At 40.5% G+C, this 126823-nt stretch overlaps 2 protein-coding genes across 4 annotated transcripts; one reads left to right on the top strand and one right to left on the bottom strand.

The window, feature by feature from the left end:
• The first annotated feature begins 5300 nt into the window (after window positions 1-5300).
• Window positions 5301-30201, top strand: nt5c2a (5'-nucleotidase, cytosolic IIa). 3 transcript variants are annotated; one of them, XM_074675717.1, is made up of 19 exons: window positions 5301-5374; window positions 8086-8207; window positions 12208-12246; window positions 15089-15162; window positions 16806-16923; window positions 17048-17143; window positions 18604-18695; window positions 19698-19755; window positions 19839-19932; window positions 20018-20071; window positions 20222-20305; window positions 20456-20497; window positions 22205-22312; window positions 22428-22494; window positions 22889-23059; window positions 23177-23228; window positions 24900-24960; window positions 25260-25436; window positions 27347-30201. In XM_074675717.1, the coding sequence occupies exons 2-19, from the start codon at window positions 8107-8109 to the stop codon at window positions 27578-27580; spliced, it is 1722 nt and encodes a 573-aa protein (XP_074531818.1). In that variant the 5' UTR covers window positions 5301-5374; window positions 8086-8106; the 3' UTR covers window positions 27581-30201. The 3 variants fall into 3 exon arrangements, with proteins under 3 accessions (XP_074531818.1, XP_074531821.1, XP_074531819.1); XM_074675718.1 differs by having other exon boundaries at window positions 5314-5374; window positions 8026-8207; XM_074675720.1 differs by lacking the exon at window positions 12208-12246.
• Window positions 30202-38549: 8348 nt separating this feature from the next.
• Window positions 38550-82955, bottom strand: slc2a15a (solute carrier family 2 member 15a). Its single transcript, XM_074675816.1, has 12 exons — window positions 82588-82955; window positions 77134-77232; window positions 70471-70631; window positions 66402-66526; window positions 65974-66119; window positions 65232-65364; window positions 60752-60939; window positions 50903-51013; window positions 50549-50650; window positions 46816-46891; window positions 44602-44729; window positions 38550-40795 (listed from the first exon to the last, which is right to left on the bottom strand). The coding sequence occupies exons 1-12, from the start codon at window positions 82654-82656 to the stop codon at window positions 40556-40558; spliced, it is 1578 nt and encodes a 525-aa protein (XP_074531917.1). The 5' UTR covers window positions 82657-82955; the 3' UTR covers window positions 38550-40555.
• Between the last annotated feature and the right edge of the window lie 43868 nt (window positions 82956-126823).

The raw sequence follows: 126823 nt of genomic DNA, 5'->3' as shown, positions 1-126823 counted from the left end.
AGTTTTTTACTTGCCCAGTAAACTTCCTCTCAAGTGTTCAAATAGAAAACATGACAGTTACACTCGTGGTCTTTTCTTCTTGCGCTGTGGTTTCAGTGTGCCGTGGGGAAAATAGTGCGGAAAGGTATCCAAGAAACAAGTTCCCAAAGGTTAAAATATTAAGTACAGTGTGCATTCATTCCAGCCTTATGCTGTGCAGGAAACCAAAACAATAAACAAAGCCACCAAAGCTTTTTCATACAGAGCAAACTAAAACCATCTTAGCAGCAGCAGATAGGTGTCCCTGCATCCTCTGTTCAGGATGTATGGATATCCTCAAATATGGCCCAAAATATCTCTGGATAAATATAAAAAGAAAATCAACCCCCAGCCATCAACCGCGAATACCAGACCCACCCAGCTCTCACCCCTCACCTGTCAGTCATCCCTGGGTCCCTGGTGTTCAGGGGACCACAGGCCTGTCAGACCTCCAGCAGCCCCTCAAAGAAATATCCTTCCTCCTGTCACAGCCCACCCTATCTCACCCCCATCCCTCTCGGGCCCGCCAAACAAAAATAAAGTCACAGTGAAGAGAGAGTGGCCGGGGCTCCTGCTTTGCAGATCAGTCAGTGGATACCTGATTGTCACTCACGGGTTGGGCCCTTAATCCTATTGTTTCCCCGACAGGATTACTCTCTGTGGTCCCTCTCTCCCTGTGGCTGCACGCGGGAGAAAGGCCAGATTAAAGGGATTAGCATGTATCCTCCTGACTTGTCAAACTGGGATGTAAGGAACCATTGACTTTCTTGGGGACCCTGAATGAGGAGAGGCAGAGAGGTGCCTAAAAAAGAGGTCATGAAAGGCGGTGAACAAGCCAAAATTCCTCAGAGGACAATGTGATTTGTTTGCTTTTGTTCCCTCAAACTGGGCTGAAAGGTTCAAAGGGCCGGCACAGATGAGAGGAGGATCCAAACACGAGGATGGAAAGAGAGAACAGAAGCTAACTCTGTCATTTGCTGAAGTTTTTCAAAGAAACAGCCAGTCTGATGTATGGATGGACGCAGGGTCATTCCCAGATGAAGTATCAATGCTCGAAGCCTTCAGACTGTTTTCCATTCATGACATGCCAAAGCAGATGATGATGGGTGTGTAATACTGAACATATGTACGTGGCAGGTTCTAAAAAGACTGTTTGGTGACATTAGGGAGAATCAATTATGCCACAAATTAGTTTGATGTTTTAGGGGAACTCAGGTAACCACAGGTCAGACTGTAATATCATCAACATGAAGTCATTATGGGTCCAACATCCATATATATGATATATTCAGGGGCGTATTTGGTGGTTTGGGGGCCCAAGGCAAACCCAGTCAATGGGGCCCTCCATGTCCTTGTAACTCATCTTCCTCAGAGCTAGACTGGCCTTCCCTGGGTCCACTGTCTCTTTCTGAGAATCAAGGCACGAGACAGTGCTAATCCTGTACATGGTAACTTAACGCAACTAAATGCATTTCCTCAAGTTCTGTACTTTAGTTTGATTTTGAAAAAAGTGAATACATAATTTAGTCCACTTTGTCCTGGATTTGAAATCTTTTATGGTCAATTGACAGCTTATTTGTCCCACTGTGGGGAATTTACAGAGTAACAGTAACAAACAAGAAAGTATGAAGTGAAAAACATTACAATAGGTAAATATTGAAAAAAAAAAAATTAGTAAAGAAAAAATATGTAAATATCAATCACAACATAAAACTGGAAAAAATCTACTAAAGGAGGTGATATTTACAGTTACCATACTTTTTGGTACTATTATTTTAAAGTTAATGTATTTTTATTTGACCCCCTATCTAGTGAGTTATGTATCCAAAAAAGAGATTTTGTACAATAATGTTTATCACCAATTCAAACAGTTTGATTTTGAGAAAATGATCCTGTTTCCTGGGCTAGATAAAGTCCTTAAAATCCTAAAAGTCTTATATGTTTATCTCAGATCTCAGAGCAACATTGTTTTTATTTCCGACTTGGTTGAAAATTAAAAAAAAAAGGGAAAAAGGTGTTTTTTTTACCTCTTTCTTTCTGAATCAAATTTTCAGATGTGTTGTAACATGGAATAGCCCATTGAATAAGAAGGGAGGGGGAGTACCCAAAACCATCATTAAAGATTAAGCCTTTTGATGTATTTTGAAGCATGTGAAGTAAGATTTAGAAAAAAGAAATGCTTTCAATTAGAGAGAACTTCATAAATCAGTTTTAAGAGATGCTTTGGGGGCCCCTGGGAATCTTGGGGCCCCAGGCAACTGCCTGTGTTTACCTAATTGTAGCTACGCCCCTGGTCACATTCACACCACATCCATGTGCTGATGGCCGATAATAGAGCAGTATGAACTGTTAGTATCTGGGTTAACTAGTCTCATTCACACACTGCTGCACGGAGAGTGGTTTTTATAGTGCAGTGTCCTCAGCATCATATGGTTTGTCCAGCAGAGAGCACTCCAGTTACACACTCCCTATCAGACGTATGGAGCATCACAGATGATAACCTGTGAGCTAAACCCATGCTGTATACTTGTCTTAGTAATTCTTTCACAGATTTTTATACATGCTATTTTATTTCAGAGATTAAAAAAAAACGACTTTATTTTTTAAAATCTTTTTATAGTGGATTTAAAAAACAAACAAACTGTTATTTCAGGCACACTTTTGGGGTAACCCTGGACAAGGGCTATGGCTAGTGGGCCCACCAAAGAGTTCAGTCTGGCCCATCGGATGACTATGTAAAGTATAATAATGCAATGATGTTTCTATAGGTTATATATATAGAAGAGATTGGGCTAAATTTCCCTCTTGAACTGAGTTTAACACCCCCGCCCTGGACTGTATGAAACCAAGACCAAACAGTCCGAAAAAAAGAGTTCAAGTGCCCTCTATAACACCAGGAGGATCAGACCCTACTTGTCCCAACAGGCCACGCAGCTTCTGGTACAGGCCCTTATGATTTCACGCATTGACTCCTGCACCTCTCTTTCAGCAGGTCTCCTTGCATGTACATTTAAACCTCTGCAGATTACCCAGAATGCAGCAGCATGTCTGGTCTTTAACCAACCCAAAACAGCACATCACTCTGCTGTTAATCTTTCTTCACTGGCTTCCAATCAAATTCAAAGCTCATCTTCTGGTTTACAAAACAGTAAAAACAACGGCTCCTGCCTACCTGGGGTCCCTTATCCAGGTCTACACTCCCTCTTGCCCACAACGCTCTGCTTGTGAAAGACGCCTGGTGCTCCCAGCCCAAGCGTGGCTCCAAATCTCTAGCCAGACTCTTCTCCTCTGTAGCCAGACTCTTCTCCTCTGTTGTGCCCAAATGGTGGAATGAATTACCTAACTCTATACGATCCACAGAGTCCCTTTCTACTTTAAGAGATGCCTGAAGACTCATCTGTCCAGGAATATTAGCCTCGTTTCCACCAGTTCAGTTTGTCCTGGTATGGCACGCATTTTGTGGCCTTTCCATTAACTAATTCCAGGACAGCTTGAATGTGCCTGTGCCACATGCCAATCACAAAGAAGATGAATTGCTGGATGTATTCCATCATTGCTCTTTGTTCACTGTTTTTTTTTAATCTGATTGTAAATAGGATTTTTGGACCCATGTAAACGGGGTTATAGAGACTTGGATGTGTCATAGATCAATCCAGTCCTGTCAGACCTGATTCGGAAGCAAAGAAATAGCATTTCTAAATCTATCTAGCAGAAAGGATCCAAGCTGTCCATCAAAAGTGTGCCTGCAGCTGATTGGCTGACATCAGGTTAACTAATGTAGAAGAGGAAAAGAACACCTTGCTCAGTTGAAATCACAACAAATCCTTTCTCAGGTTGGTCCTTCAGGTCAGTAACTGCTCAGAGAAACAGAGATTTGATCAAGCTGACTCCTCTTTCCATCCACAGTCAGCTCAAAGTCTGAACATAAACCTGATTCTGATCAGAACAAGCCGCCCTGCAATCTGGACACACTTCATAGTGAACTCTCTGAACTCACAGCAGGCTGTGACTTGATGTAGGGAGCATCTACAAAGGTCAAAATAAAAACAAAAGGAAACTTAAATATTCAGGAACATCAACCTAAATCTGTGTTGTTCTCACCTTAAAGCTTTCCTGTGGTTAGTCTTCAACTATCAGCACAGGAAGAGACATTCTGACTGTGTTTATAGCTCATAGCTTATTGACATCTTTTTAAAGGATAAGTTCGGTTAATACAGCTTTTACACTGTTTATAGAATGAAGTAGAACAAAATACTCACCCAGAAGGCTTTCCTGATCCAAGCAGCGCTTCGGGAGATATTTAGATCCAAAATCGTGCCGCGGACGTCCGTATAATGGGATCTATCAGGGCATAGACAGCGCCACTCCTAAAACTGCATTAATCGTCCAAAAACTCTTGTTTTTCACCAATATTCCATCATGGTCCGCTCCGGGTTAGTCCTCTGCTGCAGTCTGTGTCACTCCAGACAGCACTGTGTGGCTGTAATGACCTCTGAACTGACAAAGACTTTGTTTACGTTTGCCCCTCAAAGAAAGGAGAAAGTGGAGTCAGCTCTCCAGAGAGTACTGCACATGCGCGGAGGGGTAAATGTAAACAAAGTCTTCGTCAGTTCAGAGGTCAGTACAGCCACACAGCGCCGTCTGGAGTGACACAGACTGCAGCAGAGGACTAACCCGGAGCGGACCATGATGGAATATTGGTGAAAAACACGAGTTTTTGGACAATTAATGTAGTTTTAGGAGCGGTGCTGTCTATGCCCCGATGGATCCCATTATACGGACATCTGCCGCACAATTTTGGATCTAAATATCTCCTGAAGCACTGCTTGGATCAGGAAAGCCTTCTGGGTGAGTATTTTGTTCTATTTCATTCTATAAACAATGTAAAAGCTGTATAAACCGAACTTATCCTTTAACCCCCTAACTCCAAACCCCCTGATTTAAGAAGATGTACTCAGGACTCTAAGGAGATTTTAAACAAATGGCATTTTAATTTCACTGCCGTAGATTTACAGACTGATACTTTTACTTCTGCTTTCAAATTTTATCAAAGTAACTGAGCTGAAATATATTTCTACCCTTTTAACTGGATCAATAAATGATGAAATCAGACTGAGCATTGAAAGAGTAAATGAAATAAAGAATACAATCTTATGAGATAATTTAACAAAAGAACAAATGGTGGATAAGAATCCGTTTTGATTCACAGAGCCTGAATGATCTTCGCCCAGAGGGGGGCAGTAGTGTTACAAAGAGGGTACAGAGTGATTTTAGAAAAAGAAGAAGAAAGAGGAGGAGGAAAAGGAGACGCAGGAGGAAAAGCAGAGGAAGCTTGAGAGGCAGCGGTGAGCATACGGTGAGTGTCTCTGTATTTGTTGACTCTATGTGTCTGCTTTAACCCACTGCAGTCAAAATGTTTCACTGAAACGACAGTTTAAACTCCACTTAGCTATCAGTGTGTCCTGTCCTCAAATGTTTGCTTCGTGACATTACATGATTGTGCAGTTTGTTGTGGGAGCCGCTGGGTGAGTTAACAGCTGGTTCAGGAAGCGTCCCAGCTGTCTCAGACACATCCAAACCCAGTCCACTTTCCGTTAGTCTGAGGGCTAATTTTAACCAACTGCAGATAGTATCTGAGGTTTAAATGGGTTTACAGGGTACGCGGCTAACTTTAGCATGGCCTTGGTGTCTGGAAGGAGTATTGGCGCAGACGTTGGACCAAACCGTGTTTACATACGTGACACAGCTCTGTTATTGAGTTCCTCTGACCCCGGTGACAAAAGGTCTGCAGTGACTGTTTAGACAACAACATTAGGTCTAAATGTACGGAAGCGTATTGCATTCACTTAAAGAAAAAAAAAAAAAACAACTCAGGTTTTTCAGAGTAGTTTAGTCTTCGGTTTGTTTTTTTGTGGTAATTAATTTTGTTTTACTGATTAATATTTTTTATTGGTTTGTTTTTTGTTATAATTATTATATTGGTTTGTTTTGTGTTATAATTATTTCTGTTTTTATGAGTACTTTTTTGTGGTAAGTAATTTTGTTTTTCTGATTAATATTTTTTATTAGTTTGTTTTTGTTATTATTTTTTCTGTTTTTATGAGTAATTTTTTTGTGGTAATTAATTTTGTTTTTCTGATTTATATATTTTTTTATTGTTTTTTTTTTTATAATTATTATATTGGTTTGTTTTTTGTTATAATTATTTCTGTTTTTATGAGTAATTTTTTTTTGTTTGTTTTCAGATTACTTTTTTCCTGTTTTCTGAGTAATTTTTCCTGAAGTATTGAGATACTTAGAAATCCCGCGAGAACCTCCGACCTGCTGTTTTTGATGTGTGGTGGCTCCTGTGTCCTGCACGGATCAGAGATCCTGTTTGGCACATATATGCCTTATCCTTAACTTTCTACTGGCTTTCCAATGTAGAAGCAATGCATTTTTTTAATGCCACATCTTCGTCTATTCCTTAAGTATTACATTGAACAATAGGCTTATATAAAATATAAGGATAAAGTCGAAAACATAACAAGGGTATCATACCCTGTGTGTGGCTAATACCTTACCTTTACTGACCCGGTACAGACCGGTAGAACGCTAAGGATAAGGCATATATGTGTGGAAGAGGATCTCTGATCCGTGCGGGACACAGGAGCCACCACACATCCACGGTAGTCGTCCGCAGGTTGGAGGTTCTCGCGGGATTTCGAAGTATCTCGATACTTCAGGAAAAAAAATACCCCTAAAAACAGGAAAAAAGTAATAAAAACAGAAAAAAAATACTCATAAAAACAGAAATGATTATAACAAAAAACAAACCAATAAAAAAAATATTAATCAGAAAAATAAAATTAATTACCACAAAAATATACTCAAAAACAGAAATAATTATAACAAAAAACAAACCAATAAAAAATATTAATCAGAAAAACAAAATTAATTGCCACAAAAAACAAACCAAAAATTAAATTACTCTGAAAAACCTGAGTTGTTTTTTTTCTTCAAGTGACTGCAATACGCTTCCATATAAATGTGCCACAGTCTCATATAACCTGAGTATAGTGTGCCAGAGTCACACACTGCGAAAAGGAGGAGCCCAAATACAAGATACCATTCTACACAAATTATCAGTCATACAGAAAGATAATTTAATCGGAAATAAAGATTGAAATCTTGATATCAGAATTTCAAATCTAGAAATAAACAGCATATGAGAAGTATTCTCAAGAGCTGAAACAAGAAGAGTATGCTCATTTCGAGATTAAAACTGAAAACAAACTTACTGAAGATAAGCAAAAGTGTCTAATTTCTTTTTTTGTTGTTGTCCCAATTATAGCCAATGAAAGGGGACAAATACTATTAGAAAAAAGAAAAAGAAAAAAAAAAAGATATGACTACACCGTATTAGAGAACTTACCCTTCTGTTTCATAGAAAGTATGTTTGAACCAAAAACATAAAAAACATTTTGTAAATATCATCACCCATTAAAATGGGCCTTAGGATGTTTAACTGTATCAGTTGGGGTTTTGTTTGTCTGGTGTCTGCTCCTTATTGTTATTTCATATCTGAGCCATTCAGCTGGTTAAAATCTTTTTTCAAACAATGTAATTGGTGTAAGTCTTAAATCAAGAAACGTGAGGTGTAGGTTTGATTTTTGTGAGAGAATCTTTTAAGCTTATTTTAACTGCTTTTAATTGAATTTTAGGATCCCTGACTCATTGAGACAAAAATAACATTTCCGGGTTGTTGGTTCTTTGTACTAAAACCAGTATTAGACTGAATAAAGTTCTGTCTTGCAGTTTTAAATAAAGAAAATATACTTCATTGGTTCCCCAAGAGGTAAATTAATTATTTCCAGTAGTTTGTTGAAGCTTTCTCAGCAGAAACTTTTGAATCTGCGGTCAGCGGTAAACTCTTGCTCTTATCTCACTCCTGCTCAATCACTGCTGGAGCGCGCTTGGTCTCACTGCGTGTTTGGGTCTGATTACTCTCTTATCATTTCTTGGCAGAAGTCAGTGGTTAAACCACAGAGCTTTGAAGTGTTGAAAAGGTGGATCCTCTCCCCACAGAAACCCACTGTACGCTTTAAGATGACGACTTCATGGAGTGACCGTCTGCAGAACTATGCTGACCTTCCAGCTAACATGGATGGCGTGGCCATGAAGAAGTACCGCCGTGAGGCTCACCACAGGTTGGTGTCGGACTTCAGCTGAAAGAATCATAAACCTGGACCAGCCCAGTTTAGTTAGGGGCTAGTTGGACAGGTTGTGTAGTCCTTTAACCTTAATGTGGTGTAAAAAAAGCTACTGGTCATCAACCTATATTTACTGTATGATTACTGATATTGTACGGTCTTAAAGTTTATGCTTGCATGCTTCAGGCTGCACTGTAGTTGATGTGCTGAGTGTCTGAACTCATGCACTTCACAGTTTCTATTATGCATGAGTCCAGACACAAGGTACCTGAGTAAGGAAGGCTTTGAGTTCTGGGTAATGGAAATACACAATAGTGCTATTGATTGAGTTAATCCCAGCCTTCAACATATTTCTGAGGTAGGGAAGCAAGTTTTCTGTTAGTATTTATGAATTACACTGAAGCAAAAATGAAAAAAAAAAAACTGGTTACAAATTTATAAATCCGACAATGATTAGAAAAATGAAATACAACATAGAAAGAACATGCCTCAGTCCCATACAGCTGTTTAAATCTGTTATCTGTCCTTGTTTGTGAGCATGAGGGAATAGTCTCAGTAGCCCTGTTTACACGGGTAGTTTTACTCAATCTGATTGAAATCGATCAGATTAAGTGAATCTGATTTGATCTGTATATATGTAGTTTAAGTAAAGAGATCCACGTTCAATCTGCGTGTACATGGCCCTAGCTGAATCCGATTGTTTTTTTGCTTTTTTTACCTGCGCATTACGTCACTCTGCAACTACTTGTAAATGTGTAAGAGAAGAAGAGGTGTACTTCCTGTTTACCTCTGGAAAGATGGATCCACGTCGTGTTTTGTTGGGGACGCTTTTTGTGTCCAGTTTTTCTATTTGTCCTCCATGTTTGTTTTCGTTTGGCCGCGTGTTGCTCTGCGTACGTAACTTACATGCCTCTTTTGTACTAGGGAGTGCATGTGCAGACCAAACAATCCTGTCTATCAACCCAATCTGCTCCACTCAGCTGTTTACATGGAGCATGAAGTGGATTATTAGTCGTTGTAGACTACCTTTTACAATCTGACCTGAAATACAATCAGATCCGGGTGAATCAGACTGGCTAAGGTGTTCACATGAGGCATTTTAAGTCTGACTGACCTTTCAGTCTGATTGTAGATAGGATTTTTGGACCCATGTAGACGGGGCTAGTCTGCTTCACACAAACTCTTCCAACAATATGAATATCCTCTTTTAACCTTTTAACTTCCTGCTCAACTGTTGGGTAAAGCATGTTTGAGTCTCATTAAAAATATGTTGGACAGAGTAAAAAAAAAAAAATGAATTTTGTGTTTTTTGATCTTAGTGCCCCAACAACATAAAAAATACAATCATACATAAATAATAATAAAAAAATAGAAAAATAAATAAATATATTTTTCTTGAATGGAATGTTAAAGGTTAAAAAATTAGATACACTTTATATCCCTTGCATTTAAAAATTGAAAGTTCAAGGGTCAAAAGGAGAGGAAGTTAAAATGTTACATAGCAACTAAAGCCTCTCATAATATCAGTCTGTGCTTTAAGTTTCCTTGCCTGTCACACAGAATGCCACATGATGTATGTTTGATTGGTCTGCCCATCTCCACCCACTGAGAGCTTGTCTTATTGTGTGTATGTTGCTGTGCCTGTTCTCTGTAACACTGTGCTTTGTTTGTCTTCTGTTAAGCATTGAAGATCTTAAAGAAGGGTAATAGGAGTTCATGCATCAGTGTTTCTCCTCCAACCCTTTGATTCAAACAAAAGAAAAGGAAATCTGGTCAAAATTAATATCAAATACTCAGGAGGAGAAGAGTTTACAGCACCAAGGAGTCAGTGGGTGTTATCAGACTCATAGAGCTAACTTTCCTCTGATGATGGATTAGAAACACCAAATCCAGAATTTTTTAAAGTGAGAGGACAAAACTGTTTGTCTTCAGTTGAACTTCTGCATTTAGGAAAAACAAAACTCTTACTTCCTCTTATATTGAAGCTTGCATTGCAGCAGTGTGTGCCAAATGCTGGAACAGTTATCAGACGGCAGCAGAAACCTTAAGGCCTGAGAGCGAGATTGTTGTGTTACTCATTTTGGCTAGTTTAGAAAAACATTTCAACGCGTCTTCTTCATCTACTCAGGGCCTTTTTTATTTTCTCTTAGCGAGATAAAATCACAGATACATCTCAATAAAACGACATAATGTTCTATAAACACAGATCTTTAAAAAGGCCCATCTTGTTTTCTTTTTAAGCCTTGTTAAAGTGTCAGGTATTTCTTTTTACTGTTACACTGCAACAGTCCTAGTTGTGCCTTAGCTAATGAACACCAAGGAAAACTTTTCCTCTGCTTCCTAGACAGGGTGTAAAGGAGGGGTATCATACATTACAACTAAACAGAACAGAGCAGATTCATACTAATGTGTTGTAGAAGTTAGGGGTCGGAGAAAAGAATCATTTCAGGCTTTGTTTATAAGCTGGGTCAGAAAAAAGTTAGCGCTTTTATTCAGCAAAGGGTGAAATGTTTTTCCTCGACTTTCCACTAACATTATGTCAGATCCTCTGATTAAATCCTAAATCTGAAGCTCATTTGGCATGGATTTTTGGGGAAAATATGGCTCCTGCTGTAGTCTGTAGACATCATCATCATTCATTTTTTTATTTACTGGTGTTAAAGCTCTGCACTATAAATCACTTACCTTAAAAACATGGAAAAACTGCAATTTTAATCTTATCTGCACCCCAAAAATCATAAAACAACTGAATTTGAAGAAAAGCATATCGTTCCAGCCCTGGTTCAATTCCCTAAATCCGTCTGTTAAATGATGAAAATGGTCTGTTCTAAAGAAAACACAAGATCTTTACAGGATCCCAAATAAAACCTCCTGGAATGATGAGAACATCACATAAGGATCTTGTAAGTGGTTATGGCTTATAGCTCGCCCCCTGGACAGGCCGCTAGAAGGCTGTCCAATCACAGGGAGGAGTGTTAGAGCAGGGAGCCTTAAAGAGACAGCAGACAGAGGCAAAAACACCGCTAAATAAGGCTCTAGTTCTCATCGTGTCTCTTCGTCCTGGCAGACTACCTGCATTTGTTTATATCTGGCACGCTGCGCGCGTGGACTGATACACTAAGCGACGAGCACCTCGTAGCCAGCTGTGGCTTTGCAGCGGAGGTTGCGCCGTTTTACGACATGATGAGAACTAGAGCCTTATTTAGCGGCGTTTTTGTGTGAAAGTAACGTGCTGGAAATTATCTAAATAAAGTGTGAATACAGACCGATATCAGAGTTTTTCGGTGGGAGTCCGTTTATTTGTGTTTTTGGTCAAGTAAAATATAGCCCCGTCTGAGTGCAGAGGAAACCAGCAGAGGAGCAGGGAGGGGGTGTTTGGTGCATGTGCTCTGGGCTTCTGCTGCACAAAATCACTGCTGTAGGGGTAATTTCTGCCCTAAACCTTGTGATAGGACCCAACTTGTTCCATCCCGGAGTATCACTTTAAGTCTTCTTTAGATACAAGACACAATTTAATCATGACTAACTAAATACCACTTTAAATTATTATTATTATTATTATTATTATTATTATTATTATTATTATTATTATTATTATTATTATTATTATTATTATCAATAACAATAATAATAATAATAATTTGTTTTTATTTATTTTTTTCTATTCATTTATTTAAAAAAATAGGAATATTCTCACCTCTATACATTTCTATGTCCATAATTGATTTAAAATGAGATCATTGGCACCAAAAGCAGTTCTTTCTAAATTATTTCTAAGATGTAATCTTTCTCTTGAGTAGTGTGTGTGTTCTGTATGAGTAAAACTGGAGCAATGATGGTATTGTAGACATCAGGTCACTGAGGCAGGTCTCACTGATGTCAGGACAGATCAGCATCTTAACCTACTCCCTGACTGAGCAGCGTAATAGAGCCCTGTAGTAATTTAGTGCTAAGACTCATAACAGTGGTAATACTACGTGTATTCTCTATTACAAAGCTTGCCAAGGGATCTGGCTCAAAACCATCCAGCAATGAGGTACGACGTCCTTTTGTTGTTGAAACAAACTGTGAGTACTGACTAAATGAGTCTTCAGTTTGATGTCTTGGTGGATTGATTGCCCATCCAGCTCTCATAGGGCTCCATTCATACTGACACTGAGTGTGAGCTGAGTTTCCCCCTCTGTGGGGGCCACAGGTGGGGCTCATTGTGATTTTTTTTAAGTGTGAGCTTGCTCTGTTGCATTTCCCTTGATCCTTCATCTTTCCTGTAACCCTCATCTGTGACAGTCAATCTAAGTTCACCTCTCACCTCATCTGACCAGTGTGCAGTCTGAGCAGAGTCACAGATTATACGTTGAGGGTGTATAATCTGTGTTTCTGAAAATGGGCAATCAATACTGTTCACAATTTGGGGAAAAATAGTGAGCAGCAGTTTCAGGGATCAAGAAAGAGTCATGAAATCACAAACATCTTTTGCCCTGAAAACGTAGTTTCATGTGAAAATCCTTGGTTTATTGTGGTGGGTCTTATAGATTATCATAGTTGTTAAATTATATAAAATCTTAACTCTACCCACCCAATTAGTTTTCTGTAAAGTCTGGCCTAACTGGGATGTGTTTGCTGTTTTAGTCAGATCAATTAGGAGAATCAGGTCTGACGAGGATGCTGGGGCAGCAGTGGAAAGATCATCATTCTACAAGTCAAGCACCACTTACATGCCACACCGTAAAAACACTCCTTTCAACTAAATGTCCCGCATTATGATTAGAAGAAAAGTAATCCAGCTGCTCTGGAAAAAATGTTCAAGTACGACCTTAAAACAATCAGAATGACAAAAGTAAAAAGTATGAAATGCAGTAAAGCTTTGATTTGTGGTGAAATGAGCTGTTAAATGTATTTACTTTTCAACCAAAAGTTCCAGGAACTTTCAGATCCTGATCGATTTGTTGTATCGACACTTGAAAGGAGACAAAAGCAGCGGGCGAAGTTGTTTCCTAAAGCCCGTTTCAGGCTTTTTGTGAAGGCTTTGACTGGTTCAACAGCTGTCCATCTCTGTTGTCTAAAGCATGAAGACGGCAGAGATCGACCGGTGTTCTGGCTTAAAGACCCACCCTGCAAATCGATGACCTTCAGTAGGATGTACCCCTCTCAAACACTTTTATAACATTTTTAAACACTAATCTGATGAGAATATCTGGACACTTGTATAAAACTTAACTAGGAGGCATTCCCAGTGACTTTGTCTGGGTTTGAACAGCTGTTATAAACTGGATGTCCACTGACACGTTCAGCTGAAGGTCTCCAGTTTACAGGGTCACTCTTTAAACTGGAACACCTGTAGCTGACTGCCACAGTCACGCTATCGGGCTCAAAGAAGACCATTGTATAGGTCAGGCATGGGCAAACTACAGCCCGGGGGCCACATGCGGCCCGTTAAACGTTTTAATCCGGCCTGCCGAACTTGAAAAAATTAAATGAATAAGCCTTGTTGATGTTTTATTTTCCCTGCAATTCTGATGTTTTCTATATAGAGAGTTCACATTTAATTTTCAAAATATCACACAAACAATTTTGACACAATCTTTTATTATTTTTTGTTTTTTCATTTTTAAAACCAGGACAGAAAAAACGCGTTTTTCTGTAATTTTGTTTTTCTGTTTTGGTTTTAAAACAGAAAAAAAAAAACAAGTTAGTTTTTTAGATTTTGTTTTGAATCAGAATAACGAAAGAACAAACCATTCACGGATTAAAAATCCCATTATAATTCCATTCTCTCATATTCTAATTTTAATTTCAAAACAAAATCAAAACAGCGAAAAATAGACAGGTACTTGTTTTCTGATTTTTGATTTGAAGACGAAAAATTGAATAACAAGTTGTTATCCGTTTTCCGATTTTGGATTCTAGAACGGATATGGAATGAACGAATGATACCCTGATAGTTACCAAAGCACTCCATCCATCTGCTCCTGGTCCGGCCCCTTTGTTAAATGTTAGAACCCATTGTGGCCCACGAATCAAAAAGTTTGCCCACCCCTGGTTTAGGAGGTACTAAACCAAGTACATCACAGCTGGGGGTCATCTTATTGTGGGCAGAGGGAGGGAAATAAAAACACTATGGGTCTTCCACCAAATGGAAAAGTTCAGCTTGTAAGCCTTGCCTCCTTCAAAGTTCCTGGATCTCTTAAATGTACTACCCCTTAGTGAGGGTCGTTTTAAATCTAGTACCTTAAAAGAAAATTTGGACCCCAGCTCTTCTAGTTGAAAAACAAATCAGCACCTAGGGATAGTTCCTGGGGATAGTTCCTGCAGTTAAAAAGCTCAAAAAACTATCATTAGACATCATTAGACATCATTACCAGGCCAGAGCAGGATATCACTTTTGTAATTTGGAGCTGGAGCTCTTTATTTATTACTTAGAGGTTTCATGCAGTCAACGTTATTTTATTACAGGTTAGGACACAGGTATTTTATCTGAAGTACATATGTTAGACACTTTAATATTTTTAGTCATTATTTTGAACTGTTTGTACTTAAATGCTAATCTCTAGTCGGACTACAGGAAGTGTTTCAATGTGCCTCTGAACAGAAGTCTGTTGGCAGGGCTTCATCCCTTGTAGCTCTCACTGTGTGAACAACCAGCAGGTCTGCATGTCTGTGATGTTGTGTTTGTGAAGTTTAATCTGGTTGTGTCAGTAGATGGAGCTTTAGCTCTGATCCGTGTAAAGTCAGGAGAAAAAGAATATTTTGAGGAAAAGTAACACCTTACTGGTTTGTCTCCTCCTCACTCTTAAACAAAGGTGTGTTTTAAAAACCTAAACAGTGATGGATTAAACTTAATCAGCATTGTTTGACTGTGTGTTGTTCTCCTCTTCCAGAGTGTTTGTTAACCGAAGCTTGGCCATGGAGAAGATCAAGTGCTTTGGGTTTGATATGGATTACACTCTGGCAGGTATGTGTGTACTGAGCCTTTGGGGTGAGGCTTGTATACAGTGGGGAAAAAAAGTATTGAATGCGTCAACTTTGTTCTCATTACATTTATTTCCAAAGATGCAATTCAAACAAAATTTCTACCAGACATTGGTATTAACTCAAATGATCCACACATGAAAAGAAACCACAACATTCAGGTCCATAAATAATGATTATGTGGAATTAAGTACGATAACACAGGAAAAAAGTATTGAACACACCATGGAAAGGCTGTACTGTTGGGGCCATTATTCACAAGTGGAAGAAGCACCACCTTACCATCAATAGGCCACACACAGGAGCTCCTTGCAAGATTTCTGACCAGGGAGTCAGAAAGATAGTCAGAAGAGTACTCAACGAGTCAAGGACCATCCTGAAAGTGCTCCAGAAAGACTTGGAGGCAGCAGGTACAATTGTTACAGAGAAAACAATAGAATAGAATAGAATAGAAAATACTTTATTTATCCCCGAGGGGAAATTCAGGAGTCACCGCAGCATTTAAGAAAACAAAAGTAAGAAAGAGTATAGAAAGTACAAAAAAAGTCCATAAGAAATTAGATGACGACATCCCCCGTCCACCACTCGTCCACCTTTCTCCAGCCCAGCCAGTCTCCATTCCTCAAGAAAAGGCATGTAGAAGCTGGTTTAAAGTTTGCTAAACAGCATCTTGACAAGCCTGTAGAATACTGGGAGAATGTTGTCTGGTCAGATGAGACCAAAATTGAACTTTTGGGCTGTCATACTACAGACCATGTTTGGAGGAGAAATGGCACTGCACATCACCCAAAAAACACTACACCAACAGTGAAGTTTGGAGGTGGAAGCATCATGGCATGGGGTTGTTTCTCATCTCATGGTGTTGACAAACTTAATATAACTGACGGAGCAATGAATGGAGCCATGTATGGGGAAATTCTGGTAGCTGTCATTGCAAACAAAGGCTTCTCTACTTAGTATTAGATGAGACTCAGTTAGCGTGTTCAATACTTTTTTCCTGTGTTATCGTACTTAATTCAACATAATCATTATTTATGGACCTGAACGTTGTGGTTTCTTTTCATATGTGGATTATTTGAGTTAATACCAATGTTTGGTAGAAATTTTGTTTGAATTGCATCTTTGGAAATAAATGTAATGAGAACAAAGTTGACGCATTCAATACTTATTTTCCCCACTGTATGTGCAGTAATGTCTTAAATGTAATGGCACTTGGCATCAGATTTCTTACTTTTCTTACCAACAAAGATGTTGAAATGGTTGACGCCAGTTAACACTTACTGCATCCGGTTTCTCTCTTTCTAGAGCAGTGGTTTTCAAAATGGGTTGGAAAACACTGATAAGGGGAACATGAAATGCCTCTCACAATCAAAAACTTTCAGCTGCATATTTCATCCATTATTATACCAGTATAAACACTTAAAATGAAACCATGCAAACAGAAAATGTTTGATTATTTTGACTGTATTGTTCTGGTGTTAAATGCCAGATTAGCTGATTATCCCTCCGTGCTGCACAGAGCAGAAAACATGGCGTAAAGACAACCATTAGTACAGTCATATGTTAGATCAGTAGTTCTTTTGTTCACTGTCCTTATCGGGTCTCTGCTCCTGTCCGTTTCTCTAGTGTATAAATCTCCTGAGTACGAGTCTCTGGGCTTCGACTTGACAGTGGAGCGCTTGGTGTCCATCGGATATCCACAAGAGCTGCTTAACTTTGTATATGACCCCTCTTTCCCCACCAGGTCAGTTCACAAAGCTCTTTTTTGGTCTGCATCTAGGTTGAATATAGATTTAAAATCCAGCACTGAGGCAAAGTGTATTTTCTGTTTCTTATTTCCTCTTCTTCTGTCTCTCCATTCCCCACAGAGGTCTGGTGTTTGACACAATGTACGGCAACTTGCTTAAAGTAGACGCATACGGGAACATCCTGGTGTGTGTGCACGGATTCAACTTCTTAAGAGGGTGAGAGTTACATCCAACACTGAGCCGACAACATAAACTTGAACTGTACCAGAGGCTTACAACCTGAAAGTATCACTGGGCCAGTCCTCCTGTCTCAGTAATGTTTGTGTATGTGGTCAGCATGAATTCAGTCATGTTTTTAACCACCTAGTGGGAGCTAACAGAAGTGCAACTCAAATAACAAACTCTACTAGTGGATTTGAAAAGTCCTTTTTGGTTCAGGGACAGACTGTACTGAACGACACAAGTTTTCAAAATGATGAAGAAAGGAGCTTCATCACTCCCTTCACCTCATTAGCAGACACACTGGACCAAAGGAGAGTGTAAAAAAGGCGCACAGCCCTTTCCATTGAAAATATTGTAAGTAAAACATCTTAGCTGTGTGAGACAAACGATTGACATGACATCAGCAGATTTGTACACCTTTACTGGATTACGCAATTATTTTCATGAAGCCAGAGGGATGTTTTGACTTTTGCTGACTCATGTTACTGCATTTTTATTTCCAATCTTCATTTCATCCATCAATCAATAACTCAAAGAGTAATCGTATGTATACTTTCATTCAATATGAAGACAAGTGCTTTTGAAGTTCAACCACTGCAACGATGAAATTTGATTTCTCCTGTTCTGCTGGTGACGTTAAAGAGGGGGTATTCTGCTTTTTCGTATTTTAAACATGGATCTAAAGTAACAGTGCTGCTGCATGTTCACACTAAATGTGCAGTTTTTTAAACCTCTACGTTTTCATATGTTGAAATCACTGACTGTGTCTGTGAACTGATCAAAATGATCAGAATGGCTCAAATTTTCCAGAGATCTTCATGCCACTTGCAGAACTTAGGAAGTCATCACATAAGGATCTCCTAACTGATTTATTAAGTATTACAGTGGTGGGGCCTCAAATATCAGGGTCTGTCCATAGATCCACCCACAACAGGCCTTCAGGGGGCTGGCCAATCAGAGGGCAGGGGTTTTGTGAAGCAGGAGCTTTAAAGAGACAGCAGCTAAAAGGAAGTGTTCCAGAAGCTGGAATAAAGGTTTTCTAAAACACCAGAGTGAGAAAATTAGATTTTTTTTTAGCTATAAATCTTGTTAAACTGCTATGGGGCCAGAGGGACAGCGTAAAGAATAAAGAAGAACAACAATACCCCCTCTATAATGATTTGTTTTTATCACAGAATTTTCACCTTTTATGAGGACTGCATGAAAAAAAACAAATGCACAGCACTTTTTACAGGGTTCACATGACATCAGGAACATCGGCCTCATGTATGATCAGGGAGGTTTCTCCAAACGCCTGTGTCATTTCATTTTGTCTCTGTCTTTAAAACTTTCCTTTACCCTGTGACATTTTTCATCCGAGATAAAAGTACTAAAGAGGATACTGGACACTTTTTTGTACTATTTGATCAGACCCTCGATGTGCTTTCTTTAATTCTGCAACTCATTGTACACAGGCCAGACATCAGAGAGATGTACCCCAACAAATTTATTCAACGAGGAGACACCGACCGCTTCTACATTCTCAACACGCTCTTTAACCTGCCAGGTAAGAAAATGGATAAAGAAACAGTCTGCAATTTTAAGGGAAGAATAAGCTGCCTGACCATAACGATGCTACGAAGACATCATTCATCTTTATTAATCAGTCATCTTAATTATTTAACACATAATACAAACAACAGATGTTATCTGAAGGCGCTTTAAAATCAGAGCATCAGAGACCGTTCTCTGTTTTTTATGATTGTTAACAAAGAACCCAACATCAGGATAAGAGCAGATCTAGTCCACTCTTGAAAACTATTCTTGGTCATATTTATGGTAGTTTAAAGTATGTGTAGTGGCCAACTTAATTCGAATAAAAGGCTCCCTTGCCACTTCATAGCAGGACTTATTACTTCTGACTCAGATGCTCTTGATCCAAAGACGAAAGTGACACTGGTTCAAAGTTTCCAAAAAAGGTGAACACTTTTTATTCTTGAAAAAAACGGACATAAAGCTGAGGGTTACAAAAATAATTTGTCTGCTATCCTTCTTAAACAAAAATTGACATCCTCACAGTGTCAGAAAAACATTGCTCCTCGTCCTGCTTGAACATATATTTACTATAACTTAACTCCTCCTCAGACACAACAGACCATTACGACATTAGTCAACACTTTACGGAGGCCGTGGCTTAAAGAGCAACACATGAACACACAAACGGAGAAATGCTACTCTAATACTATATTTCAATACCAAATGTTAAAAAAAAAATTCAAAAGTTAAGAACTTATATTGTATTCTGTATTAGTGGCTTCAACAGTATGAAATCAGAATTATTTAAATAAACAAAAATAGAAGCATTCAATAACTCTTTTTGTTGTTTGTGGAGCACCTCAAGGTCTAACCTTCGGTCTCCTGCCTTTCTTTGTGTAGATATTGAAACCCACATTTCAGAAACAGCATCAGAGTCTCAAAAAATCATGTCTGTCTCTACATTGGTGTTGGTTGTACTGGATGATCGTCTGTCCATATTTCAGTCTCACTGACTCCCTTTGTTTCTCTTTAGAAACGTACCTCTTTGCTTGCCTGGTGGATTTCTTCAGTAACTGCTCCAGATACACCAGGTACTGCGTACGTGTCATGTTTGACCTTCAGAAGTCAATTCAGTGCTGACTCTTCAGTCAACCAGCTCTACCTGTGTTTGTAGTTGTGAGACCGGCTTCAAAGACGGCGACCTGTTCATGTCCTACAAGAGCATGTTCCAGGATGTGCGGGACGGCGTGGACTGGGTTCATTTCAAGGTAAACTCTTGACACACTCACCCTGTTTCCATGCTGCTGTAAGTCATTTCCATTTTTCTAAGCTCGGTGTCCGACTCGTCCACAGGGGTCGCTAAAGGAAAAAACAGTGGAAAACCTGGAGAAGTATGTGGTTAAGGATGTAAGTATCTCCGTACTTTGAGGGCTTCAGCTCTCCAAACCTGATTCTTGACTTAATGAGGGTTAGAGAAACTCTGCATATTTCTGAAGTAGGAGAGCGGTGTTCGTCTGATGTTTTAGGGTCTGATCTGTTTCCCTCCCCTCCGTTTAGCCCAAGCTTCCTCTTCTGCTCAGTCGCATGAACGAAGTGGCCAAAGTGTTTCTGGCCACCAACAGCGACTACAAATACACAGAGGTGAGATCAAAGTCCACAGTTAGACCTGATCATGAAAGCTTGGACTTGAAATTCTGAATTGTAGAATTTTTGAACGCTGTGTATAATTTCAAATATTGTTGAGTCCTGAGTTGTTGATCTATTTAAAATTACTTTCCTGTGTTCTCACAGAAAATTATGACCTACCTGTTTGACTTTCCTCATGGACCGAAGGTAACACAAACATTTCTTTACAGTATATATCTCAATTCATTTGAAAAAAGGAGGTGTCAGTCAGCAAAACTGAAATCTATGCCTTGTTTTAATTCAAAATTGCCCGATTAGACTTAAGATAAATGGCAAAATGAAAATCTGCCAATGGGGTAAGAATCTTCTACTTGTTGAGTTTCTTGTATTAAGAAATTATTCTTATTCCAAGACACAAAACACGTAATTTTTTTGTAACACCAGTGGAAGATCTTTTAGCATGCTTCTTTTAAAAAGCAATTCAGGAATTGTTTTTGTATCTGCTTTCTTTAAATAAGGCATTTTTTCCTGACTTGTCAGGTGAATGTGGCTCATATTAAATTTAGTAAGACAGTTTTTTGCTGGGAAATGACATAAACATGTGCTTAGACTTCAGTTTTTGCTGTGAGGGGACATATTATGTTTTTATCATATACAGTATCTTATTTTTTGTGTCAGACTTTCTTTACAAATGTGACCAATTTTCATTTCATTTAACCTTTATTAAACGAAATGAAATGAAAATTGGTGCTAGCTTGATGCTAGCATACATGGGAAATTCCATTTATATGCTGGAGGTTAGCATATATTGGTATAACTTTGGTTTTAAATCAGAATTCCACTTTCGTCACACAAACTTATCACAGTTAGTCTCTGCTACTCAAAACTCTAAATGTTCAAATACTAACGGACAAATGTCTGCCAACACGAAAATACAATAAAACTTATATGCGGGCTATAGCTCAAATTATTGATATTACCACTTCAAGACACTAGATGGTCCACTTCAGTCAAAAAACATATAACTAAACAACAAATCAGCGTCAGGTGACGTGTGATTTTTATTTATTCTTACTTAAATATGTCCAGAGATATCCAGATCCCTTGACTAGTTTCAGATGTATTTAATTGTAAACCCTTTGTTAGCTCAATAAAATGCTGTTTTGTTTTGTTTTTCAGATTCAGATTCAGACAACTGTATTTATCCCACAAGGGGCAATTCATTTATAGCTTGCCAGTGTATATGCATTCGTTCAGTTTCATCAAGGAAACATATTTAAGCAGGCATGGGACAGATAGAGATATCAGACATTATTAGTAGCCTACATATGCAAATCGTAGAGCAAGATAAAAACAAGGTAAGATAAAGTTTAAAAAAAAGAAAATCTCTGTAAAAACTTTAAAAACAGCGAGAAAGCAGATAAGACAAGGAATAAATGTCCTCAAGAAATAGTCATTTAAAGTGGGTGCAGTCTGTATTTAGGAGCTTAATAGCAGAGGAAATGAAGGACTTTGATTGGTGATTAGTTTTCCTTTGGGGCACAATTCCTTTTCCTATTCCAATTCCCTTTTTCTTAAAATATATATATATTTTTTAAATTCACATCCTTGCGCCACTTCCTTCTGACAGTGGAGGGGGTCTCAGAGTGGAGCCTCCAAGAGAGTTGACTGAGAGTGGAGCTCTGCAGATGGACCCCTCTCACTATTATCCCTAAGAGGACTTCCAAGAAGCTGTCTTAAAAGGACAAAAGAAAGTGATTGTTTCAGAAACGAGGCTAAGCTGCAGCCGTAGTGGGATGATTTATTAAATGGTTTCTTTTAGAGTCCCTGAATAAATATATAGAGTATGAAGTTAAAAGTGATAGGAGCTGAACTCATAAATGAAGTTTTCTGTCTCTGTGTTGTTCATTAAAGCCGGGTACACCCCATCGACCATGGCAGTCCTACTTTGACCTGATCCTGGTGGACGCTCGAAAGCCCTTATTCTTTGGAGAGGGAACAGTGCTACGGCAGGTCGACACTGTGAGTGAATGATCAGAGGCTGAATGATTGAAACAGCCTGATCTTTGTTTGAATCAAACACTATTTCAGAGTTGTATATGACCGTGTGGCTCAGACCTTTTCTGTTTTATCTCAGACCACAGGTCGGCTAAAGATTGGCACTTACACTGGACCTCTGCAGCATGGTATCGTCTACTCTGGAGGTAAAAAAATACATAAAAGACATTAAAAAAACGTGTTTTTCTCATTGTAACATCCCAACAAAAAAATCACACGTGATATTTGCTCATTGCAGCGCATCAGCTCTCACATCAGTGGTCACATGATCAGATTTCTACTCAGTTTAAATAAAGCACAGTGTTCGCTCTCCATCAACGCTGAGGAGCAGCAGTGAAAATTATGGGCTGACTTTTCAAAACACTCGTTAAACTTGCATCGTGGACAACATCAGTGCTTCCAACGTGTAATGTGACCCTCTGTGTACGGGAATGTGGGCCCATGTTATGGCTCCAGACTGTTTACTGCAGGCTGTACATGAGGAATGCCACCATCGTTCATCACCCTCCTCTCTCTGAAGTGTCGTATTTGTGCTCTCAGGTTCCTCAGACATCGTGTGTGACCTGCTGGGCGCTAAAGGAAAAGACATCATCTACATCGGGGACCATATCTTTGGTGACATTCTCAAATCTAAGAAGCGACAGGGCTGGAGGACCTTCCTGGTGATCCCCGAGCTGGCTCAGGAGTTACATGTGTGGACTGACAAGAGCTGTGAGACTCCACACTAACACACACAGACACACTCAAAGACACACACGTTGGTTTGAACCACAAGTTAGAAATGATACATCCAAATAACCAGCCCTCATGCCGGTCGATGTTTTTCAGCCATATTTGAGGAGCTTCAGTCTCTGGAGTGCTTCCTTGCAGAGCTTTACAAGTAAGTGATGTGATGTGTGTGTGTGTGTGATGTGTGTGTGTGTGTGTGTGTGTGTGTGTGTGTGTGTGTGTGTGTGTGTGTGTGTGTGTGTGTGTGTGTGTGTGTGTGTGTGTGTGTGTGTGTGTGTGTGTGTGTGTGTGTGTGTGTGTTTAGCTGTTAGGTCTTTGTAATGTCCTTTATGCACATTAAAGACTGTAAGGAGGGAAAATGGACAAAAACAACTGGTTTATTACACTAAAGGTTACAGTGGGTCCTTGTATAATAAATAGCCTAAAAAGTTATGACTGTGGGGTCAGAGGTATCCAATACCAGAGGATTTTCTGTAGGTGATGTGTTTCCCACCAGTTATTTAAAGTCTCGGCTGTTGGTGACTGTCTTTACACAACTTCATACAAATTAAATTCCCTCTGGTGTGGAAAACAAACACACATGGAACAGGACCTGAAAGTGATATTTTTTAAGGCTAAGTTTGTGATCCATACAAACTAGACGTGAACATGTGCAGCAGGAAAAGTCTGACAAGTGTTAACACAATTTGGAGCAAAGAGGAATTGTTGACACAGGCGGTGAGATGGTCTGAGCCAATCAGAGGGAAGTGGGTTTGTGGAGCGGGGAGCCTTAAAGAGACCACAGACTCCGGGTGGGAACAACTTGGGTCCTATCACAAGGTTTAGGGCGGAAATTACCCCTACAGCAGTGTTTTTGAGCAGAAGCCCAGAGCGCTCGCACCAAACACCCCCTCCCTGCTCCTCTGCTGGTTTCCTCTGCACTCAGACGGGGCCATATTTTACTTGACCAAAAACACAAATAAACGGACTCCCACCGAAAAAATCTGATATCGGTCTGCATTCACGCTTTATTTAGAGAATTTTCAGGGCGTTACTTTCACACAAAAACACTGCTAAATAAGGCTCTAGTTCTCATCCTGTCGTAAAACGGCGCTACCTCCACTGCAGAGCCACAGCTGGCTACGAGGTGCTTGCTGCTTAGTGTATCAGTCCACACGCGCGGCGTGCCAGATTTAAACAAACGCAGGTAGTCTGCCAGGACGAAGAGACACGATGAGAACTAGAGCCTTATTTAGTGATGTTTTTGTGTGAAAGTAACGCTCTGAAAATTCTCCAAATAAAGGGTGAATGCAACCTGATATCAGATTTTTTCGGTGGGAGTCTGTTTATTTGTGTTTTTGGTCAAGTAAAATATGGTCCCGTCTGAGTGCAGAGGAAACCAGCAGAGGAGCAGGGAGGGGGTGTTTGGTGCGAGCGCTCTGGGCTTCTGCTGCACAAAAACACTGCTGTAGGGGTAATTTCAGCCCTAAACCTTGTGATAGGACCCAACTTGTTCCATCCCGGAGTTTCACTTTAAATCATGTGGGGCTACTACGAGGACACCAGAGCGACAGAATAAAGCTTAAAAAAAAGCACCATACCCCTCTTTAAGCTTCAGCCCTTTAACTGATATGCTACAATGAAGCATCACTAAGCTTACATATATTTTTAGTATGGACTGTCTGTACTCTCTGATGACTGAGACCTCCAGGTTGTATGATCAGTTGTCGTTATGAGACACATGAATGCAGCATGTCAAATAATCTCACAGAAAGGCTTTAGCAAGCCTCCAGCAGCTAAAAGGAAAGTTTTATCATGGTACTCTTACACATTCTGTCTCCAGGCATCTTGACAGCAGCAGCAACGAGAGGCCAGACATCAGCTCACTGCAGAGACGGATTAAGGTGGGACTTCCTCTGACACACACAAACCTCTAAAAGTCTCCTCCGGTTCATGAACCACAAAGTTAAACAGTCAGGACTTTAAAAATCAACTTAAGTTGATCGTGCAGCAAGTGTCTGTTCATTCAGATTCAGATTCAACACTTTTCATATGAGCTGGATGTGAAACTAAAATGAGAAGAGTCATGTTGAGGTTAAAGTTGTCATCTTTTAAAAACTGTTTATCATACAGTTTGAGAAACGGTTTCAAGTAAAAAGATTAAACATCAGAACTTGAATGTTTTCCTCATTGTCCTCTCCAGAAAGTGACCCATGACATGGACATGTGCTACGGCATGATGGGAAGTCTGTTTCGCAGTGGTTCCCGACAGACGCTGTTTGCCTCTCAGGTGATGCGCTACGCCGACCTGTACGCCGCCTCCTTCATCAACCTGCTGTACTACCCGTTCAGCTACCTCTTCAGAGCTGCTCACGTGCTGGTGAGAGCCGCTTCTACCTTCTCTCAGAGTCGAGTCTCACTCTTTCATACTCTCAAATGTTTTTCTGTTACTGCTGATATTTAAAGAGGGGGTGTTGGGCTCTTTGAGTCTGTAGACTGTCCCCTGTAGGGCTCTCTGATTGGTCAGCCCTCTGGAGGCCTGTAGGGGGTGGATTTATGATCAGACCTTGGTGTTTGAGGCCCGTCCCTCTGATATACAGTGGGGAAAATAAGTATTGAACGAGTCAACTTTTTTCTCATCACATTTATTTCCAGAGATGCAATTCAAATGAAATTTCTACCAGACATGGGTATTAGCTCAAATAATCCACACATGAGAAGAAATCACAACGTTCAGGTCCATAAATAATGATTATGTGGACTTAAGTACAATAACACAGGAAAAAAGTATTGAACACGCTAACTGAGACTTATCTAATACTTAGTGGAGAAGCCTTTGTTTGCAATGACAGCTTCCAGACGCTTCTTGTATGCTTTAACTAATCGCCCACACTGCTCAGGTGTGATTTTGGCCCATTCCTCTGCACAGATTGTCTTTAAATCTGGAATATTCTTTGGTGCCCTCTGGTGAACCCTTTTCTTTAGTTCTTTCCACAAATCTTTATCATCCTGGTGGATGGCAGCAGATTCATATCAAGAATTTCCCCATACATGGCTCCTTTCATTGCTCCGTCAGTTATATGAAGTTTGCCAACACCATGAGATGAGAAACAACCCCATGCCATGATGCTTCCACCTCCAAACTTCACTGTTGGTGCAGTGTTTTTTGGGTGATGTGCAGTGCCATTTCTCCTCCAAACATGGTCTGTAGTATGACAGCCCAAAAGTTCAGTTTTGGTCTCATCTGACCAGACAACATTCTCCCAGTATTCTACAGGCTTGTCAAGATGCTGTTTAGCAAACTTTAAACCAGCTTCAACATGCCTTTTCTTGAGGAATGGGCTGAGCGTCCTGAGGGCCTTGCCGGTGGAGTGCATTGCCTATTGTTTTCTCTGTAACAGTTGTACCTGCTGCCTCCAAGTCTTTCTGGAGCACTTTCAGGGTGGTCCTTGGCTCGCTGAGTACTCTTCTGACTTTCTTTCTGACTCCCTGGTCAGAAATCTTGCAAGGAGCTCCTGTGCGTGGCCTGTTGATGGTAAGGTGGTGCTTCTTCCACTTGCGAATAATGGCCCAAACGGTGCTGACTGGAATATTCAGGTGCTTTGATATAAGTCTGTAACCAGTTCCATTCTGATGCTGAGCAACAATCAGGTTGTGAATGTCTTCAGAGAGCTCTTTGTCTTTACCCATCATGAGGTGTGTGGTATTTAAATGCTTGGTGAAAAAAAACAACCTTTTTTATAGGACCATCAATTTGCTCTAGCCCAGCTGATGTTGGTTTGCACTAATTGGAAGTTCAAGTAATAATTACTGACAGATTTCAGGTGGTATGGTGCATTTCCTTGCCAAAGTATGCAGCCTTTCTATGGTGTGTTCAATACTTTTTTCCTGTGTTATTGTACTTAAGTCCACATAATCATTATTTATGGACCTGAACGTTGTGATTTCTTTTCATGTGTGGATTATTTGAGTTAATACCAATGTCTGGTAGAAGTTTTGTTTAAATTGCAGCTTTGGAAATAAATGTATCAAAAGTTGAGTCCTGTGAAGATCTTGTGAAAAATTTGGGCTTTTTTTTTTAGAACAGACTGTTTTGATAAGTTCACAGACAGATTCAGGGATTTCTACAGCACATGAAAATGCCACGGTCTGAAAATCTGCACAGTTTAGTTTGAGCATCCAGCATTGTTACTTCATATTCATGTTTAATATGTGGGAAAGCACGACACCCCCTCTTTAAGGCCACTATTTACCTCAACTATCCCCTCTTTAAAAAATCTCTTTCCTCAGATGCCCCATGAGTCCACGGTGGAGCATGCACACGTCAACATCATCGACACTGAGTCACCGCTGGCCACACGAAACCGCCACGACCTCGACCTTAAGGAGATTGAGTGCAAACGGCACCAGCTGACCCGATCCATCAGTGAGATCCAGCCTCCACACTTCTTCCCTCAGGCTCCACAGGAGATCACCCACTGCCATGACGAGGATGATGATGAGGAGGAAGAGGAGGAGGAATAGATAGAGGTAGAAGATGGCATTCTGTCAGTAGATGGTGTGGCTGTAAAAGCTGCTGTCATTACTTCTGACTGTCATAGCTACACTTTAAAGGACGGGAACTCTGTGTCTACTGATGTCTGACCTGAAAATCACTGACTGGAGGTTTAAAGAGGTCCTGACTCTGATAACTTTATCCGTCCCAAAATTAAAGAGAGATCCAAAGATATTTGAGGAGATAAAATTTAAAAAAAGGATTCCAAGATGCTCCATGGTACAACCTGTCTCACTTCAGTAGAAAAGCTGTTAGTTTTAGGAATCCCTGAGTTTTATTTTGAAGGGATTTAACTGCTTCAGTACGGGAAATGTAACCATTTCTCTGCCATGCTGCTTTGAATCTGATTTTATCCATAGCTTACATATATTGACTGCCAAGCAGCATTAGTCAGATGCGTTCTGGGACCATGTTGTCTTTGAGGTGTATTTAATGTCCACCCCATATGAATACAGACTTTAAAAAAGGTGGGTTTTACTTCAACAGAAAAAAGGGTTAAAGCTGTTTGAAGTATCTAAACAAACATGTGATGTGTGCTTGACTCCACGCTGCAGAACGCTGAGTGATGAGCTTCCATCCTCGTATCAAGAAAACTTCAAAACCAAAGGGAAGGAGAGTTTTTACTTGAAAATGTGACCTTGGTTTCTTTATTCAGTGAAACCGGCTCATTAAATGGTTCGACGTTGTAGAGTTAGAAACACTTCCTGTGTTGCTCTAAAGTCACAGACAGGAAATGTTTTGACATACCACATCCTGTTATCGGAGGTACCCTGTAAATCCCCTCATCTTTCTCTCGACAAAGGGACCACATTTCCCATAAGCCTCAGAATCAAAAACAGTCGTAATTTCAGGTCATGCCTGGCTGCACTGGGATGGTTTCTAAAGTTACTGCAGAAGAAGCACAGATATTTTACCCAGTGCAGTGTTTGCTAAACGGTTACTGATTGATACATTTATCTAACATGAAGGGTGAAAAGTTTAGAGGAGATAATCAGTTACAGCTCTTTGGTAGGTCAAGATGACAAACCATTTATTTTTGAGGTAAGCGCCTTAATACAAGGACGCCTACATTTCAGAGGAACATCAGAAACCCACCGTGATGTTTAATGACTTAATTTTTGGTTTTGGTCTAAATGTAATGTGCTGAGACAGAAACAACATTTAAATATATCACTTCAACAATCTCGATTTTTTTACTTTTCATCAAAATGAAAGGTGTCAAATTAAAGTCAAATTTTACTTTGACTGAAACTTCTTGGCCAGCCTGAAGCTAAATCCTGATCTCTAATTTAATACTACCTTAATGATGGTAATAGATGGATCAGTCAAAATGTCAACTTCTTGTTGAGAAAACAGAAAATTAGATGAATCACAAAAATAATATTAAGAAAAAAATCTAAGAGTCTTTGAGCATTTTTCTTTATCATACAGAATCTGCTGTGCTCTGCTGCTCTGTCTGCTGTAAACATGCTGTAAACATGCTGTAAAGAAGCTGTAAACAAGTTGTAAACAAGCTGCTGTGCTGTCATGGAGAGAAACTTCTCTCTGACACTCTGACGTCCTCCCACAGACTGCAGACCTGATGAGGTGTATTGTTACGTATGTTTTGTGCTGATGGATGCTCTCTGTGAGTTTTTTGTTACCATGTTGATTTTTAAGGACCTGTTAAGTGCCACAGAGAATGGCCTGTGACTCTGACCGCTGGATCTACTGAAGACCATGGAAGCCTTTTTTCTGACTGATTTGTTGATGTGCCGTTAGAGATTGAAATGTTGAAGCTGCCTCTTTAAAGCTCTTTAATTTTTAAAGGAGTTTGAAACTCTTGATGTGCTCTAAGGAACGGTTGGTTTGACCTTTACATTTCTGTCCGGCTCAGTGTGGGAGTAAAGTGTCACTCTGCTGCTGTGGAAACATGTCACAGAGTGGGTCGTGTTTCTGTGTGGGACAGGTGATGTAAACGTGTCACAGTGTCATATTCAGATAACTTGAGAGAGATCTGTTGCGCATGCTGTTGAACGAGAGGGCTGCTGAGATAATCAAACATCATCCAGTGTGAAGTGAACCACATGAATCTTTCTCATTGCTACCTGTAATAGCTAATGTACGGAAGCCCTGTGCAGACATGCATTCACACACTTTATTTATGCTATTTCCCATTGTAAGGTTATTTCATTTCTTTTGTCATCACCACATAATCACAACTCAAAACAAAACTTCTTTAATCTGATTGGTTTGAGCGTGGCGGCTTGTGGTCTGTTCTGTTGCAGTCAGCAGACATTTTTTTTTTTTCTAAAAAAAAAGGAAAGGATTCCACATAATAAGCTTTTTAATCTAAAGATAAAAAGATAAACACATCCATTACCCAAGTGTTGTACCAAGATATCAAAGAAAAAAAAAAAAACAAGTTCTGAGAGCCCAATAAACAAGTAAACAGACTGACTGGATGCATGCCCACTTTGGGTTTCCGTATTCCGCATGTGTTTCTTTTTTGTTGCTGTTTTTTGATGGACTGAGTTGTTGATTTTATTTTGAAGTGAGAGAAATAGCAGCACTGCTGCAGTTAAAACAGTTTTTGGTCATAATTCATGTTTTTAATAAATTTTCTGATGTAATTTGTTGTGCTAGGTGTCCTTTTTTCCTGTAAAGTTACTTTTTAAGTATGTTGTTGAAATTAGCCAAACACTCACTCACTGACTCCTTCAAGCATTTTAGAGTACCCAGTCAACCTGATGATCATGTTTAGAACCTTGTGTTTGGACATGCTTCAATGTAAAGCTGAATCACTATGGCAGTCTATTTAGGACAAAATTAATCGCTGTGAACTACCTCTTAATCAAAGTTATACTCTATCGTAATGTATTTACTAAAGTGTGATTTTAAGATGCGATGGACAGAAAACATGAGCCACCTCACTGGAAATGCTCTGTTCAGACTTGAATGTTGAGATTAACGACAGATTAATGCCTTGAAAATCCTGATGGAACAGCTAGCCACAATCTTTTTGTTGTTTTTCTGACAATTTTTAATTTTTAGATAATATAATTTCAAATAATTTTTGGTTGTCAAAAGCATATTAAATGTTTTTTTCTCAGTTCAACCAATTGGTGCAGCAAAAAACATGGCAGTAATTTACCATTTTGTTTGACAATAATCCTACATGCCTGCGAGCTCAGTTCTGTTCTGTTGTCAGAGTGCCTCTGACACGGTCGAGCTTGAGTTGATTACGTCATGTGATACAATCTATATAAAAGTAATCCTCATATAACAAAAATAACGTTGTAAAATACGGGGCTGGGTATCACCACTGATTTTCTGAATCACATCGATTTGATTCCAATCCACAAGGTCAGGGTTCGATTCGATTCACGAACCGATCCAATCCAATCCAATCCAATTCAATTCAATTTAATTCAATTCAATTCAATTCAATTCAATCCAATCCAATCCAATTCAATTCAATTTAATTCAATTCAATTCAATTCAATTCAATTCAATTCAATTCAATTCAATTCAATTAAATATTGATTTATTTAATAATAATGAAGTCTCGACATGGGATTTAAGTCATGGAATGTAAAAGGTATTTAAAAAGTAAAAGATCTTCATGTGAATGGTGTTTTGCTTTCTTTTGAACTACTGTGTGAGAAATATGAAATACCCTAAAAACATTTTTTTAAATACCTACAGTTAAAAAACTTAATGTCATCAAAATCTGAACAGGTTATGTTTAATCCAGTTCGAAACAGAAATAGAAAGGATAACTCTGGATAATTTTGGAAAAAAGGTCATATTTCTAAATACTACAATGTATTAATGTCAAACACTAAAGAGTCATCATTAGACAAACTGAATGCCTGGATAAATGACATTCAAGAGAACATTGATGGAGCAGACTGGAATGATGCATGTTTGAAAGCACAGAAATAAACGATAAATACAAGGTTGAAACTATTTCAATAAAAATGTTTGACAAGAATGTACATTATTCCAGATAAACTTCACTATATGTCTGCTAGTATTCCAGATGCGTGTCCTAAGTGTGTCTATGAAAAGGGTATATTATCTTTGGAAATGTCCTAAGATTCAAGAATTTTGGAAGGATGTTATAGAATGTTTGTCAGCGGTTTTCAAAACAAAAGTACCTTTTAATACCAAGCTCTGTGTACTTGGGATTTTTCCCAAAGAATTCATTCAAACGTATAAACACTTTCAGCTAATAGACTTTGAACTATCTATTGCGCCATGTTTGTCCACATCCTTCCTTGAGGATGTGGACAAAGGAACTTGCAGAATGTATTGGCTTGGAAAGACTAACATACATTGCTAAAGGCAAAAGGAGAAAGTTTATCCAGCTCTGGGAACCTTATTTGACCATTATTAAAGCCAGAAATATAGGCTTAGATTGAACAGTAATAGTAAATTCATTTTATTATTATTATCATAAGTATAATTTTAATTTTATTATTATTTTTATGTACAAAATGTGTGCAAGTTAAGTGTGTAGGAGAGAGTGTGTGACTTGTCATTGTGTGTTTGTATGTATGTTTGGGTTTGTCTTGTGGTCTGGTACTGTTTATCTGTTATTGGGAAAAAAAAGTAATGAAGTCTCAATACTTATTCTACTTTTACCAGAACTTCGAGTGAAAAAAAAAAAACAGTGCCTGAAATCTATCTTTTTTTTCAATAAGTATGCAAAATTGACTTTTGCATGGACCGTGCACCGACCTGTCGTGCAGCGACCTGCAAAAACTCACTGTAAGATATATAGAGGTATTGTATAAATATAAATTCAGCACTGACTTGCAAGAACCGAATATTGTGTGCAGAGCACCCACAGTCTGGAAGTAAAGTCCAGACAGGAAAGGGAATGTTTTCTTTTAATTAAAAGATCAATCCTTGGACTTAATGAATCTATATCAAATTTTGAAAATGAGAATCAATTTTTTTTTGGAGAATCAATTTTTTTAACCCATCCCTGGTAAAATATGTTTCTTTTGAAGACCGACTTGAGTTAATACTTTCACTTTTTAAAAATCAGCATCATCTTACTTTTTTTTTTTTCTATCAAACTTAAACTAATTAATGTGGAGTAAAACACAAGAAAATCAGTTATTTTTAAAGGCACCTGTGCTTTCATGTAAACCAGGCCTCTGTGTAAGTTACTATTTACTGTGAAACTGAGACTCCACACAAACAGATGAGTGGATGCTGACTTCCAAGAATGGACTCAACAGATGTAACCTCTGCACAGGAAAGATTAGAGGTCATCTAACCCAAACCTGAACCCTAACTTCCAAATCAGGACCTTGTTTTTGAGTGTACACTGCAAAAAACTGAAATCTTATCAATCTTTTTTTGTCTTATTTTACGTAAAAGTTCTCTTATTATACTCCATATGAGCCACGTTCAACGACCAGTCCAGATTTTTTTTTTTTCGAGTTATTTCAAAACAAAAATAAGATCTGAATTGCTCATACAAGTAAAACAAAAAAATCTGCCAATGGAACAAGAGAAAAGTTACTAGAAAATTTGCTTCGAACTAGAATAATATCTTAATACTGGCAACTTTTCTCTTGTTCCATTGGCAGATTTTTATAACTTGTTACAAGCAGTTCAGACCTTATCTTTGTCTTTAAATAACTTGAAAAAGACATTTTTCTGGACTGGTCAGATGTGGCTCATATCAAGTCTAAAAAGACACTTCATCGAGACGCTTCGTGTCACACAGTACAATTAAACACACAAACACACACCACATGTCCACATGGTTTCATGTATGTATTTATCTTCCAACAGGTGAAAAAGGCTTATACATGTGTTGATGTATTAAAAGAATAAGGATTCTTCTGTCAGTGCTTGATAAGGATCGCTCATAAAGTACAGCGTGCTCTGATACAGCCTTTAAAGTGGAGGACTTTACTAAGAGCTACAAGCTGGTGAGGAAATTTATTAACTTACAAGTGAAAGCACAACAAGAAATAATAAAACGTAAAATAAAAGATTATGTCGTCCAAACATGCATAAATAACCCAATTTAACATCATAGATAATTTCTTTCTAATATACAAAAGATTAGAAACACATTTCCTATGTTTAATTTATGTCACATGAGCACACTGCACACGCCTGTGACCGTCAGGCTGTGGTGATCAGTGTTAGCACTAATTTCACTCAAACACTTCATACAGTTCAGAGTTTTCCTTCAGAGCGCAGAGTGGTTCACATTTGCCATACTTCTGAAATGTTAAAAATCACCTCAGAGAGTGTGATGTGATTCTTACTTCTGACAATAACTCACTCAGAAAGTTAGAAAACCAAGCTTCCTGAAGCAGCAGTTCCTCTTTAAAAGACCTCGCAGGGAAAGCTTCTTTGATGTAACCAAGATCTTATTGATGCATGTTTATCCCTCACTCAAACAACTCTGAAACTTTGTTCCCACCTATTTGATTTTTTTTAAACACTGTCATGTGGTTTCACAGATTGAGAAAACCGTAAAACTTAAAGGTCTTGGCTGAAACTGTCTGAGATGAATACTGACGTCTCTTTTCTGACCTAAAGAGCAAACAGGATCATGGACAATAACAGAGACAACAGCATACGTAAAGAAAATGACACTACAGGACCACTTCATGTGAGGGAAACATGGGAAAAAAAAAACACCCACTACAGATATAACAGATGATTGGTCCAGTGCCTGGAAGTGCAATGCAGGCTAATCTCCACGAAGCCCTCAGTGCAAAATAAAGACAGGAAGTCTCACCCCCTGTCTGTGTCACTGCAGTGAAATACAGACGTCCTGGCAGACTGTATAGAAACAAACACGATCTTGGCAACTGACCTGAATATTGACCCTCCCCCCCTGAATTATCCTACTCAGGATCTTGAGCAGAAATACAATTGATAAATAAAAAACAAAGCTGTACGGTTTGTTGTTCTACCAAACTGGCTCTCTGAGAAGTTAATACCATGATTTAAGCTCTGTCTCTGGACTACCAGGAGCCTGATTCAGTGTTATGACTGGGTCACCACAGACTCTGTGAGCCTTTTAAATTTTTCTTATTTTCAGGGGCTTTTTTTTTCTTTTAACTTTTATTATTTTTCACGTGTTCAGCCTGCCTTGATGTTTATGACCCTAGTAGTTTTTTCTTATTCTATGGGTCTCTTTTTAAAGTTCCCATATTATGCAAAAATCACTTTATTGAGTCTTTTAGTGAAATTTGTGGGGTCTTTGGCTTTCCTCCCAGCCCACAAAATGTGATATTTAATGACAAAACCTGTTCTTAGTAGTGCTTGTTAATGTAAAATCCTGACCTAAAACGAGCTGTGTGGTATTTCCGGGATTTGCTGACATCAGCAATTCCCTTTTTTGACCAATCAGGAGCAAGTCTGACCTGATTGGTCCACCAGGGTAGATACCCCCGAACCCCTTCCCCACCCACTCCCCTCCATCTGTTTCCTTGGAGAATGCCAAAGTTGAAGATCCATCACTGCTTTGTTTTTGGCTGTAAACGGCCACATAGGTCCATGCACAAGCTTCCCATCTTGGAAGAAGACAAGACTAAGTGGCTAGAGTTCATTTATCAAGGAAATGTGCCAGCTACACTCAGTAAAACTGTGCATGTGTGTGCTAGTCACTTCAAAGCCGACTGCTTTTCGAACTTTGGACAGTACAACAGAGGGCTAGTGAATAGACTGGTCTTGAATCCAGGCACATTACCAACCATCCACCAACAAACCTGGGACCCTGGAAATGTGAGTATTTTAAATGCTGTGGAGCAGAAGTAAGAGCTTTTCCTCAGTGTTACCCCCTGTCTGTGTGTTAGCTTCAGGGTGCTAACTTTAGCTGCGGTTAGCCTGTTGTTTTAGCCTGTAATGTTACGGTAAACGAGCTTCGCTGTTTTCTAAACATTGTGCACTCGGAGCTTGTGGTGCTGCTCTGTGACGCTGAAGAGCGGGGCGGTATCAGCGGTGGCTCGTTTACATATGAAGGTTACCCCCACTAAATCAGAGCGTTCTGAACAAAGGGGCTATGAGAGCCTGGGAACAATGCTGCTGTGCTTAATTTATTGGCTTTTTGGACCAAAACATGTTACTACCATTTCATGAAGACATCAATGATCCATATTAAACTGCAGAAAAGGAGCAGAATATGGGACCTTTAAACAATCTTTTTTCACAGGGGGCGCCAAATCCTACTCAGTGGACAGCTCCGCACAGGAGCTTTAAATACTGATAATAAGGCCTTATACCGCTCTTTAAAACAGCTTGTTGGAAACAATGCTGTGATCCTAAATCTTTCCCACTCACATGGTGAAAGCAGAGTGGTTAATACTGATAGATGAACGCACCAACATGTTTTCAACAGAGGCGGCTCAGACACAAGGTGAAAGCAGTAGACTGGACGTCAGCTGTGTTTAGTACCTGAATGAGAGTTTCAGATTTTGTAGGTCCAGGGGGCAAATGCAGATCATACCAACACGTTAAGACCACGGGCTCACTGACTGAAGTTAACAGAAGATGACATAGGAAAGAGGAGTCACTTTAGAATTACATTTTGATCGTTGACGCTATGACTGATTGTTATTAATTTAGAGTCTAGACTTTGATTAAGTGTCACTTTGAAGTGCACATAAATAAATAATGCGTGATTCATGAATTCAAACATTTTTTATTTACATTCAAGCCATTGTTTCCCTGTGAAAAACCTTTGAATCACTTCATTCTGATTGCTAACTTTGCTGGTCAATTCCACTGATTGTTTTTTAAGCCTAGCTTTTCCTTTAATGTGTCTCCAAGATGCACAAAAACGATCCATGACTGATTGTTCGAATTTAACATTCTGTTTATATACATTCAAGCTATTATTTCCCTGTGTTAATAATGTTAATTCTATCTGAACGGTGAAGCGCTGACAAATTACTAGCTTAAAGAGTCTGTATGTATGCATACCTGTGTTTGTGCGTACGTCCCTGTCTAGAATCTACACAGAGGGGATTCAGACGGTTGCTGACAGCACCATGAGCTACAGATATTGTAAATCTATACTTCTATATTTATATATAACATCTGCCTTATCATTGGATTCACATCTCAGAGAGATGCTGCAGCACAAACATGCACTTTGAAAATATGCAGCTCAGCATCCTTTGCTCTGATTCAGGAGAAAATCTGTCAGCAGTTTTGAGTATGAAGAAGATGATGATGAGGATGGGTAGGGAGGGGACGCAGTGCAGGAGCCCTAATGTCAGAGCACAACAGCAGGTTTGATATTTCACTGAACAAACCAGTTCAGAGAGTACAAAAGGTGTTTTTCAACCAGGAGGTCCCGATACTTTTAGTTCCTGGTGAATCATTCCCAAGAACTTCAAGGTTCCTGTGGCCAATGGTTTGTCTGCTTATCCACCACGGGGACGAAGACATGGGATTCAGTACATCAGGCCAGTGATATATAAAAAAACAATTAAGGTTCAGTGGTACCTTGACTTATGAGTGTCACAGCTATCCAGTTTTTTAAGATCGAGCTGTCTCTTATTTTTTATTTTTTTGCTTTGACTTGAGAGCTAAAACTCGGGTCACGAGCCGGCGCAGCACGTGCAGTTATTTTGCAAAACTTTCAGACCTTATTCAAAAGAAACACTCAGAAATGGTCATTTTTATGGAAAACAGCTGCTGATGAAAGTGAGGAAAGCATGACAAAAAGGGCAAAAATCAGCCAATGAGATTCAGCTCCTTTCAAATCGTCTGATCTCTCAGGGGCATTTTACTTGATAAAACCAGTTTGTTGCAGTTCATTCTAATGTTATGTGTTCTTAGACAATACTCTTTATTTATAAGAACTTTTTTTTTTACTAAAAGACAATAAATAGAAAAATTGGGGTGTTTTTTGGGTAAGTGGGAGTCTGAAACTGGTTAATGACATTTCAGTTTATTTCAATGGGGAAAATTGGTTTGACACACAAGTAATTTCAGTTTCCAACTCCGTCACAAAACAAATGAAACTCATCAGTCAAGGCACCACTGTAATTGCAAAACACCACCAGACCAGTAGAGGGCAGATGGATTTGTCAACACTTGGGAAATGAAAAACACTAGATCCTGTGTGAAATGTTTGTTGCTCTGGGTAAAGTTCCTGTGGTTGAAAACACCTGAAGACTGTTTCAGTTGTTGAATAAGAAGAACCAAAGCTTTTGTTTTTGTAGGGAGAGAACTATTATCACTTGGTTCTGAGAGTAGCGGTTTTTAGCGCAGCATTTCTGGGACTGTAGTTTCTGTGACAGCGTCCCCTAGTGTTTGAGTGACTGCGCACAGCATTAAGGCAAACAGTAGCCACGTTTACATGGACCCAAATATTCTGCTTGCATTCGGTTTATTTGCTCAAACGGAAAGAGTCTAACCTTTGTATACACCTCATTCTGAAAGAAAAGAGCCAATCCAAATGGACATTTAATCGGTTTCACAGGGGTGGAATACTCCTTTTCCCAAACCGATTGAGGTATCATGTATCCACTCAAATGGAAAGTTATCAGGGTGCGTTCTTTCAGCACATGCTCAGATATGACGTAAGACGCAACTAGAGACGTTCCTCAATTTTAAAAATGGCGGCGAGCAGTCAGCACTGGACTGCTGCAGAAAGTTTGTTTTTGATCCAAACTTTGAAAGAAATGAACATAATTTCAAGACTGGACGGACGACAAGCTCGCAATACGGAGTTATTCCAACAAGTGAAAGAAAAACTCTTCAATAAATCATGTGATGTTTACGTTTTTCTGCCCATGCCCCATTGACTATTCTCTTTGATTACAGCGGCGCATGTAGACCAGAAATTGGAATATTCCTTTCCATGTATACTATTGTTTTCGGAAAAGCCATTCAGAAAGATTCTATTCGGAAAGACAAAAAACTCCTCATGTAACTGTGGCTACTGTCAGACATGTTTCTGAGCATGAGAGGCTGAACATACAGTTTAGAGATTTTAACAGAAGATTATTTCAATTGGCATGAAAAAGTAAAAACAACAGCCACGTTTACATGCAGACTTTTTTCTCATTCGGATTATAATCATTCCGATGAAGTTCTCAGGCGAACTGTTTACATGTTAAGCGATCTATTCGGATCTGGTGTTTAAATGTGCCACGGCATTCAATCGGAACTGCGATTTTATTTATTTTTATTTTTTATTTGAAAAATGGAAAGTTGTTGGGGTCATACCCACTTTTGCTATTGTGCTGTTTAGCCTTATAGTAGCCAGCCTTTAGCATTTTCCAGCGGTTCCTAATTTGTTAGACGTTATGGTCCACCCCTGCCTTGCTGAGTTTTTCGTGGACTTTTTTAAATAGTTCAGTATTTCTTGTTTTCCTACCGTCTAAGTGTGCGACAATGTCTAGTTCTTTGAGGGTTTGTATTAAAAACAAACTTTCCGACGCAGACCAGTGCTGTGTGCTCTTTTTGGAAGCCGCCATGTTTCCATGTGAGTAGACGTCATATGTCACTGCTTGTTTATGTCAGGACAGAGCATGCGCAGACAGAACCCAGCCTGACAACTTTCCGATTCACCGCTTACATGACAGAATTTCGCTTTTAATCGGAATGGGAAAAGGAAAATTCTACCCCTGTGCATCGGAATGAAATTCCATTTGAATTCGGCCTGTTTATTCCAAATGAAGTGTTTATATGGAGCATTTTCATTCCGTTTGGGCTTCTAACCTGATTCTATTCAGAATATTTGGCTCCATGTAAACGTGACTAATGACTGCACACAGCCCTCAGGACTGCCTGGTTAGTAAAGTGCTCGTTTTGCTGCTGACATTTTCCCAAAACTAATAGAGCACCGTCAGCGGCGGTGACTCCATATTATTGAGCTGAAGCTCATTTAGACCTTGTATATCAAAATAAACAAGATCTCTTCTTTAAAAGTATGAAGTTCTTCAGGAGGGTGCAGAAACACTTTAGAGGCTCCTGTAAGGAGTTAGTTTAAGCTTCAGCCTGGACAAAGTCAGAGATTATTGATTAGTTTCATTACTAAAAAATGCAGAATTTGAAAACAGTTTTTCTATTAAGTCTGGAAGGTATCAGCTTTTTTAACATTTCACACAGCTCAGACTATCAATGAGCAATTTCTTTGACTGTTAAGACAATAGTATGATGAGAAGTGTGTGGAAAAACGGTGTGAACGGATTACGATCAGTAGAAAAGCGTCAGTTTGGTCAAAGTAGATGGAAGCTGTTTCTCAGCTTTATACATATCGTGTGAAGCGTTATTTCGATAAAAGGATGTCTTTAAAGAGCAGGGGAAGGAAGTTTTATTTGATGAAATACCTGCTCATTGAATTGAACACTAGGTGGCACTGTCACAAAAAAATAGGGTCCTTAAGTCACAGCCACTCAGTCTCCTCATCTCCTGTGGTCTCTTATTAAACGTGTGATTTGACTCTCAGGGACACTTATTTTCCAGTCTAACAGGAACCCAGGCTCCAAAGAGATCTTCTGCTGTGTTTCGATGTGCTTAAAGCATCCAGAGCAGCTCGTTCAGATACATAAACATGAGATTTCTGTCCGGACAGACAGCCCCAGACTTATTTGAGCACTGACTAAAATAAAGACGTCAGGAGATTTATCAGACTCTGTTTTGAGTGGACTTGATCATGACCACAAGAATCTTGCCATGACACCATGACAGCTTTATAGAAGAAAATAAGCTAACTCAAGCAGCCTGTAGCTAAGTGTGCTGGTGTTTGTAAATTTGGACACTTTGGGACATTTGAGGCTCATCTGCATGAAAAGGGGGTCGGTTTTGGCTGCACGACCCTTCAGTGAATTGGACCCAAGGTTTTATGCATCTGGCCCCAGGTGAGGTGCTGTTTGGTGTAGCGTACATGTTGAAACTGGAGTCTAGAAAAGAGGAAGTTAAAAACAGCTCTGAAGTCTCGGTGAGGAGATGAAGCCCAGTTAAGGTACAGAAGAAGAGCTGTCAAACTCCACGCCGCCGTAACCGTTCATCTTCTTCAGCTTCAGCTGGTCCACGTGGATCAGGCCCTGCGACTCCAGCACGGCCTCCTTCTTGGAGAACATGCGGCTAATCTCCATGAAGGTCTTGTTTTTTGTCTCTGGGATGCAGAAGTAGACATAAATGGCCACGCAGAAACAGATGGCTGAAAACACCAGGTAGCAGTAAGAGCCTGCTGACATCTGTGGGTGGGATGTGGCCGAGGGAGGAAAGAGGAGAGGACAGAAGAAAGAGATTAACAGAGACCGCTGACCAAAACTGACTTCACTTACTTACTCTAAAAGCAGCAAAAGACCCAAAAATCAAACACCATTTTACTCATGACTGGGAAACTCCGGCTTTTCTTAAAGCCCGTGATTTTCAAGCTTCATATCATGAGTCACAAACCAGCTGACAGAGCCGTTATGTGGGCCCCATACAGTGTGATGCAAACTGCACTGTTAGCTATTAGCTCATAGCTTATCATGTAACATGCTGCCCCTTCTGACTTAAATTCTACATTATACTGTCTTTTATATCAATGGCTCTGAGAGGATTATACAGAATAGGTCATTTTCCTGGAATAAAGACTCTGTTTCCTATGAGCACCATCACCCACTGTCGTAAAGACGTGACTCTTCCCAAGGCATGCACTTTTTTAGGAGAAAACTTATGGAGATCTTCTTTTAACTCTACTTTCTTTTTGTTTAAGACAGCTCTTCCCTGGATACAAAGCGACAAGGTACTGTGTTAATTTGTAGTAAAGTAGCGACAAGGTAATGTGTTTATTTGAGGTAACGTAGCGCTAATGTTTGAAACATGACAACAATTAAACTCTGTAAAATCAGTTTGTAACGTAGTTTAGTATCCAGAAAAAGTATCCAGTATTTAGTATCCAAAAAAAAATACACAGTTAGAGGTTTTCATGAACCAGGTTTAGTTCCTGTGAGGAGTTTCTAAGTGATTCCAGATAAATGCCTGATCATAATCCACACTTTAAAATGAGATTATCAGCACCAATCTAGGTTATTTCAAAATGCTATCTTGTAGCTTCAATTTCGCTTCCCGATTGGGTCTAGCAGGACCAGATTGATTTACAGCACATCCAGGTCTCTATGACAACACCACGCCAGGTGACGAAGTTTATCAGTGAGAAGAAAGATCTGTGTTTTTCTCTGCTGAAAACTATTTCTGTGATTAATTTTGTAGTGATGGTGGACACTGGAGCCTAACTATCAGACAGAAAAAGGACAGAAGAGAGAAAGATAAACAGGAGAGAAATACAGCCGGAGCAAAAAGCTAAAAGGGCTAACCTGTTTGTGCTAATGTTCATTCCAACCCACAGGATTCACTAACGTTACACATCACAGACACGTCTCACAGCACCGGGCTGTCAGTGGCGCTACACATGGACAGCTACTAAACTACTGTATAAACTGACAGTTTGCTTGTTGTTACACTAGCCTAGGGATTAGAGATAGACTGATATGGATTTTTTGGGGCCGATACCGATATCAATAATTTGTAGTCAATGAGGCCGATAACCAATATTTGGAGCCGATATTAATTTGCAGTCAAAGTGAAAATACTGGTGTCAAAATTTTGAACAATACAAACTCCAACACTTAACTTCATTCAAATACCGTTAAGCATGATTTTATTAAACAGCTTACAGACTTGGTAGCACGTTTTATAAAGTTAAATTAAAACTTTAAAAAATAAATAGCTAAAGTTTTCTACAGTAAATAAAGTTTTCCAAAATTTCAATGTAACTGGAATAACTGTAATAACTGCACTGCTGATTGGCTGTTTCCCAAGCCATGTCTCTGCTTGTAACCAATCAAATGGTACTGTGGGTGGGACAGTGCTGGGGACAGAGTAGTGACTGCAAACAGCGGAGCAACAACTCAGTTTTAAATTTGTTTCTTATTAGCCCTCAGATTTTAAAAAAAGGCTGATGCTGATATGCCTCCAAATGCCCAATATTGGCCCCGATTATCGGCCCGTCTGATTATCAGTCTATCCCTACTAGGGATACATCATAGCACTGGGCTGCTAGTTGCGCTACATTTGGCCGACTACTAACGTAAGGTACAAACTCACAATGTTTGCTTGTTGTCACACTTCAAACAACAGTGCTACATAACTGTACTGATTAATACCTTACCTCATCGTGTTGTATCTGGTAAAAAGTTGTCTTGAACAAAAAACAAGATTTGTTCCAAAACAAACACACGTCTGGTTAAAAGTCACGTCTTTATGACAGTGTGTATGAGACTCCGGGCCACAAGGTGGCAAGGCAATCCTACTAAAACAGATCAAGACCAGACCATCAAAGGCGCTAATGGCAGGATTACTGCACCTGTTAGGCTGTTTTCAAGAATGGTGGATGTCCGGCTTATGTGCTACCATTTAAGACAATTTATGCAAAGAGAAGGAATATTCAGAGATCAAATGAGTCCTTTAGAAAAGTATGATGATGTTGAGATATACATAAAATTTAGATTGAGGAGACACAATAATTCTCCCATTAATTGCTGTTTACGTAGATAATGCACATACAATTTTACTTTGTTGGAGAGGGGTATTTCAGGAAGTTCCCCAGATATATGACGTTATACACCTGCCTTGCTTTTATACTACAATTAGCTGATTGGCCAGTTTTTGGCAGTTGTGCATGAGACTAACGCCTTGGCCAAATGGGTCATTCCTGTTTGTGTAATGACTGGATGTGCATACAGGCCCAGACGGTGAGCAGACTATCTGTTTAGTGTTCCTCACAACCCGGTGCTGAGACGTGTCTTTAATGTGTAACGTTAGTGAATCCTGGTTATGTCCTGCCAGTCATCTACCAATCAGAGCTAAAGTAACCTCACTCTTCATTTTATTGATAGACTCTCAAGTTTGAACAGACCACTGCAGAATAACTGCTGACTGTGGGTTGGAATCAACATTAGCACAAACAGATTTGCCCCTGAGTTATAGAGTGATACAGCCTGAGCTAAAGGCTAATTAGCCTTTAGCTCAGGCTGTATCACTCTCCTGTTTAGCTTTCTTCTGCTCTGACCCTCTGTTTCTTTTTGACAGTCCAGCTCCAGTGGCCATCATTTCTACAAAAACAATCTCAGAAAGTAGAAAGTCGAGTCATCAAAGAGACTTTTCGTCCACATGCCATAATTGGATTCATGTTCTCACGTGAAAGTCTGACTGGACCACAGATACAGAGAAATATCATTTTGTTGCTGAGAATCTAATTTCTAAATTGTGGATTGCGAAACAGATAAACATATAAAAGTGAGGCTGTTTCAGTATCACTGATAAAGTCCTCACAGGGCCTTTAAATATCACTCTTTGAAAGGCTGATCAGTAGAGAGGTGGAGGATTGACAACACCTGGTTAAAATAATCCTCAGTTTTTACTGCACTTCACATTCCTGTCTGCTCAGAAAATGACAAAAGGAGGAAAATTTCACAGCCTAGGGAGTTCTGGCTGGAATCCAACATAACTTTTCTTCTGATGGAAATGACTCTTAATACTCTGTGTGAGCCGGAGCCACAAATCAGAGCCGACGCAGCAACTGCAGAACCATTTTTGAGGGTCTCTCTTCCTTCTGTAATGATTCCCCTTTTCATTTTTGACTCCTGATGCTGTGAGGCTTTGTTTCAGATTCAGCTCTTGACTTCATTCACTAACCCATGAAAGAGATTTCATCACTTGATCTTTCAAGCAGCTTTGAAATCATTCATGAATCACGAATGAGGGATTTGTTGGTATTTTGATCGGAACATTTCGGGTCCTAAAATGTAACAGCCTCGGTTTACAGCTTTGGGAAAAGTGAGTGACCAAGAAGGAGGATTAGCACGAAGCCCAGTGGGGGGGTCAGTCATCAGATCAGCCAGTTCTGATCACATTATGTTTGTCTTGGTTTAAAGAAGCTTGTGTTTTATCAGCATTCTGGACTGAGAGAAGTTTTCACAGAGAGGAGCTCTCTCTGGCACTCAGCTCTCACCTGGAGGAAGGGGAAGACAAAGCCCACAGTGAAGTTGGACAGCCAGTTCAGTGACCCTCCTACGATGTAGGCCGCCGGGCGGTGGGACTGTTTGAACAGCTCTGCAGTGATCAGGAAAGGCACGCCGGCTGTGACGAGAAAAACACATGAAAGCATCAATACAAGCCACAAACCTAGTCTTCACTGCAAAAACTGAAATCTTATCAAGTGTTTTTGTCTTGTTTTAAGTAAAAATTGTCTTATTATACCTGATTAGCCACATTCAACTGGTCAGTCCACAAAAATGTCTTGTTTCAAGTTATTCAAAGACAAAAATGAGGTCTGAATTGCTTGCAACAAATAAAAAAAATCTGCAAATTGAACAAGAAAAGTTTGCTCGAAAATTTGTCCAAAATTAGAATAATGTCTTAATACAAGTAACTTTTCTCTTGTTCCAGATTTTTTTACTTGTTAGCAATTCAGATCTCGTTTTTGTCTTTAAATAACTTGAAATACAACATTTTTCAGGACTGGTCAGGTAAATGTGGCTCATATTCAGTCTAGAAAGACAGTTTCTACTGAAAATAGGACAAAAACACCTGATAATATTACAGTTTTTTGCAGTGTTGAATCAACCTGGAGACATTTCTCAGGACGAATCATATCGCCGGGGTTAATTTCACTAAGACACTAAGATTTTTCAATGACATTTTAATAACTTAAAACATGCTGTGAGGAGGACCTGTTTTAAAATGACTGCCACCTTTTGACTGGGAGTCTTATGCACACTGTCATGATGACATGACATTTAACTCTTTCCATGCCATTGACAAGATTTTCCATCAATCAGTGTTTTCACTGTCATATTGTGAGGGGCGCTGTTGCGTATCTTGTGAATGACCATGCACTCCTGGGTGCACAAAAAAAAACAAAGAGGAAGCTGCTGACTGGGGAAACAGAGTTACATTAAAGTTATAAATACTATATCCTGAAAATTTTCCCCACATCGACATAAAGAGGATCAGCCGTCTCCGCGGAAAAGGTGTTTCAAAAGCTCTCCAGGTACCATCAAACTCAGACTCTGACATCTCGATATTTGATGTGCAGTCCGAAGAAAATTTGTCATTGTTGTCATAGAGACCTAGATGTGCCGTAAACCATTTTGGTCATGCTAAACCTGATCAGGAAGCTGAGATGCAACATTTAGTAATAACCATATTGGCGCTGATAATCTCATTTTAAAGTGTGGATTATGATCAGGCATATATCTAGAAGAAAGACTTTTTCAAGATCACTTTCAAACTCCTCACAGGGACTTTTAGAAGAAATGTTATTCTGCAAAAAGAGGAACAACAGATAAAAACTAAAAGCATACAACATAAATATTCATCTATGTAAAACATAATTTATGATCATGACTCAATTATTCATGTCTGCACCAGAAAGCACCAGAAACAGCCTCATTAGTATAAACAGCATCAGCTGATTGGTGCAGAATCAGCATGTGGGTCTAGAGTCATACATCAAAGACAGCACGTTACTAATAATTCATTTTACTGTTTGATACTATTAATACTGTTTGAGTCTCTAACATGTGGTCATTAAACATGGAGTCTCTGAAACACATAATTGTATATTAAACAGGATTATTAATCACAGTGTCGGGAGGTTTGGAGAGCATGTTTGATATAATTTAGAGGAATGTCACAGAATAGAAAAGAACAATGTGTGAAAACTGATATGCCTGAATAACATAATTATAGTTTATATTTATCTTTAAAAAAATGTAAGCCCTTAAAAACTGACAGTTTGACATCATTACATTTTCAATATCTCTCAAACTGACCTCTAGGGGGAGCCATTTGCTAACACAAAGCAGCCTAACAATAGAACAAAGTCCAAAGTGACGCTCACTAACTGGAAGGAGAATAAATCAAGCTTACTTTTAATAAATATGAGGAGACTAAAGTGATACGACCATTAATAATATTAAAATGAGATAAAGAACACACGCAGTGGTCGCCCCTCAGGCTGATGATGAGTTAGTGCCCTGCATCTTTCCAGTGTCTTCATGCTTTGAATACTTATCAATTACAGAAACGTGTCTTTTACATGACTCTGGGGCTGCTCCGTTTCACCTTGGTCTTTTTCATAAGTAGCTGAGGGGGAAATCATTTCTTTAAAGCAATTTTTTAGTATAATTATCTTGTTTCAAGTACAGTGATGTGCTCTCACCTGGACCGATGCAGAAGCCAGCAATGATGCCGATCACACAGCCAACGCTGACGTAGTGCATAAAGGGAAGGTGACCCTGCAGGGAGAAAAACAGCACAACATGAAGACGTCTGTTTGAAGACATGGACTTTTCCCCAACTTCTCTGAAAACTTCAACTGTACTCTAAAAACATCCTGTCTGTAGTTTATTGTTTTAAGACAATGGTTCCCAAAGTGGGAGCCACAAAACACAAATAGTGGGTTGCAAAACGCCTTCCAAAATCAACAGCGGTGGAGATAGATTAACTTAGGAACCACAGCCACATGTGCACACAGGTAGACTAATTCACACAATGGACAGATTCACACATGACCACAGGAGAGTTGAAAGTCGAACCCATTCCCAGTCAGGGATGAACTCGTTACTTTTATGGACAGGATTTCAGCCCAGAGGTGGAGGGAGTCAGGTTCGAGGTTTCTAGGCTCCCGTCTCTGCTTTTTTGCAGATGATGTGGTCATATTGACCTAAACTGACACTGACTTCTGGCTTCCAGCTGAAATACACCAGATGCATCTGCAGTGTCTCTCCATTCTGTCACGGCACCAGATCAAACAGGTTTCCAATCAAGTCAATGTGTCAACTTACACTAGATCCTTTCTGTTGCAGTACGTCTGCATAGCTGGTCCATCATGTCACAGGTAATACACAGCCGTCCTATTTTTGACAGAGCTGTGAGGCATAAATTCAGCGTGGGGAAGATCGAGTGGGACAGTTCGAGCAGTTTGTTTTACTTTCAAACTAAATAAACCGTGTTAAAATCAGTTAATGTTTAGCTTGACTACAACAACAAATGGACACAATGAGTGGAGCCAGACCAGGAGTCGACAGATTTGAGGTATTACAGCCCAACATGAATGAAGAGACACTCATCAATGGAGCGGGAAGAGCAGGAACTTCTCGCCTGTTTGTCGGACTGAACACACAGCCGATGTGAGTTGACAAATGCAGTCAAGACGCAACAGAACAGAGTCAGACTGCATATGTATCTAGTGCATTTGAGGTATTACACTGGGGTGTTTTGCGGCTGTGTGTGAAACAGCTGGAATGAAGACCACCTTCAAGTCTGAGGCCATGATGGCTCTGAGTCACTCCTGGATAGAGTCTTTGCCCCAAGCAGAGGAGTTTCAGTATCTCAGAGTCAAGTGAGGGGAAACGGAGCAGATTGACGGATAGATTACGGAGGCATCGGCAGTGATGTGGACGCTGTACCGGTCTGTTGTGCTACAGAGAGAGCTGAAGAAGGCAAGACTCTCAATTTACTGGTCAATCTACGTTCCAACCCTCACCCATGGTCAGGAGCTGTGGGTAGTGACCGAAAGAACAAGATTCAAGCAGCTGAAATGAGCTTTCTCCACACGGTGTCAGCCTAAGAGAGAGGGTTCAGAGCTCAGACATCCGGGACAGGCTCAGGTGAGACGGTTTGAGTATCTGGTGAGGATGCCTCCCTGATGCCTTCTGGGGGGTTGCTTCGGTCATTTGAAAGGAAATCTCAGGGTAGACCCAGGACACAAAGGAGCAATAATATCTTTTGGCTGGCCTGAAAATGCCTCGGTGTCCCCAAAGAGGAGGTGGTGGAAGTAGCTGGGGACACTGATCACTGGTCTTTGCTTATGACATCAATTATTGACCAGGGACCTGGACCCAGATAAGCAGTGGGAGATAGATGGAGGTAGACTAATTTTTTACAGATCTTACACACGTTCTACATCAAATATGTCATCTGTTTTTGGATTGGCTATTTATTCCCATGGCCAGGGGTAGCCATTTCATTCATTCATTTATTTAATTTTAATAAACTGCTTAACCTGTTCAGGGTCGCAGGTGGCTGGAGCCTATCCCAGCTGTCATTGGGCAAGACAACCTTTCATGCACACCTACGACAATTTAGAGTGTTAAATTAACCTGGTGAGCATGTTTTTGGACTGTAGGAGGAAGCCGGAGAACCTGGAGAGAACCCACGCATGCACGGGGAGAACATGCAAACTACACAGAAAGGCCCACCAGTCAAGCTGGGAATTGAACCAATGACCTTCTAGCTGTGAGGCTGCAGCACAAACCGTTGCGCCACCATGCAGCAAGGGGTAGCCAGTTCTCCAAAGTACTTTTCCAGCTGTGGTTGAAATCCAATCAACGCAAAGACAAATTTCCAACTGGTCTTCTTACAGAGCCCATTACTGGGCTAATTACTGGCTGTGTGGTGTTGACAAGAAAGTTCTGAGGGGTAGTAAAGACGGCAGAGAAACTTTGCCCTCAGGAGATGAAAAAAGTAGCCCAAGTATAAAAAATAACTACTGGAAACTGACGTGGTGTATGTTGGTTCAGGTGTAGAGCTGAGCTTTAAGCCTCTTTGAGTCATCTACAAACCTCCACCTGTCCGTCAACTCAGCCACGCTCACAACTCAGAGCCTTTATTTTATCTCAGCAGACAGAAAACTGCTCCCAGTGTAACCTGTGGGCTCAGTTCAGGACACAGTCCGAAGTGGACACTCGAGAAACTGCAGTTTTTCACACTTCATGGCTTTGCTCCATTTTCAAATCAGATAAGAAGTCTTTTTGACATTTGTCTTTTTACCTTCTTTGCTGCTAGAAAATGCTCAGTGGGTCGAGTCAGAGTTAGACATGTTGACACAGCCACTTCTGTCTAAAATAGGCCTGGACTGATAACAAACAAAACAAATTTAACTGGACGATATATTGCCCCACATTTATTGCCATGAGTATCCATGAGTATTTCTTACTATTGTAAATGGGTCAGGTGGTTGTGTTTAAGGTGGGCATGTGAGTTTGTTGTGTTGCCTTTTTTTGTCTGTGTTGATGGGCTCACCATGCTCATTCTGTTTGAAGCCAAAATATTTCTACACTGGGGATGTGACGTTTCACTTTGCAATCATTTTTTTTCCTCCTAATTTTTACTACGTTACGCTGCGTTGCCCGTGATGAGCTCACGAGGCTCATTTGCTGCACTCTGTGTGTTTACGCTAGCCAGAAGCTAGCGACCCCACTTCCCCAAGGAAAAAGATTTTGGAGGGCTGACAGGAGGGTTAACTTTGTTCATTGTACTATGAAACAAATGCGCCCAGCTGACTCTTGTCATCCATCCTGTTTTAAAGATGAGAAAACAAACACACAGGCACATGGCAATATACTGAGGCCGGCAAAATTACTGAGTAAATTCCATTTATCCTATGATTAATTAATTTAATGACTATTGTTCCAGGTAGGGATGGGTACGGAATTAGGTACTTAAATAGGTACCAACCGAATTCTGTCAAAAGTACCAGGTACCGATTCAGGTTAACCCAAAACGTTCCATGTTAAGTGACTGTGAAGGAGTGGAAGACATTAACACAGAATTGCAAGGTTATATAGTGAAGAATAAATATGTTGATTTGAATTTTTTTTGTATTTTATTATTAAACAAATTGATATTTTTTACCACATAAACACACAAAAGTGCCGAAAAATTGGTACCATTTAGTACCGATACTGATTGCCAGGTACCAGGCGCCGCTACTGTATCATTTCACATATGAAAGGTACCCATCCCTAGTCCCAGGCCAAGTCTAAAATAAAAAGGGGAGAAAGACTTATAACCTCTGTGTACCATCTTTCTCCTTAGCATCATCCCTCTGTAACTCACATGTAACACACACACACACACACACACACACACACACACCCCTACGGACCGACCTGTAAAATCAGGGTTAATGTGATTCCAGCGCTGCAGATGCCCATCATGGTGAAACCAAAGATCATGAGAGGCCTCCTGCCCAGCCTCTCAATGGTGAAACACTGCAGGAGGAAAACACACACAGCATGTTTCAGAGTGTAGTTAGCTTAGCTTAGCATCACAGCCAGCCTGCTCTAAACCTCCTGGATGTGTCAGAGTCAGAGAAATCAGAAATGCCATGTTTCAAATGAAATGAACCAGGAAACTCACAGAGCATAGATTATTTAACTGCTTTTTGAATAGACTGAGCTTTTCCATTGTAAAAGTAGTTCTGCTCCAGTATGGATCTGGATCTATCTCCAATGACTGCTTACCCCGATGAGTCCAGCAATGATCTCTATGATCCCTGTCCCTGCTGTGGTGTACTGGATCTCTGCCTCTGGGATTCCTGCGTCCTCAAAGATGTCGTTGGTGTAAAACCAGATCTGTGGAGGAGAACCTAAAAGTTTAGAGATCAGGGTTTGAAACAATCCCCCATCACATTTTAAATCAAGCCTGTCTGAGAAAAGAACATTTGACCACAATGTTTGGGAAGGAGGAGGAGGCGATCATGGTCAGTCGTAGTAGTTTACCTCCTGTGTTTACTGAGTCACTCACCTTAGCTGCTCTCTCTGCCAACGAAGGAAAAAATTACCCAACAAGTAACTACAGGAAGGTGACTGCTGTTTCATAACTGTGATTAGACTGAACTCAAAAAATGTGTTTAGTATTTGTGAATCAAACTCTGGGAAAACTTTCACGCCGCCAAAGCACACATTCTGATCTTGGATTATTCAACTCCAAGCTTCCAAAGGGGATTTATTTATGTTTCAACATTCATCACAAAGCATTTCAAAATAAATTTGTTATTCTGAGGTACAAATGGGCACGCCTTTATCTCAAAGGTATCATGTGACAAAAAGAAATGAAGTACTACAGGCACCAAATATGAGAATGGTTTGTGATGGGCCAGAGTTTGTGCACAGAGGCTGAACACACTGTAATACAGTGGAGCAAAAAAGTATTGAGTTCGCAAGTTCTCATGCTTAGAAAGATGAGAGGTCTGTAAGTTTCATAAGGGGTATACTTCAACTATGAGAGACAAAATAAGAAAAAAATCCAGGAAATCACATTGTAGGATTTTTCAAGAATTTATTTGTAAATTGTGGTGGAAATAATTTTTTGGTCACCCACAAATTAACAAGATTTCTGGCTCTCACAGACCTGTAACGTTTTCTTTAAGAAACTCGCCTGTCCTCTACTCTTTACATGTAATAAAGCCATGGTCTACAATTTGGAAACTTGGTAATTATTATTTTATTTTTATTTATTTATTTTTTTTCCTTTTTTTTCTTTTCTTTTTTTCTTCCTTTTTTTCTCTTTTTTTTTCGTCTATTTTTTTCTCTTTTTTTTTCTTTTCTTTTTTTTCCCCTTTTTTTTCCCTTTTTTTTCCAAGGAAAAAAAAAAAGGGAAAAAAGGAAAAAAAAAGAAACTTGGTAATTATTAATAACAGTTTATGAGCCAGTTATGGTCCGATCTATGCAATATAAGAAGCAATAAGAGCGAGAAAAAAAAAATCCATTCAGTACATCAGCTGCAAAACAGCATAATTATTGACCAATCCAAACCGCCCTCATTTCAGGTTTGTGTGTGAGTCCATCCAATCCCCTGTCTCCCCTGCTCTGCACTGTCCCGCCCATGTCCCGCCTTGTCCTTCCCCACTACCCCTCTCACGTCAGCTAGCTGCTCAGCTACTGAAGCGTCATGGAGCCAGAGAAGACCAAAACCAGGAAGCTGTTACTGTTACCCTCCACACGAAGGGAAGAAAACGAAAAAGGTTTGGAGGAAAAGGCTGAAGCAAGGAAGAATTATGAGTGATACAGGTGCCAACAGAGACTGAATATTGGAGAAATGCACGACCGGTGGAAAAACCTGCAGAGGGATTTGGGACTGAAGACTGACGCAGAGACAGCTGAGTTTCTGTTGAACAGGTAATGACTTTGTTTACCACAGTGGGAGATGTCAGCTGAATAACTCTGGTTAGTCTGTGCCTGTACTGGCTAATGACTGAACGCTGCTGGTCAAACAGGTAGGTTTTGTCAATAGATATTAGCACAAGTTAGCCACGCATCTTTAGCATTGTAAACTGAGCTGGTGAAGACCACAGTTGGCTCTGCTCTGATCAGCTGGCAGTGGCAACGTCAGACCTGCTTCGCCGGCTAATTCATGGTTTCGATCGCGCCGGTCTAATTGAAAAAGCTACCAGCGTGTGTTACAGGGGGATGACCATCATGTTAGTTACATTTTCTGCCTGCCAGCTTCTTGCTCTGTCGGAGGGGGCGTGTTGTTAGGAGGCGAGGTAAGGCGATACGAGCTGAGGGGTGGGATCTTGGAACACAGAGGGGTGAGTGAGGGGGGAGCAGACTAGGTTTTTTAAATGTGTCTCATCAGCCAAACTGGGTTTCAGATCATAGACCAAAGCTTTAATGACACCTGTCCACAGCCTCAAACAGTCAGACTTCAAATTCAACCATGACTAAGACCAAAGAGCTGTCCAAGGACACCAGGAAGAAAACTGTAGACCTGCACCAGGCTAGGAAGGGTGAATCTACAATAGGCGAGCAGGTTGGTGTGAATAAATCAAGCGGGGGAGCAAAATGAAAGACAAACAAGACCATTGATAATCTTCCTTCCATCTGGGGCCCCATGCAAGATCTCATCCTGTGGGGTCAAAATGATCATGAGAACGGTGAGAAAAAATCCCAGAACTACACGGAGGGACCTGATGAATGACCTGCAGAGAGCTGGGAAAATTACCTGAAAGTTTCTGTTTCCGAAATTCAGGGTTTTTTCTTGTTATCAACTTAATTTAAAAATACTGCATATGACCTGTATGCTCATAAGAAAACAAAATGTTTAAAATTTATACCTGTATATGACCAGGTAAATGTGGTTCATACAAACTTCCGAAAATTCACGTTAATTTCTGGAAATTCCCATTGAAAGTTTCGAAATTTGAAAATTCTTTGCAACCCTGTTCACAACACTGGAGAGGACAGAAGACAGAGAGTTGTACTGGAGCACAACTTAGGGTGGACCCTCCAATTGTGGCCGTGTATTTCACACACTGGTCTGAGACTTAATCCGCTGGTTTATTTGAGGTCTCTGTTTATGAATACTTATGAAGATTATATATTTATGAAGATTTATGAATATAAACACAGTTTCAGCAAAACTATGGATCACAGTTATTTCCTGCTCACACACAACAATCACTCAACACACACTTCTGTGACACACAGCTCCAATCAAACATTTTCACTCAATATTTGGTGCATAGACAGTTGGCAACCCCACAGAAAGACTGACCCTGCAGTTTTTAAATGACTCAGAACAGTGAGAAAATATTCTACAAGCCCGATACAGAAAAAACAACTACAAAAAAAAATCTAAAAACTATGACACACACCATGGTACATGCCAGGCCATTAAATGGTCATATACTCCCCCAACTCAAAACACTTTATCACTTGGACTGCTGCAGTAACAGATAGGGCTGGGATGATATGCTTTTCTCACGATTCGATTCTTTTACAATTTTTGGGTGTTGATTCGATTTAAATAGCAATTCTTCCATATTTGCAGTTTTTGTAATTTTTAGTTCACTTTTTTGACCCCAGACCAAGTAAAAACTTTTAATGATGATGATGATGTCTACAGACTTTATCAGGAGCCATATTTTCCCCCCAAAAAATGCAGATCACATGTGAGTCAGATTTTAGGATTTACTCCGGGGATCTGACGTCTCAACTTTTTTTCAACCCAGCTTATGAACAAAGACTAAAATGAAAGACTTGTAATTATTATTATTTTTTAATAAAAAAATCGTTAAACAAAAATCCTAATAGCAGGAGCTATTGGTCTGTGGTATTGCTTTATGGCTCCTCATCGCCACCTTTCCAAAGGATTCCCCACTGTCTTTGGATATTTCATCTTTTATGGTCACGCATTGTGCAATGTCTGCCTTTAAACAGCTGAACAGGCGCTGTTATACTGACGCTAGCGCCTGTTATGATGGGGTATACTTCCATTAAATTTAACATCTACCTTTTCATTTCTGGCCTGTGAGACATTTGTGACTCTGTTTAGAGAGATACTCTACTTTGAAGCTGAAAGATTGAATCCAGTTTATGCAGAACTTAAGTGAAACATGAATAACAAGACTGTACCATCAGGTCAGAGGTGAGACTGAGGGTGCAGTCACATTGGCCATTCAAACCATGCTGAATGCCCCCCACAGAGCCATTCCCCCACTACGGCCAGCGGTCACACTACTCCAATATGGACCAGACTTTAGTGGGTATCATAAGCGCACATGGCCTGCCCACGTCATCGGGAAGCATCTGTTTACATAAAGGATGGGTCATAGGATGAGTCATTTTGGCCCGACACAGCCCTAAAAAAAATCCATATTTTTCTCACTGTGGTGTTTTAGCAATATATCATTTCAGCCTCTGTCTTAGTTTTAGATGCTGTCTCTTTAAAGCTCCCCGCTCTTCAAACCCCCTTCCCTCTGATTGGCTAGTCTTGTGGAGGCCTGTACATGGGCCGAGCTTGGTGTTTGTGGCCAGCCCCTCCAATATGTCATGAAACAATTTAAATATCTACAATAACCTCCTCTTTATTTTTTTTTAACTCGTGAAGATCTCAGCAAGATCTCGTTGAGATCCACTGCCATTTTTAGAACGCAGCGTTTGATCTGTTTACAGACAGATTCAGGGACCTAATTCGGTACCTATCCCTATATACAACATATGAATTTGTAGAGGTTTGGAAATCTGCACACGTTTTGTCTGGACATGTGGCATTGTTACTTTATTAACATTTTTAAAATAAGTGAAAGCAGAATACCCCATCTTTAAAATCAAAGTGGCAAACACAAAGAAATAATGTTATCTGAAATTCAACCCTGAGTCGAATCAAAATCCCATCACCAGATTTCAGCAAGTATCGTATCGTTGTGCACAAATCTACTCAACATTTGATCAGGAATGTGTTTTACATCACTCAAAACTACCGCAGTCAGCATGTCTGACATAAGGCCTCATCACAGTCTGTAACACCACACACAACGCTCACTGTTTCACTTTAAATCATTTTATTGCCACACACATCATTTTCCTCTTCTTGTTTTACTGTTTTCATAACTATCAGACCCACCATCAGTTTCAGCTCAGACCTCTCCATCTCCACCTCTCCTCTCACTTTGTGCCTGCTTCAGCACTGCAGAGCTAATTAGCAGCTCAAAATACAGCCTGGAGATGGGCGTACTAATGAGTTCAGCACCAGTGCTTACAGCGTGCACTTTCTGGCCGGGGCACCCAGGTAATCATTTGAATAATGAATGAATCTACAGGGCATCATTCAGAGAGGGAATTAGGCTAATCATATCGGCAGAAAAGATGATTACATCAGCTTTTGGCGTTATTCAAAAGACAACATGAGGCTCATAAAACAATGAAGCATCACCTGGGCCTATTTCCATCTCAGTGTCTGCCTAATAAGCTAGATCAATCAGATGAGGGAGCCGTAGAAACAGGGGCGAGTGGTCAGGGTGGAGACAGAGAATCAAAAAGCAAACAGAGAACCGTAAAACTGAAGAGCTGACAGGAGACGTGAAGTGCAAGTGCAGAAAAAATGAAGCTAACCGTGGAGAGCAGATATCCACATAAGCGCTGACCTTTACGACTCCTACAGCCAGGATGTGTTTGTCTGCTGCATAAAAAGGAAACCCCGGCTGGTGGGCTGCAGATTTAAAACTGCAGAGCGAAGGTTGTTCATCATCACCCATCGCATCTACAGCAACCCCCAGGCTTTATCAGTGAAAGACAGACGGTTCAAGGAGACTGTCAGCAGCACAGACCTGCAAACAGACCAAAAGACTGGAAAACACCTCATCTGGGCTATATCACATTGTATGTCACAGGGAAACTCTGAAGCTAGGGAAAGATCAACCAAACACACCACTCAGGATATTTTCTGGACTTGTCAGGTGAATGTAGATCATATGAAGTCTAATAAGATGATGTTCTGCTAAAAAAAATAAGTCATACACACTTAATTAGATTTCAGTTTTTGCAGTGCGTCAATTCATCTTGACAGGAAGCTGAACTTAAAATCCATCCAGAACAGAGGCATGCACAGTCTATGTCAAACCAGGATGACAATTCAGCAAACGATTTTTAATAGTTGGGCCACAAGTGTCCAGAAGATCTGGGCCCGTATGCACGTTAAGTCTTTAAACAAACAAGACCGTTAGTCCTAACATTCTGTTATGGAACGGCCCGTTCTGCAGTGTGACTGCAAAAAATCAGCCTGTTAACTTATTACACCATGAAAGAGACGAAGGTGCATAACTAAGAGGAACCTCCTGGAAAACCCCATCAAAAAATTTAAACTGCACATGTCTACCACTCATAAACAGCAATAAACCTGACGAGCAGTAACAGTGTGACTTTTTAGCTGCAGAAATGGAGATTTTATTAAAAGAATACACAAACAGCTGTGATCAGTGAGTCAATCAGGTAAACAAAGAGAAAGAGAAAGTTTGGTGATCTCAAACAGAGTCAATGTGTGTGGTGTTTCTGAGCGCACAGTAGAAAACCTCAACAATAAAATCAGTAATATGAAAGTTGCTTTGAGGAACAGGCACTGCAGCAATGCCCATTTACCTCTATGAATAGCTGTTAAAGCAGTTCATGAACTTCATCATGTCATTTCACTCATCCTGAAAGGACCCAGACGTATAAAAGGAAAGAGCGAATCAAACTTGTAAAACTGACGCCAGTGAGCCTCACGGGTTTGAGACTCTGATTGCCTCCTTTATCTCATCTGTTCACTGACAGAATGTGTCTCCTAAATCTAAAGTTGCTGTATGGCTACACAATACCATCTTTTCAAAGGATTGTCCACTGTCTTTGCATATGTTGTCTAAAACGATCACGCATCACACGATGTCTGTCTTTAAACAGCTGAACAGTCGCTGTAATCCTGACGTTAGCACCTGTTATGGCGGGGTCTGCCTCAATTAAACTTAACAGTTTAACCTGGCTCATACATTCCACTAATCAACATTTTTTTTCACCATTAGTACAAACAGTCTGTTTTCCCCCCTTATGACCTGTCGTGCATACGGGCCCTGGCCTTGAATTATCCTTGGGCCACACCTCTGACTTGCAGTCAAAATACACCAGATGTGTCTCCGGTTAGATGCTCTGCTGGATCAGATAGATTTCTACTCAAGGCAATGCGCTAACTCACACTGGATCAGCTCTGCTGTGGTCTGGCTGCGTCGACGCAGATACACAACCGTCCTATCGATCGGGCAGGGCAGGAAGTTGTGCACAGAAACTACCAGAAAAACACTGACTTTCAAAATTAAAGAGATTGTATTTAGCTTGACTACAACAACAAACAAACATAATGAGCACAGGTAGACCAGGAGTCAACAGGTTTGAGGTTTTATGGTCCAACATGAACAAGAAGTTCCTCATCGAGAGGGAAGCGCAAGAAACTCCACCGCCCTGCAACATGCTGGACCGAACATGCAGCCTGTGTGAGTTGATGTATGCAATCGACACGCAATGGAGCCTGACTGCAGACTCAGCTGGTGTATCCACTGAGTCACTGTCCCATTCTGGTCTGGGTTCAAAAACCAGCTTGGGGCGCTGGTATGGTCCAGTGGAGTAGATTGTACGCCCCATGAGGTCAGCCCTTAAGTGGGTTTGAATCCAACCAGCGGACTCTAAGCCCATTTCCTGCTCTAACCGCTCTTCTGTGCTTTCTGAACACAGGCAGAAAAAGCCTGAAGTACAAACAACTTCACAAACCATCAACTAAATGTGAATGAGACAAGACAGTGTCTCTCCCACTTCTCTGAACTTTATCATGGGTGTCAGACTGGATGATAGACTTTCCTCTTGTACTCCCACACTGGAATCCACAACCTTTTATACAGGCGGATAGTCCTCCTGAGATCAGAGAGCTTGTGTTTAAAGAGTACTTTGTAAATCAGATCTCTGACCTGATGGCAAAAACTGACAAGTATTTGACTATTTTCCCTTTTATGTCAGAAAGCTTCCTGTATCACACGCTGCTCCTGAAATCCTCTTTCCTCCATCCTGACTCTCATGAAAGCACATGACATTCACTCAGCCTCAACACACTAAAGGCCTTATTTTTAAAGTCTAAAGTGCAGAGTCAGAGGCACATGTTACTACTGCTGTGTTTGACTATCACTATCTATACTCAGACTAAGTCACTGACTTATTTCTTGGTGTGTTTTCAATATAACGCAAAGCCAACAAATTTAAATGTCTCTTCTCAGACACTTCAAAAGCCAGGTGCACCTGTAGAAACACAGGTTAGATTTCCATCTCTACCTAAATATGGTAGGTACACACTCAGGCCAGTGTCTGACACACGTTGGTGGCAGAATAAAGGCTCTGTGAGGACTATCATTTGGCGCTGATCGTAGTGGCTGTAATTAGTTGTGTTTTTCTGGAATAAAGACTCTGTTTCCCATGAGCACCATCACCAACTGTCATAAGTGCGCGACCCTTGCCAAGACGTGCATTCGTTTTAAAGGGCAGATCTTTTAACACTACTTTACTTCTTTTAAGAAAACTTTTCCCAGGGTGCAAAGTGACAAGATAATGTATTAATTTGTAGTTAAAGGGGCTGTGAGGAGTTTCTAAGTGATCTTGCACAAGTCTCCCTTCTAGATATATGCCTGATCGTAATCCACACTTTAAAATGAGATTATCTGCACCAATATTACTGGTTACAAGTTATTTGTTTAAATTTACTTTACTTCTTAGCTTCCTGGTTGGGTCGAGCAGGACGGGATTGATTTACGTCACGTCTGAGTCTCTGTGACAACACCACGCCGGCTGACGAAGTTTAGTAGCGAAGAAGAGAGATCTATGTTTTTCTCTGCCGAAAACGATTTCTGTGATTAATTTTGTAGTGATGGTGGACACTGGAGCCTAACTGTCAGACAGAAAAAGGACAGAAGAGCAGAAGAAAGATAAACAGGAGAGAGATAGAGCACGAGCTAAAGGCTAACACAGGAGCTAAACTGGTTGTGATAATGTTGACTCCAACCTACAGTCAGCAGTTATTCTGCAGTGGTCTGTTCAAACTTGAGAGTCTATCAATAAAATGTAGAGTGAGGTTACGTTAGCTCTGATTGGTGGATGCTGTCAGGACATAACCAGGATTTACTACCGTTACACATTACAGACATGTCTTAGAGAAGCGGGCTGCCTGTTGCGCTAAATATAGACAGCTACTAAACTACATACATCAGAGCACCAGGCTGCCGATAGCACTACATATAGCCAGTTACTACAACGTTTGCTTGATGTCATGTTTCAAACAGTTTTCCTATGTAACTGTACTGATAAATACCTTACCTTGGCACAATGTATCCAGTAAAAAAGTGTCTTGAACAAGAAAATTTGTTTTGATCAGACATGTCTGTAGTGTGTAAGATTAGGCATCTCCAAACACACTGACAGTATGAGACAGGACGTGAAGTGAATCAGCATCCCATGTGTTTAACACAGAGAACGGTGAGTTTATGATTGAAGCTGGACTCTATGAATGTGTTCTCTCCTGTAAGCAGACACTGAACAGTCTGTATTATTAGCAGCAGCCTCGACTGTCAACAGCACTGATACTTGAGGTCGTTTTCAAATTTAGCCCTTTATTGACCTAAGGAGTTAGAGCAAGGTGAATGGAAGTGTTTGAACTCAACTGTGTACGAGCATGTTTCAAATGCTAACTCTGAATAGCAGGAACATACAGTGCACCTCTAACAGTCTAACATCACCTCCGTTCATATAACAGTCACATGCTTGACTTCACTATTAAAGGAAACGTGGGACTTAATTTGAGTAAACTGACGTCCTGGTCATTCTTTTGGACAATGCTTAAAGCTTACCAGTCAGAGCTTAGGCTACAACATGAGTCATATAACTTTCAACACCCTTTCCATGGCACAGGAAGTGCAAACTCAGCCCATATCTATTCACATTGTGTAGCCACTTCAGTACATTTGATGCATGATATTCGAGTGTTACATCCCTGCCTGCATGTTTATATTACTCAGTTGTACTTACAGCATCGATGCCGGACAGCTGCATGCCGATGTTGATGACCACCACACAGAGCACCTGCTTTCGCACTCGGTCGTCTGCCAGCAGCTTCCAAACCGAGAGGGTTTCCACTGAGGACAGGGAGCGCTGCTCCTCCTGCATCTCCTCGATCTCGGCCTGGATGTTACACTTGGCTCTGTAATACTTCAGGGCTGAGGGGCAGAGCACAGGGAGCTGAGTGGTTAGCATAAAGCAGAGGAAGATACAGAAGCATACATCAGTGCTGATACAGCAGCTGGACTCAAGCAAAGCTACATACAACAGTTGTTTCAGTCTGTGTGTGTCTGTTGTGATCCTTTAGTGTTTTTTACTTCCATGCACCACTCCATGTTAGTGTAGACACACTACCAGAATGAAATATAAGAAGAAATGTCTGAAAGTTGAGGCTGCTTTTTAGGGATGGGTACGACTGATCGAGTACTCGCCGTTAATCCCATTATTCCAGTGATAGTTTTTTTATTCACACACCTGTGCAAGCGCTGCTTTTGGAGACACAACTTGAACACGACATGTCAGTCAAGAAAAGTGATGCTTGGAAGTACTCCAACAAAAACCATGAAGTTAATGTGCAGTGCAGTATATGTGGCGTTAAACTTGCATGCATGTAGAATAACTAGTTCGATTCTTAACCACATGAGCTCAAAACACAAGGAGAAAATAGCAGAGATGGAAAACAGGCAGTTTCGCATCACATCAATTGCTAGCCCTGTTAGCACACGTCATTGTACAGAGCGGAGAAGATCAGCCTGCTAATAACCAAAAAGGCTACTGAAGATTTGCTCCCATGAAGTTTTGTGGGTGAAGGCTTCAGAGAGCTAATGGCGTTTATCATGCCAGAGTACGAGCCCCCGCTACAGAGAACAACATCTACAAGAGTAGAAAAGATGTATATAAAGACTTTAATTATGGTCCAGGAGGTCTGTGTCCTATTGACCCTATTTTTGTTTATGGATAAAACAAAAATAATCTGCAAGTATTTAAGTATTCATTCATTAGATAACTAGAGCAGGGGTTCTCACCTTTTTTTAGACCATGGACCTCTTTCAGGTTACACATTTTTCTAAGGAGCCCCTCATTATCGTAAAAATTATTAGCTAAAAGGTCCCATATAATGCAAAATTTACTTTAGACTGGTTTTGTAACAGTAATATGCGTCCCCAGCCTGTCTACAAACACCCCCAAAATGAGAAAATTCCATTGTCTCTTTCTCTTGTTTGCTCCAGACAAAGTTTGCTTTCAGGACATGTGTGCTCAAACACGCGGAGTTGAGATCTGCCCAGCATTACGTCATGATCCTTAAAAAAGTAACTCCTCCAGGCCCGCCCCTTGTACTGCCCCTTCTGGGCGGCGCGTTTTTCACCTTGGCTGCTTCGGCAAAATAAACATGGCAAAGGTATGAGCAAAGCACGGCGGATGCTCTGTTGGTGGCTGCACAAAAGAGCACAGAAGTCTTTTTTTAACCACATCATCTGAGGTTTCGAAGACACAGTGGATTAATTTTATTTTTGATGGAGATGCACCCACAACAACTCCTAAAATGTTGTATGTGTGAGCTCACCATTTCACTTCGGACTGCTTTCTCAATGAGGGCCAGTACAAAGCAGGATTCACCAAGAACCTGAAGCTGAAGCATGGATCTGTACCAACTGTCCAATAGAAATAGAAATAGAAATAGAAAATACTTTATTTATCCCCGAGGGGAAATTCAGGAGTCACCGCAGCATTTAAGAAAACAAAAGTAAGAAAGTGTATAGAAAGTGCAAAAAGGTCCATAAGATATTAGATGACGACATCCCGTCCACCACTCTCCAGCTCAGCCAGTCTCCACCTCCACAGGGTCCAGGACTGAGCTTCTCCAGCAGTCTGTTCAGTCTCTGTCTCCTGGATCCTGTCTGCTCACAGCAGGCGAAGCTCCTCCAATGTGGGGCCGGCGTCCGATGTCAGCTCCGTCAGCCATGTCCGTGAACAGCACGATGCCGCTGGGTTAGCACGGCTAGCTCGTTCATCCCCCGGGGCTAGGTCCCACGTTCCAAACAACGATGGATGGAAGGACAGGTCCACGTCGTCACCTCCCAGCTCACATCCGAGAACCAGCACGTCCTCCTCACCTCCTCCTCCTCAGCTCGAGGGAAATCATCAAGTCCTACACTAGTTAGCATTGACATGCTACAGGCTGCTAACAGCTAATTTTGCATGTAAACAATGCAGCCATGGTTACATGTAGGATCTTCAGACAAACACAGGAGAAAAATAGTAAAAAATATCGCCGAAGCCACAAAAAGTTTGGTGTCCTTGGCCGACAGTGAACCATACAGAGTGATGATCCACTCCAAATACAAAGATGACGAAAAAGAGATGGAGATAATTACAAAAAACGGACAAAGACGAGAGAGCTGCCGCAACAGGCAGCTGCTTGGGCAGCGCCTAGCAACACAAGAACTGCTCTACCTAGCGTGATAGCCTGATGAATGTGGTTTTAGCATGGTAACGTAAGTTACGGTTTGTAACTGAGCTTCCTCACAGTACGTTAACACACATAAGTAAATAATATCAGGGAACTTCAAGAATTGCACACAGTTCTTTCTGCTCAGTATGGTCATATAACTCTGGTTAGCACCTAGCTGCTAATGTTAATTTAATTTACCTGATGATAACTGCAGCAGTTGAGGCTAACCTGAGAGGTGTATCAGATAAGGATACATTGCATTCAGACTATATTTATTTTTTATATTAGTGTAGAGCTTGATGATTTCCCTCGGGCTGAGGAGGAGGAGGTGAGGACGACGTGCTGGTTCTCGGATGTGAGCTGGGAGGTGACGACATGGACCTGTCCTTCCACCCATTGTTGTTGGGAACATGGGATCTAGCCCCGGGGGATGGGGATGGACAAGCTAGCTGTGCTAACCCAGCTGCATCGTGCTGTTCACGGACGTGGCAGACGGAGCTGACATTGGACACCGGCCCCACATTGGAGGAGCTTCGCCTGCTGTGAGCAGACAGGATCCAGGAGACAGAGACTGAACAGACTTCTGGGGAGGCTCAGTCCTGGACCCTGTGAAGGTGGAGGCCGACTGGGCTGGAGAGTGGTGGACGAGTGGTGGACGGGATGTCGTCATCTAATTTCTTATGGACCTTTTTGCACTTTCTATACTCTTTCTTACTTTTGTTTTCTTAAATGCTGCGGTGACTCCTGAATTTCCCCTCGGGGATAAATAAAGTATTTTCTATTCTATTCTATTCTATTCTATTCTATTCTATTCTATTCTATTCTATTCTATTCTATTCTATAAGCCTGTGCAGAAGTAAGGGTCCTTCTGGGTCAGACTCTGGATCAAACTGGTATGACTGAACCATGGCGCTTCTATGAGCCATATCTTCGCACTCAGTGTAAATACTGCAGCATGTTGCTGTAGCGGAAGCCACACCCTCGTCCAAAGAAGTTGTGAAGGAGGCGTGGACAGGGCAGCTCATTATCAATTCAAGCTACGCCCACAGAAACAGCTTGTTCTCAGGAGCGCTCGGGAGAGAGGATTTACAGAGTGGCTGAAGTCCTGGAAATAACTGAATTTTGAGGCAAAAAACTTTAAATTGACTGTCCTGGGACCTCTGAGACCTGTTTGAACTTGTTGAGAAGTTGCATAATATGAGACCTTTAATATTAATACGATGTAATAATGTACTTGCTTGTATTTTGCAACAATAGAATAAGGCTATATTTATACTTCCAAGTAATTTATTTTGTAAACTTTGAAGAAATGTTACCTTAAAGGCAGTGGTGTGCAAAGATGGAGGCAATCACCTCCCTTGTGGCCCCATTGTTAAAAAAAAACACTCATTAAAGTCAATTCTCGGGAGCCAAAACATGCGCTAAAGCGACCGCCTGGCTGGAAACACACACTGAACTGCCCTCTTGAGTGGTTAAAATATAATAAACTGCCCTCTTGGGTGGCAAAAACACACTATGTATACACCTTTTTTTCTTCTTTTTGCCCCTGCCTTTTAAAAAGTCTGTGCATGCCACTGCACCGAGGTGTTTTTTTTGTTTCTTTTGAGTTGTTACACATGACAAAGTGACAGACATGCCATGATCATGTGAGATTTGAGCTCGTGGCACGAAACTAAATTGGATGGGAGTATGAGAAAAACAGCTGATTTTATTGTTCAAGAGATCCCAGTTTGTTGATATGCTTCAGCAGTTATATAGCAGACTATTAAAATCATTTTTATTTTTTTTACGGACCCCCTAGCTATGGTTCACGGACCCCTGGGGGTCCTGGGACCCCATTTTGAGAAACACTGATCTAGAATAATCAAATACAGGAATTACTGTAAATTCCCATCCCAACTACTTTCAGTATACAGAAGTTGATTTGTAGCCCTCATGATTAAACCCAGTGTGCCCTTCCTCCAGTGCAGCTCTCTCCTCTGGATGGAGAACACTGACCTGTGATGGTGGCGTGGACGTTGTGCTTGTCAATCAGCAGGTATCTGGGACTCTCTGGGAACCATGGTAACACCAGTAACTGGATGAAGGTAGGTACCACTATCACAGAGAGGAAGAAGGGCCAGTGCTCCTCCTGCAACAGTTTAAACACACACACACACACACACACACACACACACACACACACACACACACACACACACACACACACACACACACACACACACACATACACACACACACACTTAGGCATGGTTTAAACTTCACCCAAGACTGTAGCCTGCCCCTTGGGTCTGTGATGCAGGAGCCTTACGTGGACCTCCTTTCAAGTTAAACATGGGTCAGAATGTTACACTCCAACTCCTCCAGCTTTGAATCAATCGATTATCACAATGTCCTGTTTTGAGACATTATCATGATCGTGAGCCATGTATCACGTGTTGTATCGTGAGGTACCCTGAGAACCCGAGCCCTTGTGAAAACTTCAGGACATCGAGGTTCAGACTCTGGCAGCTTTCATCAGTTCAAAATAGGATTTTTAAGACTTAAAGATTTGTAATGCTGAGCACATTAGTAAGCACCAACATTTGGAAATGACTTCCACCAAACTCTTAATCAGCCACAGCTACCTATTCCTCTGCACTCCAAGTTTTTAAAGTGACAGAAGCCTGACACACACATATACACATAACATAGAGGCTGATACACCTTTAACTGTGAGGCTTATAAATGACTTTATTACCTTTCCTAGTAGCTCATTCAGGCCAAGGATTTGGGCCAGGAAGACTCCTGTGCCAATAAAAATACTTGGCACAAGACCCAGGAAGCCTCGTAGGTTCTTTGGTGCAATCTCACCCAGGTACATCGGCACCACGCTTAGAGAGATACCTGCAGTAAAAACAGAAAGAGCTATAAAACAATGCTCCACTTTGATAAGGTGTTCATTAATGACTTTATAGTTCAGTTATCTCACAGCATGAGAAAATACAAGAAGCAAACAAAGCCAAGACACTACAGGGAGGAAAGACTGTGGACATTTGTGGATAAGTCTTTTGCAAAGCTGGAGATGTGTTTATAAATTACATGTGTATGTTAAAAACGTACGTGTCTAAAAATAGTACTGGGTTCATTTGTTGAAGAGGAGTGTGTTTATGTGTGTGTGACCCTGACCTGAGTGAATCCCTGTGATGAAGCGACCAATGATGACCATCTCAGGGGAGCCACACGTCCTGCTGAGGCCCATGAGTATGCCACCAACAAACACCAGCACTGTTGTGTTCACCACTGTGCCTTTCCTGGAAGAGCACACGCAGAAGGAACACAGTCAAACAAATGATTGAGGATGACAGCAGTTCAGTCTGTGGACGCTTGGTGTGGGAAATGGAAGGTCTACAGTTCAAACTCAGGTTCAGAAAGTTGGCTGATGGCTGGAGAGGAGCAAGATCACTTAACAGGCACGACCAAGGTAACTCGAGCAAGGCACCAAATCCATGAAAGCTGTGGAGGTATTTCTGTGTGCACCCCTTACTTCATAGCTATCCATAGGATCCTTTCTGTGTATGTGTGTGTGTTTACAGCCTGTATGTGTGTGGCATTATCAATAACAGAGTATAAAAACTGAATATCCCCTCAGGTGATCATAATGTCATATAATAAGATAAACAACATTATCAACATAGTGGAATATAATCTTTCTTCTCGCTGTTCACAGAGGAAACAGTGCAGTTACTGAGGGAGGTGTTTAGCCAGAGATTTGATCAGAAACTTGTTTGAAATGCAGATAAGATTGAACCTATGTTGTTCACATAGACTGTGATTTATGAGATCACCCATTAGTTTCTGACTCAGAGTTTTGAAGCCCAAAGAAGGCCATATTAAGAGCCTTCACCCTTTTGAGTTAGGATGAGGTAAAGAGGTGGGGCTTTAGCCTCTTTTCAGACAGCTTCAGGGTTTCCACCTGTCAGCCAAGTTAGCCATGCCTTGTTATGGACAACACTCATAGGTTTAGAAACAGCCAGCCTCAAGTGGACTCTCAAAGAACTGCAGCTTTTAAAACTTCTGCATCAGCTTCATATTTTTAGATTAGGGGTAGCTCCTTGGTTATTTATCATGTCAAAGGCTGGGTTTCAACCATAGACTGTACAATTAATGGGCATGGTCTCCCTGACATCCCCCGTCCGTTCCCAAAAGGGATTTCTGAAGCGGCCAAATTGAAAGTGTCGAAGGCTTAGCGTACAGCTATAGGGTGCCTGTCAGTCAAATTCACCCCCGTACAGTGTGTGTCGATAGTAAAATTAGCGACTCAGACGGGAGACGTTTTTTGAAACAGGCTGCAAATATGTTAATTTGTGCTTTGAAAACCGTTTTTTTTTTTTTTTTTTGGCTTGGTGTGTATGTGACTTCCGGAACTTCCGGAGCCAGCCTCAAGACGACACTCGAGTAACAGCAGATTTTAGCACTTCACCATTGTCTCATATTTTTAGACCAGAGGTTGCTGCTTGGTTTCAGCATGCACCAGTATGAAGAGATTGTAATATCTTACAGGTATCTGGGTATTTGGAGTGATGAGTCTTTATATTTCAAACAGAATGTGCTAGAAAAGGTCGGGCCAATAACTAAGTTTTTATTTTCTTTTTCATGTACAAAAGTTGCTGCAACTCTTTTTTTTTTTTTTTTTTACCTGTATTGAATTTTAGAGCTCTGACTCACTGTTGCTAAGTGAGAGTTATCTGAGAAGTAAAATCGCTGTTCAGGGCCCTCAGCATCCTTCACATGAGGAGTTTCAGATGCTGCCATCAGGTTAAAGGTTCAGGTTCAGGTGTAGCTCAAACAGATAGAGGCTGTCCTTTACTCCATCAGCTGTTGGATTTCAAACAACCTGTTCCTTTTATTAGTTTTGGTGGCAGTGTATGATCTGTGGCTATGAGATGGACTAATGTCACCATTAAAGTTTTACTCCTCTCTACACAGAAAAGTACTGGACAGTATTTATTGCTCTTCAAAAACTTTTTTGTGCTCTTTGTCCCTGAAGCCCAAACTGAGACTGGGAAAAGGGTTTTTGGTGTTCTGCACCCTCAATCTGAACTTATTGCAGAGTAACTTTAAACTCAAAGCACTGGTCTCACTACATGTTAGATCCAAAATGAAAAACCTTAATGCAGATTCTTTAGAGTGTTGTTTGAAACGCACCTGGATAAATAGCTGACAGTTTAAATTTAAGTGCTTATCAATTGCACTTTCGCTCTCTGTGTCAGTATTTTTGAGTTATTTGCTGCTAAAGCCTGGCTCACACTACAGGATTTTAAAAATCTTATAAGATTCTGAAATCGGGTTGTATCTCACACGTAAGGAGAATCTTCACAGATCATCTTCTCTTAAATCTTAAGCACACTCTAACAAGATTTGAAAACACTGACCAGCACACACTACAGGATTTAACCAAGATTATTTGACCAGAGAGAGTGATGCACCACATGTGCTCAGTTGTTTGATCTGAGGTTTTTAGTGCACTGGTGGGACAGGAGGAGAGAGAATAATGGCATGATCTCACACTGATCACTGATAAAACAACAGTTTGTTACTGAATGAAAATGGCGTGGTTATGTGTTATTTATAAAGGCATTATTGAACTGTCTTGAGTGGGCCAGTGGAGCGTGCAGTCAGCTGACCCAGAGCCTTTCAGTTGCACTTTGAGCCTGCGTTTGTTGCCTGTTGTCCGGTCTCTGGGGCTCTTTCTAATTAACTGTTGTCATCCTCAGTGAGAATGAATGTTGTAATCATCCAGATAAATATCAAACATGTTTGAAAATTATCGGGCGGCTCCGACGAGTCTGTGAGAAGATCGTGGGGCTAAAGATTCATCTGTCAACCGCTCACACTAGAAGAAAATCTTGCCTGAACGTCAGGGCCGATTTTAGACCCTGACCAGATTTCTTCCTCGATTGTTGGAAGGACTGAATCTGGGTTAAATCGGGCCGAGAATCCTGTAGCGTGAGTCAGGCTTTAGTGTCCAAGACAGGGCTCTCTTGACAAAGACATTTCTTCTTTGTTACACTTTTTGGGGATTCTACGCCTTCTTCCGTCCAGGACAGGATGGTGGGCAGAGCAGGAAACCAGGAGAGAGCAGGGGAATAACACCTCAAAAACGGCATGGTGCCCCCTAAACGGGCACAAAACTGAACCACTATGCCAAGCTGGCACCCAAAAGTAGATTTTTAATCTTACTGGAGCCCACCTGGTTATTTAAAGGTTAAATAAATAAAAGAAGCAGACGTAGTGGTATGCCAACTTTAGAGGAATGACAGCACTGAGCAATGAAGTGAAATCAATGAACTCTACCCTCCTGTAGATGTTCCTGTCATGAATATACATAAAAGCTCACGACCCAGAGGTTAATAAAACTTCAGGCCAACTGCAGTATATGGACCTGTATACACACAGGCCCTACATTGGACATGTGTGCCTGTATAAGTCCCAGTAAGCCATAAAACGCCAACACAGCTCACAAGGTTGGTCAGCAGCTATGATTAGCCATAAAACAGCGCTGTGTGAAAAATCTAATCAGCCTGTATAAAGGATTATAAACTGCAAGCTTGGCGTTTGCATTTGATCGCCACTGAAGTATAAGAACGATCAGCTGATTTGTACTGAATGGAAAAAGAACTTTACACTTTAAGGACTGGTTCACTTCTGGAGGGCAACGGGGACAAAGAGACCTGGGCGCTCTCTGAAGGACATCAGGGTACCAGAGGAGGGGATCAGGGCTGGGGGTTGGAGGTTGGGGGAGTCATGATTAATAGAAGGCCTTGATCTGGTGCCTTTGGTGCCAGTGTGAAAGTGTGTACGGTGTGTGCATACATGTGTGTGTGCATGCACTATTTACTCCTTTGTATTCACACAAATAGGAGCATGTTTTCATCTCATCACACAGCAGAGAACAGTATGTTCCTTGTAGTGATCACACACCAGTGATGTGTGTTATGGTGCCGCTGCTGGTGGCAGCACCAGATGCTCCTGAGCGTCTCTCAGGCTGGCTTTGCCAACTGGCTGCCATCCACTGCTGTGGTTGGCCCATCCAGAGGGGTTACAGAGCGTCAGGATAGGACAGAGAAAACTTTCAACTACAGCTGTGAGGGCACCTGAGGACGTGTTGTAACAGCAAAACTCAACATGTTTTACAAAATAATTACTGACTTTAGTAAAGGAAAAACTGACGGCTGTGGTGATCTCTGTGTCTCACCTCCCAAAGCGAGTGACCAGCATTCCCACGATGAGGGATCCCAGCATTCCTCCCACAGCAAAGACAGACACAGTGAGTGAGTACATGACTGTGAGCGTCTCATCAGTAAGCCCCGTTCCATTTCGCCTCAGCACCGTCTGGTTGTAGAAGTCTTTTATGTACTGAAAGAGAAAAAGAATAGCATTATTCAGTGGTAGTTAACTAAAGGTGTCTTGTGCTGTGGCAGAAACACTGAATCACAATGTGAGGATGTGAAGATGTGAGGCTACAGTCTAGATGTCATGTCACACTGTTTCTGTAGCTTCCTGAACAAGTGAGAGCAGTTATTTGTTGTGACGAGGCAGGAGTGCCAAGAAACAAGCAGGAACAAGCTGCCAGCTACTCTGCTCTTTTCATGTCAGGTGACTTGTGACAAACTGAAGGTCACCATCTGGAGTGAAGCAAATAATAATTATCAGAAGTCAAACAAACTGTATGGTCCAAGCAAAAAGCCTCTTATTCAGATCCAAACAGGCCAAGTGTCAAGTGTCGGGCCACCCATGTATCCAACATGGGCCAGTTTCTATGATGTCACCCAATGTTTATCAAAGAGACATTTGAAAATACAGTAATGGCAGCCACACATGACACCACTACTCACTCAACTTTAGATCAAACTATAAACAAATAAAAAGATGGAGTTGAGGGAGGCCTTAAACAGCTACAAGGAAACTTAGTCATGCCCACAACTCTAGTTGAATACCCAGATGTATTTTACTGACCATTTGCAGTCAGGTGTTTTCAGAAGATGATAGCATTATCACCATCATTTGTTTCGTCTATCCTTTTGCTGTTTGACCACGTCCCCCTTACTTCTGCCATTTGTAGTTTTAATGTAATTGGTTGTGTTCTTGATTTTATGAGACTATACTTTGCAATGGAAGGTGACCTTGAGTGGAATTAAAAGGTGCAAATAAACAAAAGCAAATAAAATGTATTATCATTATTGATTATTATGTTATGCTACAAAGCATTTAAAGGATAAGTTAGGTTTATACGGCTTTTACATTGTTTATAGAATGAAGTAGAACAAAATACTCACCCAGAAGGCTTTCCTGATCCAAGCAGTGCTTCGGGAGATATTTAGATCCAAACTCGTGCAGCGGACGTCTGTATAATGGGATCCATCGGGGCATAGACAGCGCCGCTCCTAAAACTGCAGTTGTCGTCCAAAGACTTGTGTTTTTCACCAATATTCCATCATGGTCCGCTCCGGGTTAGTCCTCTGCTGCAGTCTGTGTCACTCCAGACAGCGCTGTGTGGCTGTACTGACCTCTGAACTGACGAAGACTTTGTTTACATTTGCCCCTCCGCGCATGCGCAGTACTCTCTGGAGAGCTGACTCCACTTCCTCCTTTCTTTGAGGGGCAAACGTAAACAAAGTCTTCGTCAGTTCAGAGGTCATTACAGCCACGCAGCGCTGTCTGGAGTGACACAGACTGCAGCAGAGGACTAACCCGGAGCGGACCACGAGGGAATATTGGTGAAAAACACACGTTTTTGGACGATTAATGCAGTTTTAGGAGCGGCGCTGTCGATGCCCTGATGTATCCCATTATACGGACGTCCGCTGCACGATTTTGGATCTAAATATCTCCCAAAGCACTGCTTGGATCAGGAAAGCCTTCTGGGTGAGTATTTTGTTTTACTTCATTCTATTAACAATGTAAAAGCTGTATTAACTGAACTTATCCTTTAAGCACCTCAAGGGTGCTCAAAAACTGGACATACAGTGCCAAACAAATTTATTAGACCACCACCTAGTGTAAGGTGCCAGCACTGCCCTAATTTAACAGTATGTGGTTGATTGAGTGTTGCACAGTCTGCATTGAAGCCCAGCATTGGTCAGGGCTTGCTTGTATACAGCAGGATAAATAAGAGGATGTTTTACAGTTCACCAGTTTTTTTTTTTTGTGTGTGTTTATGTGGTAATTAATATTCATTTGTTTATAAATTTCTATATATAAACTCGCAATGTTGTGTTCATGTCCAGCACAGAATTTTTGCCTTCTCTTCCACTTCCTCACAGTCGCAAAGGTGCGTTCAGGTACCTAAACATGGTACTGTTTGAGTTTATGTGAAAGTACATGGTACTACAGAGAAAATAGTTGGCACTATTACAATGACCTAATTCGGTACCCATCCTTGTTTCCAATACAATATGTAATGCTAAAATATAATGCCTATTCTTATCCACGAATCATCAAATGGACTCTTTTTATTTAAGAAAAAAAAGCAAAAATAAAAAAGCAAAGCACATTATTATTTTTCTGATTGTCACAATGCAGTTATTTATGTGTCACTGAACAGAAACTGCTGCCAATTTATCTACTGTACATTTGTGATCCACTTCTTTCCATTTACTTAAGCATTTAAAAGAAGGTCATACTTTCCTTATCTTGCATATCATTGCACCGCACTGTTTAACAGAAGTCGATCATGTTTGGACATGAAGACTAATGTTTACTTCAGAAATTTTATGGACAAAAAATTCTTTTGCATGGGCATGAAGCTGATGTGCTTTTTCTCATCAAGTCTCAGAGCTTTGCTGCAGAGTCTGGAGCTGGTAATGAAACAGACTGCTACCTTTATTATGGTCAAAAAAAGCAAGATTACTGGCTACATAATTTAATATACATATATATACAATGCCTGAAACTGCAGTTGTGAGGTGGGAAGACTAAGACGACAAGCAATTGACTAAATTCTGCAGAAACAAACTTTGTTTACATTTTTGATAGCAGAGATTTTTAATAAGTGTTAACTTTTAAATGCACATGAAAAAAAAACAACTTGAGAGCCAGTATTATGCTTTCCCATGTTGTAAACACATTTGAAGTCAGCCTATAGCTCTGCCCCCAACAGGCCTCCAGAGGGCTGACCAATCTGAAGAAAGGGGGTTTGTGGTGGAAGGAGCCTTAAGGAGACAGAAGCAACCACTGGGTACCACTCGGGGAGTATAAACCCTTGTCCTCACTAGGAGAAAACATCAACACAAGCTCCACCTGCCTGGAGCTTTAAATGTCTCAAAGCAACGTAGCTAAGCAACACTGGTCCATCAATGGAAAGGTGACCTCTAATAACCCCCCACGACAGAAGTATGTCAGTGGGATTCCCCCAGCTGAGAACAGGAAGAGATGTGGACCTAAAACTGATCCCTGCAGAACTCCATGTTAAATATCAGTGCATCTGAATGTAAAGTTACAAATGAAAAGTAATGTGTTCGTTCATTCTCTCAAATCCTTTTCTACAGCTGGTTAGCAATTAGCTGAAATCCTCAACAAGCCAAAGTTAACTGCTGCAGCAAAAACTGCAAAGAGGGTTTCTAATGTTTTTTGAATAATGCAGTTTAAAAATTACTCCTGTCTTAAATATTAATAATTTACTCAAATTAAATCCATGTATTTTTCCTATTTCTCAGTCCAGTATTATCAGATCTGGCTTTATATAAACAAAAACAAGGGACAACTTATCGTGCAAATGTTCTTTACTTTCTCATAGAAACGAAAAAAAAAACACTCATGTGCTTTATCAGGAAGTGAAAGAAGACTTTCTGACATGATGCTGTTATTAAGGGTTTGTGCTATGTCCCTCAGGACAACAGATATTGCGTCAGGTATCTCTGTCTGGAATACACCTGTTGTGAACATTTGAGAAAACATCGAAACCTCACACCTCCTGGATTTCTACTCTTTCTCCTCTGAAGCAACACTTTATATTTCCAGTGACCCAGTGAAGCTAATCTCTGGAAAAAAGCTTTTAGCTGGACTCTGTTCCTGCAGTCTGTGTGCAAGTTCCAACTTTCCATTATTATAGCATAACTTATTAATGGGTATTAATACCATTACAGACAGGAAAGCAGATTAACAAAGTACATAAGTTACAAAATGTCTAAAACAAAAACTACAAGTTACAGAAGCTCTGCAGAAGCTCTGCAGAAGCTGTTCCTCACAGGGGGTTTCAGGGTCTAATGTAAGACCAGCTTTTAACACTTAATGCCACGGTCTGTCTCAGACCTCAGCAGCTGACATGTAGCAGTAATATTACAGGGGCTCAGGTTATTGTTTTAATGTTTCAAAATAAAACCAGCTAACGAAAGCTAATGCTTTAGCGCTAAGTGGCTTACGCTAGCCAGACAGCTAATGTGCACATAATGACAACCTTACAGCTTACACAGAGCCGCTGCAGGATGATCCTCTTGTTGTTTGGTTTTATGGTTTGGAAACTTTACAGTAATACACTCAATATTTAAAGTAACTAAAGACGTGTTGGTGAGGCAGATCACAGACCACAGAAATTTCTTGTGCAAACTGTTTTCATTTTGATGAACTTCCTGTGCTGTAGCAGAAGCTCCTCCTGTAGGTCCATGGTTTCAAACATGATTTGGGGTATTGAGCATGAATAAACCAGCACATCTTCTCTGAGAGACAGGAAACCTTGTCTGTTGTGTCATGTGGTCAAAGGTATACCAGTGTCACGAGACTGAAACCGACTCAGTCTGTATCTCCTCTTTCTTCCTTCTGACATTTCAGCTTCCTGTTTAATCTAATCCCCGTGTCTTTTTTTTCTACCTCAGCCTCCTAATCAGTTTACCATGTGATGGCACGAGTTGTTGGACTGCGACCAAACTGTAGCAGCGAGATGTGCAGACAAATGAAGATGACTGAGATTTCAGAGTCTTTCAGTCAACAATAAAACATCCTGAGCACATCTGAGCTGAAAGAAAACCTGACAAGTTTACTCCTCCAGTGCTGACGTCACATGATTACAGTTAGGGATGCACTGATCCAACTTTTATGGTTCTGATACCAATACCTAGGCTTTGGGTATTGACCTATACCTATACCAATCCGATACCAGTGTTGAATAATAACCTGCATGCTCTACTGTGGGATAAGACTGGTAATGTTTTGGGTAAAAGGCAAAAAAATGAATTAATGGAATTACTGAAGTTATTATTTGTTTAAACTATGAAATGTTTAAATGTTTACCAGCAAAACACAGCTTCAGAACATACAGAAATTATATTAATCTTTAAACTTTTATATATTGTAGACTAGTGATGCAGCAAAAAACAAATAAAGTGCATCACAAGCTGTGTTTCCATTACATCTAGAATTGCACAAAATATAAACATTGCAGTAAAGAAATGATAATGGAAACACAACATTTTCAAAAAAAAACTCCCACATTTGGATAAAAAGTTTTTACGCTCTCCCGAGGTGGTTTTTCAGAAGTTTCGATGTGGAAGTTTATTGCATGCAACGGAAACACCTTTTTCCCAAAACATGTCACATTGTCATAACATCGTATGTGTCCACTGCCACACATACGGACTCCAGTGCAGATGTTTGTGTTTTAGACCGTCAGTAGTGAAGGCATCAGGAAGGCTGTGAGCCAGTCAGTGAGCAGCAGGAAGGAGGGGTGGAGGTGTGTGTGTGTCAGTGGCGATTGCTCTAAGACTGTAAGGGAAGCTCAGCTTCTCCTAAAATGTCCCCAAAAAAAAGTGGTGAGATGTTCTGCTGTGTGTACATTTCATTGACAAAATATGCGCTAGAATTCCTTCATCTTTTGTTCAGAATCAGCTCCTATCACAGGTAACTGGCTCATTCTCCTTCTCATTCATCCCCACAGCATCTCAACTTTAACACAGCCGGACACTGAGCGTCTTCAGCAGGGAAGCGTAGAGTGGGTTGTTCCACTGTGGAAACTGGACGGTCATTGGATAAACGCTGGGCTTTGTCCCGCCCATCGGACGCTCACTGTCTCTAGGGGTCTATGAGGCAGTGGGCTGGCCTGGACGCTGGGATTCTGCATGATGATTGGATGATCTGTCTGAGGCCGAATCCCTTTTTGATTGACAGTGATGTTCATGATTCAGCATCATCATCAGGGCAGCGTCTGGACGGATGTTAAGTTTCATTTTACTCAAGTTGTGCACAATTCTAGTCATAATGGAAACACCAGCAAGGCGAAATTGTTCTTTACTGAAACTTCAGAAAAAACTCTTTTTTTCAAAAAGGTGTAATGGAAAAGCAGCTACAGATAACACTTCAAATCAAGTAGCCAAGAGTGCCAGAAAACAAAAGGATCAGCCTCTCCCCACAATACCAATCAATACCGATTAAGCTTTGAGAGGCAACAACACACCAATACCAGGATCGGTATGGGTATGTCTGGAGACATTATCATCATTGTTTAACTTTTCCTCATGGTCTGGTGTTAAAACAGCAATCTAAAAATCGCAAAAATCATAAATATCGAATAATAATAATCGAATAATCGAATCCTGAGAATAGCATATTGTCCCAGCCTTGTTGGAGAGTCATTCGAGTAACGTAAAGTGAGCAACAGAAGCAGAAGAAGGAGTCCAAGTGTGTTCTGGCGTAAATGCAGAATTATAGAAACTGCAGACCAAACACTGAGTGTGGAATGTGGGGAATCTTAGACCTGTGAGGGCCTTTCGAGGCATTGTGCCCCCAGGACAGTAGATAATCCAGTCCTGGGTCATGTATGTGTGTGTGTGCGTGTGTGTGTGTGTGTGTGTGTGTGTGTGTGTGTGTGTGTGTGTGTGTGTGTGTGTGTGTGTGTGTGTGTGTGTGTGTGTGTGTGTGTGTGTCTTACTGCCGAGGGAGAGTTGACCACAGCCAAGTTGTAACCATAGAGCATGGAGCTCCCAAAGGATGTAAGGAACGCTACCGCCAACAGAGAGCCGGTCAGTTGCTGTGGACACAGAGAGAGAGAGAAGTGTTAGGAGCAGCAGAGTCACACACAAATACAGCCTCATCCACAGTCTGGCAAAGAAAGACTGGCCACAGTGTCATCAGGACAAGGACGAGATGAACAAAGTGCCGAAACATAAACAACAACAAAAGAAAAAGTACATGACCTTATTGTCTATGTGAAAGTATAGACTGGTGATGATTGGTAAATAATTACTTTAGTCAAAGTTCTTGTTTTAATAAACCTGCTAAGTTCAGTGAGGAACACATGGGTGCACATTCAGCTCCATCATGTTGATTTAGAAAGCATCATTTTAAATTTCTAAAAAGGTTACCATCAAATATTAACAGGGAGTAGGTTTCTATAGGCACAGACAATATGGTTTGAAATAAAACTAATGTTTAGCTTCATGTCTTCAGATGCTCTCTCAGTTTATTCAGTGATTTTTTTTGTATTTGTTGACTACCACTGATTTAACTGTATGATTTGAGTAATGTTTGCTCTGCATTAAACCGTGGAGGTGAACAATATGCAGGTACAGCTGCACCAGTCAGTCAAACCATGCACAGGTACAAAAACACCATCTTAAGTCTTTGGGGTCTGATGTCAGAAAGGAAAAGAAAATTCATCAGCTGACTCCAGAACAAAGGTTGAGGGTATCGAGAGGACTGGAATCGAGCCTGACCAATATGGGATTTTTGGGGCCGATGCCGATACCGATACTGGGGGCAAAAAAAAGCTGATATCCAATATATCGACCAATGTCCGATATATCCGCTGTTAGATATAATAAATTCATTGATATACACAGGATATATACTGTATATGAACACAAATTATTATCATACTCATATGATTCAAGACAGAGACAGAACACTATTAAATTAAAACAAGGAACTTCATTATAAAACTGTCAACATAAGAACTGTAGTGTAAACCAATGATAAATAAGAACAAGCTCTAAATACAATAAAGAGGTCAAACTTTAAACACAGTTAGTAGAAAAAAAAGTCAAACTGTAAACACAATGAGCAACTTACACAACGTTAAAACGCCGTATTATAGTCATATATTAGATAATGGTGGACGTGTGAAATAACAGTACCATTTATCTCTGTTTATCTCTCAAAAAAGCAACTAACAAGACATTAAAACGCCGTTCTATAGTCTTATATTAGCCAATGGTGGACGGGGGGGGGGTACTCAGGCAGTGTGCAGCCCAACACTTAGACAGACAGGAACAGGAGTGACAGAATCTCCGCGGAGCAAAATTTTTTATAATCGGCCACATTTTGGCCAATGTTGATGGTGACAGACATAATCGGCCCAATTAATCGGACCGGAATAATGTAGCCCAATCAAAGTGAGATGTGTCTCCACAAGGAAAGGACAGGAAACAATCAAAACAGAAAACACCAAGTGCAATGCCAATAAATGCAATTCTATGAGCAGAGCCCTATTTTTCATAATGGGAAACAGTTTCTTGCATGTGTTACAGTTTATTGGCTTCATATGGGTAATATTTTACCTGTGCAATGATGTAATACAATAGTTATTCACAAGTAATGTCCTCAATTTGATCAGTTTTCACTTGTCTTATTCTATCTTGTGTATTCATCTTGTTTTTTGGCACTATTTTTTAGCATTTCAGCGTTAACCCAAACACTTTGTATCCTGTATGTCCAATCTAACACTTTGTATGAATCCATTAGACACTTGCTTTTATACTTTGTATCTTACTGTGTTATTATGTTATGTTGCTATTGTTGTTTGTTATTTGTTATGGTCACTAACTTTGTATCTTGTACTCTGGCTAAACAATTTACTTCATGATTCTAGCGTGAATCTTATCTTGAAAAAGCAAATTTTAAATAATATATATGGCCATTGTACCCTTGATGTTTGAGGGTTTTGTGTCTGTCACAATCACCACAAAGGGTACTTCAGGTAAACAGGCAGGTAAATGCTACAAAGGGCACAGGTAAGCAGTGGTCCTAAGAACAAGAAGTGCACATAGCTTCTACTGATGATCTTAGACACCCCAGTTCCTCTCATCACACATAATACTTTCAGAGTAAGTTGACTCTACCTGTTTTTTCATTTGGACCAATAAATGGCAAGAAATAATGCAACATTAAGATCGGACACTGTGCTCTTTTAGAAGCATGTCAAAAACGCCTCTACCCTGCACCCAGACAGTGGCTAACTTCAGGTCAGAATAGTCACTACAAGTAAAGTACCAAAGTACATTAACGACACAGCTGTCCACAGACATCTAACAAGTTACTGCATGATCTATAACTTTGTTAATTTACTTTTTCATTAATCAGGGTTCCTACAGCTCCAGGCAAGTTAAATTTAAGACTTTTTAAGACTTTTTTTAATGACATTGGAAACTAAATTTAAAAACAAGTCGACAATGAACCACAATTGAAACAAACAAAACTAACAAAAACACCACATGAATTACCTGGGTTAGAGGCAATTTTACCCCAATGTTTATTTTACATAAAACATCACTTTGTACCTTTTTTTAACCCCATTTTTACAACTTTATGCCTATTTTGCCCCCATTCATCATTTTTGGCCACTGTCACATGCATTTTTGGAACTTTTACATGGTTTTTGAAATTTAATGTCAAATTTAATTCTCAATTTTGCTGCCATAATCAATTTTCCCTGAGCCACTTTTGGATTTTTTTTGCCAATTTTTCCTAATTTTTTCTCTCTCCAGGCACCCTAGGTAGAACCAAGACATGCGTCTGCTTTAAAAGTTCCTGGTGCAACCACATCACCGTTTTGTTAGTTCCACTATTGTAGTTACGCAATGTTGCCACGGGAGCAAATCAGGAAATTATTTGGAAAATTAATAAATGTTATTTAATTCTTTTTTTTACTTTAAACTAACATAAATGTAACCAATGTGTTCAAATTTTTAAGACTTTTGAAATTTGGATTTAAAACTTTTTAATGCCAATTCAGGCCTTAATTTTTGGGTTATGAATTCAATGCCTTTTAAGACTTTTCAAGGATCTGCGGGAACCCTGTTAATGTTTCTGCAATAAATCTCGGGAAGCATAAATATATGGAGCCCCTAAAGGGACATAGGCAGAAAAATAAAAAAAAATATGTGTCTGGTGCTGTTTTTCTGATCATTCTCTGCTTAAAGATGGCTAAGGCAGCTTTGGGCATTCTAAACAACTGTTTCAACAGCTCTTCTGTTGGACATGAGATGAAAGGAGACTGGCTACTTATGTACCCATATGCCACTGGTAAAAAGGTTACGATGACCATCATTTATGGACATAAGTGTAACAATGGAAAAAATATACACCACTAGTTAAATGTTACTTAGATGATCAATGACTAACACAATCATGATAAAAACAAAACACACTACAGTCAAATATTTAGACCAGGGGTGGCCAACCAGTCAGAGACCAGGAACCACAAAAATGACTGTGGTACTACAAAAAGCCACATCACACATCTATCTGTCTGTCTATCTATCTATCTATCTATCTATCTATCTATCTATCTATCTATCTATCTATCTATCTATCTTGCTATGTATCTAGATAGATAGATAGATAGATAGATAACTATGAGCACATGAGTGATTGAGAGGAGCACATGTAGAGAAGAGAAACCGAAACTTAAGTATCATTCTCATTACCCAAGTATTAATTAATACTGATCCCAAAGTTGGCATCAATATATCAACATTTAAGATTGATAAGCACACCACTACTCATAACAATATATAGATCTATATATTTTTTTAGGAATGGATCGAAGAGCCACACACTGAAAGGCAAAGAGCCACATGCGGCTTGCGAGCCACAAGTTGGCCACCCCTTGTTCAGACAGCTCCATAACCCAAGAGGTCTAAAAACTGCTCCACAGACAGCTACACACAGGCACAAAAAAATAAAATAAAATATATATGTTTCTTGTGCGCACAAGAAACATGTATTTTTATTTATTTCTCATTTTTCCCATTTTTTTCTCATTTTTAACTACTACTTAAATAAATTTTCTCAGTACAGCCTTACACATAAGGGCAGCCATAAAATCCCTTAAAAATGGCAACTCCTTAAGAAAAGGCACAATGTGTGTCAGGGTTTATTGAAACAAAATCAGATACGCAGACTCAGATAAACTACAGCACTATAAGCACTACATCACTAACTATGGGAGCATCATGTCTATTAATTAGTGCACAAGAAACTTACAGAGACAGGGACAGTGTTGGATAAAGAGAGAAGTGGATGACCAAGAATATCTGAGGAAAACAGTGATCGTGTGGTATAAGCTGTTCAGTGTTGGCCCACAAAACTAGTTCTCTTATTAAATCAGTTACAAATAATGTTTTACTGTTCTCTGAGTGCTTTGGCAATTTACCTTTCGGCAAATAAGCCTGTGCATACAGTTTGCAGAAGTGACACTGCTGCTGATCATCATCATCATCGCTCAAGGCATTTTTTAATAATGTGGCCAAGATATTTGACTTTTTCCAGCACACTGAGCACTTGTTTAGAAATAAAAAAGAGTTAAAATGTAGCTTCCTATCTTCTCTAACCATTACAACACACTTTTTTTACTGTTAAATTTGAAGCTGCAAACTATAACTGGAGCAAATTCCCATCAATAGTGTAAACAGTGTTAGGGGAAAAGATGAATAATAATAATGAAATAATAATGAAATAATAATAACTGTAATGGAGCATCTTTTTTTGAGTACTTTTGTTCTTTAGGGGAAGTTTTAATAACTGGAGAAGTTACCTTGAAGTTTTGTACATCAGAAAGGATCCAAGTTGTCTATCAACTCTTTGCTTTTACAAAGGGGAAACTCAAATATTCAGAAACTTCAACCTAAATCTGTGTTGTTCTCACATAAAAAGCTCTCCTGTAGGTTAGACTTTAACTATCAGCACAGAAAGAGGTGTTCTGTCAGCATTTGGAGCTCGGATCTTTCCCCTTTCCTTAAGTGGGTTTTACAGGCTGCTGCTTTTACTTCTACATCAGTAAAATTCATCAAAGTAACTGTACTTGAGCAGGGTATTTTAGTACTCTGTGTTCACTCTCTCCAACCGGGGCTCTCGTGTTGGTTTTTCAAATTAAAAGTCCACATCAGCGATTATGTGGACCGTTAGCTGGACGAGACCGCCCATGGAAGAAGAAAGCGGTTCTGCAACGACCTACAACCACCTCTCCAACGAAGACAGACCGGAACCGAGCCGCTAAGGTTCGGTTCTACAACCCTTACTACAGCCGAAAGAGGCTATTATTGATGTATTTAACCCCTAAAAAAACTCAAAGCTGGGAGCGGAGCTGAGCAGCTATGGTACTTACAGAAGGAGGGAGAGGAGGCCTCTGCTCTTCTTGTTCTGCAGGAGTCTCCTCGGTGTCTTTATCAGCCATAATAATAATCACACTAATAACCGAAGAAGCGAGTCAGACCCGCGCTAACGGAAGCTGTGTGTCTGCTGCCGGTTTGCTCGGTCTGTGTAAAGCAGACAGCAGCCAGAAGAGGAGCAGGGAAAAATCAGTGCCTGCAGACACTGAGCAGCCGTCCTGTACCGTACAGCTCCACATGTTACTCAGTAACTCCATATGTTACTGAGTAACATATTTCATTTCACTGAGCTGCACCAATCAGGAGCCAGCTGCTATAAATACCCGGACATGCAGCATGGAGCTGACATAGCCAACCTTTTTCTTCTCAGAGCAACTGACTTCAAGCGACTGAGCCGTTCACTGCACCAGCACCAGAGAATATGAGCATGAAACACAGGGAGAGACACTGCAGGGGGCTGAAACAGCATCCTGACCCTTACTGTTATTTTCTTTATAAGGTTTCTACTGTTCATCCAATTTTACAGTGAATAAACCGCATCCCAGATTTTATTACCAGGGTAAAACAATTTAGCTGTAAATATCAGGTTAGTTTGGTTTTTTAGTTCGTTCAGTTTTGATCAACTGTCCGCTTTGCTCTTATCCTCTCTCCTAGAGTTTGTGAACTCATTAATATGATGCTTTAATTTAAATTCACTATGGACTTGAACAAATCAGATGAATTAAGCCCAAGTCCTGCCCCTCAGTTTACTTCAGTATTCAAAAGTTGTAGTGTATTTAACCACCAAGAAACCAGCTTGTTTCAAAGAACGGAGATAAGTTATGAGAGATGAAACATCAGGGGTACTAGAATGAATATTAAATATTTATCAAGTACAACTAAAGTGGATAAGCTTTTATGTCACTTTGGTGTTTAACACTTGGGGGGGGTTAAGAAAAAAAAATCAATTTCAAGAACAGTTACTTTGATTAAACTTTACTTAAGTCAAAGTCATTTCTTTAAAACCTTCCTAAGGTCCTGACAACTTCTTTATGGAACTTGGAACTTTTCAGGGGTTCTTGCTGTCAACTTAAATGAATATTTCTAAAAAATCTCTTCTCAGGAAAAATAGGCTCTGAAATTAATGTTTCGTTTTGTTTTTCTTGTCATCAACTTGATTGAGGTTTTCAAAAATGATCTTAGTTGAAACTACAGAATTGAATGAAAATTTAACTGTGTACCATGAATCACATGATCAACTCTACATGTGGAAACTAGAACTCTTGTCAAGGTAAGTTTTGATTATATAGGTACATATATTTGAAGGTAGGGTTTAACTTTAAGTAATGGACACATTTAAGTTAACAGTCCACTAATGTGCTTAAATTATAGAAGCTAGTTATGACAAACATTTTTGCATATATTCATGACAGTAAGACTCAGAAAAAAAAATCCCCAAAATGTATTTATACTTCTGTCATTTAAAAATACTGCATTGGACTTGCATGGATGTCTGCTTATAACAAAGAAAAATGTGTAATATTTTTTACATGTAAATGACCAAGTAAATACAGTTAGTATAATTCCCTAAAGTTCCCATGGAAAGTTTTCTATTTGTTTTCATTTTACACTTTGTAGACGCTCCCTACATTAAGTAGCACCTTGCTATGCAGATCTGATAGACAGCTTGGCTCCTTCCTGCTGATTTTTAACTCAGTACCTGATAAAATGTACAATTTACTCAAAAACCCGCGTAAATGTTAGTAGTTACTTCCACACCTGATGTTCATAACGCAGGTGCAAAGTCCCCAGCAGTGGGTGAGAACGCTGGAGCACACTGTAAACCCTGTATTGCTGTGTTGTACTGGTATCAGAGGATGATAATGAGTCTGAAGATTAAAAGAATCTCTGAAAGTAATCACATCTCATCACACGTGGACACATTTCCTCATGCTGAAACTCATGAGGCACATGTGATCAGATGGAATTCACTTTAAAAAAGTGCTCAAAAACCACTTTGTTCCCAGTCTCAGTCGGGCCCATTTTTCATGCTGTTTCTCCAAACACACCTTAGTCATAAGCTCACATTAAAGATAACAAGAGAAGCAGTGTGAAAGATGGAAAAGCAAAGGTTTAGAGAGAAATTTAGAAGTTTTTTTCCCTGAATCATTGGGTGTGTTTTCAGGTTTTTTAAGGTACATGATGTGGACATGAGAGCTGCATGTTATTTGATCTGTTGGTGTAAACCCTGGGATCACCACGTTTGTCTTTTATGAGGAAAAGTTTGATATTTTAAGCTTCTTTTTAGGAATTGAACAAGTGAATGTAGAAGTCTGAAGGTTTTCGTGGGCATTGTTCACATTCCTCGCTGAAACCTCACCAAAGGTCATGGCTGTCTGCCAACCTGCAGGGCTCAAATAAAGGGTGAAACCACAGAGTCCAGTGTGAGAAAGAAAACATCCAGAGACAACAAACAGAAAGGAATATCCAGATACCTTTAACGTGCCATGGTGCAAACTGTGCCTGCATGGATAAATGTTGTGATTCAAGCTGGGAGAGATGATACAGAGTGTATGAGAGGTCATGGGGATTTGGAGTCACCTTTGGGAAAGGTCAGGTGGAGTTTAACACGAGCAGTTATGGAAACAAAGGTAATAATTGGTGGTTCATTTTAAAGATAAAAGACATTAACGCTGAGCAGGAGACGGCTCCAACGCGTCCCACATCCAGAGCCAGACCCTGCAGCTCAGTGTCCAGCACGCTCTGCTACTGCTCATCGGATTACTGTCAGTCACTACGCAGGGCCCAGCTACTGCTTATCCAAAGCAGAGCTGTGAGCAGTTTCTGAGAAAGCTTCCTGAAAACACAAGTCCACAAGTTTCTAAAGCAAGCTGAATTTGTTTCCATCTAAACGGCTTAATATTTCATCAAAAATAAATGTCTTACTCTCTTTTAGGGTCCTGAATGCAGTACCTGCACCTTATGCTGGATGAAACAGATCTTTGACTCTTATTCTGAGCTTCAAACATTAACATTGACTTTTTAAAACTTTTTAGGGAAACCTCTGGAAAAAAAAAATAAATAAATTCATTTCAGTGATTTTTAACTTTATGGAAATTGTTTTTTGTTTTGATGTTTTCCTGGGATGAGGACTCTATTTCCCATGAGCACTATCACCCACATCTGTAAAGATGTAACACTTTTAGAGGTGTGCAGTTGTTTTGGAGAGCAGATCTTTTTTAAACTGTACTTTTCTTTGTTCAAGACAACTTTTGCCAGGATGCAAAGTGACAAGGTAGTGTATTGTTCGAGACGTGTCTGTAACTTGTAACGTCAGTGACAGGGCGGCCCTTGGCATAGGCGATCCAGGCGGCCCCCTAGGGCGCCATCTGCTGGTGGGGGTGCGAATAAACATCAGTTCAGTGTTCATTTGCTGGCATGAAATAAAAGACGATAAGGGATGTCTGACCGATGCCGACTTGGCCCTTTTATTGCTGGACTTGTAAGTACTTGTTGATTGTTTACCATCCGTTTACAGTATTCTTGAGAACGTACCAGTATGTAGTTTTGGTTGGACCTATTTCAAGTGTGTGATATCCCCAGCTCGTGGTTGTCTTTACTTTTATTCACTTCATCGCTTCAACAGGACGAGCGCAGGGGCGACTTCACGGTAATAAAACCAAGTTGAAATTAGCAATTTTAAACATCATCATTTAGTCAAAATTAAAGAAATTACCTTGTTGCTATCCATCCTGCAAACAGCCACTGAAGACAGAAGAATACTTTTAAGTGAAGTCCTGGCTTCTGTGATTCGCCTACAAAACAAATGCACGCGACCGGCAGATCTGTACCTTCATGGCAGTATGCACGCGCTAGCGCTCATGGGTAGTTGAGTTCTCTTTCCGGTCCGGTTTGCCTTGGTTGTACTGTTTTGTTGATTATTTTAATGACAAGAAGTGGAATGTTACCATGTTTTAATAGAGAGAGAGGTTTTTGCAATTGCACTTTTTCCTCCTAGGACTTTTGCACTAAACTTGGAAGAGTTGTTTATTTGTATTGATTTTTATTATGGTTCTAAATATTCCAATGATGTGCATTTTTTTGCTAATTGCACTGTTTTGAAAAGTGTTAAGATTTGCTGCATTGTTTTTATTTTCACAAAAGTTCTGTTTGTAAAGTTTTAGCGCACATTGAAGTAATAAAGAATGTATGTTTATCTTCACAATTTATTATGTATTTATTTTGTTGTATGTATGTTTGCGTGTTTGCCACGGAGGGCAGGGGGTGGTGCGTTTTTGTCTTTTGCCTAGGGTGCCTACTGAGCTAGGGCCGGCCCTGGTCAGTGAATCCTGGTTATATCCCACAAGAGCTCATCTACCAACTCCATCCTCACCAAGCAGAGCTAACGTAACCTCACTCTTCATTTTATTGATAGAAAGTTTGAACAGACCACTGCAGAATAACTGCTGACTGTGGGTTGGAATAAACATTAGCAAAAACAGATTAGCCTGTTAGCCTTTAGCTCGTGCTCTATCACTCTCCTGTTTAGCTTTTTCTGCTCTGACCTCCTTTTTCTTTTTACCAGACCAGCTCCAGTGTCCACCATCACTACAAAATAAATCCAAGAAATCATTTTCAGCAGAAAAAAACTCAGATCTCTCTTCTCACAGCTAAACTTTGCTTTACTTATAAATTCTACTTTGTAATCTGTTCTTCCTCAGTATCTGTGGTCAGGCTGGATTTTCCCATTCAATGAGACCTGCACATCTACCTGCTTGGTGAGGTTGGAGCTGGTAGATGAGCTCTGGTAGGACATAACCAGGATTCACTAACTTTAAAAGTTACAGACACATCTCAGAGCACCAGGCTGCGAGGAATGCAAAACAGATAGTCTGCTCACCTTCTGGACACAATGTTAATGGTGTGTGATTCCTCACCTGCCATCCATCACTTTATAAACCCACCCAGACTGCTGACATCGTCTAAGTATATCTGAGTCAGAGCACACCAGCTCTTTTTTCACGAAACCATAACCACAAACAGTCACTGGGCTGTATTTAAAGTCTAATCCAAAGCTACTCTCAATAAGCTTCTCACTGGTTAATACTTCGCAAAGTGCTGGCCTGAGAAAATAGAGCAATCTGGGGTTCATTGTCTCGCTCAGCAATGCTTGGACCGTGTGTGAGTGTGTGTGTGTGGCTGGAGAAAACTGGGACAGGTCTTCATGCTTTCGTTTTTATCACTAAACTTTACTTTAAACTGATAAACATCAAATTTTCCCCAAGAAAAGAATCTCAGAGTCCAGTTCTGATCCATCAGCTGACATCTGAGGGTGACTAAGACCATTTTGACAACTTAGATAAAGGACTACCAGAAGAGTAACTTTTCAGGAGGTGAGGGTGGAGAGGGTCACAACATCTAAAAGAAGATTGTTTGCTGGATTTAAGATGATGTTGACCACACTGCAGAAAGAGCCAATTTTAATGTCTAATTTTAGAGTTTTCTTTCACTTATTAGACTTAACATGGGCCACATTCACCTGACAAGTCCAGAAAAAAAGTCTTATTTCAAGATAAAGACAAAAACAATTATTGAATTACTTGAAAAAGTAAAATAAAAATGCCAATGCTTTTGTACAAGTGTTCCTGTATAGTTAAGATATTATTCTCATTTCAAAAAAACTTACATAGTCGATGTTTCTTACCCACATGGAAGACTTTTTTAGTCTTTCCAAGCAACTAAAGCAGGGGTGGCCAACCAGTCAGAGACCAAGAGCCATAAAAATGACTGTGGTACTACAAAGAGCCACATCAAACATGTGGTCTTACAAACACACTTCCTCTCACACATAAGTGAAATGACATAAAATCAATACATATCCTATTTTCAAAGCAAGGTTTGTTGTGTTTGTGTGTTTAAATTTGTATTAGAGAAGAGAAACTGAAACTTAAGTATCAATCCCCACTGAGCCCAACGTTGGCATCCATATATAGTTTAGATTGATCAGCACACCACTACTCATAACTCTATATATTTTTTTATGAATAGATCGAAGAGCCACACATCGAAAGGCAAAGAGCCCCATGTGGCTCGGGAGCCACAGGTTGGCCACCCCTGAACCAAAGCATCATTTTTGTCTTTTTATATCTTGGAATTAGACAGTTTTCTGGTCTTGTCAGGTGAATGTGACTCATATTAAGTCTAATAAAACATTCTATACAACACAATAAAATGTAAACACCTGCTTAGAAATCAGCTTCACAGTGCAAAGGTCAGAGGAAACAAGCCTTGACTGGACACCCTTTAGGACAATAACTGTGTGTATTCATCTGAAGCTGGAGTGTTTCAATCTAGATCCTAAATGTCAAGCCTCATGATGGCTCTGGAGGAAGTGTCCGGAACTTCAAAGCCAGGAAGAAACATCATCTCTGCAGCACCATCTGAAGGTCATCTGGATTTTCCTCTGCGGAACAAAGGGATGAACTCACATCACACGGACATTGTGGCTTGTAATGGCGTGCCACCAGCGTGGCTAAATAAAGAGCTGAAAAGCGCTCTCTGTTGTAGAAGTCACATGAGTTTTTGGACCATTCATCCACCCAGACCTCCTCCCTCAGAGAGTGTGCCGTCACGCTACATCCGCTCACATTTTACAGATAACAGCTCAGACTCACTGCTCACACGTCGCTGTCAGTTTACAGAAATGTCACACTGATGCAGCGGAAACAATAACTGCTTTGGTCACACGTGAGGAGATAAATAAATACAAATGAAAATAAAAGTTTGGGTTTATAAAACATGACTGAAAAGCTCTGGATTGTTTGGATTAAGCATCCCTTTGCCATTGTTCTCCACTGTTTCTCCAATCTGACTCCCTCCGTCTCTACTCTTTACTCATTCACTCTCACAGACGCCATCTTTAGTCATCCAGTAGCATTTCTGCGTAAAGGTTGTAACCATGCTGCTTCCTGTCACACATTAACAACCTGTCTGTGATTAAAACAATGTCCTGGAGGCATCTCTTGTGAATCAGTGTACAGTGCAGCAGGACATGACTACTCAGACTTTGCAGGATTATTCCACCCAGCAGCAAAACATCCAGTTTTTCTGAGAGAAATTAAAAAAAAAAAACATATTGTCTGAACTCATCTAGGCATTAAAACAAATCATTTACTGAAGAAAACCCAGCCCCACAGAGAGGAGCTTACATCTCACCCAGCTGAGGACACAGCGAGAGGTCACAGAGACACAACATGCAGATATAAAATGCCCTGTACGTTGTTCATTAAATAAGCCAGTCTTATTACTGTGTGTTAAAGTGAAACTTCTGCAGAATTAACTTTTCAAAATGTTGTTCAAAAAGAAAGTGGTACATGAAGCCTGCTCACACTCACACTCACACACACTCTGAAGACAGCTGAACTGGTGCATCCTCTGACCCCTGCTCCAGGTCTTAAAGTGGCACCAATGGTTTCATGTGAAAACCATAAAATACTGATGAAATAAAATAGTTTTCCCAAAATACTTGCTAAAAAACATTTGAAACAGCATATAAAAATAATTTTATCAGATATATTGAATTTAGATAAGTTAAATTATCAGGCCTTATGAAATTGACTTGTTCTTTTTCACACTTTAAACAACAATAACTTTTTTTTAATTTTTTTTTTTTGTTTGTTTGTTTTTTTTTTTTTTGAGGGAGTCGCGTCAAATTAGAACATTTCTGACCCTTTCATATTGCATTTTGTCCGCTACGTCCACTTTCTACCAAGAACACAGCTCCAGGTTTAGAGGTGGTGGTAAATGCTATTAGGTGCCTGGAATCCATGTCTGAATCATGGGGGCTCAGCCGTCTGGGGGTCTTGGCTCTGGATCTAACGTGCCTCATGGAGCCGGTGTGAACTTACCGATGAGATCCTCCTGGACGATGGGATCAAAGCCTCCTCAGCCATTTAAAGATCTGGTCAGAAACAGCAGAAAGCAGACGGGGTTCTCTCTAAACTGCACAGGATGGCATGGCTGGAGTAGCAGGCGTAGTCACACGGGGCTCCAGGGAGGTTCAGGGAGGCTGCAGCAGGCGGGTCAGCTCATGTGCAGCGCGTCAGGCCTCTTGTCCAGCAGCAGCAGTCCACAAGCTCCTGATAACAAGCCCACACTGTGTCATCACATGACAGAGAGCAGCGTGACGGAGTGAGAGAAAAGCCTGCTGGAAGCAATTAGGTCTAAGTGAATTTCCAAAGAGAGGGATGGAGAAGGGAGGGGACCCAAGGAGGGGAGGAGGAGGAGACCGGGGAGGAGGAGGAGGAGAGGAGGAGACCAGGGAGGAAGAAAGGAGGAGACCAGGGAGGAGGAGGAGAGGAGAGGAGAGGAGAGGAGAGGAGAGGAGAGGAGAGGAGAGGAGAGGAGAGGAGAGGAGAGGAGAGGAGAGGAGAGGAGAGGAGGAGACCAGGGAGGAGGAGGAGGAGACCAGGGAGAGGAGGAGGAGAGGAGGAGACCAGGGAGGAAGAGAGGAGGAGATCAGGGAGGAGGAGAGGAAAGGAGACCAGGGAGGAGGAGGAGAGGAGAGGAGACCAGGGAGGAGGAGAGGAGGAGAAGAGACAATGGAGGAGGAGAGGAGAGGAGAGGAGAGGAGAGGAGACCAGGGGGGAGGAAGACAGGAGGAGGAAAGACCAGAGAGGAGATGGAGGGGAGACCAGAGAGGAGGAGAGGAGATAAGGTGGAGGAGAGGTGAGGGGACCAGAAATGAGGAGAGGAGAAGAGACCAGGGGGGAAGAGGAGAGCAGAGGAGACTAGAGCGGAGGAGTAGGAAGACCAGGATGAGGAGAGGAGAGGAGAGGAGAGGAGACCAGTGAGGAGGAAGACAGGAGGAGGAAAGACCAGGGAGGAGATGGGGGGGAGACCAGGGAGGTGGAGAGGAGATCAGGTGGAGGAGAGGTGAGGGGACCATGGAGGAGGAAGGGGAGTAGGAGACCAGGAAGGAGAGGAGAGGAAAGGAGACCAAAGGGGAGGAGAAGGTGAGGAGTAAAGAGGAAAGGACAGAAAAAGGAGAAGAAAAAGCAATATGACAGGAGATAAGGGAGAAGGAGGAGGAAACCAAACAGGATGAGGAGAGAAAAATAAAGGAATGGAGAGAAGGAAACTAAAAGAGAGAAGGATAGAACCAAAGGAGTGGTGACAACTGGGGGAGAATAAAAAGGAGAGTAGGATTATTAGGAAAGTAGAGAGAGAAGGACAGAAGAGAAGAGGTGGAGAGGATTAGGAGAGGAAACTAGGAGAGAAGGAGACAAGAGGAGGTAAGATAGTCAGAGAAGGGGAAGGTGGTAAGAGGAGAAGAGGTGAGAAGATGAGAGGAGAGCAGGGGGGACAAAAAGACATCATCTTTAAGGGGGGTACGAAAAAGCTGGATGGATGGAAACTGGAGATAGGAGGAGGAGAGGAGTGGAGGACAAAAAAGTATGTGGGATGAGGAGAATGATGAGAAGAGTGAGAGGATAAGTGACCAGTGAAAACGTGGAACAGGGAGCTGAAGGAGAAGACGAGCAAGAGACAGAAAAGATGTCAAACTGCAGAGCTCCTGAAGACGATGTTTAATGACGGTGACTCTGTGAACACAGGTCTGATGATCTGACGACTTGTGGTCACTGCTCTCTGTGTTTGAGCTGCAGTAAAAGTTGAGCAGACTTCATGTTGAGTTCACAGTTTAGCTCACAGACGCTCGGAAACTTAATCATGGTCATGTGCTCATAATTTCTCAGTTGACAGAAACAGGGCAGTGTTTACTGTGCCTGAACTTTTGGGAACAATCACCCGCCCAGCATTACACACTTCATAATCCTTTGACTTTACCTCCACTGCCGCTGATGAAAGGCTGCTTTTGTTCTGAAAATCCTGCCCTTTGGCTCATACGCTCTCTCCATTAGCCTCCAATTCATCACACTCAATTCAGGTATTATTACAGAACCAAACATTTGTGAAATTCACCAGCTGGCTTGAGACCTTCGATACTGTAAGTCACGAGTGGACACGAGTGGTGAACAAAGGCCCATGTGACCCACAGGAACCCCAAAAACATTTCCTACGAATCTCTAATCTTTTCCCAGCAGCAGAGAGTAAGAGGCTGTTAGCAGAGCAGGACTGAAACTACGCTTCATTATGGGATCATGTATGTGCTTAGTCAGTGAAACCGTTTGGATAAGATGAGAGAAGGAGCCAAACACTTCCTCAGAAACATCAATCTCTTTCTCAGGAAGGGTTAGCTGCACAGGATGTTAGGTAACGTGTTTAAATAAGAAGAGAAAGAAAGATGCGTTTGCCCAAATCTGGCACATGAAGAGTTTCCTGGTCGGTGGGATCAGCAGGCCGACAGACTGCTGAAGTCTAAAGAGCTCAAGCTCTCAACCTGTGGAGCTTTAACCACGACTTAGTGACCCAGAGGTCACTTTCAGCTGAGTGTAGCCCTTTATGAAAGAGGTGGAAAACACAAGGGGGAAAAAAACGTATACTGTGGCAAAAACAGGACTTAACATGCTAGTGTTACATAATAAACAGAAACGCATCGTGAAGACAAGATCTGCAAAAAATAAAATCTAAGAATTAATGTCTTATTTTCTGTAAAAGAGCCACATTTACCCATGAAGTCCAGAATTTTTTTTTATTTCAAGATATTCGGAGACAAAATCAACACTTGAATCTGTCTCGTCTCATTGTTATGCTAGGTTCCCACTCCACTCTTGTCTTTTTTTTTGGCCCTTGTTTTGTTTTGGAGTAATATCCTCTCTCGTGTTGGAAAACTTCACTTCCTCTCTGGATTTTTTTTTTTTATTTTTTATTTTTTAATGCCTTTGTGATTGTTGTCCCTGCCCCTATCGATTTCACCTGCACTCCCATGCGTCTGTTCATCTGGCAAAGTGTGTTCCTCAAAGTCATTGTCAAAAAGTAGAAAAACATTTCTTCTTTTTTCCTTTTTTTCTTTTAAATCTTTATTTCACTGGGTGGTTCCATTGGGTTGTCCCCAAGGTTATAATAGTTAACTAAAACGAAACTAAAAAGGAAAAATAAAATTTAAAATACATTGCAGTTAACTCAAACTAATAGAAACTAGAAAAGAAAACAAAAATGATAAGTAAACTAAAACTGTATCTTGTGTTCACAAAACTAACTGAAACTAACTAAAATTATAGAGAAAATTCCCTTAGTTTTAGTTTCTGACAACATTAATAGCCTTTAGGATTTAAATTAATCTGACACATTTTCCCAACCAATTTTACAACAGTTTTCGGCAGTTGTCAGCGCCGTACAGCACCATCATAGCGACGTACTGGGACGAGCTTGTTTACTGCACTGACTGGCTGTGTGCTGTGCTGCGACCAAACGTAGAGGAGCAATGAATCAGAGCATCTGTAATAGTTTAATTTCATGTGAGTCTGACTTTAATTGTTTTTGAGTCTGTCTTTTTTGTCAGAGTCCAAGTTTCTAAATATTTAAGCTCATATTATATTGTTTTATATAGTTTTAGTTTATATAAATTTTATGTAATTAAGTTTAACATTATTTTTATATAATTTATGTTTATATTTTTCATATTAAGTTTATATTATTTTCATGTGTTGAAGGCAGCAGCCAACAGTTCAGTATCAGCATTGACTGAGCAGTGAGCACTATGTTGGACTGGAAAATAAACAGTATTAAAAAATATTTACTCTGACCTTTTTGAATCCTGCACCTGGTTAATAAGGTATGAAAAAACTAAACTTAAACTAAGCCTTGTTGCAAAAATCAAAACTAAATAAAAACTAGAATGCCTGCTCTAAAACTAATTAAAACCAAACTGGAATGGAAAAAAAAAATCAAAACTAACTAAAACTAAACTATTATGACAAATCCCAAACTATTACAACCTTTGTTGTCCCATAAAAAAAAACTATTTTAAGGGAGACCTGGCCAAGTCAGGCAGCAGCAAAACTATGAAGTTACAGACAGAAATACAAAAAGAGACAAAACAGTTTACAAAGCACATCATGATGGATTAAAAACAGGGCCATCTGTGAGTCATTTAGGGAATTAATAGTTCAAACTGCCAAACTCAAACATTGCTCTCCCATTGAATCTGCTTCCATGTCTTTTATTTTACAATTAAAACCATTTAAGGACTCCAGCTCTTGGAGTGTTAAGTGATTCTGAAACTGATTTTAGGCCAACAGTACTCGAAACCCAAAAGACCTTTTCCCAATTTCTGTCCCAGTGTTTGGGACTGAGGCCCTACAGGGTGCTGCCAGGTACTTCTCTTATAAAAACATTAAGATAGAGGGAGTGCAGACCATTGTGTGAGCCGACAGGTTACCAAAGCTGGCCAGCCAACCCAAGTAGCCCGGTTGGTACAGATTAATTCAGTTTGGAACGGGTTGGATCAGTAAAACCGGATCCTGTTTGTGCTTCCATAGCCGACTGTGCCCTTCTTGTTAGGTGGTGTGTAAGCTGGATGTAGATAGCTGTGTCAGCTAGGTAATAGTGTGGCATAGCACAGTGTACCCCGCTATTAAATCCAATGAAGGAGCAAAACAAGACAGTTTCATTTCGACAACAGTTTAACACATAGACTGTATATAGAGTGGACAGCGTGGCTCCACCATTTAACATTGTACGGTTTTGAAGCAAAAATTCCCCCGTCACAGGCGCCACCATTGTAGCAGTTGTACAGCCAGAGTCTGCACAGTAGAGACTATGAGGGATTCTGGAAGAATCTGAGTGGAGCTGGGTGACAAAAATAGTTTTTTTTTTTGTTTTTTTTTTCGAGAGTCTAATCACTTCTTGACTCTACCTCCTGACATATTTTACAATCCCCCCCAAAAATACAGGATAATGGCAGCTGTCAATCATCATTAAACGTTATGTAAAGCCTTGTTTTTAACCTTGTATAACTAATGAAAACGAAACTTTAAGAAAAAAGAGGACTTGATTATGAGACAGCCAAATAATAACTTCAAATCACCACAACAATCAGACTTCAGAAGAAGTGTATTAATCTTTTAAAATTTGACCGCAGTCCATCTGGAATGACTGGAAAGCCAGATTTTTTTTACCTATTCTGCAGCCAGCCACCAGGGGGAGCAGTTTTTGTGGCAACCTCACTTCGAGCTGAGCAAGCGGACGTCCATTTTTTTTACATCCTATGGTTTAACGCTGTTTCGTTATTTCATTTTCTAAAAAACAGGAAAGTTATCTTCATGAAGTGGACTGGAGATTTATACATGGCAGGATGATGAGTTGTTCGTTATTACTGCTGTTGCACAGGAAGTGACGATTCTTTTGACCAATCAACGGACTGCAGAGTTTCTAGCTCCACCTTCTGGGGTTGGATCAGTATGTCTACAACTCCAACAAAGGGGTACCAAGAAGTGGGATGGTACGGGTCGGTAATTTGGGGACCTGTTCCGGTTTCAGGTTTAGAATTTGTAACAAATCTCAGGGAGGCATATTAGGCCGTAAAAAAGGTTCTAGCTAAAAGATGCTTTTTTACATAAAAAGAAAAACAACTTGTTTCTAAAATAAAAACACTCTTTTGCCTGGAGTCTATTAATTGAGAGTTTGTTTTCACTTTATCTGAACACCAATTTTCATAAGGCCTTTGGTTGTTACTTTTTGAGGCTAGTTTTTTCCAGCACTGATCAGGTTTTGATTTTTCACTTTTTTTTCTTTCCAAAATTAATCTGTAATCATCGTAATTTTTTGTTTTTTGTTTTTTTTTAGTTTGTTTGTTTTTTTTTGTTTTGTTTTTTTTTTGTTGTTGTTGCTGTTGTTAAACTCAACCACGACATTTTTTGTTGCAACTTTGAGTTGTGCATTTCATCTGGGTCCTTAGGGTGGTTCTGGTCAAAGTTGTCTAAATTTTTGTAAAGAGTAAAAACAATTTTCCAGTTGGGTAAGAAAACTGTACTTGTTCATTGTCTTTTATTTTGAAATTATTCTCATTTCAAGAAAGTAAACATTCTTTTTTTACAGCTTCGTTAGAATTTCTTTTACCCTTTACAAAGGCAAAGGCATCATTTTTGTCTTTTAATTTCTTGAAATTAGACATTTTCTCTGAACCTGTCAGATGAATGTGGCTCATTTTTAGTTTTATTAAATTTTTCAAGACATAGTTAAACTTTTGCTTAGACTTTAGTTCACATTGTACTGTCAGTCATAAAGTGACTGGTGCATGGTTTGTTCAGAGTTTTCAAAGGCACAAGAAAAGGTGATCTTTGGAATATTCATGTGGGCAATGTGTGAATTTGAGATATTCTTATTATTCACACTGTGAGTGCGTCTTTTTGGACATCACTCTTCATTACACTCAACCTGTAACTGAAGACTTGTTTAGCTCCAGTCTATAAAAATTCAAACCCTTTGTTCCTGATGAAAACTGGACTAATGCCATGTGAGAGTAAGAGGGAGAAACTCTTCTGATCAAAGAATGGACTCACTGTTCAACAAATCGACATTAGAAAAAAGAAGCCAGGCATTGATTCGTAACTGTACTTGTAGTAATTTCTGAGAGTAACTGATGAATGTCATCCCCTCCTGCCCACAAGATCCTCAGGTCATGTGCGAGATCAGCGACCTTATCTGTCCTCTCTTTATTCCACCTCCTCCTGTCCATGAGTTTCACCAGGTTAACCATTAGAGTGGACAGATTTAATTAAACTCAGTGCGCCTCTCATCAAGAGTACAGGAGAAAACTGAATCCCCCCACCACGCCAACATCACCCGGCCCAGCTTCTTTTTTATGTACTATAAAAGTCCATTTGTAAGTGAGAGCTGAAAAACTTAGGTCATCTTAAAGATAGTGACAGCGCCACCTGCAGGCGAACGAGACAAGGCCGTACTTTGAATGACCTGCTGATGTGGAATGCTGTAAAAATTAGATCACAGTATAAATTAAGCTACTTTGATGAAATTTTACTGAAGTAGAAGTCAAAGTATCAGTCTGTAAATGACTTTCTGTAAAATCTCCTTAAAGTCAGTAACTCAGTAACTGATTAAATGTAAATTGTACTAAGTGCAAAACTTCACACATTAAATACCACAATACAAGTAAAAGTCCTGGTTCTAAAAACTACGCAAAAAAGGCAAGTGTTAAAAAAAACTACTTAATTTGTAGGATTTAGGGTTTTGTTTTCTTGTTCAGTGTCATGTTTCTGCTTTTACTATTTGTGTTGTGTCATTTTATATGTACCGTGACTCTGTAGGGCTGCTAATTTTGGCCAGGTCTGTCTTGTAAAAGAGATTTTTTTAATCTCAATGGGACTTCCTGGTTAAATAAAGGTTAGAATAGAATAGAATAGAATAGAATAGAATAGAAAAGAATAGAATAGAACTCTATTGTCATTGTAAAAAGTACAACAAAATTGATGTCACAGCAGCAATCAAGAAAACAAAAGTAAGAAAGTGTATAGAAAGTGCAAAAAGGTACATAAGAAAATAGATGATGACAGCTTGTCCATCATTGTCCAGTTCAGCCAGCCTCCACCTCCACAGGGTCCAGGACTGAGCTTCTTCAGCAGTCTGTTCAGTCTCTGTCTCCTGGATCCTGTCTGCTCACAGCAGGTGAAGCTCTTCCAATGTGGCGTTGGTGTCTGATGTTAGCTCTGTTAGGCATGTCTGTGAATAGCATGATGCTACTCTGCCCTCTGGTATTCCTTCTGTTGCTGGTTTAGCACAGCTAGCTCGTCCATCTTATTGGAGATAGATCTTACGTTCCCAATAACGATGGATGGACGGACAGGTCCATGTCGTCACTTCTTAGCTCACACCTGAGAACCAGCATGTCATCCTCACCTCCTTCTCCTCACCTTGTGGGAAGACATTAGGCCTTACACCAGTTAGCATTGATATGCTACAGGCTGCTAACAGCTGAGTTGACATGTAAACAATGCAGCCATGGTCACATGTAGGATCTCCAGACAAACACAGGAGAAAAAGTAGTAAAAATAGCACTGAAGCCACAAAAAGTTTGGTGTCCACGACCAACAAATGAGACATACAAAGTAATGATTCACTCCAAATACAAAGATGACGAAAAAGAGACTAAAAAAATGTACAAGAAACAGACAAAGAAGAGAGAGCTGCTGCAAAAGGCAGTCATAGCCAACAGGGCGGCGCCTAGCAAAAAAAGAATGTATATAAATTTTTTTATTTTATTTTATTTTATTTATTTATGAAATAAAGAAAAATAATAATAAATAATAATAATAATTAAAAAACCCCAGAAGCTACAGACTGCTCAGAGTTTATAGCGAGTGAACCCAATCAGCTATTTGACTCGGGACTGTGTGATCGTCAGAAGATAGAACAATTTGCCTGGACAGCTGTTGGCAGAGTAAAGTCTGGATTATCTCTAAGAATGATCAATGATCAATTTACACACAGCCACTGTTATTATCTTTTCCCTTTTCAACAGATCATTTTGTGTACTGACCGACTTTGCATCCCTTTAATTCTAACATCTGCACCCTGTTAGTTCTTTTTATGTCTGTCTCTGTCCAGGCTTACATTTATCTTCTCATCTGACAATAGCTGAAAAACCCACAGACCACATTTCATCTTTAGACACATCACATTGTTTTATTAAGTTTATTCTAAAATTGACTATGTTCAATACAGCTCACACACTGATGGATAAGAGACTTCCAAACTGATACACACACACTGACAAATGTCAAATGTGCAGCACTGGATCATGGGGGCCCTCTTGTGGTCACGTCAGGGACTCTTATATGATGGAAGTCAAAGAGCTAAATAAGGACAGCTGACCCATCTGGGGACAGATGGGCTGCAAAGAACACCCAAGCTTTTTATGTACTTATGTACTGTGCAGTTTCTTAAAATCAGGTCTTTAACTTTTATTTGAATATTTTTATTTAACTTTTTTTTTTTTTAAATTTACAACTGTATATTCAGCATCAGTTGCTGAAAAAAAAAGATCCGAAATGATCCAAGCAGTCCATTAACAGTGTTCCTGCAGCTGATTGGCTGACATCTCTGGTGCAGTAATCAGGTGAAATAACGTAGAGGAGGAGAAGAACACGCTGCTCAGGCTGAAATCACAACAAATCCTTTCTCAGGTTGGTCCTTCAGGTCAGTAACTGCTCAAAGAAACATAGATATGATAAAGCTGACACCTCTTTCCAACCACTGTCAGCAAAAAATGTGAGAATAAACCTGATTCTGATCAGAACAAGCTGTCCTGCAATCTGGACACACTAGGCCCCATCTGCAAAATATGAAATAAAACTAAGAGGAAAGTCAGATATTCCCCAGAATAGAGAAGAAGAGAACTCAGGACTTTAAGAAGGTTTTGGAGAAAGCAGTTTTTGAGCCAGTGACAGGAACATGTTTATCTGTTAGTCCTCTAACTCCTTCACTCCACTTTCCCCACGCTCAGCCTGCTGATCCACTGGATGATGCTATCCCAGCAGGTCGCCAGCAGGTCGTTAGGGGGAGGGGCCTGAAGATGGATTACCCAGTGCCATATTGGCCATCAGGACCAATCAGCTGCCAGGAAAGAAATGGATGGCTCTCATTTGTTCTCATTATTATCGTAACAGCCATAATGCTCAGACAGACACACACGCTGCTCGCTGTCAGCACCGTGAAATGTTCCCATTTGTTATGCTGGGAGACAGTGTGTGTGTGTGTGTGTGTGTGTGTGTGTGTGTGTGTGTGTGTGTGTGTGTGTGTGTGTGTGTGTGTCTGTGTTTTAATCAGGATGCTCCCAGGCCTTGCAGCGCAGTGATGTAGCATCTCATTATTCCAGCAGAACAGAGGGATGAAGAGTGAGGACGCTCATCGTCTGTTTGTGGATGCTCTTCACAAACACTTCCTGTCTCTCTGGCTCCTATGAACGCTGTCACAGGTTATCAGTATCAGCTTTAGGTTGGTCTACGGTCAGCCTGCTGTTGTACTTCCAGAACCAGAGGCATGCTCATTGATTAACATTAGAGTTGGACTCCTGAAAATGTCTGAAAATACTTGGAGTGAGCTGCGTGTGTGAATTCAAATAGCTAATACCATGCAAACTTATGACTTAATGAGTGTTTTGTGTTGTGTTCTGCTTCTTGAGAAAACAGAACCGCATTTTATTAACATTGCATATAAGATGACACCATTGACTGTATAAAACATGGACCCAGTCTCCGCTACATATTCCGGCTGTTCCTAAAACCATGAACTGAAGCCAGTCAGCGGACGCTGACACATTCTTTATGACGGTTGCTGTGAGTTTCCTTTCGAACAGTTACAGGGTGCCCGCCAGTCACGTGCCCTGAGCTGTGTCTCTAACCCAATGAAATGATCCTAATGACTTCCAAACCACTGAGTTAGAAAAAAAATTCACTTACTGTACAGCGTGGATTGGAATTTAAAAAAAACAGCAGAAAGTTTAGTTAAAACTGACAAACAAGTTCTTTGGTGAATGAATTTACTGACCAACTCTCATGGTAGCATCGGGCAATCACAATAGGGGAACCAACAAACACTGATGTGGTTGAAGCTGGGACTGTATGAATTGTCCCTAACCCTATGTACAGTGGGGAAAATAAGTATTGAACGCATCAGCTTTTTTCTAATCACAATTTTTTTTCCAAAGATTCAATTCAAACAAAGTTTCTACCAGACATTGGTATTGACTCAAATAATCCACACATGAAAAGAAATCACAACGTTCAGGTCCATAAATAATGATCATGTGAAATTCAGTACGACAACACAGGAAAAAAGTATTTAACACACCATGGAAAGGCTGTATACTTTGGCAAGGAAATGCACCATACCACCTGAAATCTGTCAGTAATTATTACTTGAACTTCCAATTAGTGCAAACCAACATCAGCTGGGCTAGAGCAAATTGATTGTACTATAAAAAAAGGTTGTTTTTTCACCAAGCAGTTAAAGATGACACACCTCATGATGGGTAAAGGCAAAGAGCTCTCTGAAGACATTCACAACCTGATTGTTGCTCAGCATCAGAATGGAGCTGGCTAAAGACTTATATCAAAGCACCTGAACATTCCAGTCAGCACCATTGGGGCCATTATTCGCAAGTGGAAGAGGCACCACCTTACCATCAACAGGCCACGCACAGGAGCTCCTTTCAAGATTTCTGACCAGGGAGTCAGAAATCTTGCAAGGAGCTCCATTACAGGAGCTCCTTGCAAGATTTCCGACAAGGGAGTCGGAAAGATAGTCAGAAAAGTACTCACCAAGCCAAGGACCACCCTGAAAGTGCTCCAGAAAGACTTGGAGGCAGCAGGTACAATTGTTACAGAGAAATCAATAGGCAATGCACTCCACCACCATGGCCACTACGGACACTCAGCCCGCAAGACTCAATTCCTGAAGAAAAGGCATGTTGAAGCTGGTTTAAAGTTTGCTAAACAGCATCTTGACAAGCCTGTAGAATACTGGGGGAATGTTGTCTGGTCAAATGAGACCAAAATTGAACTTTTGGGCTGTCATACTACAGACCATGTTTGGAGGAGAAGTGGCACTGCACATCACCCAAAAAACACTACACCAACAGTGAAGTTTGGAGGTGGAAGCATCATGGCATGGGGTTGTTTCTCATTTCATGGTATTGGCAGACTTCATATAATTGACGGAGCAATGAATGGAGCCATGTATGGGGAAATTCTTGATATGAATCTGCTGCCATCCACCGGGATGATGAAGATGAGACGTGGCTGGACCTTCCAGCAGGACAATGATCCAAAGCACACGGCAAAGTTGATTCTCAAAAGGTTTCAAAAAAGAAAATCAATCTGTTAGAATGGCCTAGTCAATCACCTAACAAATCCAATTGAACATTTGTAGAAAGAACTAAAGAAAAGGGTTCACCAGAGGGCACTAAAGAATATTCAAGATTTAAAGACAATCTGTGCAGAGGAATGGGCCAAAATCACACCTGAGCAGTGTGGGCAATTAGTTGAAACGTACAAGAAGCTTCTGGAAGCTGTTATTGCAAACAAAGGCTTCTCCACTAAGTATTATATGAGTCTCAGTTAGCGTGTTCAATACTTTTTTCCTGTGTTATCGTACTTAATTCCACATAATCATTATTTATGGACCTGAACGTTGTGATTTCTTTTCATGTGTGGATTATTTGAGTCAATACCAATGTCCGGCAGAAATTTTGTTTGAATTGCATCTTTGGAAAAAAAAATGTGATTAGAAAAAAGTTGATGCGTTCAATACTTATTTTCCCCACTGTACATAGGGTTAGGGACAATTCATATAGTCCCAGCTGCAACCACATCAGTGTTTATTGGTTCCTCTATTGTGATTGCCTGATGCTACCATGAGAGTTGGTCAGTAAATTACAAAAAAATGATAATAATTATTATCATTATTATCATTTTTTTTTTTTTAGACTTTTAAAGATGAATTTAAGACATTTCAATACCATCTAATGCCTTCTTTTTAGATTCATGAATTCACTGCCTTTTAAGACTTTTCAAGGATCCACAGGAACCCTGATTTCCAGGCTTCTCACCATTTAAAGAGCTCTGCACTACATGTTACAGGCCTGTGGTTGGTTCTCTAGGAAGCAGCTTTGTGGTTGAGTTTCTCACCCCATCAGCAGATTTCTTCTCTTTACAGGCCCTTCCAACCTTAAGACCGAGAGATAACCAACTGTGTCTCTGAGCTGCAGTCATTCATGTGAAAACACTTGAAAGAGCACGCAGAGAAAACCTTCCTGAGCTGTGGCTGCGCTCCCTCCTGCAGGATCACAAACATTTTAAGAGTGCTCACCAGGTCACGTGTGAAGAGGTGGTACAAGAGGTTTGTTTAACCCTTCACCAATTAACATCAGAATGATGAATGATACAGCAGTGTGTGTGCGTATGTATGTGTGTGTGTGTGTGTGTGTGTGTTGTGTGTGTGTGTGTGTGTGTGTGTGTGTGTGTGTGTGTGTGTGTGTGTGTGTGTGTGTGTGTGTGTGTGTGTGTAACAGACTCAGCTGCTCATCAGGGAGGGGGCTGGCCAAATGAATGATGAACTCCTCAGACACACACACTGAAGCTGTCAGGCTGTGATCAGTCAAAGCTGGTCAACACAAAGGATTCACATGTTCAGGACAATCAGCTGCTGCATTTGCATGGACACACAGAGCGGAGGCTGACAGGAGACGGCTGCCTTCTATTGATCTGTTAAGAAGCATGAAGTCACTGACTCTATTACCCTGCTCGCTGTCCCACAGTGACACAGCAACACAATCAGAGAGCTTTTCACAACATGTGCTGATGAAATAAGTCTGATTACAGCCAGCTGTTTCCAGTGCATCTACATGTCTGCTTCAGATGAGGTACATACTCTAAAAAAAACCTTGGAAATGTTAAATGTGAAATTATAATTTATTACTCCTCATCTATAACATTTTCTGTTAAACCTGAATAAATTAGAGAAGCCTAAAATTAATGGCTGGTAATTGCCTTAGGTAAGGGATGAACTGATATCAGGTGCAGAGGAAGTGTTAATGGCTCTTTTCTTTTTTGTCTTTAGTTTACGACATTCAATAGACAAAAATGACACCAGAATCGTTGATAAATTAAAAAAAAAAAGTTATATCTGCCAATGGTGTAAGATACCTGTTCAGTTCTTCAGATTTTTTTTTTACTCTTTAAGAACCTTAACTACCTGTACAGAAGATTTTAAAATACTTTTTATTTTATGCCCATTTTTAGAAGTCATCAAGTTTCATATATACTTATGAATATATACTTGACATATATATATATATATATATATATATATATATATATATATATATATAATTTTTATTTATTTCATTTTATTTTTAAAATTTCTGTCTTTATTTAGTCATTCTTATTTTAGTTTCTATACTTATTTTATTATTATTATAATTATTATTGTTATTAGTGGTATTAGTGGTATTAGTAGTTGTAGAGGTAGTAGTAGAATAAATTAAATATTTTTTCTTCATTTTTTATTTCTTAAGCCTTTTACTTAGTTATTATTCTATTAATTTATTTTTGAATATTTGTAAATTAATCTTGGTATAATCTATATATAAATATGTATGCTTCTAGTGGCAAAAAAAGTGAATTAAAAGAGTGTGTGGGGAAAAAAAAGAAGTTACTCTAGCTGCAATGCTATTGGAGGCAATGATATAAGTCTCTGTTTTACCTGAGATAATCTGGAGAAAGTTTTTATTCGTTCTGTCCTGAATGGCATTTGGACAGATTAGAAGGTTGGACAGTCTGTCATTGTTGGCTAGCTTAAAAGAAACATGCATTTGAATACAGTCAGTGTAATGGTAGTGAGAGATTCCATGAAACTGTCTGAGCATATTGCAAAGTAGCAGAACATATAAAGAGAAAAGGTCCTAGCATGGAACCCTGAGGAACACCCATGATTGAGTGGCTGTCTCGGACATTTATGGACCAAGTGTTGTAGAGAAATGTCACTTACCTTTTTATTTACAAATGTATCATGGGTCTGATTTCACCTTTTCTCCTCACCTATATAGTTTGCTTTTGAAAAGTGTGGGAACTCTTGGTCTTTGTTCACATGTTCTCATTTTAGGGTCTGTTTTGAAGGTGAGGATTGAACTGGGCGAAAAAAAAATTCAAGTTTGCTGCTCCCTCTGGTTGGTCCGACATGACAGAAAGACTTGAAAGTACACAGACAATGCTCTCGAGATGCTCTTAAACAGATCGTGAAAGAATTGGAGGTAGATGCTGACACTGATGTCAGGTCTGATGTATGACTTGTTGAATCCTGGAGGTGTTTGTGGTGTAAACATGTTGTGTTTAGTGTATGTTGTGTATTTCTGTCTGTTGTAATTTTGCAACTGTGCTGTGGCTTTCTGGGCCAGAACACTCTTGGAAAAAGTTTTTTTTTAATCTCAACAAGTCTCTCAATGGTTTAATAAAATAGATACACTTATATTTATTTACTAGAAAAATCTGTCATCTTACGCATAATTGGCCCGGCCGATAATCAGCCTATCCCTATGCTGGACTAATGTCTTTGTCATACTGTTGACTTTTCTTTTGTTTTACAGATGTCTTGACTAAAAATTTATTCTGAAAAAAAAGTGTGGGAAATTGTGTTTTTCTTAAGTGGAGAGAAGAGTTGACAGAAGTTTTCAGTCTCTTTGGTCTCAGATGTTAAAGTTTTGTGTTGTTGTAAATAGTGTGCACAGTAATTATAGTGGAGGTTGTGGTGAAATCACAGGAGCAGCAGGAGGCAGATAGCCTCTCTGCCTTCATCTCTTTCTATTTCCCAGCCAGCGCTGACATACCTCACCACACAGGCACACAGGCGAGAAATTAAGAGCAAGGACACGCTGATAGCTGTAGCTAATGTCTCAGGCCAAGAGGTTACTGAAAACACACCCACATACACACACATACTTGGCTTCTGTACAAATTATTGGTACATAATTGGGGACGCTGTATTACATATGGATGTAAAAGTTGTTTGGGATTCGGAGCCACCCAACAAACTGGCGATAAGTAGCAGCAGGTTGAGTTTGTAGTGGAAGCAGTGGAGGAGAATGGAGGGCCAGTTAGCAGAGAGGACGTCATGAGCATAATAATGGTCAGTGTTTGTAACACTCTGTCTCTGGCCCATTGGCTTCTGTGGTCAGATTCAATTTCAGCCAGTATGACTCTGGGCCACTCTGCCATTAGCTGACAGCTATGTCTCACTGCTGCAGACTTTGGGGGTCTGGCCAAATTTTAAGGCCAATTGACTTTTAATATGAATCACACTGGGAAGCCAAGGACTCATCCCATCGCTGGAAATTAACACCCTGGAGCACACACACACACACACACACACACACACACACACACACACACACACACACACACACACACACACACACACACACACACACACACACACACACACACACACACACACACACACACACACTCCCTTATAAATGGGCACATGTGAAGCCCATACTGACTCCCAAACAGTTATTAATGGCTTGACTGAGTACTGTGATTGTTTTCCCTGCAACTAGACAAGCTTCATGCGGTGCAGCCTATGACACTTGTGGTGTAGTGTACAGAGAAGTCAGGCCTTTCCGTTTAAGGCTGTCAGCCCCGCACACGGCACACCACGGCACTAGCCTCTGGCTTCACCCTCCTGCTCTTTTGTTTTTAATAGCCTCCCTGCCCATTCTTCCTCATCAGCATTATCAACCTTTTGTTCCTCTTTTTTTGGCTCCACTCTCCCCAGCTCCTCTTCTCTATCTAACAAGACAGCTCTTTCTTCTTTCAACCTTCATTTCAGACTCACACTGAGTATTATTCTGCTGATTTTTGCTTCCAGAAGTAAAGAAAGGGAAACTGGGAAATGCAGGTTAGTAACTTCTGGATAACCCTGCACCGAGAGTGTCTGCAGCCGTTTGTGAATGTGGTTATTCTGTTCCTAGATATGGATGTAAAAACAGACATAATGAGATATCTGAGCCTCAATACTGAATGATCCATATTAAACTGCAGAAAAGGAGCATAATATGGGACCTTTAAGGTAGGCTTACTGCCAAGGTTAGTGTGTTTTCACTTTAGCACTGAGCTGAGGACAGCAACACAAGAGTCCTGCAGGTTGGAGTCACTGTCCTCAAAACCCGCAACAAAGAAAAGGAAACCTTTTTTCACATTTGTGCTTTTTTCGACTGGCCCATCCAGTTTTCTGGAAGCCCACCCACAATCAAAATCTTGGTGCCACTAGTGACTGGAATGCTGTTTTTAATCATGGAAACCGAACATTATTATAAACACTACATTTATATATATATATATATATATATATATATATATATATATATATATATATATATATATACAAACATGAATCCTGGATATTTTATGAAGAACATAAGATTATTTTAAAGAGACTTTATCAGTTCTAATGACGTATCGATAAGTTGCATAACGCTTGTGCCAAGTACACTTTTTAATGGTGTCTGATGGTGTCACCAGCTTATTATACATTTTTTTAATTGTAGCACCAACAGAAGTCTGAGTGCTTACAGTAAAGGTATGTTAATTTACAGTGCAAAGACAGTCACTTGTGTTTGTTCTGCATGTGGTGTGACTAAGCGGTGTAGCCGTACCTGTAGAAAACATCCCTCAGATCAGAGAGTTCATTTAGTGTTGGTGATTATGGCCTTGATTCTCCACCTGAGTAAGTGCAAAATGTGTCTAAAAATTAAAAAATTAAAAAATATTAGCAAAAAAGACAAAATCCTAAAAATCCCCCCCAAGAAGGCTAACACAAATGGGGAAACGCAAAAACAAAACAGGAAAAAACACAAACATAAAAAGAGTCAACACAAAACAGAAAATTTAAAAAAAGAAAACAAACACAAAACACAAAGTTTAAAAACAAAAAAAATGCAAACACAATTGAGAAAATAAAAATAAAAATCTCAAACAGAACAGAGAAAACAGAAGAAAAAATCCAAAAGATAAAATGAAATGCAAAAGAGGAAAAGAAAGATAGAAAACATATACAAGAAGAAATCCAAACACAAGAGAGAAACTGCAAATGAGACAGAGAGGGAGCCTGCTTTTTTTGTTAGTTTATTTAGCGACACCCTATATTTTATCTCTTTCTTTATACATCAAACAAAAAAACTGTCCAACCTCAGAAGGGCTGTCAGAGGGTGTGAACTTCACATTTGTTGAAAAAAAAAATCAGAAAGAACAACCTTAACAAACAAAACTTAACTTGAGAAAAATGTCAATGTGTGTTTGTTAGTTTATTTCTTTGTTGTAATGATGATTCTTGGCAAAAAAAAAAAAAGTATATTTCATTTAGGCCTGTTCCTTTTGGGAATGATGCCACATTTGTAAGGAACGTGTGTTTAGCAGAGCCTACAGCAGCTTCCTACAGTGAAACAAATGTTTCTCATAAATGTTAAAAAAAGTAAACAAATACATTTTATTCTGTACTGACACGTGTGATGATGATCATGTGCGTTTAACTCACTCTGTCTTCATTCGCCCACTGATATGGGTCTTACACACACACACACACACACACACACACATAACCGATGGGTTTTGTGAGCAGATGATGAGGCAGAGAGGGATTCCCATTCTCCTAATGAGGGAGAAAATAATGCCCTGCAGGGACACACACACACACACACACACACACACACACACACACACACACACACACACACACACACACACACACACACACAAACATATATAAAATAATGACAAGCAGAGGGTTCACTGTCAGTTCACCTTCAGTGTTTGTGTTTGTTGTACCGTCTCTGTGGAAGCAGCAGACTCATGTTCAGAGAATTCCTGGGCCACAGAAGTCAAATATCACCTGTAGAGCTCAGCAGGTGAGCTGGGGCTGAGCATGTAGGCTGAAGGGGGGATTAATCCTTCATAATCCATACATGGGCTGATACCAGACACCCCTCAGAGGGGGTTTCATGCTGAACATGCTTTCGATCCACAGTCTGCAGCTCACAGATGCTGGGTTAGTCCGTGGATCTGATCTGTTTCTCATGACCTCTGTTTTCTTCCACTCTGTCCAGCTCACACATGTATGACCTAATGGGTTAGGTTCAAACTGCTGCAGTCTTGGTTTTGAGCCAGAAGTGACCAATTTTTGGTAAAAAGGGGTGGAGCTGTAGCACAGAGATTTCCATGAAGCCTGCTTTGTCGTCTTTTTACTCAAGGTGGAGCCATAAATGAGTAAAAAAAATTCTTTGACTAAGACAACTTCAACCCAATTAGACCTCAGATTAATCAGGACAATATTTATTGGAAAGAAAGGTCATTGTCTCACCAACATCTGCTGTCAGTGTTTCTACTATCTCAACTAGCTGAAGCCCTTTGTCGCACTTTTGAAGGTTTTTCCCTCCAGTTTAAACCCTTGCTTGTGTTGTATGTTGCTTTGGACAAAAGACTGTGAAACTGTAGAATTTCAAAATTGTAGCTGATGTTTTATATGAAAGCAGGATTAAGCTCCCTAAAGGTTCTGCAAAAACTGAAGGCAAGGCAAGTTTATTTGTAGAGCACAGTTCACACACTCAGCAATTCAAAGTGCTTTCTTGCTAAAATTAAGGCAAAATAAAATAGTTCCATAAATCATTTTAAAAAATCCTAATCCTAAAATCCTTGTTGAACATTGTCAGAGATGAAACCTGCCTCACACGTTCTGGAAGATTGTTTCAGATTATAGGAGCATAAAGGTGAAACACAGCCTCACTGTGTTCAGAGATGTACTTTAGCCCTAAGCCAAAAAAAGACGTGTACACAAGCAGAGCTGTTTTAAAGGTCCCATATTCTGCTCCTTTTCTGCAGTTTAATATGGATCATTGATGTCTTCATGAAATGGTAGCAACATGTTTTGGTCCAAAAAGCGAATAAATCCAGCACAGCAGCATTGTTTCCAGGCTCTCATAGCCCCTCTGCTCAGAACACTCTGATTTAGTGGGCGTGACCTTCATATGTAAATGAGCCACCACTGACGCCACCCCGAGCAGCACCACAAGCTCCGAGTGCACAATGTTTAGAAAACAGCGAAGCTTGTTTACCGTAACATTACAGGCTAAAACAACAGGCTAACCGCAGCTAAAGTTAGCATCCTGAAGCTAACACAGAGACAGGGAGACACTGAGGAAAAGCTCTTACATCTGCTCCACAGCACACAGCATTTAAAATACTCACATTTCCAGGGTCTGAGGTTTGCTGGTGGATGGTTGGTAATGTGCCTGGATTCAGGACCAGTCTATTAGCTAGCCCTCTGTTGTACTGTCCAAAGTTAGAAAAGCAGTCGTCCGTGAAGTGACTAGCACACACATGCACAGTTTTACTGATTGTAGCTTGAACATTTCCTTGATAAATGAACTCTAGCCACTTAGTCTTGTCTTCTTCTGAGATGGGAAGCTTGAGCATGGAACTATGTGGCTGTTTACAGCCAAAAACAAAGCAGTGATGGCTCTTCAACTTTGGCATTCTCCTCCCTGCTGCTGGAGAGATTTCTCTCCAGCAGCAGGGAGGGGGTTTGGGGGATATCTGCTCCGGTGGACCAATCAGGTCAGACTTGCTCCTGATTGGTCAAAAAAGGGAATCGCTGATGTCTGCAAATCCCCAAAATCCAAACAGCTCGTTCTAGGTCAGGATTTGATGTTCACAAGCTCTACTAAGTACAGGTTTTCTCATTGCCACTGCCAGTGAGCAGGCCGGTACAGTAGTCCAATCTGCTGTAGACAAACTCATGGATTAGTTTTCCTGATAGTTTGGCGTATGTCTTGCAATTTGTCATCCTAGACTCAACATGAGCAACATTCACTGACTGGACCGTAAAAAGAATACCAAAAAAAAATTGAACAAATGTACTCATTTATGAGCTGATGGTTTCTTACAACAGCAGTCTCTACCATCAGTGTGGGAATGTGGTGTGAAAAGGGGAAAGAGACTAGAAGAGTAAAAGTGCTTTGAGTGGGCAGAGAGACTAGAAAAGCACTGAATAAAAGCTTGCATGTTTACCCACAGCTCCACCCCCAACAGAGGGCTGACCAATCAGAGGGAAGGAGGTTCATAGGGCGGGGAGCCTTAAAGAGATAGCATTTTAAATCAAGTGCTTCAGACAGATGCTTAAATAAGGGTTTTCTAAAAACAGTGAGACAAAGCTGTGAATCATGTAACGTGAAAGCACCAGAAGAACAGAACAAAGACTGAAAAATACTTCCAGTACTCCCTTTTTAAACCCTCACACAGGTAAACATTCAAACAGGTGGGTATGGACCACAGATGTGAATGTGTATTTTTGTACATGTATGACTGCTGACCTGGACGTGCCCCCAATCAGCTCACATGGGAAAGCAGTTGTCTTGTTGTGTAACCCACTGAACGTAACTGTAGGAAATGCATCCTGCAGAGCACAGGTTGTACACCTGGAGCTAAAATGACTTCAGTTTCACAAATTAGCTCACAAATCACAGCTCACTAACGAGCTCTGTGGTGTGTCGGTGGTGCTGAGTCAGATATTCTCTGCAGCTGCAAGGCACCTGTGGGAAAGTACAGCACTGAGTCCAAACAGTGAAGAGTATGGAGGAAGCTCTGAAATCAGAAATCAGACAAACTACTACTCAAAATTCTGTCTTTCATATCTAGTTTTTGTTTTGTTGTTAATTTTTGAGCTACTAAATTATAAATAGTTTATTCTTGTCAATACAAGTCTTTCTGATCTAAGAACACATGCAAGCAGCTGGCCTTCAACACCCAACCCTCCAGGTTGTCTTTTCTGTTATGAACTCTTTAATTAGTTTATGGTCCATAGTGCAATGAGTTTATTGTGGTTGTTTTACCTATATCATTATTTTATTTATTTATTTTTACTTTTTATTTATTTTCCCTACCAAAATCGTACTTTAATTCATCAGTTTTCAGTATACTTGATGATATCCACAAACTTGAACGTATTTCTACACAGAAATAGATTTGGTTCGGACTTATTTGCACTCTTTCACTGTCGGCCAGTTATCCTGCTTGAGATTGAGGGTATGTTGTGTGGGAAGAGGCATAGACATGCATGTAAATGTGAATGCAAATTTCTTATTGTGTTACTACCTCTGACATTATAATTTTAATATAAAAGTTGTTTTTCATTCATTTATTTTACTTTATTCATTCATTCATTTTCTACACCCCTTATCCTGTTCAGGGTCTCGGGTGGCTGGAGCCTATCCCAGCTGTCATTGGTCGAGATATTTTACTTTATTTTTTTACTGATTTTTTTATTATTTTTTTATTTTTTAATCGAAAAAAAGAAAATTACTTAATTTTTCGTTGACATTGCTTTCAAAAATTATTATTATTTTTTTTTATTACTACCACATCGTATAACAATGGTCTGAAAACAACATGTTATACTTCTCTTACTGTTCATCCTTATTTCTGAAAAATGAATGTTACTTCGTCTAGCTGCAAAACATGTTTTAATTTCGCGTTGAATAAAAACTTTTATACAAAAAAATAAAATGTGAACTATACAAGCGGAATAAAAAAATAAATAGATAAAAAAAAATCTGTCTCTCAAGAAGGAAAGTTACGTCTGTTCCTAAAAGCCGAGATGGTGTCTGGTAGATGATTCCAAAGAAGAGCAGCCTGATAACAAGAGGCTCAACCTCCCACACTATATGACCAACAGAGAACAAGTGCAAACCACACAAGATTTTACTAAACTAGACCTCCTATAGTTCCACAAACTCTCTCTGAAAGGGTATCCAGGACAAGTATGTCGGACACAACTCGTCTCCTTTTTTCTCTTGTTTATTGCTCATTCAAGCTAAAAACATTAACATCAGACTCTTCATTCTCTTAGTCAGTTAGGTGGTTTATGAATTAGTCAGCTAGGTAGATTAGGTTGTGAACATGCAACATAAACACAAACAAAATCCCAAATTAACCTAATAAACTAACAATAATCTGCGTAACATAAATCCTTTTTTAAAACACTAATAAAGGTTACAAAGTCACTCACCAGCACAGCTTTTGAGTCCTGCTGATGACTAAAGATGAAAATGAAACTTAAAGATAACTGCACATTATTACCACCCACTCTATGCACACAGTGTGTGATCAAAGAATCTTTGGTTTGACAAAATTATAAAAGTTTAACACCAATTACATATAAACTCTTCACATAAAAAGTCACAGGATGGAGGAGTTCCTGCACTTTCCGATCGATTAATGAGCTTCTCTTTGTTTATGTTGGGCTGTAAAACCTCAAACCTGTTGACTCCTGGCCTGGCTCTGTTTATGAAGTCAGTTTGGTTTTGTAGTCAGGCTGAATATGATCTGGTTTTGAAACAGTTTGTTTGTTCTAAAAGTCGCAGGTGTTTTTTTTGCACAACTTCCTGCCCCCTCAATGTGCTTTGAGTCAAATTAATGTGTCACAGCTCCAGAATCTGGCACAATTTGAATTGTTGCTGGGACCTGCCGGAGCAGGGAGGCAGCTTGACCGTAATGGAGTGGATCCAGGTTGACTATATAAAGTGCGGCTGTGGTCTCTACTATGTCTGTTCCTGATGCAGAGTGATGAAGCCGATCACTGGTGGGGGCCAAATTGGATATGATGTGGGCTTTGAGCTCCCTTTCCAACAGCTACAAGGCGCCTGTCAGTCTCCTGAGCTTAGCTGTGTCACTGATTGGACAAAATTGTGATGCTAATATCTTAACCACCAATTTAGAAAAAAAAAATCATCCCCTGTTCAGTGTGTTCCAATGGCGAAATTAGAGTCTCTGACATAAAAGTTCAAAAGGTTGCTAGGCGCTGCCCAAGTAGCTGCCTGTTGCAGCAGCTCTTTGTCCGTTTTCCTTGTAATTTTTTTCGTCTCTTTTTTCGTAATCTTTGTATTTGGAGTGGATCATCATTTTGTATGGTTCATTGTTGGTCATGGACACCAAACTTTTTGTGGCTTCAGTGATATTTTTACTACTTTTTCTCCTGTGTTTGTCTGGAGATCCTACATGTAACCATGGCTGCATTGTTTACAGGTGAAATCAGCTGTTAGCAGCCTGTAGCATGTCAATGCTAACTAGTGTAGGGCTTGATGGTTTCCCTCGAGCTGAGGAGGAGGAGGTGAGGACGACATGCTGGTTCTCGGATGTGAGCTGGGAGGTGACGACGTGGACCTGTCCTTCCATCCACCGTTGTTGGGAACGTGGGATCTGTCTCCGGGGGATGGACGAGCTAGCTGTGCTAACCCAGCGGCATCGTGCTGTTCACGGATGTGGCTGACGGAGCTGACATCGGACGCCGGTGCCACATTGGAGGAGCTTCACCTGCTGTGAGCAGACAGGATCCAGGAGACAGAGACTGAACAGACTGCTGGGGAAGCTCAGTCCTGGACCCTGTGGAGGTGGAGACTGGCTGGGCTGGAGAGTGGTGGACGGGCTGTCGTCATCTAATTTCTTATGGACCTTTTTGCACTTTCTATACTCTTTCTTACTTTTGTTTTCTTGATTGCTGCTGTGACTCCTGAATTTCCCCTCGGGAATAAATACAGTATTTTCTATTCTATTCAATTCTATTCTATTCTATTCTATAAGCCAGTTTTTTGAACCAGGTCGTAAATGTGTTCATTAACACAGTAAAAGTCTGTTTCTCCTTGGTGTGCATGTGGTCTCTGGTCTTTCTGCATCCAGCCTCATGTGGGTTCTTGATAAACATCCACTCTGAGCCTTTTAGCATAGGCTTAATTTTTCTAAACCAGATGTTGCCCCTTGAGGTTGGCACATTGACTTGAATGGAAACCATTCTGATCCAAAGCCGTGCCAGACCAGAGATGCATCTCGTGTACTTGGGCTATAACCAAAATTAGGTCATTATCCACAAACAGAAAGGTGTTTACATGTGTGCAGTGTACCCAGTCCATTTATTCTTTAGGGGACTTGGTAATACCTGATTTAAATCCCTTTTTAAAAAAACAATCTGTGCATTGACAGACTCATCAGACCTTAGTGATGTTCACACATCAACTCACTCCTGACAATGACCCCGCCCTCTGCCCCCTTCATGTTTGTGACTGACGTGTGAATTACATACCTTGGCAGTGAGACTTTTGTGGCCTCCGTGTGTGGCCTTCTCTCGGTTTCCTCACGTTCCCATGTTGCTGTGAGAGGCGGAGGCGCAAGGGAGCAGCCGCTGTGGAGGGCAATGGCATCTCCAGCCAACTACTTTAATCCCAGCTCATAAAACGGAGTGACAGCCGAGATATGTCTGAATGTGAACGAGGCCAGACAAATGTTCCCGAACCAAATGGCCTGAGGTTAATGTGTTGACAAAGCAGTTGGCTCATTTTAAACTTAAAGCCTTTGTGACACGAGAATCGAGAAGCATCCTTTGTGTTATGTGCTGAAAGACAATTTAATAGACTGTGATGAGGTTGTGATGTTGATGACAGCAGTGGCTCGGTTGTAAATGTACTTGGTGGGAATGTGTTTAGAATTGTAGTGGTGACAATCTCACTGAGTGAGCTGTGACCTACAGTAGGTGTTTACAACATCTCCATCAGTAAACAACGATAAGTGCTGTTTATAATGAGCATTCATTCATTTTATGTTTTCTCTCACGTTAACCTAAAAACTTTGACTAATATAACTCTGGGTGCTGTAATGTAAACACAGAAACATGCTCTTTCCACTCCCCTTTCTTGTGTGTGTGTGGTTAAAATGTTTTTTTCCAGCCTCTCTTTGCCGTTACGTGCTAAGCTGAACCATCAATGCCAAAATCCTGCACCTGTTCCCCGCACACAGGATGAGATAATCTTTCCCAGCCTGCAGCGGCTCAGGCTCGTTGCAGGCACGGATCACTGTAGCTATTGTAACGTGACAGTATCTGAGTAGAATGCACGAAGGGTTAACATGAAGCGAGGTATCAAATGATGGTAGAGTCCAAATGTCAAGCCCTGAAACAACCACTCACATGTAAACAACAACATCCACCTGGACTTACTGCAGGATGGGGTTGATATATCTAAGAAAGGAAGAAATCAGCCTGTTAAACAGTTTCCCTCATGTTAACCAGATTTAATAAATGGTTAAAAAGGACAAGACTAAGGGCAATGTGTGGTCTGGCTGTCCTGAACAGCTGCTTGTTGTGTAAAAAACCTCTTAAGTGTATATTTTACCAGACCACACAGATGCATATTTGTGTTATTTAAACACATTCTCCTGCTTGTATGTGAGACGTGTGTGTGGTGGAAAGTAACAGCATTAATGCCGATTTTTTTTTCATGTACGTTTGCTTTACTTGGGTATTATCTCCCAGGAAACTTGTGACTTTACGCCACCACATTTGAAAGACAAATGCTGTACTTTTGTATAGGGATGGGAATCGAAAACCGGTTCCTGTTGAGAATCGATAAGAAACGTTTCAATCCTAAAATATCGTTAGCCTTTGGGCTTAACGGTTCCCTTATCAATTCCCTTAACGAATCAGGATTTTCAGCTTGAAGTTTTGCTGAAGAACTGTCTTCATAAAGAAATGTACATCACTCTCTCTCCGGAGATTCATATTCAGTACATTGAAATGGTATATATCACCTTATTTACCAAAATAACAAAATAGCACAAGCTTAATGCTAACGTATATGGGAAACTGCATTGATATACTAGCAGTTAGCATACATCAGTATAACTTCAGCTCAAGAATAGAATTTCAACTTTCATCACAGAAACATTTCACATCAACTCTGTAAAAAAAATACAGAGAATTTCAAATGTCAAAAGCTAACAGGCTAATGAAAGGCTCATGGCTGACTTCATAACTACGAAAAGCTTTCAAAAAACTTAAACCATTGCTTTAACCACTATGAGACACTAGATGGCCTACTTGAATTATTAATATATTACAATACATTGAATGCAATTTTTACCTATTTCCGTATAATTATGCCCAGAAATATCCAGACTCAGGGACCAATTACATTTTATTCACTTACAGTTTAAACACAATTAAATGTTGTTGACACAGAAAACCTGTAAAGCTACTTTAAGTACCAAGAAAATTCACAACAGGAATTGATAAGGGAATCGATTAAGAATCAGATTGATAAGCAGAATCGATAAGAGCATCTGTATTGACAAAATCTTATCAATTCCCATCACTACTTTTGTATCATATTTCTGTCAAAGCTCACACTTCTTTTTCTCTGAAATCAGCTGATGAATTTCCGCTTTCTTTTCTAAAATCCACTCCCTAAGACGGTAAACTGTCTGTGTAGTTCAGTGTGTTTTCAATCCAATCCAACTTTATTTGTTAAGCACTTTAAAACAAAGACTCAGGGCCAAAATGCTGTAGAGAGAAACTGAATAATTAAAGTAAAATAAAATACATGGCTAACAGGAGACAAGAAAAACACTTGTGAATGTGAAGTACAAAAAACAATTTAAAACAATTTAAAACATGAAAGATAATTAAAACACCATCAAAAAGCAATAAAAGAGAAAATAAATAAATAAAGTAAATAGAATCAGGGATTAATGTGTGTTAAAAGCCAGAGAAAAAAAGGTCGGTTTAAGAAGAGATTGAAATAACAACGGTGGCACTTTTTGAGGAAAAACTCTACGAGCTCATGAGGAACTTCTGCCTCCATTTTTGTCTTTTATGCGAGCGACAGATTAGCGATCCCTCCTCCACAGTGTCCGTGTTTGTTTCTGAGTTTGTTGTCATCATAAACTTTTGACTCTGGGCTGCCCCCCTGTGGTGGGTGTACCGGTTAACAGCAATGCCAACGTTAGGGACGCATGGAGGTATATGAACGGTGACTGTAACATTGTTTTAAAAGGATGTATATATTTTTGAATGTCAAGGAGGCATAAATGGGCCTGAATCTGCACATTGTGAGTCCCTGAAGTTGACTGTAGAGCAAATTTCAGTCAGATCAGATGGTTCATTTTGTGTTGGTACTGATGGCCACAGCAGGGAAAAATGACAATTAATGGTATCTTCACACAGCAATTTTCCCTTCAGTTGGAGTAATATTTGACGAGGAGTATCTGTACTTTGACTTAAAGGGGACATATCAAGCTGATCCCTGATTTAATACTTACATATAATATAATAAATTTGAAAACAAGACCTTTCACCCCTGAATTTTCAAAAAATGAGATATTGTATTTTTTCTGATATCCTAGAACGAGATTTGATGGCTCTGAAAATAGGTCATTGCCATTTGGCCGCGAGATTTCGACCTTTGAGACGACACGAGGCTCCTTTCTTTTTAATGGAGTAATCTGATAAAGCAGCTCCTCCTCTGTGATGTCAGTTAGTCACACAACCACCACAGAGGGATACACCCACCAAGAGCCGAGTATAAACGTATAAACTATACATGTTACAGTACCGGTTTGACTCACCACACTGAAGCGTCCTGAGATGATCTGTGTGGAGGTGGATTTTCTTCCTCCTGAGCTGCAGAACCGTCCGGGTCTGACTCAGGGTCCAATACAAAAGGACGTATCCTACACTCTGCCTTTTTATTAGTGCTATCAATGCCTTACGGTGAAGTTTTGGCAAACAGCAAACTCGCTCGGTCTGCTCCATTCAATGTGGCGATTTTGTAAATACTGCCATGCTGCAAAAACCGCCCCCTGGCTCTACTCGGTAAACTCACTGGGGATCGATAAAGCCTCCGGATCAGTCTAGAACAACTGAGTGTAGAACTGAGAAGATGCTGCGGTTGAGGGTTATATTTCAGGATTGCTGACTGGCTCATTTCACTGTCAATCAAAAAGGGATTCGGCCTCAGACAGATCATCCAATCATCATGCAGAAGCCCAGCGTCCAGGCCCACTGCCTCATAGACCCCCAGAGACACTCAGCGTTTGATGGGCGAGACAAAGCCCAGCGTTTATCCAATGACCGTCCAGTTTCCACAGTGGAACAACCCACTCTATGCTTCCCCACTGAAGTCAGAAGACACTCAGCATCCGACTGTGTTAAAGCGCTGAGACACTGTGGGGATGAATGAGAAGGAGGTGGAGCCAGTTACCTGTGATAGGAGCTGATTCTGAACAAAAGATGAATGAATTCTAGCGCATATTTTGTCAATGAAATGTACACACAGCAGAACATATCACCACTTTGTTTTGGGGACATTTTAGGGGAAGCTGAGCTTCCCTTGCAGTCTTAGAGCAATCACCACTGAGAGATATGTAGTTTAAGTGTTGAGTATTTTTCTTATTTTGCCCAAGAAATGAATGTTAGAAAACAAATGTGATAAAAGTTTGCGCCATAATACTGTAAACTACTTTTAGTGTGGAAGAGAGTTTATGATCTCTGCAAACACGTATGTGGAAAAAAAATCTAAACCGGTATCAGTAAATGACTGAATGAGTTGTAAAACATCTTCCAAAGAAAAAAGTCCATATTATGCATCCCAACTGCTGGTTGTAATTTGAGTTCTTCTTTGTGCCATGCATGATCAGGTTATCACCACCAGTTTACTTAATGAGCAACACACACAAACACGTTTGTTAAACAGTCTACGTGTCTTCATCCATTTGTTTCTGATACAGATGCTGTTTGCCTAACCTTAAGCCGGGCATACACAGTGCGATACTTTGAGTCGTTTGACTCAGCTCCATCTGAAACTGCACGACTCGCTCGCTAAGTTCAAAAGTTCACAGCCCATAAATCATGTTCTCACACCATATGACCTGATGCTCTGATGCGACTTCACTGCTCACACTGTACGTCCACGCGTTGGACTCTGTATCCTTCTGCTTCGATGGTGTTTAGGAGCTGGACCCTTGTATCCAGCTTTGCAACATCAAAAGGAAGAGAAGAAAAACCTGAAGTGGGAGACGCACACCAAAGATGCTCAACAAAAACAAACGCACTGCCTTGGCAATTTGTGCCATTCTGTGCAAAGAGACAAAAAAGAGAGGACGTGTAAGGACAAAGAATTTTCCGGGTAGACATTGGAAACACCCACCCATGTCTTTCAATTCTTCAGTGAGAACAGGCGGTACACAGCGATAGCTAAGTTGAACTTTAGACCAACTTCTAGACGTCACTTCAGAGATCGCACATGCTCTGTGAGAGAGTTTGAGGCAGGTCAACTGGTGGTGCTGCTTCTGCAGGGTGATACCGACACGAGGAGTGACCAGGATTTCAAACATGTTTGATTTTCTTGCGATCAATGGATTTGTGATGGAGAGCACGCCGTGAGGTGTCAGTCTCTCCCCGTTACCCCACATATACTTCAAGAAGCACAACACATGATTAAGCTGAACTTTGGCCCGATCCAAAAAACTGTTGCACAATTGGCAAATTGGCTCAAAACGAGCATACACAGTGTATGCCCAGCTTTACTGGACTCAAACTCAGGTGGAGAAGACCCAACTCAGTCTTTTGGTAACTTGAACTCGACCAAGGACTTCAGATCAACTTGGACTTGACTGCTGTGTGTAGTGGTAGAGCAATGAGGTACTCAGACCCAAACCTTGTCCTGAACCAGTCTGTTAGCCTGTTTATTGGTGCTGTAAGAACTCAACTTTTTGTCTTGGTGTGTTTCTGGTTCCTGGTGTGTTAGCAGCAGTAACTTGCGTTGAGGTCCACGACGAGGGAGGCAGGCAGCCAGCTAAAGTTGAAATTTCTATATCTGTGTGTTATATATACGGTGCACTGCTCACATTTGCTAATACAAACTGTTACTGGCCAGCCCTGCCCCTTTAACGCAGTGACAGTCTGTGCTCTGTGTGTGTGTGTGTGTGTGTGTGTGTGTGTGTGTGTGTGTGTGGTTCAGATCAGATGTCCATCTTTATGTTTGAGCTGTAGGCTGTGCCATTCAATAAGGGGCCGTTCACACGACAACGGTTTAAGGGTGAAACAAGTTTCAGCCTTGCATTTACACAGAACGGCGTTTCAGCTGACCTAAAACACAGACTTTTAAAAACGGGCTCCAGAGTGGCATTTTTCTGAAACGCTGCTGCCACTTTTGCCGTGTAAACAGGCGTTTTCAGAGGAAACGCTGATGTCACACTCCGCTTCGCGTGAGTGCATAAAACAGGACAGCAGTTACAGTTGTTACAATCATCGCGGACTACCGTGTTGTGCTTGTGCTGATCAATCTGCTGAATCTGCTGACTGTCTTTATATAAAATGAGCATCTGTTGCTCCACTTCTGCTCTTAGGATTCACCAATACACCAGATGATCAGCTCAACTCTACTTCGGTGGAGATCTCCCAAAAGCTGCTTCTGGACAAGACAGTTATAGCACCACCTACAGGCCTGGCATGCTTACTACAGCGTTTTCAGTCCCTCTGCATTTCTGTGTAAAAGCAGATTTTTTTCTCTGTTTTTTTAGCGTTTTCAGATGAAACGTTGTCGTGTGAACAGGCCTAAGTGTGTGTGTGTGTGTGTGCAGCAAACAGACAGAGTAACTGATCTACATGGTGTCCTTACCTCTTTTAGTTTCGGTGGTAAACCAGCTGTTGATGTCTACAGACATAGATGGTCTGTAAGTAGTCTGTGACCTTCAGAGAGGTCAAATGGAGGAGAAAACAGGAAGAAGAGGATGGAAACAAAATAAGAACGGATGAACGGCGAGGTGAAGAATGAGGAGATGGATGTGTGTGTGCAGAGACTGAGCAGAAAAGTACATTTTCTCCTGAGGCGGTGGTGTGTCTTTTGTCTTTGAGTCGTCATTTTAGAAACATGCAGTGCGAGCACCATGTAGAGAGCTCTCAGCTTGACCTGAAGGTTCCTCCTTCACTGACTCTGGCCCACTGGTTTCCTGTATTTACATCACTTCCACAATCATTGCAGAACAATCACTACATCACTCTCTGTCCTTCTTGTAGCAGTTGCTGTATAAAAAACAGCAACATATAACCGCTTCAATAGAATATAACACACGCATAAAACTGCTGAGAAACATGAGATGACGATGTGGCAAGACAAGAAACAGACCACACTGCCCTCATGTGTTCTGGAGGGATATTTTCAGAGCAACACAGACACATTGATGCAGAATTCAAAGTTTTACTGTGGTCTTTCCTTTCAGTGTAGTGATCAGAATACAACAATCTCCAAAGATGTCCTCGCGCTGACTCATGACAGGACTACACCCAAACAAACAGGTCCTTTCAAAAAGAGAAACACACACACACACACACAGGCGCACGCAGTCGCAGGGCGGGGGTCTGCTGGGTGTCTCTGCAGGCTGTGAATGATGTACTGGTTAAATGAGCAGCTTTATCAGAGAGGTGGCTTCATGCCATCAATATCCTCTTATATAAATGTCAGCCAGGCCGTTTTACTCACAGCTATTTCCCACACTGCTGATTTCATTACTCTCACACACTCTGTCCTCAGTCTATCAGCTACCCCGCTCAGCCTCCTTTCATTTTCTCTTTACCTGCCCTCCATTAATCGGCCTTTGCGCTGACTGAGTGCCTCTTGTTTTTTTTTTTTCTTTGTTTTTCTTCTTTGTTTCCCTTCTCTCCTGGTCTCCCTCCCCTGATCTTGATCCGTCTTCGGTGCCTGTGCTCTTTCTGTCTCAGCTTCCCCCTCGCTCCCCCTCAGTGGTGTGTCAATACCCTGCCTCCATGAAACAAGTCAATTTTCTGCTGCCTTGGCAGGGGAATAAATCTTGGAGCAATCTGAGAGGCCAGGGATATTTATTTCTGTGTGTGTGTGTGTGTGTGTGTGTGTGTGTGTGTGTGTGTGTGTGTGTGTTACTCTTGTACAGGAACCCACTAGTTCTTCATATGCATAAGTGCACAGACAGCATCATACACATATTTCAGAGTGAAGTTGGTCCGAGTGTTTGTTCCATTAACCCACTCACACACTTATTCATTTCTAACTTTCTTCTTTAACTTGTATTTATTTATCTATTTCCAAATAAATACATTTTTTAAACATCTTCAAGATCCAGTTAGTAAAAATGAATTCTATGCTGAAGTGCTAAAAGTCACTGTTTGTTGAGAATCCGCTTGAGGCTGGCTTCAGAAAGACCACGTCACGTACACACCCAGCCATAAAAACAGACTTTTACAGCATTTAAAACATATTTACAGCCTGGTTCAAAAAAACAGCTTGGGTCTAAAACGCTGATTTCACTATCGGCACACAGCTCAGGTCATGTGACTAAAGGGCGCCCTGTCACAGGGCTGTAAGAATAACTCACAGCCGACATCATATCAAATATGTCCGTGTCCGCGGATTGTCTTCATTTCAGGTATCAGGGACGGACGGGTGACGTCGCAGAGACTACATCCATGTTTTATACAGTCTATGAAAAAGACATGTGCAAGCTCGATGGCAGGTGCAAAGCTGATTTACCAACCGAGTGCGGCGAGGATTGCGTCCGTCAAATGAGCGAAATACCATGTGCAATCCACTTAGCATGTTTACCTTCATGAATGTGCAGAATATATGCAGACCATAACTGTATATAGAGTGGACAGCATGGCTCCACCATTTCTCATTGTACGGTTTTGAAGCCAAAATTCCCCCGTTACTGGCGCCGCTTTTGAAGCAGTTGAGACTGTGCAGTAGAGACTGTGCAGTAGAGACTGTGAGGGAGTGAGTGGAGCCGTGTGACAAAAATGTTATGTTTTTTTTTTTTTCTTTCGAGAGTCTAATCACTTCTTGATTCAACCTCCCAACAAATTTAACAACCCCTGAAAAAATACACAAAGCAGCATCTGTCAATTATCGTTTAACGTGACGTAAAACTTTGTGTTTTTAACCTGTATAACTGATGAAAATGAAACTCTTCCGAAAAAAGAGGACTTGAATACAAAGCAGCCAAATGATATCTTCAAATCACCACAACAATTCGGCGTGAGAAACTTTTCTTCAAGGTGTATTCATTTTTTTAAGTTTGATCACAGCCCATCTGGAATGACTGGGGAGATGTATTATTTTATACCTATACTGCAGCCAGCCACCAGGGGGAGCAGTTTTTGAGGTGACCTCACTTCAAGCCGAGCAAGATGACGTCCATTTTTTACAGTCTATGGTGCAGACACGCAAAATTTGGGGAGGAGGAAATGCATATGAAATCATTTAGCACTCGCAGAGTGATTTATCAAACCTGAAACTGTTGGCGGCCGCTGTTTATATATATATATATATATATATATATATATATATATATATATATATATATATATATATATATATATATATATATATATATATATATATATATATATATATATATATTTATTTAGCACATTTGGTGCGAAATGGCACAGCATGACGCACAAACGGCCACGGTCATCGTGGCGAGGAGGATGCAGAGGACAATAACAGATGAAGTAGAGAGAGAAACTTCCATGTTGGACTGTCAGAAATCAGAACAGTGGAGACATATCATCTGTCCAACAACGCCATTTCTGAGCTTTGATTTTTTTTGACTGGAGCTTTGTGTTTTTGCACAGCGGCTGCACTGATCTCAACCAGCGTAATGAATATTCATCTCCTGCAATCTCCAGAGAGCACAGGAGATGAACCCCCCTCTTCATTCGTAGCACACTCTCAGTGATTCAAGTTAAAATATTTCAGCTTCTGCACTAGTCAGCATCACTTCTGGACTACTATCAGAAACGAGAAGAGCCTGGACTTCTGATTTCATCTTTGTCCTCAGCAAGCTGCAGCCTCTGGCTGACATGGAAGTGCTGAAACTGCATTTTGCCAAATGTCCACTTGAGGCTGCCTCTGAAACTATCAGAAACCACATACACACCAGTTTAAAAAAGGAGTTTTTACTGCCAAAATAAACACAATTACAGCCTGATACATAGAACAAGATGTCATATTGAAGAACACATTTCTACATCCACACACACAGTACAGCAGAGGTAGCCAACAGTGCCCGCAGGCACCTCCACAGCCACTTGAGTTGCTGCGAGGCACGTTCTAAAAAAACACTTGTCACCATGGAGCTCCTAAAAACTTAGCTGCTGTTGTTTTTAAATCTAATACACCTGATTTAACCCAGATTTCAAACGGACAATAATTAGGAACAAAATAAAAAACAGATTTTTTTTTTCCTTGCAAATGAACTTTGACCTTGTCTGGAGTCAAAGTTTGACGTGCATGTCAAACCACCATATCACTCTTTGCTGAATCAGGCACAGGCGAGATGGGGAACTAGGTTTTATTTCAAAATGTGAAAGAGTTGGGTGGGTGGGTGGACACTCTGTATCTGTAGGAGGCTCAAAGCTGGCCTCAACTCCATCTCTTTACCTCACATCACCCCATCCAAAGTAAGGTTGGCTTCACCGTTTTCAATATGGCTCCTAAAGATAATATATATATAGATGTATATATTACTTGGATTTTTTTTCCCCCAAGTATGGAGCAAGAAAATGACACTGAAGTACCAAAATCTTGTTATGTCCTGCAACGACAATCTAAGGTTGAAGATTTGAATTTCAGAGTATTTTCAGTGAGTTCCCTGCAAAGGGTTAAGAGGCAACAAAAATCATTAATGCTCTGCTTTTTGTGACAAAGTGATCATGTTCCCTTGATTGAAATTTCAGCTACCATTAAAACATTTCTGTCTCTTACCTGTGTGTGTTTGTGTGTGTGTGTGTGTGTGTGTGTGTGTGTGTGTGTGTGTGTGTGTGTGTGTGTGTGTGTGTGTGTGTGTGTGTGTGTGTGTGTGCGTGTGTGTGTGTGTGTGTGCGTGTGTGTGTGTGTGTGTGTGTGTGTTTTGTACCTCAGAGGCATGGTGAAAGTGGGGAGCAACCTTTCCATCCAATCAGTGTGAGTGTACGAGGTCGTGACCCCTGGATTTCTCTCTCGCCTCGGGGAAACTTTTATTCCCATTGATCGGGAGAAACCAGAGTTCGATCAATGCAGGAGCACGATGGCATTTCAGAAGTCTGTCTGTGGTGTGCAGGATGAAGGTGAAGATAAAGGGTTCATTTTCTGAGAGGTGGAGGAGGTTTATAAATCCTTTACTGAAGCAAAAGTAAACACCAAGGTTTGAATATTCTATTACAAATAGAAGACCTCAAATGGAAATGGTCGGACTCTTTTATTCCTTTAGAACCGTCATAATTCTTGGTGACATAGACTCAACAAGGTGCTGGAAACATTCCCTAGAGAATCTAACCCATTGGATTGAGATCTGGGGACTGTGGAGGCCATTTGAGTTTAGGGAACTCATTGTCATGTTGAAGAAACCAGCCTGAGATGATTCCAGCTTTATGTCATGGAGCGTTATCCTGCTGGAAGTAGCCATCAGAAGATGGGTACACTGTGCTCATAAAGGGGTGGACATGGTCAGCAACAATACTCAGGTAGGCTGTGGACTTTAAACCATGCTCAGTTGGTACTAAGGGGCCCAAAGTGAGCCGAGAAAATATCCCCCACACCATTACATCAGCAGCAGCAGCCTGAACCGTTGCTACAAGGCAGGATGGATCCATGCTTTCATGTTGTTGATGCCAAATTCTGACCCTACCATCTGAATGTGGAGCAGAAATCCAGACTCATCAGACCAGGCAACGTTTTTCAGTCTTCTATGGTCCAGTTTTGGTGAGCCCATGTGGATTGTTGCCTCAGTTTCCTGTTCTAAGTTGGATAGTGAGTATATGTAAATATAAACTCATGATTAGGTTTTAACAGGTTGGACAAACAAAAAGGAAAGTCCACTCAGTGAAGTGCTGTCTTTTATTCATGGGCTCATTTTAATGATGTCACAATGATGAGAACAGACGGTGTCT

This window comes from Halichoeres trimaculatus, unplaced genomic scaffold (genome assembly GCF_033239565.1).
Source record: "Halichoeres trimaculatus isolate MK-OKI-2021-1 unplaced genomic scaffold, fHalTri1.1 fHalTri1_scaffold_8, whole genome shotgun sequence".
Classification (NCBI taxonomy): Eukaryota; Metazoa; Chordata; class Actinopteri; order Labriformes; family Labridae; genus Halichoeres; species Halichoeres trimaculatus.
This window is presented reverse-complemented; position numbering and strand designations above follow the sequence as displayed.

Bases quoted from the DNA above. Each gene is read 5' to 3' on its own strand.
- nt5c2a (XM_074675717.1), top strand. From the start codon at position 8,107: ATGACGACTTCATGGAGTGACCGTCTGCAGAACTATGCTGACCTTCCA. The intron at 17,144-18,603 runs GTGAGAGTTACA...CATTGTACACAG, and splicing joins GGATTCAACTTCTTAAGAGG to GCCAGACATCAGAGAGATGT. The intron at 24,961-25,259 runs GTGGGACTTCCT...TGTCCTCTCCAG, and splicing joins CACTGCAGAGACGGATTAAG to AAAGTGACCCATGACATGGA.
- slc2a15a (XM_074675816.1), bottom strand. From the start codon at position 82,656: ATGGCTGATAAAGACACCGAGGAGACTCCTGCAGAACAAGAAGAGCAG. The intron at 70,632-77,133 runs GTAAGACACACA...TTTCTCTTTCAG, and splicing joins TGGTCAACTCTCCCTCGGCA to TACATAAAAGACTTCTACAA. The intron at 46,892-50,548 runs GTCGGTCCGTAG...TTCTCCCTGCAG, and splicing joins CATTAACCCTGATTTTACAG to GGTCACCTTCCCTTTATGCA.